Below are 132,500 nucleotides of genomic sequence, written 5' to 3'. Positions count from 1 at the left end.
AGAAAGCTTATCCCTTTCTTGAGAACTTCCCACTTTTATGAGTTTGACTTTTCCTCAATTGTTTGCTTCTCTATAATTTTCCTTAATAAACCTCAATTCTACTTGGCACACTCCCATGAGAATTCCCATTCTTAGTCATCATTGGTGTGAGACAACAAACTCAGGAGCCAGTGTCCCAGGCCCATCTCTGCTAACTCTGAGTGTCCAGCACCCTAAGCTCTTGGATCAAGCACAATTCACAACCAAGCCAAAAAGATCTTGTCCTATTCACTCAAAAACCCTGCATCAGTTGGGTGTAGTGGTGCACACATTTAACCCTAGCACACTCAGGAAACAGAGGCAGATGAATCTCTGTGAGTTGAGGCCAGCCTGGTCTACAGAGCAAATTCCAGGACAGCCAGGGCTACACAGGAAGACCCTATCTCAATAGAAACAGGGGGGAAAGCAAAATGAAAAAACAATAAAAAGATCTACACCAATTTAAAGAGCACTCCTCATGTTTCATAGTATCGAGTATTGAAGCTGGTCTGGCTATGATGGTCCTCACTTGAGAAACGAAGGAATAGAGGCAAAGACTATGCATGTTCATAAATGCAAGTATTATTTAAAGACATTTGAGCAACCTTCCACTTATCTAGAACTGCTAACTAACTGCAAGACATACTAGTTTATGTCTTTAAAAAAAAAAAAAAAAAACAGTTTCTCGGGAGGCAGAGGCAGGCGGATCTCTGTGAGTTCGAGGCCAGCCTGGTCTCCAAAGCGAGTTCCAGGAAAGGCGCAAAGCTATACAGAGAAACCCTGTCTCGGAAGAAAAAAAAAAAAAAACAGTTCAAGGCAGAGAAGACAATGAGAAATAAGGTTTCTGCTCCACACCTGACAATCTTGGAGTAGATGGATAAAGAAGAAAGTATCCTGTGCTTCAACCAAAAGACCGGCTCTATGCTAAGGTTCTTCAAGAACATGACTGCTAAAATACAGATAGAGAAGTTTTAGATAAAAGGTTTAAATATTATGCTGCTCATAATGTCATCTGTGAGGCCAAAGCCATGGTTGAAGAGGGTATTTTTTGCTGCCCATCTGTAAGATCAATCAACTTTGAAACCCCTCTCTCCTTCCTGCCTTGAATTTCCTACCTCTTCTCTCATTGGCTGAACCCAGTGGGAAACCAGAAGTCAAGTCTATGAATGCATTACACTCTAGTTGATCTGCCGGGTGGAGAGGCTATAAATACAATATTCATGTATGAAATTCTCAAAAAATAAAACAAATGTTAAAATTATATGCCAGACCAGAGACTAATAAGAAGGATGAAAAATGAGTTTGGCTGAGAGTGTTGGTGAATGCTTTTAATTCCAACACTCAGGAAGTGGAGGCAGATGGGTGTCTGTGAGTTCAAGATTAGCCTGGTCTACAGAGCAGGTTCCAGGACAACCAGGGCTCCACAGAGAAACCCTGTCTCAAAAAATAAAATAAAATAAATGGGTATGGATGACTCCTGAGAATATACTCCAAGGAATCTAAATCAGCATGCTACAGAGACACCATTCATCCTTGTTTATTGAATCACTATTCACAATAACCAAGCTATGGAATCTGCCTTTATGTCCATCAGCAAATGGATGAGAAAGAAAATGAGATCTAGGGTGCTGGAGAGATGGATCACTGGTTAAGAGCAAGTTCTGATCTTGAGATTACCAAAGTTTGGTTCCCAGTACCCACTCAGGTGGCCCACAACCACCTCTGGGGATTCAATGCCCCACTCTGGCCTCCATGGACACTTGCATTCATGTATATTGCACACACACACACACACACACACACACACACACACACAACACAATTAAAAATAAAATAATATTTTTGGTTGTGAGCCTAGCCTTTAATGGCTGAGCCATCTCTCCAGCCAGGCGGTGGTGGCACACGCCTTTAATCCCAGCACTCGGGAGGCAGAGGCAGGCAGATCTCTATGAGTTCGAGGCCAGCCTGGTCTCCAAAGTGAGTTTCAGGAAAGGTGCAAAGCTACACAAAGAAACCCTGTCTTGAAAAAATAAAATAAAATAATAAATCTTTTTGAGGGGAGAGGGTTTCAAGACAGAGTTTATTTGTGTAACAGCTCTCGCTGTCCTGATCTCACTCTGTAGACCAGGTTGGCCTCAAACTCACAGAGATCCACCTGCCACTGCCTCTCGAGGGCTGACATTAAAGGTGTGTGCCACCATTGCCCAGCTGAAATTTTTTCTTTATGAAAGGTAATAATAGGTGCCAGGTATGGTGGTGTACAGCTTTAGTCACAGCACTTAGGAGGCAGAGGTAGGAGATCTATGTGAGTTAGAGGCCAGGCTGATCTACAAATCCAGTTCCAGGTCAGCCAGGGCTACACAGCAAAACTGTCTCAAAAAAAGAAGAAAGAAGAGGAGGACGAGAGTATTTATACGTGTTTTAATATACACATAAAGTATTTCTGTTTCTAAAATATATAGACTTTTCCTCGGCTTACTTCACTCAATTACTATTATGTTCCTGGAACTCTGCTGGCATTTCAGTGTGAGCTCCTGGACCAGAACTATGCCATTAGAAAATTATCCAAATTTCACAGAACTTACTCATGGCGTGCTGAATGTTTACTTGCTGGGCCCTGGCACTGTTTTTAAACTTTCGTATATCTCTATGACATGACCTTCTTTTTCCTCAAAGCCTTCTTAGTAAAAAGCATCCAGACCAGTGGTTCTCAACCTGGAGGTCGAGATCTCCTTGGGGGTTGAACAACCCTTTCCCGGGGATCACATATCAGATATCCCATATATCAGCTATTTACATCACAATATCTGTAAATTCATAACAGTAGCAAAATTACAGTTATGAAGTAGCAGCAAAACAATTTTATGGTTGGAGGGGATCACGTCAATGTGAGGAACCGTATTAAAGGGTCACAGCATTAAGAAGGTTGAGAGCCACTGGTCTAGACCAAAATGTTTATAGCACTGCAGGTAGGGAGTCCTCTACGCAAATGGAATAATGGCACTGAAGACAAGGACCTATGAAGCAGATGATGGTTCAAGGAACGGGAAGAGATCAATTCAGTTACTGAAAGGAGCATGTACACTTTTAACAAGAACAGAGAGCAATTCAGATTTGTGAAGAGATACAACTAACTAAAACCTGAGGTGGGTAACACAAGAAGAAGGAATTTAACACAGGGCATTAATGACACAAATGATGGAAGAGATGAGAAGCAAAACGGATAACGAAGCAACACAAAGATGAGCAACACCAAGATTTCTGCCGCTGCCAAGATGGTTACCTCACAAAAAGGAATACCAAAGCACAGACACAAGATGGCCGGAAGTGAGCAAGTATGTGGTAGAGAGATGGGACAAAAAGAAAAGCCGAACTGTCTGTGGGCTGTGAAGAGAGGTGGAACTGAAGACTTGACGTGGTGAGGAACAGCCCGGTGTGAACAGCCTGCGCGGCCACCTTGATGATGCATTGCCTTGGTGATGTCCCGGGCCAGGGCCATGTCTGGGTCCGTGGTCCTACAGTAGCCGGGGTCTGTGTTGATGTCCATGGGCCGTGTTACCACCAAAGTCTGTGCGGATGCCTGTGGTCTGTACTGCAGCCTGAAGCCAAGTTGATATTCCAGGGCCAAACTGAACTGGTTAGGATCCACCCCTAAGCAGTCACTGCACAGTGGTGCCAGGGGTGCCGTGGGCACAGGAGAGCTGGCCCCGCCCCTTGCCTGAGCGGCTTGGGAGAGCTGGCACCAGCAGCTGGAGCACAGGAGAACGGGAAGGCTGACCAACTTAGCTACCACCCAGGCCCAGACCCAGGGCGTGGAGTTGGCACACCCCAACATCTTCCCCATCTGTGAGCTGCTGGGGTGTGGGAAGAAGCCAGTCCTGTGGATCCATAGCCACAGGATTTCCACAACTCAGGGCAATGGCAGACTATCTGAGAGTCTCTATGAGGGTCCAGTATTGATGGTGGAGCAGAAGCCAATGGCCTTGAACTAGACTAATGACTCATTACAACAAACATTGGTAAGTACAGCTGTTTGGGCAAAAGGGTATATTACAGGACACACTGCAACTTCTAAAGCCACTACAACGAACGAATATGTCATGGAGAAGTGGGAAAAATGCAGGAGAGAAATGGTACATCCACAGAAGGCTGTGCTTGATAGAGGACTATTTTTATTCTTTATGTTTTCTTTTCTTTTTGGGGAAGTTACAAAGGTAGAGGATGGACATGGAAGGACTGAGAAATGAATAGGATTTGAGTGCGTGATGTGAAATTCCCAAAGATTCAATAGAAAAAAAATATGTTAATTTAAAAAAAAAAAGATTACTGGGAGAAATAGAAAGAAAAAAGAATGCTGAACCAAAAGGGCAGAGGCTGGGACTTGAAAGGACGTGCTTTATAAGTTTGAAATCATGGTGTAGAGTCTACACTGTAGCCTGAGCCACTGAGGAAATCGACTGACTCATCTACCAGTTACTCCGCTGTCCATTCCTATCCAGAAAAAAAAAAAAAAAAAACAGTAGAGGATGAATCTGGAAGCAACAGGCAAATGACTGGTAGAAATCAGTTTATCCAAGATTTAGTAGGAATTGGGAGATAAGAAATTGAGGTAAGGCTGGCAAGAGAGATCAACAGGTAAGGACATTTGCCACAAAGCCTGACAGCCTGCATTTGATTCCCCTCGTCCCACACAGCGGAAGGAAAAGAATCAACTTCCGTGAATTGCCCTCCAACCCCCACCCACAAAATAAATAAATCAGTGTGAAAATCAGGGCAGAGAATGAGAAGCAACAAATATAGACCACACATTTCAGTAGCTTGAGCTGATTCAATTTCCTAGTATAAACTTGAATCATTTCTATTCTTCTGATATTCCCAAACCTTCAAAAAAACAATTCTAAAAAGTCTATTATTAAGAAGCTCCATTTCAAGTTACTCTTTCCCATATGGAATAACTTTCCTCCAGTTTTCTCTTTTTCTGGGTGAAATTTATAACCTCTTCATTAACTTACCATATCTTTTCTTCCAGAACACTAATAAAGATAGTTTAAAAAAAAATCATCTGATTCTTTTGGAAACCAACCTGAACTCAATCCCTGCATATGAAAGCTCTCCTTATAGAATTTTTAACTCTTCTCCAAACTGGAACTTGATGACAAGATTACTCTGCAGCTACAAAAACAACAAATCCATTGACTTGAGAGAGAGCCAGTCAGCATTTTAAGGTGCATCTGAGTAAAAGCTGGAGCCCCTTTCCCATTAGTTAGATATACTTTCCCATTTCAATCATATGCATTTCTTAGAACACAGATGGGCAGTCCAGTTCTCAGGTGATATGTTTCTAAATGAGGTAATCGCTAATTTTTTATTATATACCAGCAAAACTACTTCTGGTTGGCCTGAGAGAAAGAACATTACATGGAGACAGAAGATCAGGACCTGGAGGAGAAACAATGAAAATATTTACGTCTTACCCTCAGTTTATGAAACTGCTGCCCCAACTACTTTGTAGAACTTTTGAAAGAGCACTGTGGATATCGCTCTGTATAAATAAAATGCCGATTGGCCAATAGCCAGGCAGGAAGAATAGGCAGGACAAGCAGAGAAGAGAATTCTGGGAACAGGAAGGCTGAGTCAGGAGACGCTGCCAGCCACCGGCATGAGTACCAACATGTAAGATACTGGTAAGCCACAAGCCATGTGGCAAGGTATAGGTTTATAGAAATGGGTTAATTTAAGATGTAAAAACTAGATAGCTAGAAGCCTGAGCCATTAGGCCAAACAGTTTAAATAATATAAGCGTCTGTACGTTTATTTTATAAGTGGGCTGTGGCACTACCAGGGCTTGGCGGGAGCTGGAGAGAAGCTCTCCAGCTACAAAAGAGCAAATGCGATATTAGCTGAAATGCCTTATAAAATGCACTGTAAAAACACAGAAGCAGAGTCAGAATATCTAAAGTCCAAATCCAACTGAAATATTAACTGGCCGAGTGACCTCAAGTAAACTATTCAACTTCTGTGTCTTGCTTCCCTCTGTAAAATGGGAAGAATTAGGAGGCCCTCCCATGTCTTGCTCTTTTTTTTTTTTTTCAGTAGAAAAACCTGACATCATTTGCACCCACAGAGAAACCATAAGACAGGCTGAGATCACACCTCACGTCCCATTCTCTTTTTCCCCAGCATAATTTTTTTTATTGATTATTTGGGAATTGCTTACAATGCACCCCATCACTGACTTGCTTCCCATTTCTCACAGGTCCACCGTCCCATCCTCTCGACCTTTCTACTCCCCCACCTCCCCATCAAAAAAAGAAAGGAAGAAAAATACGCCAAGTCCAACTTGTGTTGCCCATATTCTCACTGGAGCATGGTCAAACTCCCAGTGACCAGCACCTTAAAGAAAACTGAGTTCTGACAGATGGCCGTGGCACACGCCTTTAATGCCAACACTCAGGAGGCAGAGGTAGGCAGATGTCTGAGAGTTCAAGGCCAACCTTGTCTACAGAGCACATTCCAAGATAACCAGGGCTACACAGAGAAACCCTGTCTCAAAAAAACAAAAAAAGAAAACTGAGTCCTTCCCCATCCACCCCTGCCAGAAGCCATCAACTGTGAAGAGCTACACTTCAGCATCTTTATCACAATTTTTAAAGACTCTCTTCAGTGTTTAGCAGTATCCTTCCTTTCCTTTATTCGGTTTTCCTAAAAGCATTATTTGAATATTCTCTGTGTCCATAGCACACAGACAGCCTCTGCTTCTAAGTCTATACTGCTTTCTCAGGTTGTTCATGATAGGGTAGGGCACAGGTAGGGCACTCAATGCCATGTCTGGCACTATGATTGCTCCACAAGTCCAAGCAGAAAGTGGGCCAGAAAGAATGGGATAAATGACCATGATGATGCTATAAAACCCCAGGCTAGTGGTTAGGCCCATAAAAGCCGCCACTGCACCCTAATAAGTAAAACACTGAACAAACTGAAAAATCAGCAGTTCCTCTCAGATCTGCCAGAGAAACAAGATCACCAAGCAAACTGCTGCCCCCAAAGTTGAGAGAAACAGACAGGCAGATGCAGAGGATCGCAGCTTCCACAACAGAGGCCTCTGCGGGAGCCAGTGCTGGGCAGGAAAACTGCTGTAGTGCTGAAGGCCCAGCATAGACAACCAGAGAGTCTAAAACTTGCAGGGAGCCAATCACAGGAGGCATCAATATTTCCTGAGTTTTACCTCTAAAAGCCCTATCAGATTCTCCCAGTAAATAGCAAAGAAAAAAAAAAACATCTTGGACCAAGCCAGAGCATTCTTCTTAACAAGGCCTGCCTGTAAGACACGCCTTTTATCCCAGCACTTGGGAGGCAGAGGCAGGCAGATCTCTGTGAGTTCGAGGCCAGCCTGGTCTACAGAGCGAGTAAGATAGCCAGTGCTACACGGAGAAACTCTGTCTCAAAAAAATCCAAAAAAGAAAAGAAAAACCACTGTAGCTGGGCATGGTGACCCGAACCTTTAATCCCAGCACTTGGGAAGCAAAAGCAAGTGATCTCTGTGAGTTCAAGGCCAGCCTTGTCTACATAGCTTTAGGACAGCCAAGGCTATGTAGTGAGATGCTGTTTCAAAAGAGGGGGGGGGTGGGCGCGGGAGAGGCCACTGCAGCCAGAGACCAGCCTACTGACCATTGTTACAGATTAACCAACCTAGGGGAAGGGAAACAGCTACTCCAGCACACCCTAGCCATCCTATCCAGGGTACAGTGACGTTCACAGCCCAGATTCAGGCTCACCAAAAGACTGAGGTCTAACTATTCTTCTCCTACACGGTATTGCCGTAATATCACTGTGAGCAAAATACTTAAAAACAACTCAAAGAAAGATTTCTTTAGGTTTCCAAGAGATTTCAGTCCTTTGTGGCACAGAAAAAAGTGGTAACAGCAGCCTCGGCCCACAGCTCTCCACAAGGCAGCACGCAGGAAACAGAGAGCTAGACAGAACGGGGGTGGGGGGAGTGGGGGGGGTGGGTTTGCTGTGCCTGTTAAAAGCCTGCCCTCATAGGGCTGGCGTTTAATCCCAGCACTTGGGAGGCAGAGGCGAGTGGATCTCTGTGAGTTTGAGGCCAGCCTGGTCTACACAGCAAATTCCAGGACAGCCAGGGTTACACAGAGAGACTCCGTCTCAAAACAAAAACAAAAGCCTGTCAACAGAGACCTACTTCTGCCCGTCAGGCTCCACCTTCTAAAGCAGTACCTTCAAGCGGAGGATCCAGCATCCAAAACACGAGCCTATGTGGGACACTTGAGAGGCAAGCCATAAAATACACCCTTGTGCCACATCATAAGGTCTATTTATTAGCATTCTTTTTACCCGTGTTAAGAGGATTTTTTTTTAAGACAGGGTCTAACTATGTAGCTCTAGCTGTCCTGGAATTCACTATGTTATAGCAGGCTGACCTCAAACTCTCAGGGATCCTCCTGCCGCTGCCTCCACCCCACGTGTTGGGATTAAAGGTATGCCTGCACTACTCTGCCCAGCTGAGGGCATTATTTTTAACTACGCTTCTGCACTAGGCCCTGATAAACCTGTCTGAAATCGAAAGTGCCGTCACTAGTGCTGATGTTCCACATCACCAAAGAGAAACTAAGTTGTTACCTAGCTTTCTTATAAATAAGGGAAGAGGGAGAACCAACCCTCCCCCCCAATGAGCCTGTTCCAGTTAGTATGATAATTAAGAACCTTATGATCCGGACCTTGAAAAAAAAATTAACCCAAAATAACCTGATGTCAACCAGTCTGTTCCCTTTCGATCCTTATTTCTCCCTGCCTCCTCCTTGAAAGGAAAGACACTTTGAAATGGCCAGTCCTCCTCTTGCTCATTCAGCCTCATTCTGCTTCCTTCAGCCCTTTTCTTCCTATAAAACCAATCTCCTCTGCTCAGCTCATTGGAACGCCTGTTTTGCTTTATGAACTGGAGTGTCGCCTGATTCTGAAATCACAAATAAAGCCAATATATCATGTCCAGCTTTCAACAACAACAACAAGGGAAAAAAAGTAATAAGTCATACCAAAAATGCAGGAATCGAGTCTGGAGGCGCAGCAAGCATTAGAATCAGTGTGGCAGAGGCGCTGGAATTACCAACCTGGGAATTTAAAACAAGTAGGTTTGGGGCTGTCTGGATAAAAGAGTCGGCACACATGAATACATGGGTGATGTAAACAGAGAAGGAAAATCCAAAGATCAGTGGGAGATTGAAACACATAATTATGAATTATGAATGCCTCTAAACGGTTTCTTTGTTGACTGGACAGGGCTAAGGAGTTTCTGAATCAACAGGAATTTGCAAAATTGAAAAAGAAAATAGGCATATGTGTGTATGCATGCTCCCTGTGTGCCTGCACACACACACACACACACACACATCAATGTTAAAGAACTGTGGAACAATTACAAGCCCCCTGGCTTTCCAAGAACCTCAGACAGATTCCTAGGGTTTTTTTTGTTTGTTTGTTTTTGTTTTTTTCGAGACAGGGTTTCTCTGTGTAGCTTTGCGCCTTTCCTGGAACTCGCTTTGGAGACCAGGCTGGCCTCAAACTCACAGAGATCCTTCTGGCTCTGCCTCCTGAGTGCTGGGATTAAAGGCGTGCACCACCACCGCCCGGCCCAGATTCCTAGGTTTTAAAATGACTTTCTGTTTTCCTGCAAACTCTGGACTCGTGACGTAAAGAAAACTCTCAGGCATTCAGACCACCCGCTGCCATTATTGGGCATTAAAGGAGAGCCGAGTCAACTTTTCTTGAGGTTGCAGACCGAAGCTCCCTGAAGAAGCCCTTCTGTGCTGAGGAGGCTGCAGAATGCTGTGTTAGCGGTCAGGCTCCGGGCAACTTGTCACACAGCAAGAGGTAGCCAATCATGTGGAAAGACAGTGAGGTCCCAGATATCAGTGGCTTGGTTCGAAACCAAGGAGGAACTATAAAGACTAGGAATGAGATGGAGGTGGACCAGGGTGGGATTACCCATTGTTGTGAAGAGCACCCGAGAAGCAAAGGGAAGAACTCAGTTTCCAGCATGCCAATATGAGGGGGGAAAAAACATTAACAATGACAAACTCAGTATTAAAACCAGATTCCTAAGGTCCCTTGGGGGCATCCAAACCAGGAGAAACTGAAATATTAGCCAGATGCACAATGTCACTCTTAAGAGGGGGACAGAAAGTCTTACTTACAGAAAAAAAAAAATATATGCTTTTTTTTTTTTTTTTAAATTGGGGATTAATCAGTCTTCTGTGACCTGAACAAGGAGTTCCAGATAATCCAAACTCTTTGAACTCACTCCGAGTTGCTTTCTCTGGTCAGCTGACTATATAAATTAATAAGGTTCTGCTGTGAGTTCAGTCCTAGCTAGAGAGATTTCAATAAACTTTCTAAAGCCATTATACATTAATAGGTTCCCTGGAAAATTTCCAAAGCAGCCCTGTGGCTTCCTTCCCAAAGTTGCAATGGCTCTGTAAGGACCCCCGAGTGTCTCCCCGGCAATGTGACGGGGCAAAGCTTCGAGGGGCTGGGACCTGGATTCTGGTGCCCGCTTTGTCTAAGCAGCTTGAGATCCGCGACCAAGACCTTCCGCTTCTGGAGCGTCCTTATTTGACAAACATGGCTGGCAATACCATCCTTCACAGCCCTGACGTCAAAGATAAACAGCAGATGGAAAAAACACTTGGCAAACTGTAAAGTGCAGTGCAAACTGAAAAGGATTCCTTTTAGCAGCCATGTTTTCAGAGAAGGCTGCCTCTCAGCCAGGACCAACCCTCCAGTCAGTTTCGATCTTTCATTATCAGGAGACGTTTCTCCCCAGCGTCTGCTCCCCTGTGGGCATGGCAGTCACCACACCCCTCTGCTTTCGCCCACACTTGTCTCCCTTCCTCTCCCGCTGTCCGCCCTTTCACTCCTGCCTTCTCCCAGACCGCTCTCTGGCTTTCTTGTCACACACATCCCATCCCCCAAACCCCCCCTACTTCCCCCCATCGCCCCCCCCCCCACCTTCCGGCTTTCCTTCACCCAGGAGACACTTCCCACTAGTAAATGCTCCAGCCCTGTCCTTGAGGAAAGCCTAGGGGACTGACTCATCCTGTTTTCGTTTGCCGGAGAAAGAGCCCCCTGCAGAGTGAGGACTCATTCTCCACAGTGCGGCAACCCTAAATGTCAGCTCTAAATTAACAGAGCTCCTGTGAGCCAGGGGCACCGAAGACCCGGAAAACTAAAATTCTAACCAACGCCTCCTTCTCCTAATGCCCCGTGTTTTCCTGTGTTCTAAATTTCGAAGGTCATGCTTGCTTCCCCGAAAGCCTACACCCGCTTCCCCCAGGGAAGTATTTGATGATTACGAACTGATTGGGTCACCATGGGCAAGTGACCTGACTCCTCTGAGCTTCAGTTTTCCCATGAGAGTGATACCACCTGCTTCTCAGTCCTACGTGTATTAGTTACTTGCCCTGCTCTGTGATCAAATACTAGACAAGAAGCAGCTTACAAGGGTGGGCGCTAGCTCATAGTCCGAGGCAATGGTCCACGATGACAGGGAGGTCGTGGCAACGGGACCTAGAGGCTGCTCATCGCTCTGCATCAGCGGTCAAGAAGCAGAGAGCCATGAATGCTGGCGCTCAGCAAGCTTCCTTCCTTCATTAAACCCAGCCCACAGAACGACGCTACCCACGCTGATGGTGGGTCTTCCACCTTCGTTTACCCGGTCTACAAACTCCCTCACAGATGTGCCCAGAGGTTTGTCTCCAACTTGATCAGAGATCCTGTCAAGGTGACAGTCAGCGTTAGCCATCATGCCAAGTAAGCACATGAAGTGCTTTTAATATGCCCCGCAGAGGAACCTGTCATTGTTAACTAGCAAACAAAGCTGCCGCACACAAGGCTTTGGTCCCTCTCTCGATCCTGCCCTCACCCTTCTGGTCCTTGGAAGGCCTTCTCTCTTCCTTCCTGCCATCCCTAATGGACCACATCAGTAAAGCCGTTCATGCGAGCTACAGCAGTCTACAAGGACATCTTCTTCACTGGGCCTCTCATAGCTTGTGTCTCCACTACTCATTCACAACTCACCCTGTACTTTCTTACACAGAAAGGCAAGGACTGTTCTGCTGCTGGTCTCTTTTAGTGAGTGTGGCTTTTATTACTGATACTGTGATTTGTTGTTAGTACCAAACAGACTTCCATGCAGGCCCACTAATGTGAATGCTGAATGTGAGATAAGGTCTCACACTTGTAGCCCAGCCTGACCTCAAACATTCCGTGGTCCACCTGCTTCAACTCCCAAGTACTAGAATTACCTGCATGAGCTACCACATCCAGCAAACACTGAGTCTCAAAATGCAAGCATATGCAGTGAATAAAAAGGAAGGGAGAAATGTTGGTTGGTGGTTGGTTGGTTGGTTTTGAGACAGGACCTCACAATGCAGCCCAGGCTGGCTTCAAATGACAGAAATTCACCTGCCTCTAGCTCCATGGTGAAATGCAACATTTTTAAGGCCAAACAACTTGAAGCTCCCTTGGTGTTTTCTAGATAGAGTTCTAACACAGCTTTGTCAGTAAACTCAAGAAAAGAAATAACGTAAGAGAGAGAAGCTTGAGAAGATAAAGCCATTAGATTTTAGGTAAGGTGACGGCAAGCGGCTGGAACCAGTAAACATGTACCCAGGAATCTTGATCTTTAAAATAGGGCAAGTGTGGGGCTGGAGAGATAGCGCAGAGGTTAAGAGCACTAGCTGCCCTTCCTGAGTTCAATTCCCAGCAACCACAGGGTGACTCACAACCATCTATAATGCGATATGGTGCCCTCTGCTGGCCTGCAGGTATACAAGCAGGCAGAACACTGTATACATAATATATGTAATAAATAAACACATTTTTTTAAAAAACACAGGGAGAGTGTGGATTAAGGTTAGTTTGAATGTTTGTCCACCCAGAACTCATGGGTGACCTCAAAGTCGTTTGTTAATAAGAGGTGGGACCATTAAGGTGTGATTATGTCATAAAGGCTAAATTAATGTGTTGTTTCTAATGATGGTCTGTGGCTGTGCAGATTCCCTATCCAAAAGACCTCCCCTACCAAATTCAGCCCTTCACCCTTCAACACTGGACTTCTCAGCTCCCAGAACTGGCAAACGCATAAACCTTCATTCCTTAAAAATGACCCAGTGTGTTATATCTCCTGTCACAGAAAACAAACCGAGTCAGTAAAGCTGAAAGAGAGGCCTGGCGATGACAGAAGGTAGGGCATTGGTGAGGAAAGCTCCGCCTTACACAGGGGTAGGGCCTCCCAGGTTCCAAGGAGGAGTTTCCAGGGCCCCTTAAACTACAGGGGCCTCTAGAAGGGAGAGACATCCCCTGCCTCTCTTTTAGACCCTATCCAAGGAGACTGTCAGGGTTAGTCTCAACAGCAAGGTCAGTATTAAAAGAAAGCCTAAAAGCTGGGCGTGGGCGTAGATGCATGCAATCCCAGCACTCAAGAAATTAAGGCAGGATAATTGAGAGTTTAAAGCTAGACTGCATAATATAGACTTGCATATATATATATATATATATATATATATATATATATATATATATGGTCTAAGACGGTTTTAAATGTCCTTACCCAAGGATGAGTTGCTGAGTCCTAAAAAGCCTTTTCTCTTGCAATTAGACACTGAAGCTTTAAGTGTGAGCGCACTTCCTATGAGTCAATCACCAAATGCAGCTAACCCATGCTAAGCCACCCTGCCTTGGTGATGTTTGACTAGGAATGAAGAAAAGAAAAAAAAAAAACAGTGGCTAGTGAGACTTGCAGAAGGGAGTCAACCAACCTTGAACTTCAAAGCTGAAAGGGACTTACGTTCCAGGACAGCTTCCTCCAGCAAAACTGATGGGCATGGAGGCAGCATCGCCAGTTTTAGGATGCCTCAATACTCCGTTCACAGTCAAAAGTCCATGTGTGGCAGGAAGCCATCTTAAAGAGCCTTCTGCAGTACTTCTCAGCCAGGATTCACGGTGGCTGTTACAGACTGAACTGTGGCCCACCACATACACCTTCTCACTACTCCCACCACATCTAAATGCCAAATCCCCAGCTGTGCCAGTATGGCTAGATTTGAAGTCAGGGCCTTTGAGGAAATAAGGAAAGTTAATATGGTCTAAAGGGTAAGTTCCCAATGCAACGGAACTGGTGTATTCTGTGGGTCAGGATTGTGTTTCACTTCTCTCCCTCCTCCTCCTCTCCCCCTCCCTCTCTTCTGTGTGTGTGTGTGTGTGTGTGTGTGTGTGTGTGTGTGTGTGTGTGTACACTCATGAAAGTGGCATGGCATTTCATGTGGAGGTCCAAAGGCAACCCATAGGAATCAATTCTTCCCATTCACTGTATGGAATCCAGGGATCAAACTTAAAAGACCAGGTCTGGTGGCAAATGTCTCCACCCACTGAGCCTTCTCATCAGACCTGTTTTTGTTGTTGTTGTTGTTTGTTTGTTTGTTTGTTTATTTTCTGAAATAGTGTCCTCCTATATAGTTCACGCTGACCTCCAATTCACAATCCTCCTGCCTCGGCCTCCCCAAAGTCCTGGGCTTACAGGTGTGTACCACCATGCCCACTAAACTGGTCTTAATAATAAAAGAAGCTGGTAATAAATGCACAGTCAGAGACAAAGGCCATGTGATGACACCAGCTAGAAGTCAGCTGTCTGAAAGCCCGGGGAGAGGCCTCACCAGAAACTAACCCTGCGGGCACATTGGTCTGCAACTTGTCACCTCCAGGAACCACGAGAAAATCAATTTCTCTCTAAGCCACTTTATCTGTGGGATTCTACTATGGCAGTTGGAACAGGCTAATGCAGGGGCCTAATTAATAACTGTGCACCATATTCACACACACACACAAAGAGGGAGACAGAGATGGGAGAGGGCAGATTGTTGAGTTTGAAGCCAGCCTGATCAACACAGAGAGACAGAGAGAGTTCCAGGACATCAGGACACTTAGGGCTACATAGAGAGATCCTGTCTCAAACACACACACACACACACACACACACACACACACACACACACACACACACACACACCTAGGCACCTGCAGTTGTCTAGCTAGCTGTCCAGAAGTTCCCAGAACCACTGTTTTAGGTTTGTAGGGGAGACTTCACAAACATAGGTGCGGTTGATTAAACACGCACCACGGGTGGACAGAGAGTCAATTCTACAGTGAAGAGTGCTCGCTGCTGCTGCCCAGGGTCCAGGTTTGGTTCCCAGCACTCATGTCCGGTGGTCACAGACACCCGTATCTCCACCTCTAGAGAATCTAACACCCTCTTGTGGATTCCACACGCACCCACACACATGTGACATACACAGGGATACACATGTAAGTCCATAGGTACCCATATACACACGTATACACGTATACACATAAAATAATAAAAATATATATTTTTTAAAATACTAGTCATTGATCATAACGGTCTTCAACACTTCTCCCCTTCTGTAGGTTGAGGGAAGAGGAGGAGGAATGATCCAAAGCTCCAAACACAGGAAACGGCCCCCTCCCCTGTCCAGGACTCCCAGTCACCACCAGCCATCTCATTAGGTTACCAAAACATCCATCACTTGAGTGATAGCAAGCTTGGGTCTTAGGAGCTATGTGCTGAGACCTGAGGGCACAAACCAAATATGCATTTCTTCATATATCACAACACCACAGCAGTCCGTTCTCACTGCAGCCCAGTATTTGTAAGCCTCATGTTTGCTAATAAAGGAAAGCACAGCTCAGAGAAAGCATGCAACAGAGCCAAGGTCACGGGACCTCAGTAGCCCGAACGCAAAGCACTGGGCAACTGTTTCGTTGCTGTGTTCACTGATGGTTTTCTCACTTTTTAATTCAATATCTTAGGTATCTTCAGATAGTTGCCTTTGTTGGCATCCTGGTAATGTAAAGGAGTTGATGTGCCCTCCACAATGCGACCCATGAGGAAAACAAAGGAATGTAATGGACAGAAATGTAAGTGCAGAAACTTCATCAGAAGGGCTTGGAAGAGACACGTCAATCATTTGAGCGGAAGCTAAGGCAGGAAGATTAAAAGTTCTAGGCCAATCTGGGCTATACTTGCCCAGAGTGACGAAACAGGCCTGCGATACCAGCACTGCTGAAGCAGGACAATGTCAGGTTTGAGGCTAGCCTATGCCACATAGCAGCACTGTCTACACAGCAAGGAAGAAAGAGAGAAAAAGGGAAAGTAAAAAGAGGCTCCCTATCCTGGCCTCTGCCAAATTCATATCTCCAATAAACTCTGTCATGGGTGGGCGGGGCAGAAATAGGGGCAAGATAAGGTTTCTCTGTGTATCCCTGACTGGAACTTTTCTATAGACTAGGTTGGCCTCGAACTGAGAGATCCGACTGCCACTGCTTTCCAAGTGTGGGATTAAAAGCATAAGCCACCACTGCCTGGCCCCGCCATTCTTTTTTTTTTTTTTTTAATACTAACAATTTATTTATTCTGATTTTATGTGCATTGGTGATTTGTTTGTAATGTACGTCTGCATGAGGGGGCCAGATCCCCTGCAACTGGAGTTACAGACAGTTGTGAGCTGCCATGTGGCTGCTGCAAATTGAACTTAGGACCTCTGGAAGAGCAACCAATGCTCTTAACCACCAAGCCATCTCTCCAGTCCTTTTTTTTTTTTTAATTAATTTTTTTACATTAGGTGCTTTATTTAACTCTTCAAGAATTTTCATGCATGAAGTTCGTTATGATTATCAAATCTGTGGTATATTTTTCTGCCCTTAACCTTTAAAAATACGTCTTTTTAACCATCAAATTAAAGCACCTTGTTTCCATCATTCATATAAGCAAGAATTCCTCTCTTTTTTATTCTAGCTTCTCTCTCCAACTGCATACAAAGCTTTTAACGTGTGATCACTCTGCCATCTAGCTTCCTAAGCCTATATAGTTTTTCCTGAGGTTCTCCTGGGCCACATTAGGACCAAGCACTACTTTGGTTTAAAGTACATCGTGTTAGAACACTTAACAAATGTTCCATCATGCTAGAGAGAAATCGCAATAACAGGAGGCGTCTGTCGTGTCTCCTCTGAAACAAGAAGCAGACCTTATTTAAAAGGTCAATCTATAGTGTTGTCAGAGACCCCAGGGCCGGTCGAGATTTCTTCTTGTTAAATAAAGGTCAATTGAAAAGCACACTTTCCCCCCAAGAATCTAGAATGCAGATTTGGGACTTAAACTTCACAGGTTAATGTGAAAGGCCACAGACCAAGCGCGCATCCACCCTTCTGCTGTTTGATGAATCCCGTACATTTGGCTGAGAAGGCCAAGTTTTCCCTGTTAGTATACATCTGACTGGCTAACTCCACTACTCTTAAGTTAGCAAGAAAAACAATTATTATAATAATTGTATTGTTTCTAGACAATGGTAACATACCCCCAAGGAAAGGAGGGGAACTCTATTTTGGCTTGAAGCTGTGTTTGAGATCACACTACAGCACTATCCTTGAGTCACCCTATTAGGAAATAAATGTCTTCCTCAGGCTTGAGGACCCTCTTGCGGGCAGAGTGAGAATAACAGAATAACAGAGTGGCAAACAGCAGTGCAGCTGTTCGAACCCCGAGAGGGAGCCAGATCTCTAGCTGTGAAACTGCTCCTTTGTTACTAAAGGATTTGTGCACGCTGGTTCTGGAGGGCTTGGTGTTCTGCCATGTTCCCCTGGAGGTCCAAAACACACACACACACACACACACACACACACACACACACACACACACACAACACACAAACACACAAATGCTATACATACAATATGTGTACAGCTCTGTCAGCAGAGGCCATCTAATTTAAAAATGTCTTCAGTTGAACATGAATAGAAAAAAGGTTACTGGGCGGCAGTGGCACACGCCTTTAATCCCAGCACTTAGGAGGCAGAGCCAGGTGGATCTCTGTGAGTTTAAGGCCAGCCTGGTCTACAGAGTGAGTTCCAGGACAGGAACCAAGACTACACAGAGAAACCTTGTCTCAAAAACAAAAAAAACAAAACAAAAAAAAAGAGAGAGAGAGAGAGAGAGAGAGAGAGAGAGAGAGAGAGAGAGAGAGAGAGAGAGAGAGGAGAGAGAGAGAGAGAGAGAGAGAGAGAGAGAGAGAGAGAGAGAGAGAGAAAGGAAGAAAGAAAAGAATAAAACTTTCAGAGACATGAGAAAAGTCAAAGAAATACAGTTCGTATGTGTGGCTAGGAAGCCTATCTTTTCCCAAAACTGATCTGTACAGTCAATGTAATTCCAAACAAAATCCTCCTAGGATTTGTCATGGAATTTTACCCGGTTGACGTGAGGGACCCATTTCTGGGCTGGTGAGATGGCTCAGCAGGTACAGTTGCTTGCTGCTGATCAAGCCTTGCCACCTGAATTCAACCTCTGGAACCCAAAGGAAGATGGAAGGCGAGAGCTGACTGGAATGTTGTCCTCTGATCCCCATCCCTGCCCTGTGGCATGCTAATCCATGCGCACACACATGTAAGATAATCAACCATTTCAAATCACAGACGGTAGGGAAGGGACCGGGAGTGGGCAATGGGGTTGTGAATGTGTATATGTTTATGTGTAGCAATTCTTTTAATGAAAATAATATATACTTGGGAGAGTCGAGCTTCTTAAGTTCTGTAGTCAGGAGGGGCAGAGTGCAAGGAAGATTTGTCCAACTAAATGTGAGCCTGTCACAAAACTATAGTAAATACAGCGCATGGTCCTGGGAGAAAGAGCAGAGACAGAGCTGGGTGTGGTGATGCACACCAGAGGTGGAGGCAAGATCAGGAGTTCAAGGCCATGCTCAGCTATACAGTAATTCCAAGGCCAGGCTAGGATACATGAGATTGTACCTCAAAACTCCAAAACAGATTGGGGGGTGGGGCTAGGGGATGAAAATAGAAATAAGCAAAAGCCTTTAATTCCAGCACTCAGGAGGCAGAGGCAGGGGATCTCTGTGAGTTTGAGGTCAGCCTGGTCTACAAAGTGAGTTCCAGGACAGCCAGAGCTGTGACACAGAGAAATCTGTCTTTAAAAAAAAAAAGAATGCCGGGCGGTGGTGGCGCACGCCTTTAATCCCAGCACTCGGGAGGCAGAGGCAGGCGGATCTCTGTGAGTTCGACGCCAGCCTGGGCTACCAAGTGAGTTCCGGGAAAGGCACAAAGCTACACAAAGAAACCCTGTCTCGAAAAACCAAAAAAAAAAAAAGAAAAAAAGAAAAAGAAAAAGAAAGAAAGAAACAAAGAAAGAAAGAAAGAACGAAAAAGAAACAGCAGATTGACTGACAGAATAGAAAAGAAAGATAAAGACTCAGCCGTGTTTGAAACCTTGATTTATGTGGGACTTTGCACATCAGATTTGTTAAAGCACAATTTTCAAAAGAATCAAATATATATACTTTGCCAGGAGGTGGTGGCAGCGCACAACTTTAATCCCAGTGCCTGGGAGACAGAGGCAGGCAGATCCTGTGAGTTCAAGGCCAACCTGGTTTGTAGAGAAAGTTCTAGGACAGCAAGGGCTACACAAAGAAACCCTGTCTTGAAAAAATATATATATAATTTCATTCAGGCTTGAAATAAACACACACCAAAGACTGACAGCCAATGTTGGTAAAATATCCTCATAGCAAAGACTTCTTAAACAAAATACAAAACTAAAAAATATCTACAAAAGAAAAGAGCTAATATATTGGACTGATACACATTTTAAAATTATCACTAATAGGGGGCTGGAGAGATGGCTCAGAGGTTAAGAGCACTGACTGTTCTTCCAGAGGTCATGAGTTCAATTCCCAGCAACCACATGGTGGCTCATAACCATCCATAATGAGACCTGGTGCCCTCTTCTGGTGTGCAGACACACATATGAACAGAACACTGTATACATAATAAATAAATCTTTTAAAAAAAAGAGTTCCTTTAAAAAATTATCACTAATAAATGTAAATAAATACTAATATTAAGGGCCAATGAGATAGCTCAGCAGGTAAAGATGCCCGATGATTCCCTGAGACTCACATGGTAGAAGGAGAAAACCAATTTCCATAAGACAAGCACACTGTGGCGCATGTGAACCCATACAGAGAGAGAGAGAGAGAGAGAGAGAGAGAGAGAGAGAGAGAGTAATGGTAATGGTAAACCACAGTCTGAGAGGAGATAGTCATATTCAAAACATGACAAAAATATACCCCTGTAGACACACAAATAAATGTAATAATATCAATAAAAATAACCTTTTTTTAAAAAAAATGTATTTTATCTAGGGGTTAGAAAGCTCAGTGGTAGTGTGCTTGTCTAGCACACATAAGGCTTCAGTGTTGATCCCAAGCACTGCAAAAAAAAAAAAAAGAAGAAAGAAGAAAAAGAAAAGAAAAACCGAGTGTTGATAGGTAGTAATACCACCCCATCCCCACATAAACTTTTCTCCCTCAGAGGAAGACCTGTGAGTACCCTGTCGTTGTCTCTGTTGTAAAAGATTCCAGATTATGCTTTGGATTACAATTAGTTTTGCTTTTAGAGAAACTAGTTGTTCCTTACTGCTCTGGGGAATCATAGCCTGTTCTGCTCAGCTGTGGCATGAACAAAATTCAGCTTGTACAGTGAGAGCAGGGCTCCCTGGCTTGGACTTCAGCAGCTTATGACTTACTAGACAATGCCCAGTATCTGCCTGGTGGCGGTGGCGGGTCAGTGACTAACCCGCATTTACAAAGCTTTAAGCCATAATCTCTCATTTGCATGCGTTTAAGTGCTTTCAATCTATGGGCGCCAACAGCTCTCCCCATAAGTAAATGTTGCCGCTACAGGTTATTGACAGCTGGCTTTGTTCACTTCTGACTTCCCTCAGTGTGCTGCCCTGAGATTTAGTCCATCAACTTCCACGTTTGGAAGCAGTCTAAGACATTCCAAGGCCCTGTGTTTACAGACCTAATACTCCTGGATCCCACACTCAAAATTGTGAAGGCTCACTAGGGCAAAGAGAACAGCACTCAAGGTAGGAGAGACGGCATGCAGAAGCAGCAGGCTGGGACTGCACCAGATACTTATTCCATCATCTGTTGAGATGGTACTCCCCGAAGCACAGGCACCTTGAAGACCCACACACCCTCAGGATTCTGAAATCATGGTGACTCCTCCACTCAGGGTGATGACTGCTTGACAAAATGGCCCAAGCCAGACTCTTGCTCCAGTATGCCTGGCCTCCCCTCAAGTGTTCAGATGCCTAGAAGCTGAGTCGTGTCCAGAGTGCCCAGACTTCAAGGCCCTGCACCATACCAAACCACCCACACTAGACTTATACTTGTTAACTCACGTGGTACTTTCAACACTTCAGAAAGTAGGCATCACTATGCCTGTTTGATAAATGAGACAGACATCTCCCAGCGTGAATCACACTCCATTGACACACATCAAACTGCGTTCATTGTACTATATCGTATGTATTTTTTTCATATGTTTTTTGTTACATAATAAAGAATTTCCCAGGCCTTTCTGGCTGGATCCATGGATGGAAATTCAAAATCACTGGAATTTTTGGGTAACATACATTCAAGAAGTCCTTGGATCACATGTGAGTTTACGCCAAGAGATGGGAGGAAAACCCAACTATGGGATTAGAGGACTGAAGTTTGGACGAACCTGACCTTAAAGGGTTGAGAAAAGGAGCCAGGTTTGGTGGTGCACACCTTTAATCCCTGCACTTGGGAATCAGAGGCAAGTGGATCTCTGTGAGTTCAAGGCCAACCTGCTCTTTATAAGGAGACCTTGTCTCAAACATAAATAATAAAATAAAAGAAGTTGAGAAAGAGGAAAGGAAGGGGAAGTCAGATCAGTTACCTGGCTAACAATTCAACCATGCCCACATAATAAAACTCCAATAACACGTCTAGATGCCGAAGCGGGTGAAGGTCCTGGAACGCTCAGTAGACAGAAGGGGTAACCTACTCTGATGCCATTGGGGAATGAGCATGGAGAATGTCTCTTGGAACCCTTCATATCCCACCTTCTGCATCCTGGTTTGCACCCTTTAGAATACAGCTGTAACTGTAGTCGGTGCTGGGACATGTGGGAAACCTCCAACTCTGTAGCTAGTTGGTCATCTGAAGCCCAGAGACTTCCAAAGTGCAGCTGACATATAAAAAATGGCGGCGGTGGCGGGCTCACAGTGGACAGTGCCCTTCAACTTGTGGGGTCTTGCAAACTCTGGAAGTTAGTGCCCAGATTGAATTACAGAGCGTATGTTGGTGTCAGAATGCTTTCCAGTTATGGCACACCACTTCTATAAGATTTTTATGCTTAACTGGTATGTTCTCCTACTTGTAAAAATTATGTATCTTTAAAAAAAATTATGTATCTTGTGGTGTGATGAAATACAAAATATTTTCTAATGAAAAAAAAATTTTTTTTTCAAGACAGGGTTTCTCTGTGTAGCTTTGGAGCCTGTCCTGGAACTCGCTCTGTAGACCAGGCTGGCCTCAGAGCATCAGAGATCCACCTGCCTCTGCCTCCCAAGTGTTGGGATTAAAGGCGTGTACCACCACTGCCTGACTAATAAAAAACTTTTTTTCACTTAACAGCTTTTATCCTAGTGGTAAGATTTTCAAGAATGAGGTAAAAAATTATTGCCGGGCTGTGATGGTGCACGCCTTTAATCCCAGCACTTGGGAGGCAGAGCCAGGTGGATCTCTGTGAGTTCCAGGCCAGCCTGGTCTACAAAGTCAGTTCCAGGAAAGGTGCAAAACTACACAGAGAAAACCTGTCTAGAAAAAAAACAAAAACAAACAAAAAAAATTATTAACAAGGAGTCCCTGCACATAGAACACCTATAACAGAAGATCCAAATGAGAAGCACATGGTGACCTCATGCTTTGCTCTCTGGGTGATAGACACGCAGCAATCTCAATTTTTCTTTCAGAATCAATTTAGAAAACTTTTCTACACAGATCTTTAATTTTTTTACTCTGTTTATGTGGTAAAAATGTCCATTCTAAGACAGTATCTTCTCTCTATAAGAATTCCTATAGAAGAATGAGTAGAAGGTAAAATAACCAGAATACAATCAAACTCTAGATCTGAGGGATACTGTAATTTCTTTTCTACCAGAGCCTCAGCTGATAGTTTTCTTGGACTATTTAAGTCCTTATCATCTCATAAGGTTTGAAATAAATTACTTAGTTTTTGAGTTGTTGATCCAATTGTGGGCCATAGCCAGTTAATATCTCCCAGCAATTTTTGAACATTGTTAAGAGTTTATAATTATCTCTCCTGATTTGTACTTTCTATGGTTGAATTTTCTGTAAATATATCTTATATCCTAAATAATTAATAGGGTCTCCTCTTTGTGTTTTTTCAGGAGCAATTTATAAACCCCAACAAGGCAAAATTCTCTTTACATTATCAAACATTCTTTCTAGAGTATCTGTGTCTGAATCAGCCAGTAAGATATCATCCTTATAATGGTTAATTCTAATGGCTGTTGTACAAAATATTTATATTATGGTGTGGCTGTTTAACATTCCTTGTGGAAGAATCTTCCAGTGGTACCTTTTAACAGGCTGGGAATTATTATGAGTAGGCACTGTAAAAGCAAAATTTTCTCTTTCCTGTTCCTGTAAAGGTATAAAAGAAAAAAAAAAGTCAGTATTCTAAATCAATCATGTTAATAGATCATCTTAGGTAATAAAGAAGGTGATGGGATTTCAGGCTGTACAGAGCCCATGGACTGAATCAGCTTATTTATGGCTCGTAAATCTGTTAACATTCTCTATTTTCCAGATTTCTTTTTAATAACAAGTATAGGAAGATTCCAAAAACTGTTTGATTCTTCAATATGTTGAGCATTTAGCTGTTCCTGTACCCACTGTTCTAGTGCCTATAATTTTCTTTATTGTCAAAGGCCATTGTTCCACTCACACAGGTTTGTCAGTTATCCATTTCAGAGGTAGGTTTTGTAAGTGGTCATGTTCACCTCAAGATGGCACTCATGGTATCCCTGGTCCTCATTTCATTTTCTGTACTGTGCAGAAATGTATTTCAATATATAATATATTTCATTATTTTACAATTTGTAGATGTATTGTCACATTTTTGGGGGGCAGTGCTATTGCATGTTTTACCCTTCCAAAAGTTATGTGTCTCTTTTGGGCTTAACAAAACATTACCTCTTTTTATGACCTGTACCTCTGAAAATTTTGTTTTATCTACTGAAGCTGTTCCAGCACCTAGAGCAGTATTGTTTTTAATAACAGGTGTCAAGTTTTTTAATTGCTCTGTGGAAGGGTTTCCCCAGTGCTGCCAGGGAAACTGGACCACATTTGACATCAGAGCCTGTGAGAGGTCCCATAAAGCATTTCCCGATGGCAAAGGGTTACCTTGCCTGGCCCTTGTTGATCTGCATTCATTAGTTCAATGTTGGCCTTTGTCACACCTTCTGCATACTCCAGAAGGCTGGGGGCCTCTGTTTGGATTATCTCTAGAAAAAAACATTGTTTCTAGGAACACCTTGCCTACAACCCCTTTTCAGATGACCTAGTTTACCACAATTAAAATATCTGACCTTTTGATTTTTCTTAAAATTTTTGGAAATCATCTCTCCTATCCAAATGTCATTATAAGTATGAAATCCAATATCAGTTATCTGATATCCACTATCGGATCCATTTGTCTATGAGTGCTGATCTTGCTTTAAAAGTCTAATCACCTTTCTGTATTCTGAACTAGCATTTTCAAAAGCCAAAGTTTCAACTAATATTTGCCTAACTTCTGGATCTGATTGATAGTATTCTATTTACAGTTGAAGTCAACTTTGTAAAAAAAAAAAAAATCAGTGAAGGCCTTCACTGGGCCTTGTATAATTTTAGTAAATGACTCAGTCCTCTTTCCTGACTTTTCAACCCTGTCCCAAGCATTCAAAGCTCATATATGGCATAGAATCAAGGCATTATCATCAAATAGAGACTGTCTTTGCAAATTAGCATATTGGTCCTCATAAGAAGCTAGTCTGGGAAATCTCATTACCTCTAGCCCTACCTCATTGTTCTATGACCCTAGTTTCCTCTCTCTATCATGTTCTCCATTGTAACTGAGGACCAACTTCCAATACTGCTGCAACAATCTTTCCAGTCTTATGGAATAATTCTCTCCCTAGATGCCCATGAATTTAGCATCTGTTTCTCAAAGGGTAAATGCATACCATATGAAACAACTGCTTCCTTAAATGTCTTTAAGTCTAACATTTCTTCAGGACTCCAATTAACTTCTGCATAGCCTTGAGGGTGCTTACCATCTGGTCATCATTCTTTTTTTTTTTTTTTTTTTTTTTTTTTTTTTTTTTTTTTTTAAAAAAAAGATTTATTTATTATGTATACAGCATGTATGACTGCAGGCACCAGAAGAGGGCACCAGATCTCATTATAGATGGTTGTGAGCCACCATGTGGTTGCTGGGAATTGAACTCAGGACCTCTGGAAGAGCAGTCAGTGCTCTTAACCTCTGAGCCATCTCTCCAGCCCCATGAGCCATCTCTCCAGCCCCCATCATTCTTATATGGTAACTGGATAAATTAAGGTTGGTGTTCTAATAACCTTAGGCCAGTTCTTCTCAGTTCTATCATGCTATGGGGCAGTAGGTCCTGATCTAAATTCCTGTCTGCATCTGAGCATTTTTCTTATTTTATTAGTGGTCTTTATTCATTATTAGTAGGTCTTTCTAAAGCTTGTATCTTATCAATAAGAGTAATTCCTTCTAAGACTTGTATATTTTTTTAAAAGATTTATTTATTTATTATGCATACCATGTTCTGCCTGCATGTGTCCCTGCAGGCCAGAAGAGGGCACCAGATCTCATTACAGATGGTTGTGAGCCACCATGTGGTTGCTGGGAATTGAACTCAGGACCTCTGGAAGAACAGTCAGTGCTCTTAACATCTGAGCCATCTCTCCAGCCCTAAGACTTGTATCTTATCAGACAAATTTTTCTTGTTTTCATTAGTAAGTCTTTCTAAAGCCTATATCTTAGCAATCAAGTTATATTTTGCACAGTTATCAAACCACTTCTTTTTTTTTTTTTTTTTTTTTTTTTTTTTTTGGTTTTTCGAGACAGGGTTTCTCTGTGTAGCTTTGCGCCTTTCCTGGAGCTCACTTGGTAGCCCAGGCTGGCCTCGAACTCACAGAGATCCGCCTGGCTCTGCCTCCCGAGTGCTGGGATTAAAGGCGTGCGCCACCACCGCCCGGCTTTCAAACCACTTCTTAAGGAGAAAATATTAATTACCAAACTGATAGTAATTGCAATCGACATTATGTCAATCCCAGCTAAGCCATTTATTCCCTCATTTAAATTTTCCATTTCAAATCATCCATAGTAGCACTATTCAGGATCCTAGTATCCTGCTTTGTGATGTTCCCTGTTCTTAACAAAGGAAAGATTTTCTTTTGAATATTATTTAACTCTCCCTAAAGGACTTCCCAGATATCTCACCTAATCTGCTGACTTCTCAGCAGTGGTGAGGAACTCAAGCCCCTCCCACAATATCCAAGTGCAAGCCTGCTTGCCTGCTTGCCTGCTTGCCTGAATCCTGGCAAGCAGCAGCCACCTGCTGTGAGTTCTTGCATGAAAAGACCCAAGGCAACTGCAGCAGAGCTGGCTGGTGTGGCTTCTCTGTCCTTGTGGTCATGGCAGGTTTGGAGCGCCAAATGATTTAACTTCAGCAGTGGCTGCACCTTAATTACTGCTATTTCAGCCAGCGACTGCAACTCTGCAGTTACCATTCTGCTTCTTTAGCAGCAACCTGGCCACTCAGGCCAAAGTCTGCCCTATGGTTGTGGCTAAAGGAAGCTTTAACTAATCCCTATTGTTCTACTTATAAATAAAACTTGAAATTCAAAGGCTGAGGTGAAAACCTGTAGGCTCAAAGAAGCTGAGTAGTAAAAAGCTAACCTTCTCTCCTTGCTGGTGTCTCTGAAAGACCCATTTTTCCATTCTACCAAACCAAAAACTTTTGCCACTCCAAATCTATCCTCACTACTTCCTGTGTCTCTCTATGTCTCCCTGATGCCCTCTGATGCTCTCTGATTACTTTCTATCAACTAATGGCTAACTCAGCCTCCTCACCCGAGGTTAATTTTATTTAATCAAAAGCAAACTCAGGGTTCACAGTGTGACTGAATATCTCCCAGCATTGGTACAGTTAGAGACTTTCCCAGAACTATGGACTTGGATGGGTTAAGTCTTTGTTTGCATTTTGGCTGGTGGTGCTGTCTACAAGCTAAATTTTACAACCTGCATGGCACTTCCATCATGGAGTCAGTTGTGCTAAGGTCTGGGGCCCTGTTACACTTGCTGTGAGGGAGCAGTAGATCATATGAGTGAAGATACCCAGGAGTCCTGATTATCCTTTGAAGTTCTTTTTTATGGTGTTCAAGAGAAGGAGCTTAGTTACTAGAAGTATAGTGAGGTTGGTTCTTTGTTTTGGTTGACGATTAAATCACGTAGTCATTTAGCGGGGCGGTGGTGGCACATGCCTTTAATCCCAGCACTCAGGAGGCAGAGGCAGGCGGATCTTTGTGAGTTCAAGGCCAGCCTGGTCTACAGAGCGAGATCCAGGAAAGGTGCAAAGCTACACAAAGAAACCCTGTCTTGAAAAACCAAAAAAGAAAAAAAAAAATCACATAGTCATTTATTTGTGTTGCACATGTTCCTTTCTATAATGGGACATTATAATTAAATCTATAATCTGATTTTAGTAATATGCATTGTCAATTATGCATAGGCCTAAGATGATAAGTAGAGGACTCTCCCTAAAAGTTCACTTGAAGACACACATTTTGCCTTACTGCACATGTAATGCAAAACCAGTTGAGGCCAAATCACCCCATCTTGTATGGTGCCCAGATATAACTAGGAGTATGACTGAATAGAAACTGTCATGGTCAATAGGAAGGGAAAAACTTATTCCATTTTTTGAATATGCAGCTCAAAGCAGGTGGGGGTCCTAGATTGCTAACAGGTTATTAGGAACTTTGTTTAAGTGGGGTGTAAGGGTGTCAGGGTGCCAAGTATGTTGTTGAGGGGGGGCTGTGTATAACCCAAATCAAGTGAAGTTCCAGGTTATTAAACTATTCTCTATGCTTGCTTGCCTTAAAAGAGGAGAATATATATGTATGTATGTATGTATGTATATATACACACATATATGCATACATACATACATATGTATGTATGTGTATATATCCCAATCCAGGCATGCTTGCAAATACATGTAATCCTAGCTCTTGGGAGATAGTGATTGGAGGCTCAGGAGTTTAGGACTGACCATACTAACCTCCACCACACAGCAAGTTCAAGGCCAGTCTAGGCTTCATGAGAAGCCTGTATCAGAAAAGAAAAAAAAAGAGCCAGGCAGTGGTGGTACGTAACTTTAGTCCCAGCACTTGGGAGGCAGAGGCAGGTAGATTTCTGAGTCTGAGACCAGCCTGGTCTACAGAGTGAGTTCCAGGACAGACAGGACTACACAGAGAAACCCTGTCTAAAAAAAAAAAAAAAAAAAGGAAGAGGAGGAAAGGAAGGAAGGAAGGAAGGAAGGAAGGGAGGGAGGGAGGGAGGGAGGGAGGGAGGGAGGGAGGGAGGGAGGGAGGGAGAGAAGGAGGGAGGGAAGGAGGGAGGGACAAAAGGAGGAAGGAGAGAAAGAGAGAAAGAGAGAAAATGAACAGGCTGGGGCTGCGGAGACGGCCCAATGGGCAGAACATTTGTCACACAAACAGATCTTTAGGATCCACACAAACGCTGGGTAGGCGTGCCAGCCTACCGGTCATCCCAGCCCCTGAGAGGTAGAGACTGGGGATCCTCAGAGCAAACCGGCAAGCTACACTAGCCAAATTGGCCATCTCTAGGCTCCAATGAGAGGCCCAGCCTCAATATACAAGGTAGAGTGCAATCAGAGATCCCTGACACCCACCTCTGTCCTCCACACGCCCTTTTACACACACCAAACACACACGTGCGTACATACAAATGCTGCACAGACATGCCCAAAAACAGAAAGGAAAACCCTACACACACACACACCAAAAAAAATAAAGTATCACTATCAATAACACCCATAATGCAGAAAACCCTGGCCTTCAAGCCAGTTGATCAAATTATAGCTGCCCAGCTTATTAACTGTACATCTTCAAGTCATTTAATCCCTACCAGTCTCCGTTTTATGGTCTATAAAACACACATAACAGCCTTTATCTGCTTGTCTGAAGATCGACGGAGACAACGCATGAGAAACTGCTCTACAACACTAAATATATATATGAGATCTTGCTGTTACAAAAATCTCATGTCGGAAGGAAGATACCGTTCAAAAACAGTTTCCCAAAGAACACGCAGACGTAACAGTTGTGGTTTTTTTTTTGTTTGTTTTGTTTTGTTTTTTGTTTTTTGTTTTTCAAGACAGGGTTTCTCTGTGTAGCTTTGGAGCCTTTCCTGGATCTCCCTCTGTAGACCAGGCTGGCCTGGAACTCACAGAGATCCGCCTGCCTCTGCCTCCCGAGTGCTGGGATTAAAGGTGTGCACCACCACCGCCTGGCCACTTGTGTTTTATTGGATTTTGTTTTTGTTTTTGTTGTTTGTTGTTTTTGAGACAGAGTCTCACTGTGTAGCCCTGGTTGGCCTAGAACTTGCTATGTAGACCAGCCTGGCCTCGAACTCAGAGAGCCTCCTGCCTGCCTCTGGCCTCTGAAGTGCTGGGATTAAAGACATTTGCCATCATGCCTTGCTAAACAGTAGTGTTGTCATCGTCGTCGTCCCCCCCCCCCCCACTGTGAAATGCCCTCCAACCTAACAGCAGGTTAAGATGGGAAGATAAAGGAATGAGTGCTGAAAAGCAGAATCCTGGAGCAGGAGGATGGCCGAATAAAACACACTCTCCCCATGAGTCCTGGCTGGCCACCAACAACTAAAGGACCCTGGGCGAAAGGTAGTTTCAAACTTCAGAAGTCTAAATATCTGACAGAGCCTGCCTCAACTCACGCCAGTAATCCCAGCAATTTGGAAGCTGAGGCAGGAATTTTGCTTTGGGTTCAAAGCCAGCCTGGGCTACATGGTGAATTCTAGGCTGGCCTGGGTTACAGAGCAATATCTTGTCTCAAAAAAAAAAAATGAAATATAATAACAGTAACAATATAACAAGCTAAATCCTGCAATGGTGAAGTTTGGATCCTCCACCGCTTACCTACCCCCTGCCTGGATTTCTCCAGGGTGGCATGAGCCATCTCTGCCTTGTACAGTGGTTCTCAAACCGGTGGGTTGCAACCCCTTTGGGGTTGCATGTCAGGTATTTACATTGTGATTCATAACAGTAGCAAAATTAAAAATTACAAAGTAGCAATGAAATAATTTTATGGTGGGGGGGGTCACCACACCATGGGAAACTGTATTAGAGGGTCGCAGCATTAGGAAGGCTGAGAAGCATTGGTCTTGCGGCTGCAGTTCCAATTCTGTGTTGGTTTCCACAAGCCTTCTCCTTTTGCAGTTGACCGGGTGTATCATCTGTGCTGAATGTCCACACTCAATCTTCATGAGTGTTAATAGGAGTTAATTACCGCCAAGGGAAGAACAGATGCCCAAGTGCCCTGGTGAAGTGGGATTTGCGGGCAGGCGAAATGAGAACCCGGGTGAGCAGGACTCAGCCTAGGACAGTCAATGAACACACTGCCGCCGAGAAACGGGTTCCATTTCTTTTTATCTTATTCTCTTATTGATTTGTCTGTGCTGCCATGAATGTTCATCACTCTGTCAACCAGTCCTTTAATTTGCAATCTTGTTATTATTTAGGAAATAAAATGCAAACCTCCTTTGGCATTAATATAATGAGACATTACACTTTATGGGCAATTGTTAGGGGTTTTAGTAACCCATATATCTTTGGTTCCTGGGGAAAAGACTTATTGATTTTTCTGGCAGTTGCTGTTAAGGCTTGATACTCAGCAGTGGCGTCTCAGCGTGTCTACACAGGGGAGCTGTTTACACAATCAGTATAATTACTATCAGGTTGCACTTGTACATCACGCTACTGGTACTTACACTCTTACAGCGTTATTAAACTAAGCCATTTTTTTTTCTCTTGCTGCTTCAACACTTGAAATCTTAAACATACCTACAGCGCTCACGTCTGAATTTAGATGATACACAGTAGGAACTTACAAAGTTATCTCCTGAATATCCAAATACATCTTCAGATTGATCAGTACAAGCCTATATCCCCAGGGACAGACAGAACCATTATACTGTGCAAGACAAAAAAGGGCTTTTTTTTTTTCATCTGTAAAAGAGGTCCTCGCTCATTTCTCCAGATATTTTTTGACCTCTTCTCCCTTTCTTCAAGACCTCAGCAACTAGCCACAGTCTTACAACGGACATGTACTCCTTCGATATTTGTTCAGGATGTTTGTGTGAATGTTATAAGATTATCTGAATTGTCTTGTAACAGGGGTGCTGGTAGTCATTTAGAGCAGTGGTTCTCATCCTTCCCAATACTTCAACCCTTTAATAGGTTCTTCGTGTTGTGGTGACTCTCAATCATAAAGCTATTTTTTTTCTACTTCTTAACTGTAATCTTGCTACTGTTATGAATCGTAATATAATCCTGTTTTCTGATGGTCTTAGGTGACCGCTGTGAAAGGGTCATTTGACCCCAAAGATGTCATGACCCATAGGTTGAGAACCACTGATCTAGGGGATCTCTGAACTTCCCTAACACAAAGAACTGAATATCAGTGAAACACAGAGGACAGGCCGCAAAGAACAGAAAAGTACCAGCTTTATCCCTTCGTGATGGGCGGAGCCCTAAGGCTGGGAATCCCATAGCCAGAAGCCGGCTTGGGTGTTTACAGCACCCCTGGGTCCTCCCCTTCCCTTTATTGGTCCTATTTAGAAACCCACACCCTGCCTAGCGGTGGTGGCACACACCTTTAATCCCAGCACTTGGGAGGCAGAGGCAGGTGGATCTATGAGTTCAAGGCTAGTCTGGACTACAGAGCAAGTTCCAGGACAGCCAGGACTACACAGAGAAACCCTGTCTCAGAAAAAAAGAGGGTTTGCAGATTTAGCTCAGTGGTAGAGCGCTTCCCTAGCAAGTGCAAGGCCCGGGGTTCAGTCCTCAGCTGGTGGGGGGAGGGGGAAAGAGAGAGAAGGCTACCTCTGTGCTTCCTACATTTTCACTTCTCAGAGTCGGTGGGGAAAAAGGGCATTATCTCGGTGAGACCGCACTTGCTATTCTTGTCTACCTATGTCCCCCTAACTCTCCTTCAGTTTTACAGTCAGCTTCTAGTGGCTGCAGCCTTGATCTCATGAATTGACCAGGGTTATTAAAAGCAAGTTCAGCCACACAGAAGTGGGAAAGTCTGAGGAAAGAAGAGGAATCCGGGAACAGAATGACTGGATGGTATGGGGAAATACAGAAAGACAAGGATAATGGAAAGGACCTGGGGTAGATGTAGGGTGAGGGTGGGGATGTAGCTCCGTTGGCAGAAGCCCTAGCTTTGGTCCTCAGCTCTTCCGAAGCTGGGTGGTAGAGGCAAGAGGATCAAGGTGGTCAAGGCTATCCTTGACCACATACTGAGTTTGAGGCCAGCCTGGGCTAAAGATCTCATCTCAAGGAAAAGGCAATTGAGGTGAGGGAACAGAAAAGGGGGGAAGAGTCCAGTTGAATCTCCTCAGCTGAGACCCAAAAAGTCCAGCAAAATTAACACTCTCTGTGAAAGCTCTAGAGATATGTTAATAAAATAGCGGTGATTGGTGAGCCGGGCGGTGGTGGCGCACGCCTTTAATCCCAGCACTCGGGAGGCAGAGCCAGGCGGATCTCTGTGAGTTCGAGGCCAGCCTGGGCTACCAAGTGAGCTCCAGGAAAGGCGCAAAGCTACGCAGAGAAACCCTGTCTCGAAAAACCAAAAAAAAAAAAAAAAAAAAAAAAAATAGCGGTGAATTACCACACTTACTAAATCAGCATAATCCCTAACTACAATCTAATTATTTATCCTTAAACCCACAAATAATTGTATGTCTTAGGGTTCTATTGCTGTGAAGAGACACCATGACCACAGCAACTCTTTTTTTTTAAATGCTGAATGTCGTTTATTGAAGGAGGAGGAGGAGGTCTTAAATACAGGCTTACAGCACAATGGGAGAATCCCAGAGGGCAGAAGTTCACTACCAATATTTTACAATCTTGCATCTAAGCTGTTAATGTCCATTATGCAGGATACACAAACAAGGAATTTCCCTTAAGCATTCAGGAGGGTGGAACCCGGCAGGGAATTAGCATAGGGAGGATTTCAAGGTCAAGGTCAGCAAGTAAGGCAACAGTTACCCAAAATGGGGGCCAGAGCCCTACAGGTTCCCCTTTTACTAGAAAATGAGCTTCTGACTTAGGTTGTGTGGGACGTCAGCAGGTCACCTTACCCATCATGGAGACGCCTGCCCAGGCAACACAAGGTGCTCTGTCTTAGGTTGGTGAGCGCCCCCCGCCCCAGGCATTACCCATCTCTGAATACTCATTATCATACAGGCTCAATCGTGTGTAAGCTACAGAATTAACTGCTGCCGAAGATCTCAAAGTGGCTCTGTATGGTGGTATTTTATTTATACTGAAATGTGATTTTAATTGTATGTTAATAAATAAAGTTGCCCTGGGGTCAGAGCTATTAGAGCCATAACAAGAGCGTGGTGGTTAGAAGAGCTAGGTAGATTTCTGTGTGTTCAGGGATACAGCCAGTATTGGAGACATACGCCTTTAAGACATGGAGGGCGGTACTTACAGGCAGTGACGAGGCAGTCATGTGTTTGGGTTTACAACCAATGAGAAGGCAGAACAGAAAGACTATTTAAAGACAGACACACAGGAAGTAGCTCTCTTTCGGGGAAGCTAGGAGCACTACAGGAGGTAAGGTTTTAGCTCTGAGCTCTGATCTCTCGGCTTTCTCTTTTACATTGGTTCTGTGTTTCTTATTTTAATAAGACGGGTGGTTACATCTACAGCTCTGGGCTTGCAGTCTGTGTGTTCGACACAGAAAAGACCAACAGAAGTCCTAATCCACTCATAGCCAGTAGGCTAAAGGCAACTGAGCCATTCCCTTTCTTAACGAGCCTTACTGCAAATTGGAGTCCTTGTAAGATGGTATCCCAAAAGCAAATGGAACTTGAGTTTATAAATTTATAATTTTCAAAGCCAATTGAATGTATATAACTATTGAATTAAATTTATCATGCCCAATAGAATGAAAGATTAACTAACTGTGGTAGCTACTTTTGCTGCTAGGGTCTCCACTGTGCTAGCTGTAGTAAGCAATTATGAAATGGTAATCCCAGAAATAGTAGCAGCGGCGGCCACCACTGCTATAACAGCAACAACGGCAGCAGCAATGTCAAATTCTCTTCGGGAGTGTGTGGGCATCCACTGGCATGGATACAGCTCCAGGAACACGAACCGCCAAGGCCCATTTTTCTTGATCCCAGCACAACTTAAGTTTGCAATTTTTTTTCCCTTCCAGATAGGGTTTCTCTCTGTAGCTTTGCTCCCTTCCTGAATCTCACTCTGTAGACCAGGCTGGTCTCTGAACACACAGAGATCCGCCTGCCTCTGCCTCCCAAGTGCTGGGATTAAAGGTGTGCGCCACCACCGCAACTCTTATAAAGGAAAACATTTCACTGGGGCTGGCTTACAGTTCAGAGGTTTAGTCCATTATCGTCATTTTGGGAAGCATGGCAGCATACAGGCAGACATGGTGTGGAGAGGTAGCTGAGAGTTCCACATTTGGATCCACAGGCAGCAGGAAGTGACAGTGACCCGCTGGCCAAGCTTGAGCCTCTGAGGCCGATCCACTAGTGACACACTTCCTCCAATGAAGCCACACCCACTTCAACAAGGCCACACCCCCTAACAGTGCCACTCCCTATGGGCCTATGGGGACCATTTTTATGCAAACCACCACAGCGTAGTTTCTGCCCTAATCAAGGAAATGTCTCTTTGCAACAGAGAGCATTACAGAAAACCACAAGTGCTCAGAATTCAGAGTTGTGGAGTGTAGTCCCAACTGACACCTCTATAACACAGTTCCTGCACCTAAGGCTTAGAAATCATTGCAGAAGAGGGAGCAGAAAGATTGTAAGAGCCGGAGGAACAAAAAGTCTATCAGGAGATTGTGACTCCTAGAAATGTCAGAAGCTACACCCGTGAAGTCTTAGCAACACGGCTACCTAAACATGACCCGAACAAGGACAACACCAATAAACATACAGATGTGGAGGAGAAAGCTCACCAGACCTCAGCCCTAGACAAAGAACTAGAGGCAACTAAGGAATAATGAGAGTGGGAGACAGTCTTCTTCAGGAAAGAGCACACCATTTGGTTATCCAGTCCCAAATGGTCCCTGAAAATGTATGGACCAGTAACACTAGGTAGAGTGAGCAGGTTGGTTTTTTTTTTTTTAATCTATTTAGGCATACACACACACAAAAAAAAAAAAAAAAAAAAAAAAAAAAGAAGAAGAAGAAGAAGAAGAAGAGGACATGAATTTGAATTTGAAGAATAGCAAGAGTACATGGGAATGTTTGAAGAGAGGAAAGGGAAGGAGAAATTATGTCGTTATATTAGAATCTCAAAATTAATATATATATTTAATATATATGTGTGTGTGCGTGCGTGCGTGCGTGTGCGTGTGTGTGTGTGTGTGTGTGTGTGTGTGTGTGTTAAAAAAATCAATGAATCATGCTTCTTCCCTAAGCCTATATGACCTCCAAATATGGTCTGTTTTCTCAGATACTCTGGGAATCTCACAAATAGGACTAAACATTTGTTTATGGTAAAAGAAACAGTACTTGAAGCCAGGTGGTAGCAGCACACACCTTTAATCCCAGCATTTGGGAGGCAGAGGCAGGCAGACCTCTGTGAAGAATTCCTAGGGCTTGTTGATGGCAGGTCTCTGCCCCCAAATTATTGACAGTCTGTATCCAAAGGTGAAAGAAATGTTGGTCATTTTGGCCAAGAACACAGCTTACTGAAATGTGTTTGTGGTGGTTTGAATAGGAACGGCCCCCATAGACTCATGTGTTTGAATTTCTAGCCCAGAGGGAGTGGTACTATTAGGAGGTATGGCTTTGTTGGAAGAAGTGTGTCACTGTAGGGGCGGGCTTTGAGGTTTCATATGCTCAAACTATGCTCAATGTGGCTCTCAGTCTTCTGCTGTCTGCAAATCAAGATGTAGAACTCTCAGCTCCTTCTCCAGCACCATGTCTGCCTGCATGCCACCATGTTTCCTGCCATGATGATAATGGACTAAACCTCTGAACTATAAGCCAGTCACAATTAAATGTTTTCCTCTATATGGGTTACCGCCAGGCGGTGGTGGTACACGCCTTTAATTCCAGCACTCGGGAGGCAGAGGTAGGCGGATCTTTGTGAGTTGGAGGCCAGCTTGGTCTACAGAGTGAGATTCTGGAAAGGCACAAAGCTACACAGAGAAACCCTGTCTCGAAGAAAAAAAAAAAAAGTTACAGTGGACATGGTGTCTCTTCACAGCAATAGAAACCCTAACTAAGACAGTGATCTTTGTTGTCTTGGACTAGGGTTCATTTGTGGTCCAGAATTGTCACTTTCAGAGGCATTTTTAGTCATTTCCTCAAGATCAGTAGTTCTCAAACTATATAGGCATGCAGGGGTGTCCGTATAAAAGTAGGAAACAAATGGAGTGAGTGAATGGTGGAGAAATAAGGTATGTGATATATATCTCATTATGTCTCAACTGTCTATATCAGATGTAGAACCACCTGGGAGATGAGCCTCTGGGCAAGCCTTAGGGAGGGGGTGTTGTCTTGATTAGGTTAAGTGGGTGGCACCACTTACTGTGGATGGCATTGTTCCTGTAACTAGAGTTTTTCTCTCCAGGTTCTGCCAAGTCCCAGCAGTCCCGTAGCCCACTTATAAAATAAACATACAGACGCTTACACTATTTAAACTGCTCGGCCATTAGCTCAGGCCTACCATTGTCTAGCTCTTACTCTTATACTCAGCCCATTTTTGTTAATCTATATGTCACCACGTGTTCTGTGGCTTTATCTGCTGTCTTTACATGATGCACCCTGGACGGCAGACTGGCGTCTTCTCCTCTCCCCTTCCTGTTCTCTCAATTCTCCTCTCTGCTAGTCCCACCTATACTTCCTGCCTGGCTACTGGCCAGTCAGTGTTTTATTTATCAATCATCCACAGCACTTGGATGGAATCCTGGACTGTATGAAAAGGGAGCTGAGCTTCTTAACTTCAGGTGTAATGTGTCAGTTGCTTCAAGTTCCTATTGCCTTGACTTTCCCACCATGGTGGACTGCACTCTCAGTCTGAAATAAGCAAGTCCTTCCCCCCTAAAGATGCCTCTATAGGGGTGTTTTCTTATATTAACAGGAAAGTAACTAAGACATAGAGCTACAGGCCTTCAAAACATCTGCCAGGGAGTCCAGCGGTGGTTTACCACAGTCAGAAGGGAGCCCACAATCACTGACATAGAGAACAGACAGGGTGAATTAACAGAAGGATTCTCAATAAACAAAGAAAACAGGTCCTAGCTTTTAAAGACTGTTTTTCCTAGAAGTTCTCACACTCTTTAGCCCATGCTGTCTTAGAACTCACTATGTAGACAAAGCTTTGGACCTTTATGATCTCCCACCTCCCCTTCCTGAGTGCTAGAATCACAGGTGTGAGCCACCACACCCAGCCTACGAAACTTTCTAATTAAACAAATTGTCAGGAACCCCCACCTCCAGTCCCCAACCCTGCAAGCCTCCCGGGGGCGAGAGATTAGTGTAAAAGGTCTGAGTTCATTTCCAGGTTTAAAAACCTTCCAAAACCCACCAGTCCCTGGACTTGTCTTGAAATCCCACCAATCCCCACCCAGGAAAACTCTGCTTCCCCCGCCAAAAGAAACCATATACAAAGCCTGCCTCTTGCTCAGTTCTTGGCTGTTTCTTGCATGAGCAGAAACAGTCACTGTCTTGGGTGGGTCTCTACCAATAAACGGCTTGTGTGAGGTTTGTTGTGTGGTGTGACTTTGTGGTATTCCTTGGCTCCAACTGCCAGGACACCTTTCCCTTCAGAGGTAACACTTGCATTGGGGAAACTTTCCCCCCTTAGAGCTTAACACTTCCATGAGGGAAGCTTTCCTCTCTGAGCTGTAACACTTTTCACTGGGGAAGCCTTTCCCCTCAGAGCTCTAACACTTACCGGGAGGGATCCATGAGAAACGAAGAATGAAACAGTACCATTTTTGCTGACACTGGGCCATGCCTTCCAGAGACTGACCTTGCGGTTTACTTTTCTTACACATTTAAACATAGAAGAGCGTGTGACCTGTGACCTCTACAATAAGAATGAATTCTATTGGCTGGTAGACAGAGCTAGGGCCCGGAGGAAAGATCTGTGATAAGCACAAAGATAGATTCTGTTGGTGGAGGATGCAAAGTCCATGGGGCCTCTGTCATAGGGATGTGTTATATTCACTGCAGGCCTAGGGCCTAAGCAATGCTCAGGATATTGGGGGGATTCAGGTGGAGGTTGGCTCCTAATAGAATAGCAAAGGATGACCAAATTGTCTGACCACGTCACTCCAGCATTCCAAGTGATGAGGCCTCATTCATTTCCTTCTGTTGAAGAAAATCGGCCCACATAATTGACAGTCCTGGTTTCTCCAACGTTAATTTATTCTGAACTGTGTTTCCACAACAAATCAAGATACATAATACTTAACCCACCCAGATTAATCTTGTACTTCCTAGAGTTTTAAAAACTCCAGACAGAGGACATCTGCAACCACTACAAATAACTTTAAAAGATTTATTTGTATTGTTATTTATGTGTCGCTGTATGTGTCTTGTGAGTGTCCTGCACTTTTGTACTTGTTCCTGCAGAGGCCAGAAAAGGGTGACAGATCCCCTAAAGATGGATGTGGGTGCTGGCAAAAACAACCTGCATTCTGAAAAATCAGCACATACTTTAAGGTCTGAGCTATCTCTACAGCCCTACAAATAACTTTTTAAAGAAGATTTCATTAGCCCGGCATGGTGGCACACACCTTTAATCCCAGCCCTGAGGCAGAGGCAGGAGGATCTCAGTGAGTGTGAGGTCAGCTTGGTCTATGTAGGGAATTCCAGGACAGCCAGAGCTATATGGTGAGACCCTGTCTGTCTCCAGGAAAAAATAAAATAAAACTTTTCAATATGTATTTGTCAGGTATTATTATTAGGCTCTAAATGAAGCAGAAATAAGATCCCTGCAAACCACGCTGAAAGGACAGTTGAAACACCAGCAGCTGGGGCTGGAGGGATGCTTCGGCAATTAAGAGCACCAATGGCTCTCTCAGAGAACTAGAGTTTTGTTCCTAGCACCCACATGAGGCTTACAAGTGACTGTGACCCAGTTTTGGAGAATCCTATGCACTCTTCCAGCCTCTGTGGGCACCTGAACTCATAAGCTCATAACCCACCCACCCCCAACACACACACACACACACACACAGTGTGTGTGTTGCTGGAGAGATGGCTCAGTGGTTAAGAGCTCTTATCCTTCTTGCAAAAGACCTGAGTTCAGTTCCCTACACCCACATTGGGCAGCTCACAAACAGCTGCCTCTAACTCCAGTTGTAGCAAGGTCTGTCGCCTCTGGCCTCCATGGGCACCTGCACACCACAATAACCTCACACAAATACACACACACACACACACACACACACACACACACACACAAATAATGAAAAATAATTTTTTAAATTAAGTAATTTTTCAAAACAAATACCAGTCATAGTTATCCTGGTGAGAAAATTCTAGAGCCCTTGAGCTTAAGTTTGTGACCCTTTGACGATTTGTCTTGCAGAGGTTAGATTGTTTTGTACAGGATCACATGGAATTTGGATGGCCAATGAAATTAGCCAGGGAAATGCAGACTGAAACAGTGAGCACAGGTCCTACATGGGCCTACACCAGGTCCTCTGCGTATATATTATAGCTGTTAGCTTAGTACTTCTATGGGATGCCTGACTCCTGTGCCTGTTCTAGGACTCTCTTTCTCCTGCTGGGTTGCATTGTCCAACTTCAATATAAGTTTTTGCTTCATCTATTATATTTTTGCCATGTTTAGTTGTTATCTCTTAGAAGCCTGTTCTTTTCTAATGAGGGACAGAACAAGTGAACCTGGAGGGGAGGGAAGGAGAGGAGGAACTTATAGGAGTGGAGGGAGGGTAAAGCATAATCAGGATGTACTGTATGAGAAAATAATCTATTTTCAATAATAATCATAATCATAATAATGAGCTGGCTTAAGGAGAAAACGCCTAACAATACTGATATCAAGGATATTATACAGAGCAGTCACTGGATACCCCAGACCTACTGGTGTCCGAATCTGACGCTGCACCTACATTTGTCACACCAAGACATGCGCTGCTAACCTACTGGGATGTTGGTTTTCCTGTGCTTTTCTGTAACAATGAAATCATATCACATACACAATTTCCTTTTTACTGAAAATTATTTCTGTTAGACTACAAATATTTACTAAAGCTCTCTCTCGCTGACAGGCATTCAGAGTTCAGTGGCAAGAGGGCTTTTCAAACTACTGCCTGGTTTGAACCTTACTGGCTATACAATCTCCCTGCCAACTACATTTGTAAAATGGGGATCAGTCCTCACAGCTGTAGAAAAGTCACCCCATAACTCGTGTTGAAACCCTAGTCCCCAAGGTGATAACTCTAGGTAAGGCCTTTGGGAGATGAATAAATCATGAAGGTTCCATCCCAGTATCTACTAAAAATCGACCCAAGGACACTCACTTGCCCCACCCACAGGTGAGGACATTAAGAAGGCTCTATCTGTGGCTCAGAACATATCCTTCGCTAGTTAGTGCCTTGATCTTAACTTCTCAGCCTCTAGGATGTTGAGAAATAAGTAGTTTAAGCCTCTCAGCATTCTGTTTCAAAAGCCAAAACACTCGAAAAGCAGGACCCTAACCTAAAAGCATATTCTGTGTGCTCCAGTGGCCATCTAGCTAGGTTATTTTGCCACCAAAGTTTATTTGGGGGGCCCCTCTCTTCATATGCAAGGTATCTTGCTTGTGCTGCTGTAAATATACAAGGACATGTAACAAATGACAGCTGACCCAAGTTCTAGTTCAGTTTTGTCTCTTTGGGGAAGATTACCTTAGGGAAATTACCCCATGACTTATCTCTCGGGGTAATGACCCCATGTCTAAGCATTAGCCTCCTCAGCTAAACCCTGAAAAGGAAACGTCTGTAAAGGCCTTCACATGTGGTTTAATACAGAACAAATTTTAAACAATCTCTATTGAGAGTCTTACTCAACCCTGGTTGAGTAGACAGGCCACCTTTCCACAGGCTCCCCTCCAGTACCACATACAAGGGTTGTGACTGGCTAGTGTTTCCCTCCTGTGTTCCCTAAGGCACTGCAAATGTATTACAGAATTTACTAGAACAGACCTCAGCCCATCCAAGAGACTCATGATCACGTCAGATTCTTCTCACACTAAAACATGAAATCTGTTAAGCTTCTGTCATCTTCAGCTCCCAGATTTTCTGTGTACTTGATCAACTGACAACTCTCGTCCATCTTCAGTCTGCAACATGAAACTTACCCCATTGCCAAAAACCACCCTATACCCTGACTGAAATATAGCTTTCCTAGACAGTTCCCGACAGCAACTGAGGCATGGCTTTGATTTCGTGCAGATGAGACTGGCCCAGACTCACTCCTTCCCCTAGGCTGTCCTTAAACGCTTGATCCTCCTGCCTCCATCTACCAAACAATGAGTTTATAGGCATGTGCCACCGCTGGGATCACAACTGCGACATCTATCTCTACAGGCCAGGACGCATTACCATGAAGCTTGTAAACTTTGGACTTCAGGATCCTTGATCCTGTGAGCTCCTAAGTCCTTAGGGAGGCTCACCAGCAACGTTCACCTGTTCATTAAAAATAATAGATAGGCCGGGCGGTGGTGGCGCACGTCTTTAATCCCAGCACTCGGGAGGCAGAGCCAGGCGGATCTCTGTGAGTTCGAGGCCAGCCTGGGCTACCAAGTGAGTTCCAGGAAAGGCGCAAAGCTACACAGAGAAACCCTGTCTCGAAAAACCAAAAAAAAAAAAAAAAAAAAAAAAAAAAAATCGATAATTTAACTGCAGTTAAAATTAAAATCCAATCAGCTTTTTCCACAGCAACTTCACTTCGGTCACTTTTCCTGTCATGTTAAATAGTAGAGACCATCAATTCTGCTTTTTGTCAGATGGACTCATTACAGCTTACTCCACACACTTGGCCCATGTGGCCCAGGCAGGCCTGAACTTCTGAAGGCAAAAATCTTTAATTCCTGATCCTCCTGCCTCCACCCTGAATGCTAGGATTACTGGTACACACCACACCCTGCTTAGACATCCACTTTTAGCCCGATTTGCTAAACCCTAAACCCCAAAGAACCCAAGAATCCTTTCACGCATATTCACTCAGATGAGACCTGAAAATACAAGCCTTCATACTCTATAAAGAACAGTGAAAATTCTATTTCCAGTTCTCTTTACTGTGTACTCCACAATCTAAACAAGCCTTTCCTAGAAAGCTGCACTGGATGTCTAATAGGCATTGAAAACAGTATGCCAATACTTTTTCCCCAAACCTGTCCTCAGTCCTGCCAACAGCAATTCTTCCAGTTGCTCTGGTCACAGCCCTTGGAATCCTTCACTCCCACCTCCCACACACAGAACCTTGTCATCTTCAGAAGTCAGTGACTATCTAAACCACTCCAACCTGTGCCAGCCCAAGGTAATTGCCTAGATTGTGCTTGCCTGGCTTCCATTTCCTCTTGCCTCAAACTCATTTTTGCCTCAGCTTGAGTGATGAATTAGAGTGCAATAAACACAGCTCCCACTGATTTTAACACAGGTGTAGAGTAAGGCCTCCTTCTGACTGCAACCACCACCACTTTGCTTCCTTTTTCTTCAAACACCCGTCAAGCATTGCGGATCCACCACTTATCAATTCAGCACAGCATTTGAATTTGGTACAGCATCCCCAAAACCTAATAGGTTCTCAAACCTGGAGTCACCTCCAGGATCCATCTTTTATTTTGTTATTTATATACATGGGGGAGAACACATGTATGCCATGGTACAATTTGCAAGGATCTCCTGTCATGTGGGTTCCACAGATTTCAGGCTTGGTGGCAAACACCTTAATCCACTCAGCCATCCCTCTGCCCTTTAAACTTTTGAGACAGTCTCACTATATAGACCTGGAACTATGTAAACCAGCCTGGCCCCAAACTCCAGAGGTATAATTTAAGACCACTGCAAACTAACTGTAGCTGTATACACTTTTAATTCAAGCACCAGAGGTTGAAGCCACCAACAGCCCTAAGTTCAACTCAAATCTCAACTACACAGTGGAACCCTACCAACCAAAAAAAAGTAAAGAACACTACCTTGCTTTTCCAAAGACGGGGTTTCTCCCTGTAGCCCTGGCTGGCCTAGAAATAGGCCTAGCCTCTGCCTCCCAAGTGTTGAGATCAAAAGGTATATACCACCACTGAGCTAAGAACACTATTATCTAATAGATTCCCAGACACATGGCAAGTCCAAAGACCATAAGCTTTAGTAAGATCAACTTTCTTCTGGTCTCTTACCTGGTCAAGTTAAAAGCCATACAATGTCTTTTACGGAGCAAGTCCTCATTGATCAGCTTTCTAGATTACAAGCTATCAGCAAACATTTGCCTGTAAACCCATGTGTGCCCACTGCCCAAAAGGGATTCCCTGGAACTCAGATGGCTGTTTAACTATGGTGCTGGGAATCAAACCCAGGTCCACTTAAGAGCCCTCTCTCCAGCCCTAAGGTGTTTCTAAAAGGCAATTTTGAGATTATCTCTATAACAAATTTTTCTAGCCACATTAAGACACCACCTGTCAGTTAGTAAAGTGCTTGCCTAACATGCAGAAGCCTTGGGTTAGATCCCCAACACCTCAATGGAGCATGCCTGTCCGGTCCTGTCCCGGGCCGGGCCCCTTCCCCCCCCTTTCCCCCCCCTCAACAGAAATTCAAAAATTGTGGATCCCAGCACTAGGAGGCAGAGCAGGTGGATGGATGGATCTGAGTTTGAGGCCAGCTTGGTTACAAAGAAACCCTGTGTCAAAAACAGAAACACACACAAACTGAAGGTCTCCATTTTTATTCTTTATGTACAAAGACTAGCATGATCTGTTTCATTGTGGAGAGTCTTGAACAATCCATTCAAGGTCGCTTAGTCCAACTGCAAAGAAAAAGCACATAAGACAATTTAGTACTTTAGAATGTGATTCTGGCATTTTCACTGGTCCCCTCTAAGAATTAGTTCCCAATACAATACTACACAAAACGACTGTAACCAAATGTTCTGGAGAACTAAACAGCCAGTTACTACAGTTCACCTTAGCCTCAAGAAACTAGGCCCATCTCGAAGGGAGCCATTCTCTAATTATGATACTCTCACACTGAGCCATTCAAATCTCTACCATGTATCACTAGGCTTACAGTAATTATTTGGTCAATATTGGAATCCTGAGCTTAAAACAACCGTCCCAGCTGCACCGGAGACCTCACAAAAAACGACACAGGCCCATTAAACAAAAGCCTTTTTAAAACTGGTCCCGAATCCGGGCGTGGCGGCGGCTCACGCCTTTAATCCCAGCAGAGGTTCAATTACCAGCGTGGTCTAGAGGTCATGAGTTCCAGGACTACAGAAAAACCCTGACCTGAAGAAACCAAACTGGTCCAATTAAACAAAAAGCTGGTGATTTTAAACCGAAGAGCAAACAGATTTGTCTTTTGACCAAAAAACAAAGTGGCTTTTTTGGCGAATCAACAAAGTTCCGTGTAGCATTAACGTGGATCACGACCTTAGAACCGATAAAAGACCAAAACCTTGGCTAAACAAATCCACCGGGCCCGAGATCTAAGGCTCTTCCCAGTCTATCATCAAACATTCCGGGCCAGAAATTAAAGACCACGGTGGTGGGTCTGAAAATACTGAGTTACTACGTAGAAATCGGTAGGATCTCCTACCAAGTTAAGACACTCTGCTCAACCTGACCCCTCACCGTGGTGGCCAGGCACATCAAGGGCCACCCAGATCTCGAGAGCTCTGACCGCTGCTCAAACCCTCAGCTGTGCGGGTCCCGGTCCGAAGCTGCCGCCCGCAGTACCACGGGCGGCGGCGTCGCCCGGCGCGCGCACCTTAATGAAGCCGATGTCCTTCGCGTACTGGCGGAAACACTGGCGGCACATGTTCAGGCCGTATTTCCGGATCAGACCGTGGCGGTTAGAGCAGACGCGGCTGGACGGGGAGAAAGGAAAAGAGTTGGCGTTCGTGCCGGCCACAGAGGACACGCCAACCCTCACCCGAAGATCACCACCCGTGCCCGGGCCCGCCCGACCCAGCACAAGCCCGTAATGATGGCGGCGGCGGCGGCGGTGGGGGCTCCGATCGCCGGGCCCTGCGCGCCGCCTCGAAACCCCAGCCCCGCCACCGAGAGCGGCCCTCCCCGCTCGCCGCGATCCCCAGCCACTGCTTCTCACCACGAGCGAGACCCCTGGCCGAACTTGCGCGGGTGACTCCAGTAGAGCTGCTGGTGACCCATCTTGCCTGCGGACGGCCGGCGAGGAGAAAGGAGCGAGCCCGCGCGCGCGTGCGCACTTCAAGCCTCCCGGAGCCACACGCTACCCAGAATGCCACGCTGAGGCCGGGCGCGTGCGCAGCGCGACCGCGTTGCTCGGGTGGGGCGGGGTGGCTTTTGAGTGACAGTCCCAAAGCCGGCCGGCTGGCTGGCTGGGTGGGCGGGCCCAGGGGCTGACGTCACGCCAGCCCGAAGCTCTAGTATCTCCGCGGCCGCGTTCCCGACCGCCGGGCGCGGTGGCGCACGCCTGTAGTCCCAGCTACTCGGGAGGCTGAGACAGGAGGATCGCTTGAGTCCAGGAGTTCTGGGCTGTAGTGCGCTATGCCGATCGGGTGTCCGCACTAAGTTCGGCATCAATATGGTGACCTCCCGGGAGCGGGGGACCACCAGGTTGCCTAAGGAGGGGTGAACCGGCCCAGGTCGGAAACGGAGCAGGTCAAAACTCCCGTGCTGATCAGTAGTGGGATCGCGCCTGTGAATAGCCACTGCACTCCAGCCTGGGCAACATAGCGAGACCCCGTCTCTTTTGACTGAGTTTTTGAACGTTGTCTTTTGCATTGTTTTAAAAATCTTGCCTCTTTTTAAAATTCTTACATATTCTACGTCCCGACCGCAACATTTTACGATTTTTTTTTTTTTTTAAACTCAAACGTTCCACTTAGGAAAAGGAGTTTAGCCTTCACTCAACACTGACACCTACTGGCGTGAATTTGTAAAACAACTTAAATCAACGGCAATGAACAGGCGTCAACGATAGGGGTTCCTTTCCCTCTTACTGAACAACGGATTTTTAATTCTTTGACCTGATACACTCCTCCAAGAGATACATCTACATCATCCCAGGGGATAGCGAATAATGTTAAGGTCTTGATACCCAAATGTATTTTTTATTTGTTTTTGTTGTTGGTTGTTTTTATAACAGTCTCCCCGTGTAGCCTAGGCGGGCCTGGAACTTGGTATTTGCCCATAGTAGATTTACACTTGCTATTATTCTAGGACGTCAGTCCCAAGTACTGGGCTTGTACCACCAAGAGCAGTTTAGGTGGCTGAATGTGAAGAAAGAAGTGATGTGAAATAAAGGATGATTTGATCAGGTAATCTGATAACAAATTTCAGAATGCAAGTAAATTTCTGACCAACAAAAAAATCTAATGCCATATTTCCACAGAAACCTAAAATTATACATAGCCCTGAAATAAAAGCCCCGCTAGATCTACAGGGTGTAGCACAGTGTGCAACAATAAGGGGGAGAAAGGCCCTTTGAACGAGAGCTCTTATGAGAACTTAAAAAGTTCTTTAACGTGCGCTACTTTGGGATTTTGGTAGACAATCCTTACACGATTATTTCATAATGAAAGAAAGAGCCACAGACTCAAAGACCAGATGTAACAATTTCTGTCGTCAGACTCCTCAAATCTATCATTAAACACACACTCGGGATTCTCTCAACCCTTCCAATCCCAATTCTATTTTCTTTCTTCGCTTTGATGACAAGTAGTACAACTAAGCAAGCATATGGGACACTCACAGGCCTGGCTGGAATCGTACCCATGCTAGACGAAGAAAGAACGGTGCAAAAGCGCACTGGCTCACTGGCACCTGATTTTTGTTTCATTTATGCAGCACCGGTTGTTGTTGGTGGGATCACTGGCTTTGCAAAAGCAGGCAGCATGCCCCTCCTGGCTAGTCGGCCCTTCTCGGAGAGTTTGGCAGGTCTGTTCATCAGCTCTCTTGGGATCCAAAGAGCGTTTGTGTTTGTTTGCCCAGCTACCTCTGAGAGATTGGCCAGCATTGTGGTAATAAGTTTCTGCCAATCTGGAAAATGTATGCGTGCAGGTTTGAGTGTACACACCTGCCAATTCGCTGATAGTTGCCAAACTTTGAATTATTATATTGGACAGACTTCATCATTCTGGGGCTGGAGAGATGGCCCGGTGATTAAGAACATTGGCTGCTCTTCCAGAGGATCCTGGTTCAATTCCTAGCCACCACATGGCAGTTTCGCAGCTGTCTGTAACTCCAGCTCCAGGGGATCTGACACCCCCACATCGGCATACATGCAGGCAAAACACCACTGCACATAAAATAAAAATAAATATATATCATTAAAAAAGGAGTTATGGTCCCAAATATTTTTTGGAGGGGGTGGGGATTGCTAATGATTGAGTCTAGGGTCTTATATTTGCTAGCCAAGCACTGTCACTGGATTCAAACTTTTACTACTGTCAGTGACAATCAGTGTTCTCTGTGCTCCTAGACAGCATAGCAGTTCAGGTCAAATCAGACAGAAAACCAATTCCAGCTGGGCGTGGAACTAATCCCAGCCCTTGAGAGGCAGAACCTGGCAGATCTCCGAGCTGGAGACCAGCCTGATCTGCATAGCAACTCCCAGGCCAGTCAATGACACTCTGGAACTCACTCTATAGACCAGGCTGGCCTCTAACTCATAGAGATCCACCTATCTCTGCCTCCCAAGTACTGGGATTAAAGGTGTGGGCCACCACTGTCCAACAATATTCCTTAATCCAATCCACTGACATCGAAAATTACCCATCTCATATTTCTCATGAAAAAATTTTTGAAGAATTTCATTTAGTTATAGTGAGGAATCATGTGCATGCTAATGTATAGCTTCGATTTTCAAATTAAATTTATTTATTTCATATATATATATATATATATATATATATATATATATATGCTGTATTTACATCATTTCTCCTTCCTCTCTCCTCCCCCAAACCTCTCTCATGCCTCCCTTCTTCCCAGATTCATGGACCATTTTCTTTAATTATTACTGTCACGTCTATATGTAAATGAATATACAAATGCAACTGCTGAATTCATGTAGTGTTGTCTACATGTGTGTGTTTTCAAGGCAGGCCACTTGGGACTGGATGACCATTTAGAGGACTCCTGCCCAGGGAAGACTGCTTCTCCCTCTCTCAACAGTCTCAATTACCTCTTAGCTCTTCATCTAAGGATTCCTTGTGAGGTTTCCTCCATTCACAGTGGCATGTCAACTGCTGTGCTCATTGTTTAGGGCTTGTTAAGGCAGCTACATTGTTTCCATTTCATGAGTGTAGTTTTCCTGTCATATTTAGAAGACACACTCTGGAAGCAGACATGCGTGCTTGTCCTCTGGCTCTTACAATCTTTCTACCTCCCTCTTCTGTGGTGTTCCCTGAGCCTTGTGGGTAATGGTTGTGTTGTAGATGTATGGGGGCGGGGCTGGGCATCCATCCCATATTCGGTTGTTAATGCAGGAAATCCATGGATTACTGAGAAAGGGACTATTTATTAATGGATTATATGGAGGGACAACTCACTGATACAAGATAAGGCAAATTCAGTCTCAGAGTTCCTGGAAAGTTGAGAACCTGTCCCACGCTGCTTCATGCCACCTGACTCAGTCTTCACTATCCAAGAGCGTGAGAGAGAAGGGGCCCCAAATATGTGCTCCCCAGATTTTAAGATAGCCAAAGGCCACACCCTAGGGGCTGGTATCCCAAGGCCATAGGTGGAACAAATACCCACTACATTTCCCCTTTTTGTCTAAATAAGAAAGTTCTAAACCTAAAACTATATGCAATAAGAATGGGTAATACATAAGCAAAAATGAACTACAACCAACAAGAACAACATCAAACAAGAGACAAGCTAAATGTCCAGACAAGGATCCCATCTTCCTTCTGGATACTTCAGAGATCACTATTGGGAAGATTTATTTTTTTGCTGTGGAAAACTTGAATTTTAAGATGGCATGATATGAAAAGAAAGATTCTAAGGAATCAAGAATAAGTGAGGAGAAAAATAGAATCTTGACAACAGTAGTCCCTATATTATTGGCTTTCTTCTGTCTTCTAATATGAAACAGAATCGCTTCATTATTTTTTCTTTTAACAACATGCTTGGGTTTAGAGAAGGGGAGAGCCACATTCCAACTCCAAAGCCAGCTTGATTTATAGCTGAGTCGGGACCACAACTTTTCTCAGAAGTAAAGAGCTATGGATGTTAGGTGATATAAAATATAGTGATATTTTACCCTGTAGAGTTTACATCCACTACAAGTTGTTCTCTTCATTTTGTCCAGCAGTGGCTTGCTGCAAAGGTCTCCATCTGCTGCAAAGAGGAGCATCTTTGATGAAGGGTAGGGGTTATGCTTGTCTTGGGTATACAGACAAGCATTTGGAATGAAGCTAGGAACTATACTGCTTTGGGGAGTTGGCAGTAGCAGGTTCTCCTCTAAGATACATGACCCCACTGGCCATGGGTAGTTGACTAAGTTTATAGTACCAGGCAAGATCTCCCTCCAGATGAATGGGCCTCATGTCCAATTAGACAGCTGTTGGTTATCCCCAAGATATAAGTGCCACTGTGGCACCTTTAGGGATATCTTGCTAGACATGGGGAAAAATAAGTTTATGTGCTTTTACATTTTTTCTATTTCCTAAATTACTATTTTTAGGTTTTATTTTAAAATTCTTGTGCATCTCTCTCTCTCTCTCTCTCTCTCTCTCTCTCTCTCTGTGTGTGTGTGTGTGTGTGTGTGTGTGTGTGAGAGAGAGAGAGAGAGAGAGAGAGAGAGAGAGAGAGAGAGAGAGAGAGAGAGATCACTAGTGATGTGGCTTTAATGGTAGAATACTCGTCTAGCTGCCCTGAAAACCTGGGTTCAATTCCTTTCAGTTTTTCGTTTTGTTGGTGGTTGTCATTATTTAAAATAAAGTATTTCCCTGTGATACTTTTATCTTTTCACATTACACTTAAAACTTGAATCCAAGCCGGGCGGTGGTGGCGCACGCCTTAATCCCAGCACTCGGGAGGCAGAGGCAGGCGGATCTCTGTGAGTTTGAGGCCAGCCTGGGCTACCAAGTGAGTTCCAGGACAGCCTGGTCTCCAAATCGAGTTTCAGGAAAGGAGCAAAGATACACAGAGAAAACTTGTCTCAAAAAAAAAAAAAAAAAAAAAAAACCTTGAATCCAGGGGTTGGGGATTTAGCTCAGTAGCAGAGTGCTAGGGTTCGGTCCTCAGCTTTGAAAAGAAAAAATTGAATTCATTTAATGTTTATTTTTCTGCCCCACCTCCAAGTTAGAGGGAGACTAAAGGGCTATCTACTTTTACAAGGAATGTGAATTTAAAATGAGCCTGCTTAAAAAAAAAAAAATGGGCCTGCTCTGTTTGATAAACAAATAGCACATACTTCTATACTTTAAGTAGCAGATCTACATGTACTATTGATTTCTCCTTTCTGCAAATATGCTTAAAGTGCCTACTCTGTATGAACACTAGCTGAGTCTTGTAGATAACATTGATGACTCAGAACCCAGGAAGCTTGTCATCTAGAGGTTAAGACATGCATAAATAACCATAGCAGGGTATATTAGGATTCGAGGAGTGCATATTCCAAGACAAAGGACTGCCCCGATGATACACATGGTTAAAAGTAAAAATAAACACAATGTACTGAGAAAGAGAAAGCACACCCCTGAGAATGGGAGTGGACCAGGGAGCTGAGGAAAAAGCATTAGCTGTCACGGGACTTTTACACAGCAGATACCTCTCCGACATTTGTACCACAGGGGCTTTTTATTGCTCTTGTTCTGTCAGGTCCATGAAGCCCAGGAGAGGAAGGCTTTCCAGGCTTTCTTGGCAAACTGGCCTGTTGTAGGAATTTAGCAGAGTCACTGTATAGGGTAGATATTAGAATTGAACAGCTGTTTTTAGAAATACTTTAACCTTGAAGAATCTTTGTGGATAACAGTGATTGTTTTGCTGAAGGGGCTTTGCAGCCATCCCATGACTTTGGTCACAAGACTCTCTCTCAAGCATACCTGAGGCTCTTGTGTTATTTTGTATTGCACACAATACATAATAAAGGACTAGTGTTGGAGGCATGTGATGCCCTCCTTCAGTAAGACATGTAAATTAAGATTAGGGACCTTGGGCTGGAGAGACAGCTCAGTGGCTAAGAGAACTGGTTGTTCTCCTAGAGGACCCTAGTTCAGTTCCCAGCACCTACATGGCAGCTCACAACTGTCTGTAACTCCAAGATCTGACACCTTCACACAGACATACATGCAGGCAAAACGCCAATGCATATAAAAATAAATTATTAAAAAAATAATCTAAAAAATGGCCAAACACCCTAATAGTCGTGCTAGAAACCCCATCCAAGGACTGAGGAATCTGGATGCAGAGATCCACGGCTAGGCCCCAGGTGGAGCTCCTGTAGTCTAATTAGCGAGAAAGAAGAGGGTTTATATGAGTGAGAATTGTTGAAACCAAGGTTGGATAAAGCATAGGGACAAATAGCCAAACGAATGAAAACACATGAACTATAAACCAAAGGCTGAGGGTCCCACAACTGGATCAGGCCCTCTAAATGGGTGAGACAGTTGATTGGCTTAATCTGTTTGGGAGGCATCTAGGCAGTGGTACCGGGTCCTGTGCTCATTGCATGAGTTGGCTGTTTGAAACCTGGGGCTTATGCAGGGACGCTTGGCTCAGTCTGGGAGGAGGAGACTGGACCTGCCTGGACTGAGTCTACCAGGTTGATCTCAGTCCTCAGGGGAGGCTTTGCCCTGGAGGAGGTGGGAATGGGGAGTGGGCTGGGGGAAAGGGGAGGGGGGCAGGAGGGGGAGAACAAGGGAATCCGTGGCTGATATGTAGAACTGAATGGTATTGTAAAATAAAATAAGAGGGAAAAAAATAATCTAAGAAAAGATTAGGGACCTTAGTATGAGAAAATACTTTGTGTAACTTTCAATAAATATGGCTGTTTGAGATTCAGTCCATCAGAAGAAGCTGGACCTTCCTGATGATGCTACATAGGCCTTAAGAATTCTTCTTGGAGCCGGGCGGCGGCGGCGCACGCCTTTAATCCCAGCACTCGGGAGGCAGAGCCAGGCGGATCTCTGTGAGTTCGAGGCCAGCCTGGGCTACCAAGTAAGTTCCAGGAAAAGGCGCAAAGCTACACAGAGAAACCCTGTCTCGAAAAAAAAAAAAAAAAAAATTCACCTTGGGAGTGCCTTCTTTCAACCGACCGGGGCTACACGGTGCACCCCGACACTGACACTGGCCATGCTCCATTTGCTGTATGAAGCTCAAGTAGGCAAGGGCTGCCAGTCTTGTCAACTTTGTCAGTCAGTCTCCAGTCCCTACTATCTTGACACAATCTAAGCTACACACCACAGTGAATAATGTTGATTATGGGCACAGGTGAGGAGAACAGAGAAATTCAGCCCATTATCAACTGAATGCCTAATATATACCAGAAACTCAGGAAAACAAATAAAAGAAGGTTTTCGGTGTAACTGGGAGTTTTCAAGAAGGAAAACCAGTGCCGGGCATGATGGCGACAACCCTGGGTGGAAAAGTGTTAATTATGCCAGCAAAAATATGAACGTATGAGAGAACACTAAAAGGGGGTGTGGTGGGGTGACAATTTATTATCTTTGCCTATCTCCTGAATGTGTGGTTTTTCAGGATGCGAAATCGACGCCCACAAAACTCAACACTCTACGAGAACAAGCAGGGGTGCTCACTGAAGACTTAACCGTATTTCATTAACTTGCCGCGGTCAAATTGGACATTGGTGTTTCTGAACGCCGCTTCACAATTACAAGACCGTAACTTAGATAAAATAAAATGTTAGCTACGATTCCACACCTAAGGTACGGCAAGAGGGGGAGCAAGGGCCTCCCTAGCCCGGGCTGAGTAAATTAAAAAAAGGAACAAGGAGTGAAGGCGGGTCTCTGCCGTCTTTGCAAGCCTCAGCAGCAAAGTGATCAGGGAACTGCCATGGGCGCTGAAACTGCGGGACCTGCGGCACCACCTGCCAAGGAAGGACGTGGTGCCCTCGGCGGCCGCCTGTCCGGAGGCCGAGGGGAGGCCCTCCGGTGCGCACGAGCACGCAGGGATTCAGTCAGGAAACATTAAATAAGCCTAAAAACGGGCATCCCACCCGCCCCACGGGGAATCTGGAGTGGATCTCTGCGAAGACACCACGCCGGGTGACGCAGGCGGGCCACGGGCAGCCCTGGCGTGAGGACCATCCCCCGGAGGCCCCGCCCTTCGGGTGGCGCCAAGTTTCAAAGCCTGGCGGCCCGGACGCCAGCCCAGCTTGCAGCAAGATGAGGCTGCAATGTGAGGTGGAGGTGCTTAGCCGGCACCTGCCGGTCCTGGGGCTCAAGAGCCGAGGCAAGGGCGTGCGAGCGGTGGTGAGCCTGTGCCAGCCGCCGCGCAGGAGTGAGTTGCAGCCCGGGGCGGGGGCCGAGCCCGGCAGCCGCGCCTGCCTGCTGGTCTCCACCAGGAAGGACAAGCAGGGGACCCGCTATGAGGTAGGCGGCCCGGGGGCGCCGTGAGCATCCACCCCCGCCGGACTTTCGCTGCGGGCTCCTGGGGGTGTCACTTGGTAGATAGAGACACCCCCCGTCTACAAGCTTCCGACACTGCAGCGAAGCCGCAGATTGGAGGGGACCATAAAGGAACCGCGCGTCATCAGTCAAACATGCTTCCCCGGTATTTTTCAGAGCTTTTGACTCCCCCCCCCCCCCTTTTAACAATAGAGGTCTTTAAGAGATGATGGAAAGGGGCTGGGTCGGTAGCTCAGTCATGGAGAGCTTGCCAATGAATAACGAGGTTCTGGGTTCAGCCCGCCGCACCCACGGCGAGAATGAGTGTTAACAATGAATGCGATCCAAACTGGAGTTTGGGTTAAGTCTGACTTTTTGTTTTTGTTGTTGTTGCTGATAAAGTTGTTTGCCGCAAGCTTTATTTATTTCGTAATTGCTCGTAAATGCTTGACCCAAGGTCCAGAGATTCTTTGTGCCTGTAGAGTGGCAAACTCTATATAGAGTCTGTCCGTAACCGGACCGGACGATTGACACAAGGTTTATAAAATCCGTTTTCCTCCATTCCCAGACACTGCTATCTGGTGAAAACAAGATGACTTTGTGTCTGCTATGTAGATGAGGGAACGATTCATCACCCAGCCTTGAATCTGAATTTTTTAGTGGATTCTATGCGTTTTCGAGGATTCTTTCCCTCATATAGTGTAGTTCACAGCAAATACTTAGTTGAGGGAAGAGAGCATTATCTTATCCAAGCAATTTGTTTTTACTCACTCACTCACTCACTCACTTTTGGAGTGCCGGAGATTGAACCTAGAATCTTGTGCATACTAGGCTAGCTGTACCACTATGTAGCTAAGGATGGCCTTGACTTCCTGATACCCCTGCCTCTTTCTCTCAAGCTCTGGGGTTACAGGCAAGTACCGTTCGTTATGCCTGGTTTGTGCTGCTATGTTGAGGATAGAACCCCAGGTTCATGGTAGGCATTCTACCATCTGAACTACATTTCCTTCCATCCCAGCTAGATCGGCCGGCTTCCGGCCGGCTTCGACTGTTGCCCCTCTTCATCCTGTCCTTCTTTCCTTCAGCTGAGACTTTACACTGCAGTTCTAGGAGAAGTTTTTAAACATATTTATTTATTTTGGGCTTTTTGAGACCAGGTCTTCCTATGTAGCTGTGGCAGGCCTGGAACTCATTGTAGACCTGGCTGCCTTCAAACCCACAGAGAGCTCACCTGCATCTGTCCCAAGTGCTGGGATTAAAGGCATGTGCCTGCCTCCAGGGGAAGAAAAAAAAATTGTTTTTCCTTTTTTTTTTTTTTTTTAATTTTGGTTTTGTTATATTTTGAGAGAGGGTTTCAGGATGTAGCTCAGCTGTCTTGGAACTCACTCTGTAGACCAGGCTAGCCTGGAACTCACAGAGATCCACCTGCCTTTATCTTCTGAGTGCTGGGATTACACCTGGCTTTCTAGGAGAAACTTTAATGCAGAACTAATTATGTTTCTTAACTTAAATCCTTATTGAATTTCATGGTTCTTGAATCTTTCACTCTTCGAGGTCTGTTTTCTTTCCATACATATTTGCTATCCCACCACCACCTCCTGGCCATGCTAAACTCCTGAGTTATTAGCTTCTCACAGTTACCAAGCTCTCTCTTCCTGGCTTTGCATATGTCCCCTCCACCTGGAATGCTATTTCCTTCTATCCCCCTGACCACTTACCCAACATGTTCCTTATGGTGATATTTTATTTGTGCTGAAATGTGATTTTATTTGTATGTTTATAAAGTTGCCTGGGGATCAGAGCTAAGGTAGTAGACATAAAGCAGAAGTCTGGTAGTGGTAGCACATGCCCTTAATCCGATCACAGGCAGGCAGAATCTCTGTGTGTTCAAGGACACAGCCAGCATGGTGACAGACGCCTTTAATCGCAGTACCAACCATAAAGACCTGGAGGTCTTTATAGACAGGCAGTGACAAAGAGGTCATGAGGTTGGGTTTAGAACCAATGAGAAGGCAGAACAGAAAGTCAATAAAAAGACAGACATACAGGAAGTAGGTCTCTTTCTCAGGGGAAGGACAGCAGCGGCAGCCAGTGGTTAGAAGGTGGTCTTAGGGCTGGAGAGATGGCTCAGAGGTTAAGAGCACTGACTGCTCTCCCAGAGGTCCTGAGTTCAATTCCCAGCAACCATGGTGGCTCACAGCCATCTGTAATGAGATCTGGTGCCCTCTTCTGGCTTGCAGTCATACATGCTGTATAAATAAATAAATTAAAAAAAAAAAAAGGTGGTCTTAGCTACTTACTGCTCTCAATCTCTGGGCTTTTACCTCTGCATTTATTTCTTTCTTTTTTTTTTTTTTTAAGATTTACTTATTATGTATACAGTATTCTGCCTACATGTGTCCCTGCAGGCCAGAAGAGGGCACCAGATCTCATTACAGGTGGTTGTAGCTGGAAATTGAACTCAGGACCTCTGGAAGAGCAGTCAGTGCTCTTAACCGCCGAGCCATCTCTCCAGCCCCTCTGTGTTCTTATTTAAGAAGACTGTTCAGAATCGCATCTACAGTTCCTAGTTCTTTAATTCTTCACCTTTAAAATTACATTTCTACTCCTAAACTGAGTAAGGTTTCCCTGCCTAGGTTATAGTAACCCCTACTTACCTTTTTGTTGTGTTTTCTAATAACCATCTCAGGCTGTCCATACTTTTTGTTTTTCAAGACAATTTCTCTGTCAGATAGCCCTGGCTATCCTGGAACTTGTGCTGTAGACTCTGCTGGCCTTGAACCCACAGAGATCCGCCTGCCTCTGCTAGGATGAAAGGCCTTCGCCACCATCCCCTGTCTACCCATTCTGATTCAACACTACTCCACGTTATCATAGTGCCTGGTACACGGTGGCCTCTCAGTGAAGTTATTGAAGTCTAAAGCAAAAACACCAGTTATGAAAAGTTTTGAGTACCACTTACATCAAGTCACTGGTCCAGCTCAGGGGTTTCCATAGCAACAAGGCAAGCTTTCTGCCGTCGCGGAGTTTTCATATAATGTAGCTGAAGGCATGTTCACCCGGAATAAGGAACTGGGGCTGTGAAGGTGGAGAACTGCTGCTGGCTGGCACTTCTTGCTAGAGCCATGTAAGTGGGTTGGAAGAAAGGGAGCCTTCTCTTTAAATGAAGGAAAGACACGAACAGATACAGCAGTAATACCCAGTGTCAGCTGGCTAGAAGCTATAACTACTCATCTACTTTAAAAAAAAAAAAAAAAAGCCAACCAAAGAAAAACTCCATAAAACACTTAGATTAAAGGCTAAACTAAAACCTGGAAGAAGACTGGCACACTCTAGTTGCAGTGAGTGTTGTTGAATAGTAATGACTAGTTCTGACCTCTCCCCACCCTCCCCCCTTTGATTTTAACTAGCTAAAAGAGAACGTTGAGCAGCTCTTCATGAAATTTGTGGATGAGGGGAAAGCCACTATCCGGTTAAAGGAGCCTCCTGTGGACATCTGTCTGAGTAAGGTAGGGTATTGAAAACAGTAACAGAAAATACACAAGCTAGGTGCAGCATCGAATGCTTGCAATCCCAGCACTCAGAAGCGAAGGCAGGAGGATTTCTGTAAGCCCAAGTCTAGTGTGATCTACATGTCAAGTTCTTGGCCATCCTAAAGTACACAGGGAGACGATATACAAAAACAAAAACTAAAAAGAAAGATCGCTTGGCTCTTAAAGCATCGTGATGGCCCACATAGCAGTTAGAGACAGATTCTTGCAGGTGTGTGTGTGTGTGTGTGTGTGTGTGTGTGTGTGTGTGTGCGTGCGTGTTTGAGATAGGGTCTTAGGTAGCCAAAGCTGACCTAAAACTGAGAGCAGTCCTGCCTCAACTTCCCCAGTGCTGGGATTACAGGCCTGAGCCACCACATAGAGCTTTCCAGTATCTGTCATTATTGCTTCTGTTAATACGTTTTACATTTCTTTTTATGTGTGTCTTAGTCACCGTTGGATTGCTGTGAAGAGACCATGACCATGGCAACACTTATGAAAGGAAGCATTTTGTTTGGGGCTTGTTTACAGTCTCAGAGGCTTAGTCCATCACCGAGGCAGAGAGCATGGCGGCATGCAGATAGTGCTGCCGCAGGGTCTGGGGCCCTTTCATCCTCATCTCTGATCTGTGGGCAGAGAGAAAGAGAGTCCCAGACTGAGACCATTGTGAGCTGCCTAACATGGGTGCAGGGAACTGAACCCGGGTCCTCAGCAAGAGCAGCAAGTGCTCTTAACTGCTGAGCCACCTCACCGGCCCCACACTTACATATCTGTACATGGGTGAGGTCTAAGGACAGCCTTCAACAGTAGGTTCTCTCCTACTGTGTGGGTTTCAAGGATTGAACTCGGGAGGTCATGCTTAACAGTAAGCACCTTTACCTACTGACCCTCTCACTGCCCCCTAAAACTTCGAAAGTTAAAATTTAGACCAAGTACTAAAGGATTTTTTACAAAAGACGATTACATAGCCTGTGTATGCAAGTGTGGGATTTTTTTAAGGAAAGAACTAACAAGCATGAAGTATCTAAAATGGGATTAATAATTGCATAACTTATTTTTATTTATTCAGGCTAATTCTGGCAGTTTAAAGAGTTTTCTTTCGGCTTTGAGACTGGCTCATAGAGGCTGTGATGTCAGCATACCACTTTCAACACCCACACCAGTGAAGACTTCAGAATTTGAAAAATTTAAAACCAAAATGGTTATCACATCCAAAAAGGACTATCCTCTGAGCACGAACTTTCCATATTCTCTGGAACATCTTCAGGCTTCTCACTGTAGACTTGCCCGACTTGATATGCGCATACTCTGCTTAAAAAACCTGAGGAAGTTAGACCTGAGTCACAATTGCATAAAAAAGCTTCCAGCTACAGTTGGAGACCTCACCCACCTTCGAGAGCTGAGCCTCAGTGACAATCTCTTGGAGTCATTTCCCGTGTCCTTGTGTCAGTCCACACTCCAGAAGTCACTTCAGAGTTTGGATCTCAGCAAGAACAAACTCAAGGCACTCCCTGTGCAGTTCTGCCAACTTCGGGAACTTACACATTTAAACCTTAATGATAATGAGTTGATTCAGTTTCCTTTCAAGATAGGACAGCTAACAAACCTTCGTTTTCTGGCAGCAGCTCGAAATAAACTTACAATTCTACCTTGTAGTTTTAAAACGCTATCCTTAGAGTACTTGGATCTTTTCAGAAATACTTTTGAAAAGCCAGGAGTCCTTCCAATTATAAAGCTTCAAGTACCATTAACTTTACTGGAGTCTTCTGCACGAGCAGTACTATCCAATAGGTAAGCCTTTCAGCCATAAAATACGGTGCTCTGGTAGCATCCCAATATTCTGATGACACTCAGAGAAATAGTCTTATTGGGTTTCTTAACTTTTAGGGTTTTGGTGGAGCCAGGGAATAGTGGGGGCATGCATGATGCCACAGCATTTGGAGGTCAGGACAACTTGTGGGAGTGGGTTCTCGCCTTCCACCGTGTTGGTTCCGGGGATTGAACTCAGGTCATCAGCCTTGGCAGCAAGCACCTTCCCCCACTGAGCCATCTCACCGGCCCCGGCAGTCAAGTCTTAGTGACTCCTAATATTAAATAAGCCCAGCATAGTGGCCCGCACCTTTACTCGCAGCCCTCAGGAGGCAGAAGCGCGGTCTACAGATTGAGTGCCAGGACGACCAGGGATGTTACACTGAGAAACCCTGTCTTGGAAAATTAAAACAAAACAACAGCAACCCTTCTAATGTCGTGCACAGCCTGACCCCTTGCTCCAGTGGCCTTCATGTTCTTTACCCGCTTGGAATCTCAGCTCACTCCCTTCCTTGGTTCTCTACCCTCATGTCTTTGCAGAAAATCTCACCTGCCCACCCTATTGTGAGTTTTAGTCTCTATGTTATATGGCTTACTTTGCTGTTATGGTACTTTTTACTTGCCATTTTATGTTTCTTTAACATTTATTCGCTATCAGTTTTTCTCACAAGAATTGAAGATTCGTTAGCTGAGTGGTGGTGATGGTGCACGTCTTTAATCCCAGCACTCACTATTTCTTACTTGTATATTAAATGCTTTATCTTTGGGCTGGAGAGATGACTCTGGTCAGAGAGCTCTGACTGCTTTTTCAGAGGACCCAGGTTCAGTTCCCAGCACCCACATAGGGAAGCTCACAATCACCTATAACTAGTTCCAGAGGATCTGGTCCACTCTATGCACACTCACAGGCACACATACATTGCACATTCATATAATCAGGCCAAACATTCATGCACATAAAATAAAAATAAATCTTATTTTAAATATGCTGTCATGTGTTCCTGGCTTATAGACATGGTTGGATGACTATATAGCATCATTTCTCAAAATATAGTGCCCTGAGCAGATGAAACAGCATCAAGCAGATCAGGTAGGAACTTGGTAAGAGTTCCTTAACAAGTTTATATATTCCCAAAACCTACAGAATCAGGAATTTTCAGAATGGGGACTAGTTCTGTTTTAATAAGATCTCCAGGTGATTCTAATGCACCCAGAAGTTTGAGGATTCCATCCAATCTGGCACAATAGTGAAGTGTGGTTTATTCAGCCAGACTTGAGTTGGACTGCTGGCTTCACCCATTTGGATGACTTTAGCGTATTAGTTAACTTTTTAATCTCATCTGAAATTGGAATAATAATATCCACTTTACAGAATTTTGAGACTAAATGAGCTAATGTTACACCAAAACAGTTTGTACCGGAAGGACTCAGTAACTGATGGTTCTCTTCCTGTAAACACTAAACTGCAGTTGGTTTCAGGAAATGAACTCCATTGACTGGGTTTTTGTTTTCTTTGGTTGTCCATGTTTCTGTCATACAGATGTGGAAGCTTAGGAAGTGAACTAGCCTAGTTAGTGTCAACTGTCAACTTGACACAGTCTAGAATCACCTGAAAAGAAGGGTCAGTTGAGTAATTAATTTTCCCTACCAGGTTAGTTTGTGACCATGTCTGTGAAGGATTGTCTTGATTAGTAGTTGATACTGTGGAGCCCAGCCCAGGGTGGGTAGCCCTGTCTCTGGGCAGGTGGTCCAAGGCTGAATATGGAAGCTGGCTGAACATTAGCCAGAGCTAGCCAGTGAGTCAGCTGATGAGCAGTGTTCCTCCGTGGTTTCTGCTTCAAGCTCCTGCTCATTGATTTGACTGTGACCTAGAAGTATAACATGAAATAAGCCTTTTCCTTCCCTGAATTGCCTTTTGATAGGGTGTCTGACACAGCAATAAGATGTAATTAGTAATTGAGTGCCTACAAAATAGTAGAAAGATGATATTAAAAAAAAAACAAAAAAAAACTTGAGTGTGTGTATGTATTTATGCTCACATGAGTACACCTTAAATGTCAGGCTCAAGCATCATTCCTTAGTGGCCATCCATCTTACTTCTTTACAGATGGTCTTACTTTATCCAGAACTTACCAAGGAGACTAGGCTGGCTGACCAGGGAACCCAGGAATCTGCCTATTCTCCCCACCCTGCCTCCCAAGCCTTGAGATTACAAGTGTCCACTGCACCCAGATTTTGTCTGTGGGTTCTGTGGATCAAAATCAGGTCCTCATGCTTATTCCACAAGGACTTTATCTGCTGAGCTCTCCCTACCTCTCCCCCGAAAAGATTAACTTGGTGGTTTTAAAAGATGTTTTACTGTGTAGGTCAGGTTGGCCTCAAATTTGCAGTCCTCCTGCCTTAAGTGCTGGGATTCATCTGCACATCACCACACCTGGCTGCCGCTGCTGCTGCTTTGTTTTTCTTTGAGACAGGGTTTCTCTGTGCAGCCCTGGTTGTGCTGGAACTCTGTAGACCAGGCTGGCCTGGAACTCAGAGATCCACCTGCCTCTGCCTCCAGAGTGTTCTTTCTTAACTAGAGATTGAACTTTTGGGTGCAAGTACCCTTCCAGTGAGTTATTCCCTCTGCCCAGTCAGGCCTTGAGTTTAGGATCTGTCTCCTCCAGCCTCCAGAGAAGGTGAGATTACAGCTGTCAACCAAGCCTTTTTTTTTTTTTTTTTTTTTTTTTTTTTTGGTTTTTCGAGACCGGGTTTCTCTGTGTAGTTTTGGTGCCTGTTCTGGATCTAGCTCTGTAGTCCAGGCTGGCCTCGAACTCACAGAGATCCACCCCACCCCCACCACCACCCACCCCCACCCCCCACCCCCCGCCCCAGTGCTGTGGATATTGCTCTATATAAATAAAACACTGATGGCCAGTGACCAGGCAGGAAGTAGGTGGGACAAGGAGAGAGGAGAATTCTGGGAAGCGGAAGGCCGAGGGGAGAGACACTGCAGCCACTGCCAGGACAAGCAGCTTGTAAAGACTCTGGTAAGCCACCAGCCACGTGGCAAGGTATAGATTTATAAAAATGGGTTAATTTAAGATAAAAGAACAGTTAGCAAGAAGCCTGCCACGACCATACAGTTTATAAGTGATATAAGTGTCTGAGTGATTATTTTATATGTGGATTGTGGGACTGCGGGGCTTGGTGGATCCTGGAGAAAAGCTCTCCAGCAACACCCCAGTGCTTTTTAAGACAGGGTCTCCAGGTGGTGGTGGCACATGCCTTTAATCCCAGCACTCAGGAGACAGAGGCAGGCGGATCTCTGTGAGTTCCAAGCCAGCCTGGTCTGTAAAGTGAGTTCCAGGAAAGGCGCAAAACTACACAGAGAAACCCTGTCTCAAAAAACAAAAACAAAAAACAAAATAAAAAAGGCAGGGTCTCATGCATCCAGGTTGACCTCAGCATGTTTTGTTTGAGATGTCTCCCTGTGTGGGCCTGTCTGGCCTGGCTCCATCTGCCTGAGCCTTCAGGGTTATACCTAGGCTGGGGACATTCTGTTGTTGTTTTACTGTCTCTTTGCCCTGTTCTTAGCAGTTGGGAAAGTAAAGTAAACCGGTTATACTGAGTCCTGTCATTGTTTTTATTTCATTATAATTCAGTGTTCTAATTCTTGTCTAAACACATGCAATTCTGAATATAGTAACATTGTATATGTTTTTCCCCATTAGGGTTCCATATGGCCCTCATATCATTCCTTTCCATCTTTGCGGAGATTTGGATACTGCCAAAACCTGTGTTTGTGGAAGATTTTGTCTAGAGTCTTTCATTCAAGGAACTACTACAATTAATCTACACTCTGTTGCCCACACCGTGGTCTTAGTAGATAATATGGATAGAATGGAAGCTCCTATTATCGCTTACTTTTGTTCTCTAACTTGTTATGTAAATTTCTCTGATATGTTAAAATAATTAGTGGCATAATAGAAACTTCTTTAGATGTACATGGTTGAGTATTTATGATTTAACAGTAACAAATTGGAGAAAGGAGAACTTTTTGTATATTTGCACAGTGAGAAAAATGTATATTAGCATTTTAACTTATTAAATTCTGGAATTTTAATTAAAGCTGAACTTTGTAAACACAGGCTTTTTTCTGTCCTGCCCCATCCTACAGCAGCTTCCAAATAATCACCCAGAGGCTTATGCTTGTATTTATTACAAATGCTTGGCCAACGGCTCAGGCTTATTACTGACTAGCTCTTACATTTAAATTAACCCATTTCTTTTTTTTTCTTTTTTCCTTTTATTTTATTTTACAATACCATTCATTTCTACATATCAGCCACGAATTCCCTTGTTCTCCCCCCTCCTGCCCCTCTCCCCTTCCCCCCAGCCCACCCTAAATTAACCCATTTCTATTAATCTCTGCATCGCCACATGGCCTGTGGCTTACTGGTCCTTTGGCATCTTGCTTCTCAGGTGGCTGGGTTGCATCTGCCCCAACTCCACCCTTCCTCCTCTCCTTAGTTTGGTTTTTCCACCTAACCTTATCCTGCCTTGCCATAGGCCAAAACAGCTTTATTATCAACCAATGAGAGCAACACTTATTCACAGCATACAGAAGGGCCATTCCACAGCAGAACTTAATTTTAGGGAGTGCATTGATATTCAGCAGTTAAGAGTACATACCCTTTTGCAGAGGACTAGGGTTCTGTTCCCAGCATCCACATTATGGCTGACAACTATGTACTCCAGTTCCAGGGAATCCAGTGCCCACTTCTGACCTCCAGGGACACCAGGCATGGATGTGGTGCTCATACATGTGTGCAGGCAAAATACTAAATAAACCTTTAATCTTACTATGAAGTTTACATTTATGATTGCAGTGTTAGTTTCTGCCTCAAGTATCAGAATTTGCTGTAGTTGATATCACGCCCCTCCCTCCTGCCCCCCATTTAGTGCTAGGGATCAAAGCTAGGGCTCTGCATGAGCTGCAGCCGGTTTTGGTTTTTGTTTGTTTTAGCAAATCTTTTCTTTTTAATTTATCTTTATTTTATGTGCATTAGTACTTTGCTATGGTAGTTGGGTCCCCTGGAACTGAAGTTACAGTTGTTAGCTGCTGTGTGGGTGCCGGGAATTGAACCCCGGTCCCCTGGAAGAGCAATCAGAGTCACCTTTCCAACCTACCTCATCTCTTTTTTTTTCCTATTTTTTGGAGGGGGGAAGGTTTTTCAAGACAGAGTTTCTCTGTGTAGTTTTTGTGCCTGTCCTGGGTCTTGCTCTGTAGACCAGGTTGGCCTCGAACTCACAGAGATCCACCTGGCACTGCCTCCCGAGTGAGTGCTGGGATTAAAGACGTGCGCCACCGCCACTGGGCTCACAGCTCATTTTATTCAACAAAGTTAAACAGATACTTATCCCAATCACACAGATCATAAGAATGTTCTTGGGCTCTCAGCAGGTAAAGGTGCTTGTTGCAAAGCATGACATCTAAGTTTGAGCCTTGGCACCCACGTGGTAGGAAAGAGCAGATTTCTGCAAGTTGCACACATGCATACAAAATAACTTTTAAAAAATGTAAGAGACAACTGCAGTTAAGAGTGCTGGTGGTTCTTCCAGAAGACCACCAATCCCCAGCACCCACGTGGTGGCTCACAACTGTCTATAACTCCAGTCCCAGGGAATCTGAGACCCTCTTCTGATGTCCTCAGGCATAGCACAAACATGGTGCACAGATACACATCCAGATAAACACCCATACTCATAAAATAAATGTTTAAAATTTTAATAAGGGGTGGAAAGAGCTCAGTAGTTAGGAGGAGCTGATGCTACTCTTCCAGAGGACCTGAATTCAGATTACAGCACCCATCTTGGGCAGCTTGAAATTCATGAACTCCAGCTCTAAGATGTAACACCCTCTTCTGGTCTCCATTCAAAATTTCTGAAATCTTATTTGTTTTTCGAGACAAGGTTTCTCTGTGTAGCTTTGGAGTCTTTCTTGGAACTCACTCTGTAGCCCAGGCTGGCCTCAAACTCGCAGAGATCCGACTGCCTCTGCCTCCCGAGTGCTGGGATTAAAGGCATGTACCACCACCACCTGGCTGAAATCTTTTTTAAAAATCTAAAACACTTCCCATCCCAAGCATTCCAAGTTAGGGATGCACAGTCAGTGCGTATTATGACAAGTACCATGTTTTTTCAGAAATACTATTCTATATGTTCACCAAACACTAAGGCAGATTGATTAGCATAAAGTATGAATCTCATAAATTAGCATAAATCTCAGAATGTCCTTCACAGTCTTGTGATTTTTTTCCCTTTTTTCTTTTTTCTTTTTTTAATAAGTTATGTTCTCTTTGTCCCCGATTTATTTATTATGTATACAGTGTTCTGTCTGCATGTCTGCAGAAGGGGCACCAGATCTCATTATTGATGGTTGTGAGCCACCATATGGTTGCTCAGAATTGAACTCAGGACCTCTGGAAGAGCAGCCAGTGCCCTTAACCACAGAGCCATCTCTCCAGCCCTTTTCCCACTTTTGAAGATAAAGTGGAAACATCTTGTTTTTTGTTGGATAGGGTTTCTCTGTGTAGCCTTGGCTGTCCTGGAAGTAGCTCTGTAGACCTGGCTGGCCTTGAACTCACTGAGATCACCTGCCTTTGCCTCCTGAGTGCTGGGATTAAAGGTGAGCGCCACCACCGCCTGGGTGGAAACTTAATTTTTTTTTTTTATTATTCACTTTACATACCAATCACAGGTCCCCTTCTCCCTCCCCCAACCACTGTCGGAGCCTGCTGACAGTCAGCTGGGTAGAGGCGTTCGGATTGAAGAGATAATGAAGACAGAAGAATCGGTCAACGCTGGACAGCCCCGGGTTTATTTCACAGCCAGCTTATATACAGTTTTTGAAGGACAGGGGTAGAACAATGCACAGCACAGGCATTCAACCACTATCTATCCTGCCTTGTGTCAAGGAGCAGGCAGTTTCATTTTCTATCTCAATGTACCTCCAGCTGGCATCAGCAGCCTGCATCTAGCTAGTGTGTTCCTTCCTGTGGGCTAATCAGGACTTTCTCACAGCCCTGGAGCAAGCAAGCCTGAACTCTATTGACTCAGAATAGACTTCAGATTCAAACTGAGAAACTGAGTCTGTTGTGGGCTCCCACAAACCACTCCCCATTCCCTCCTCCAACAAGGTATGACCTCCCATGGAATCAGCAGAGCCTGGTACATTCAGTAGAGGCAGGTCCAAGCTCCTCCCCCTGCATGAAGGCTGTGCAAGGTGTCCCACCATAGGTAGTGGGCTCCAAAAAGCCAGCTCATGAAGCAGGAATGGATCCTGATCCTACTGCCAGGGGCCCCCTTAAGCAGATCAAGCAACACAACTGTTTTGCTTATACAGAGAGCCTCGTCCACTTCCATGGAGGCTCCATAGCTGTTGGTCTAAAGTTCATGAGTTCCCACTATTTTGGTTTGGTTGTCTCTGTAGGTTTCCTGGGTGGAAACTTATTTTTACTGACTTCATTACTTGAGGATCTGGGGGAGCCTATCTTGGAACTCACTCTGTAGCCCAGGCTAGCCTCAAACTCACAGATACCTGCCTGCCTCTGCCTCCCGAGTGCTGGGATTAAAGGCGTGCGTCACCACCGCTGGGATGTGGCTCAATTGGTAGAGTTCTTGCCTAGCATGCTTAAATTCCCTGAGTTCCAGCCCCACAAACTATAAATTAGATATGGTGATACACATTTAATTCTGGCCCTTGGGAGGCAGAGACAGGCAGATCTCTGAGTTGGAGGCTAGTCTGGTCTACATGATGAGTTCCAGGCAAGCCAGAGCTAATTGGTTTGGAGGAAGGCAGGCTACAGGAAACAACCCTGCAGAGTATAAGCCTGTTGCTGTTATGGCTTGGGAAGAATTAGATCAGTGGTTCTCAACATGTGGGTTGTAACCTACATATCAGATATTTACATTATGATTCACAATACTAAAATTACAGTTAAGTAGCAACAAAATAATTTTATGGTTGAGGATCAAAACGGGAGGAATTTTATTAAAGGGTCAAAGCATTAGGAAGATTGAGCACTGCCACTACTCTAGATTATTTCCACATCACCTTCCTAAAATTTTCTCACCTGAAGCTGTTTTTTCCCTTTTCTAGATTCAAGCATTTGTATTATATTAAGCATTAGAACACTTTTTTAAAAAAAAGGTTTATTATGTATACAGTGTTCTGCCTATATGTATGTCTGCAGGCCACCATATCTCATTATAGATGGTTGCTGGGAATTGAAGTTAGGACTTCTAGAAGAACAGCCAGTGCTCTTAACCTCTGAGCCATCTCTCCAGTCCGCATTAGAACACTTTTATTAGAACTTTATTCAAGGAGGATATAGGGGCCAGGCATGGTGACACACACCTTAAGAGTTTGAGGCCAGCCGGGTCTATGTATTTCCAGTCCAGCCAGAACTACAGACCGTCTCACGAGGGTACAGGTTGAAGTCTGGCACTTGCCTAGTACATACAAGGCCTTAGGTTTGACTCCTGGCACCACCAGCTGAAAAGCTTGAAGTTTCTACTCAAAAGTTGATTCAAGGTAAGACATTGAGCCAGAGTAACTATTTTATTCAAATGGGTATCTTGCCTGCACGTGTCTGTGCACCACGCGCATGTCTGGTGTCAGCAGAGGGTATTGGATCCCCTGTAACTGCAGATACAATTGTGAGCTACCATATGAATTCAAGGACTCCAACTGTCTTATGAAAGAGCAGCCAGCTCTGAGCCAGGTACTGATCCATCTCTCGTGCCCTAATTGTATCCTGCCCCGGGAGTAATTCTTTGGTTGAGTTCAAATTTTTATTCTTAGTTATTAACTTAACATTAAGAAAATGTTTTGAGGAGCTGGAGAGATAGCTCTGGGGTTACAAAGTACTGGCTGCTCTTCCAGAGGTCCTCCCGGCAACCACATGGTGGCTTACAACCATCTATGAGATCTGGTACCCTCTTCTGGCAGGCAGCGATACATGCAGACAGAACACCATATACATAACAAATCTTAAAAAAAAAAAAAAACAAAACAAAAACACCATGTTTTTTTTTTTTTAGTTTTCCCAATGAGTTACCCAACACCTACATCCCTGTTCATGGTCAGTTAACCAAGGTCAACAAGTGTGAAAATATTTAATGAGCAATTATTAGTCTACAAGCCATTCTGGGCAGAGTGATGAAATCTTTACCACAGGTTCTGGGAAATGAATTACATATCCACAACATATATGGTTTGTGCCCATTATTCAGCAGTCATTGGATTATCCCTGCATAACTTCTTGTGGGGCAGCTGGTAGAGTGCACGCTTAACCTAGCACGCAAGAAACTATGGGCTCAATCCAATGGAGCCCCACAAAAAATAGGGCATGGTGCAACTCTGTAATCCTAACATCCAGGAGGCAGAGACCCTGAATGCACCACACCTGAAAACAAAGAAAAGCAAAAAACCCTAAATATGCAATTTACTTAGAGTCAAAACAGCACAAGGTATCAGTAACAATAACTTTATTTTCTAACAGGCAATTTGCCTACTGCTTCAGTATTTTCCTCTCAGAAAACACAAGTTTTAGAACTGGATCACTTGGCCCTTTCTCTTCTTGTCTCCTCCCAGTTCAAAATGCTTGCACCTCTTAATGGCCAGCATCCTCTTGGATCTGCAGTTGGGCTCGACACACTCAAGCCTGAGCACAATCTTCTTTGTGGTTTTGGCCTTCTTTCGGAAAATTGGCTTTGTCTGCCCACCGTAACCACTCTGCTTCCGATCGTAGCGCCGCTTTCCTTGGGCGTACAGGGAATCCTTGCCCTTCTTATACTGGGTCACTTTGTGAGGCTGATGCTTGCCACATTTCTTACAGAAAGTCCTCCGGGTTTTAGGCACGTTGACCATCTTTGCAGTAGAGGTGTCTATGCGATGAAAACTGCAATAAAATAACGTTTCAGACATTGGTTTTGAAATGTTCAAGTTTTAAAGATATATTTTGTACGAATATGTAAAAAAGTCATCAAAAATATGTAAACCTGCCAGGCAGTGGGGATACACGCCTTTAATCCCAGCACAGACAGGCAGATGTCTGAGTTCGAGGCCAGCCTGGTCTACTGAGTGAGATGCAGGTCAGGCTCCAAAGCTACATCAAAACACTGTCTCGAAAAACCAGAAAAAAAAAAAACAAAACAACCGAAGGAAAAAAAAAAGTGTAAACCCACTAACTACTCATTTCCCACATGAAGTCATGCGTGTGTACAGCAGTTTGAGCGCCTCATGTACTAGGCTGGGTAGGCGGCTCAGTGGTTGAGCACTTGCTTATTAATGTGCTTAAACATCCTAGGTTCAGTCCCCACCACGGCAAGCCTAAAGAAAAGCACGAAGTTACAAACACAGATCTGATGGAAGATGTTCCGGGAGGCTGAGGCAGGAGATTGCTAGTTCGCCGTCAGCCTAAGCTCCATAAAGAAAGCCTGTCTTCGGAGAAAAAAAAAAAAAAAGGCCAATATAGTTCTGTGTCCAAGACAGACATCGTTAGCGCTCCATGTACTACCGCCCGGTGCAAGAATGCCGCGGCGTCCGGGTAGAAGCCAGGGCTTCTCTTCGGACTACCCCGCACCCACTCCATGTTCCAGCTCACGGCTATCTGGTGACCCGCGCAGGGTGGGACGCAGTCGTTCCTGCAACGACCCGCCTCGTTCTCCCTCCCGAACCACGTCGGACTGGTTTGCCTTTCCCACCCGCCAGCGGACCCGAAGGCTGACGTGTCGTTAGCAGCCCGCGTGCCTCGCGGCCCAGCTAGACGCCATGCTGGAGCGCCTCTGCCGATCCGGGCCGCCGGCTGCTGACCTCAGCCGTGCCGGGCAGCACCTGCCCCCTTCCCCGCTCCCCCAAAAGATCCCGGCCGGCCCCGGCCTCCAGGCGGCGGCGATCGCCGAGGAACCAGGACCGCTGCGCCCCCAAGACTTACCGAGAGACCCGGCGTCCGCGATCGCCACTGCCACCGCACGAGCCGAACGGGAAAGGGCCGAGCCGGGCGGAAATCGGAACTGAACCTGAGCGACGCGACTACGAGCCAATAGGCAGCGGCCTCCTCGGGAGCGCCGCCCCCGGACGCTTCTGGGAAAGGCCAATCAGCGGCCGGCGGGGCGGGGCGGAGGGTGTGGGCCGGAGGGCCCGGGCGCTCGCAGGCCAGTCGCGGCTTGTCAGAACGGTCGCCGCCGGAGCGGGGCGAGGCTGCGGCGCCCGGTGGCTGCGTTCGGCGGCGCGAGCGAGGATGAGCGCGCAGAGGACGCAGGGCCACGGGCAGCGCAGGTAACGGAGCCGGGGTTGCGGCGGCCGCGGCTGGGTTTCTTCCGGGACCCCGGGGGAGGGGGTGTTGCTGAATGGAGAGGACCGAGGCGACGCTGAGCCCCGGCTCGTAACGGCGGGGCCGGCTGCTTGAGCTGCAACTGCCGGAGAAGGATGTGCCGAGCCCGGGCGGCGCGAGGCGGCTGAGCCTTGGGGCCCCCAGGACGCCGGGGCCGGGGATGAGTTAGCGAGGGCCGCCGCCGGGGCCAGTTCCGAGGGCTACAGGCCAAGGCGACGGCGCCGCCCGCCCGCCCCTTCCGTGCAGAGGCCGCCGCCAGCTCCTTTCCGCGCCCGCGCTCCCGGCCCTGGAGACCATGAGGTTCCGCATCTACAAACGGAAGGTGCTGATCCTGACGCTCGTGGTGGCCGCCTGCGGCTTCGTCCTCTGGAGCAGCAATGGGCGACAAAGGAAGAGCGACGCCCTCGCCCCGCCGCTGCTGGACGCGGAGCCCCCGCGGGGTGCGGGCCACCTCGCCGCCGCCGTGTCCGTAGGCATCCGCAGGGTCTCCAACGAGTCGGCGGCTCCCCTGGTCCCCGCCGCCCCGTGGCCGGAGGTGGACAACCTGACGCTGCGGTACCGGTCCCTGGTGTACCAGCTGAACTTTGATCAGATGCTGAGGAATGTCGATAATGACGGCACCTGGAGCCCCGGGGAGCTGGTGCTGGTTGTCCAGGTGCACAACCGGCCCGAATACCTCAGGCTACTGCTAGACTCGCTCCGAAAAGCCCAGGGCATTAATGAAGTCCTAGTCATCTTTAGCCACGACTTCTGGTCGGCAGAGATCAACCAGATGATAGCTAAGGTGGATTTCTGCCCGGTTCTGCAAGTGTTCTTTCCATTCAGCATTCAGCTGTACCCGAGTGAGTTTCCGGGGACTGACCCCAGAGATTGCCCCCGAGACCTGAAGAAGAATACAGCTCTGAAGTTGGGGTGCATCAATGCCGAGTACCCCGACTCCTTCGGCCACTACAGAGAGGCCAAATTCTCGCAAACCAAACATCATTGGTGGTGGAAGCTGCATTTTGTGTGGGAGAGAGTCAAAGTTCTTCAGGATTACACTGGCCTTATACTTTTCCTGGAAGAGGACCATTACTTAGCCCCAGACTTTTACCATGTCTACAAAAAGATGTGGAAGTTGAAGCAGCAGGAGTGTCCTGGGTGTGATGTCCTCTCCCTAGGGACCTACACGGCCAGACGGAGTTTCTATGGTATTGCTGACAAGGTGGATGTGAAAACTTGGAAATCCACAGAGCACAATATGGGGTTAGCCTTGACCCGAGATGCATATCAGAAGCTGATCGAATGCACAGACACTTTCTGTACTTACGATGATTACAACTGGGACTGGACTCTTCAGTACTTGACTGTATCTTGTCTTCCTAAATTCTGGAAAGTCTTAGTTCCTCAAGCTCCTAGGATTTTTCATGCTGGAGACTGTGGTATGCATCACAAGAAAACGTGTAGGCCGTCCACCCAGAGTGCCCAGCTTGAGTCGTTGTTAAATAATAACAAACAGTACATGTTTCCAGAAACTCTAGTTATCAGTGACAAGTTTTCTATGGCAGCCATTTCCCCACCTAGGAAAAACGGAGGATGGGGAGATATTAGGGACCACGAACTCTGTAAAAGTTACAGAAGACTGCAGTGAGAAACTCATCACAACTGCAGAAGTGGCAGTCTTCTGTTTTTATATTTCTCTCAATGGAATATACAGTTGACTAAAGGGTATAGGAACTGGTTTTTGCTTTAATACATAAACAGATTTCTTGTAAAAGGTGTCCAAATATATAGTAATCCTTTTCAGTTATGTCTGATTAAAATTTCAAACTGAAATTTTCATTTTGGAACTTGGGTTTTAAAATTCAGTCTGTATCTGCTTAGTAACAATTCGATTATTATTGATTAAAAAAAAATTTATTTAAATCGCATCTGTTAACCTTTTTATCTAAAACTTTGTATACTTTTTCCACTTTCCAAACTTATTTTAAGTACAGCAAGATTTATTCAAGATGTCACAGCAGTAAAAAGTATTACAATGAAACTACTAGAGTATTACTGGAACAAACCCAGTTTTACTGTTGACAGTTATTAGGAAGGAATTGTCTGACTGTTAATAACTCAGAAGTTCGTCTGTTAAACAACCCGTCCGAAGAGTCATTTCAGTATTCCTGATTCCTGTGCTGTTGTGTTAAGATTTGCCTGTGCTTTCAGCCTTCATATTACATGATTTCTGTTGGAATGTATTCGGTTAATAAGAAAGTTTAAGCACTGTTTTCACCTCAATGTAGAAATACAGTGTTTTTTTTTTTTCTTTTTAGTGCTGCCAAAATAAAATACTCATTTTTTGCATAAAAAGTTCCCTAATCATTTTGCAGAATGTTCTATTTGTACCAGTAAAGGCACTCTAGAAGTTTTGAGCATGAGCAGTATACCTTAATATTTGCTAGCTATACATTGTGTGAGTTTAAAATGAAGCCGGCTCATGACGCTGCATTCTCTGAGGAAGAAATTGTTCAGCTTTCAGATTAGCCAGGCATAGATAATGAACACTAAGCAAAGCTGCCACATAAGGGAAATACTGCCTGAATTGTTCTGGAGGGCCAGAAATGATACAAAGTTCAGTCTTGCCAAGGTGCAGCAGGTCTGGTGCCAGCTGTGACCGAGATGCTTTTAAAAGAACAGACACAGTAGTAGGAAGCAAGCTTTAGTTACTCCATAGTTTTTATTACTTTTCCATGCTATTAGTGTGTTCAGCCAGAAATCTCAGAGGACTCATTTCTGTGTAAAGATGACCGCTGGTCATTTGAACCACAGTCTCAAAAATGATTGTTTTCATCAGTGTCGTACTGGAAATGCATGTGCTCTTTAGAGGGGCAGCACAGTTGTCTGGTTTGATGTTACCCTCACATCTCAATCTGTCACTGCCTTGGCTTTTTACATGTTTTACCACGTTTGTTTCCTGGGTGCTCATGTATGGGTGTACACGTGTGTGTATCCACGGTGCGTGCTGAAGGTCAAAGGGTGTTGGTTCTCTTCCCCGAGTCCCAGGGTCAGAACTCCAGGCACTTGGCGGGTGCCTTTGCCCACTGAGCTGTCTCACTCTTTCTGTTGTTGTGTGTTTAAAGATTGGTTTGTGTGCACAGCTCTGGCTGGCCTTGGATTTGTAACCCTCCCGGTTCTGCCTTTAACTGGGATTACAGAGCCCCATGCATGCAAGGCAGGGGCTGTCCCTCAAGGTGTAACCTCAGTACCCAGCACATAGTGCTGCTGTCGTATAGGGAGAGATGTAACTCAGAATCTCCTGACCTGCCATCACCTGTTCAAAGGACTAACAGAAGTAGCTGGTTTCAGGAGTGTTGGAAGGCTAGTCATAATTAGTAGCCTTGTCTGAAACAAATACTTAAGCTCATGGCCTTGGGACTAGGGATGACATCAACAGAGATTTTCTTTTCTACATTTTCATTCATGCTGTTCTAAAAGATTTTGTGTGTGGTGGTGGGGAAACTGTGAGGGTCTCTCTCTTTTTTTTTTTTTTTTGGTTTTTCGAGACAGGGTTTCTCTGTGTAGCTTTGCGCCTTTCCTGGAACTCACTTGGTAGCCCAGGCCGGCCTCAAACTCACAAAGATCCGCCTGCCTCTGCCTCCCGAGTGCTGGGATTAAAGGTGTGCACCACCACCGCCCGGCTGTGAGGGTCTCTTTTTACCACATTTGAAGAGTTATAAATTGATTCCAAAATAATGGTTTTTCTTGGAAAAGACAATTTTCCTGCCAGAATAAATGGCCAGATTTTTTTTTTATTTCTGTTCTAAGGATTTTTTGTTTGTTTGTTTGTTGTTGTTTTGTTTGTTTTTCAAGACAAGGTTTCTCTGTGTAGTTTTGGTGCCTGTCCTGGAGCTCACTCTGTAGACCAGGCTGGCCTCGAACTCACAGAGATCCACTTGGCTCTGCCTCCCGAGTGCTGGGATTAAAGGTGTATGCCATCACTGCCTGGCCTGTTCTAAGGATTTTAAAATCATTTTTATGTGTATGGGTATTTTGTCTGCATGTATATCTGTGCACCACCTGTGGAGACCAGAGGGAGGGCATTGGATCCTCTGGGACTAGAGTTCCAGATGGCTGTGTGCTGCCATGTGGATACTGGAAATTGAACCAAGGTCCTCTGGAAGAGCAGCCCAGCAGCCAGTGCTCTTAACCACTGAGCCATCTCTCCAGCCTCTCTTAAAAACCTTAAATGTATTCTTTAAAACCAAAAGATGGTTTTAATATTTTAACTTTCAAGAGATTAAAGTTAATTTTGAAAATGATTGTTTAAAAATTTCTTAAGTTTATCTGTGTGTATTGATGTTTTGCCTGCAAGTTTATATACTCACCACGTGCCCATGTAGGTAGAATGGGGCATCTAATCCTCTAAACCTGGAGTTAGGATGGTTGTGAGCTATAATATGGGTTCTGTGCTCCAAACTGCTCAGCCATCTCTCCAGCCTCCAAAGGACTTTTTTCTTTCTTTCTTTCTTTCTCTCTCTCTCTCTTTTTCTTTCTTTCTTTCTTTTTCTTTCTTTCTTTCTTTCTTTCTTTCTTTCTTTCTTTCTTTCTTTCTTTCTTTCTTTCTTTCTTTCTTTCTTTCTTTTCTTTCTTTCTTTCTTTTTCTTTTTCTTTCTTCTTTCTTTCTTTCTTTCTTTCTTTCTTTCTCTCTCTCTCTCTCTCTCTCTCTCTTTCTTTCTTTCTTTCTTTTTAAATTATTTTGTTTTGAGGCAGATTCTCTCTGTAGCTCTAGGTGTCCTGGAACTCACTTGTAGACCTGGCCTTGAACTCCCCGACCTGAAGCTGGAGAGTATTAGGATTAAAGGCATGCACCACCACACTTGGCTTTAAGATATATATATTTTTTTATTTTATTTTGTGTGCGTTGGTGTTTTGCCTGCATGTATGTCTATGTGAGGGTGTCAGATCCTCTGGACTGGAGTTAAAGTTGTGAGATGCCATGTGGGTGTTAGAAATTGAACCTGGGTCCTCTGGAAGAGCAGTCAGTGCTCTTAACCACACTGAGCCATCTCTCCAGCCCCCAAGATATATTTTTAATTATATTTTTATCTGTATATATATGTTTTGTGTGTGCACAAGTTTGTGTACCACAGTAGGTGTGGAGGTCAGAGGGAAACTTGCAGAATTAGGTTCTCTCTTTCCATCATGCAAGTACCAGGGATTGAACTCAGGTTGTCAGGCGTGTCAGTAGGTACCTCTATCTAAGCCATCCAGCCATCCCCCAGATTAACTTAATATATGTGACAGACTTCTATTATTATGAAAATACATAACTGGTACAAAAAAAGTAATATAACAAAACCAAGATTGAACACAAAAGCACGTATGTACTTGTAATACAACTATGTAATTTTGTTTTGCTTTTTGAGTCAGGGTTTCTCTGAGTAGCCCTGGCTGTCCTGGAACTCTCTCTGTAGACCAGGCTGGCCTCGAACTAAGAGATCTGCCTGGCACAACTATATAATTTAAAGGTTTGGTGTGCTGGTGCATGCCTACAATCCCAGCACTCAGAAACTGAGGCACAATGGCCACAGGTCTGGGGTAGCCCAGACTATAGGGGTACAAACAACTGTGTCTCACAAACTAAGGGTCCAGAGAGATGGCTCAGTGGGTAAAGACCCTTCCCACCAAGACTGATGACCTGGGTTTAACCCAAGAGACACCTTATCCTCTCACCTCCATATTCATGCTGTGGCTTGTGTCCACCCCTGCCCCCAAATAAATAAATGAGGCTTTTTGTTGTTTGTTTGTTTTTTTTTTTGCTTTTGTTATTTATTATGTATATGGTGCAGGCCAAAAGAGGGCACCAGATCTCATTGCAGATGGTTATAAACCACTTTGTGGTTGCTAGGAATTGAACTCAGGACCTCTGGAAGAGCAGCCAATGTTCTTAATCTCTAAGCCATCTCTCCATCCTGCTTTTTGTTTTTTAAACTATTTTATTCTCCTTGAGAAAAATATTTCTATTAGAAAAATCACAAATCTTCTCTCTATAATTAAGGTAACTTTTTAAAAAGTATCTCCAGGTTTTTTTTGTCATTGTTTTGTTTTTTCAAGACAGTGTTTCTCTGTATAACAGTAGTCTTTATATTCTGGAACTCACTTGGTAGAACAGCCTGACCTCAAACAATTTACAGATTGCTTCTGCCTCCTGAGTGCTGGGATTAAAGGCGTGCACCACCACTGCCTGGCAGTTTCTGTTTTGAAGACAGGCTGGCCTCTAATTCATTATGTAGCTGAACCTGACCTGAACTGAGCATGATGTTTCCAGGGCTAGGAGTTGGGATTATAGGTACCTGCCTACCTGGCTGCTGGCTTCCCCACCAGAATCAGCTGTAAATGTTTATACATTTCTCTCTCTCTCTCTCTCTCTCTCTCTCTCTCTCTCTCTAAGTAGCTATTTTTTGTTTTGTTTTGAGACAGCGTTTCACTGTGTAGCCATGGCTGTCCTGGAACTCACTCTGTAGACCACGTTGGCATTGAACTAACAGAGATATACCTGCCTCTGCCTGTTTTATAGTTAAAAACACAAAGAAGCTATTTTAGGTCCCAAATTTTTTTATTCAGCATTTAAATTGCAAAATTATATAAAATTAATCCAAATCATATAGCAAAGAGTTCTGAAAACTGAATTCGCAGTGAGTCGTGTGGTCCTTGATGATCTGCACAGTACCATCCTGCATATTGGTTTCTTCTATGCTGTCAAAATCAAGTATGTTTTGAACTCCAGTTTTGTTCAGTGATGGAGACAGGTGATCTCCATCTAATTCTTTTTTCTTAGTTACGACTGGCTCTTTTTTATTTTCTTTTTCCTCGGCTGAGTAGGTAGCACTGTTTTCTTTTATAAACTCAGGATCCATTTTTGCCTCCGGCTGCTGAGCTTCTCCAGACAGCATGTGAGGAACATCAGGACAGATGTGTTGAAGGCCCACAGCTGCGCCACAAGTCTTTGTTTTTAATGTTTCAGCTGCTACAGATGAATCAGAATCCGTCGTAGAGGTGGGAAAATGCTCTGTGTTTCCTTTCTCACTTGGAGGGCATCCTTCACTGACTCCTTTTTCCCTCCCTTGAAGCCCATCAGGATCACTACATTCTTGCAACTGTATCAAGAGAAAGAATAAATCAGAAATTCTTTGAAGTAACAGAAATTGAATCATAATACTCTGAAAATATTTTTAAAAAAAATTTGTGTATGTATGTGTGTTCATGCATGATACAGCACATACAGACAGGTCAGAGAGCAGCGTGTAAAAACTGGTTCTCACCTTCTATGATGTAGGTCCTGGGATCAAACTCATCAGGCTTGGCAGTGAGTGCCTTTACACTGTGTGTGTGTGTGTGTGTGTGTGTGTGTGTGTGTGTGTGTGTGTGTTTGTGTGTTTGTAGCAGGGAGGGTGTACGATGGAGGTGCTCAGAGGTGAAGGACAATTTTCTGGAGGTAGTTTTCCCCTTTCACCTACAGGGTTTCAAGTTCAGTTCACCAGGTTTATACAGAAAGCACCCGCACCTAATGAGCCACCGTAAGTACCAACTAGCTTCAATTTTCCTTTTCTATTCATTTTTTTAGACGGTCTAGCCTGGAACTCAAGATCTGTGCCTGCTTCTGCCTCCCGAGTGCTGGGATTAAGCCACAAAGACTGGTGGCTTTAATTTTCTGATTAAATCTTTCAATTGTGGCTGGGGGGATGGCTCAGCAGTTAGGAGCTCCTGCTGGGAAGACCAGGTTCAGTCCCCAAGCATTCCTATGGCAGATAGGGTGCCCGCCTCTGGCCTTGGCAGGTACCACACACAGCAAGATACAAGCAGACAAAACACTCATGCATACACGTAAAATCTTTACACTCAGGTTTCCTTTTCTTTTTTTTTTATTGAGACAAGGTTTCTCTACACATCCCTGGCTGTCCTGGAACTCACTGAGTAGATAGGCCTCTGCCTCCTGAGTGCTGGGATTAAAGGCCTGTGCCACCAGTGCTGCTGGCTAAATTTCAGGCCTTTAATCCCAGCACTTGTTAGGCAGAGGCAGGCAGATCTCTGAGTTTGAGGCCAGCTGGTCTACAAGGTTCCAGGACAGTCAGTGCTACACAGAAATTTTTTTTGCCTTGGGGCGGGGGAGGTTTTCTTAAAAAATTCTTCCCATTTTTCTTCATCTTCTTCACAATAAAAGGATTAACCTTTTATAAATGGCCTCAAATGTCTTTAAGTCATTACTACAAGAGCACTGTTGACTTTCTTGACTTTTCTTAGTCAGGAATGCTATTCCTAAGTTGCTTTTGTCCAATGTTGAAGACCATAAACATAACCAAACTTAAGGTTCAGCTCAAAACAACAATGAGTAAGTTCTACAATGTAATTTTTATGATTTGAGAATCAAAAGATACTTGCTTATTCTGCAAAAATCTCAAACTTCCTAAATATGTATGTATAATTGGAGGAATATTATGGAATTAAAAAACATTGTCCTTCTAAGAAATCAGATGTTAAAATGTTTTATTTAGGGGATGGAGAGCAGGCACAGTGGCTGCTTTTCTGGAGGACATGAGTTCGATTCCTAGCACCCACGTGGCGGTTCATGACTGTCTGTAATTCTACTTCCAAGGGATCTGATGTTGTCTTCTGACCTCCATGGCCACCAGGCACAAATGTAGCACACAGACACACATGTGGCAAAACACTCATACACATAAGATAAAAATTTTTACTGTTTGTATGCCCTCGTGTATGATAGTGCATCTACAGAAGTTGCTCCCATATAAATATTTCACTTGGATTAGCTAACAAACTAACAAGCTAAATTGTTACAATAAATTCTTTGGTGTATTTTTAGCAGTGAGGCCATGATGAGTGTCTCTTTGAGATGTGTGAGCCTTAAAATGCGTTGACGTGGTGCTTCTATAAATATTATCCAGAATAAAAGATTCTGTGGGGCTGGAGAGTAGGTGGGTGGTTAAGAGCACTGGCTGCTCTTCTAGAGGACCAGGGTTCAATTCCCAGCACCCTCATAGAGACACATGCAAGCAAAACAGCAATTCATATAAAATAAAAATAAATAAATCTTTAAAAAGAAAAGATTTTGGATTTCAAATAACGGCAAGACAAATTGCTAAATTTGTTTAAACGTAAAATTCTGAATCCAAGGTTCCCTTGCAAGCTCAAATACTATTTAGTAGAACACTAAATTTATCTGATTTTTATCCCTTGAGAGTTAATTATAGTAAAATGATTTTTTTAAAAATAAAATGAAATAAAATAAAATAAAATAAAGAGTGGCGTTTTAAATCACACAGTAAAGAAGCAGACAAAAGTTTTACTATCAGCTGGGCATGGTGGCACACACCTTTAATCTCAGCACTCAGGAGGCAGAGGCAGGTGGATCTCTGGGAGTTCAAGGCCAGCCTGGTCCACAAAGCAAGATCTAGGACAGCCAGGGCTGTTACACAGAGAAAGCCTGCCTTTAAAAAAAAAAAAAAAAAAAAAAAAAAAAAAAAAATTCAAGACTTGAAGTCATTCGGGCAATGGTCACTTCACGTAAGTCGTTAGTCACTCTCCTTTAAACCCCACCGAAATATTACCTTTGCATGAATCTGAATCTTCTCATCAGTAACCCGAACAACTTCAATCAACGGTGGGGCTAAGGACCTCGCCTTAGTCAGTGGGGAGTGCAGGACCTCTTCAAGAAACTCATTAACATTTTCCTCATCAAGAAACAATCTTTCCTACAGTAGAAAGAGAAAAAAATATCCTTAGAGGTCACCGTAAAGGTCTTACATAGTTCAATGTTAAGTTTTTAAAATGTTTATCTCACCAACAGTGAGTGCTATCTTAAAAAGAGGCACTCTAGTGTGGTCCAGAATATAATTAATATAAAAACATCTATTCATGAGGTCCACCTAAAAAGAGAAGGATAAAAGGAAGTCTTGATGCTTTTCTAAGTTTACTAAAGTGTGCTTTCCCTACAGGATGATCTTACTTATGAACAGTATCTCTTTTATTTTTCTCAAATTATATAGTGTCTGCGGTAGCCCAGGCTGTCCTCTGTGTACCTGCAGGTGACCTTGAACTTCTGATCCTCCTGTCTCTACCTCCTAAGTGCTAGGATTATGCACATTATCACCATACCTGGTGCCCTGGTATTTCTTAGGAATATTCACTTCAAGGCTATAAATGCAATCCTAGCTATTATAGTTCCGTCTTCTGATAATTCCTAATGAACCAGCTCAGAAATACACAGAATATGTCTTTTAAATTCTTAACTATGGAAACTGGATGTAGTGGCACAAAACTGTCTTTCCAGCACTTGGGAAGTAGAGGCTGGAAGATCACAAGCTCAGGGTCACCCTCAGCTACACAGGAGTTCAAGGCTACTTTAGGCCACCTCAGACCCCAAGTCTCAGACAAAATACAGAAAAATTTGTTGGCCACTTAGGAGCCAATTACAATATTTTATTTAAAAGAAGTACATTTTTTAATTTGTTGAAGCAATGTCAGGATTTAACGAAGATATTTTAATACTGACTTTAAGAGCAAGGATTATGAAAAACTAAGAAGCCCAGTGCTGGGCTTTACTCCTAGTGATTAGTAGCAGAAGCAAGTGGATCTCTGTGAATTCCAGGACAGCCAAGGCTACAGAGAGAGTAAGAAAGGACAGACACACTTGAAAACATGGGTGCAGGCTTTTCATATTTAAAATTATTTAATTCATAAGATCAGTTTACTGCTACCTCAAATAAGATTATCCTCTTCAGTGCTTATATATAAGTAAATATTGTAATTACAAAGTAAAGATTATTAGGTGGTCCAAAGAGGGGGACAAAATCTGAGATAAGTTTCAAATTCTCTTTGATTATATTACAAACAGTATTTGAATTTGCAAGTGAACCAATGAATTAGAAGAATTTTACAGTTAGAACAATTTGCCTTTCTATTACTTGAAGATCCAGAATCTTACAATCTGTATATTATTATTGAAGCACCCCACTAAAAGCCAGGTGGTGGTGCACGCCTTTAATCCTAGTGCTCTTTAGGCAGAGGCAGGTGTGTTTCTGAGTTTGAGGCCAGTATGATCTACAGAGCGAGTTCCAGGACAACCAGAGCTACACAAAGAAACCCTGTCTCAAAACAAAACAAAAACAAAAACACAAAAGGAAAGAAAATAAGAAAAGCAACTGTAGCTGGGCATGGTGACGCAGGCCTTTATTTTATTTATTTATTCATTCATTCATCCATCCATCCATTTATTGTTTTTTGTTTTTTTCAAGACAGGGTTTCTCTGTGTAGTTTTGGTGCCTGTCCTGGAACTCGATCTGTAGACCAGGCTGGCCTCAAACTCACAGAGATCCACCTGGCTCTGCCTCCCAAGTGCTGGGATTAAAGGCGTGCGACACCACCGCCCGGCGACACAGACCTTTAATCCCAGCATTTTGGAGGCAAAAGCAAGTCGATCTGTGTGTTCAAGGCCAGCCTGGTCTACATAGTTGCAAGACAGCAAGGGCTATGTACTGAGACGCACACTTTATCAAACGGTCCTAAGGACAACTAAAACAAACGGAGAGACATTTTCTGTGTAATTTACAACACCCACCAGAGGGCAACCTCGCTGAAATTAAACAGCTTCATAGGGCCAAATGGGATGTAGGGAAGGAGACTAAGACCTTGGAGTAGGATAGGCGAGTGCTCTACCACTGAGTTTAATCTCCAACCCCAGCATAGGACGTAAATTATTTCCTTCCCGGAAGTATTTTATCATTACCTGCACAGATTCCTAGAATCGGAAGAAAGTGATTTCCCAAGTTAAAATATGACCACTTTAGAGTGCTTTTTTGACATAAATACTTTTGAGAACGGCGAGTTATAACCCTTTTCAGGAAAGACAGAACCCTCAATTTTTTGCATGCAATACAGGAAATCATTAAAATCCAGTCTCTTCAAGTCAGTCGGTGGACCCAAGAAAACGGCTGCATTACGGACAACCCTGAAGACATGAAGCGCATCCTTCGGATAAGTACAAACTTCGCCTTGAGAACGCACTTACCACGCACTTTCACAATATGAACATAGAAAACATTTGGTTAGGTGCCTGTAACAAAACATTTTTAAAGTAAGATGGAGTATTTCAAATAGTGAAAACGGTTACCTCCAAAGACTCACTGTCCAAGCCACAATACCATTCTCGCCAATGTCCGCGGCTCTCTGGAGATTTGGCCAGTACTATCACTGCATTGTTTAAAGAAATGCTAATCTCGGGTTCTTTGGTACTCAACTTATTCTCCGGAGCAAACTGCAACGTGAAGGAGTAAGCTGAGTCTTGTGCGGAGAAGCACAATTTGTAGCGGAGGGGGCTCAGGTCCCCGTGAAGGCTTTGCGGCTGAATCCGAGGCACCTGAACGAGCAAAGTCAAGGAGTCTTGGTCCTGATGACACCGCAAAGGAGGGCACACAGGTTCGATGCTCTCGGTCCCGGGGCCACCCATGGCTGAGCCCGAGGCGTCGTGGCGGGTCCCCTCCTGCTCCTCACACGTCTGGGCACTGAGGTCTCCGCACAGTGCCGGTCTTGCCGCGGGGGACTCGGTGTCGCAGCCCGGGAACGCAGTGCAAGGGAGGCTTCGGTCCCCGGGAGGAGGCTCTTCCCCGAGGCCTAGGGACGCCACCGAGTCCCCACCGAAGTCTCGCTCCGGCTCGGGAACGAGCTCCCCTTCAGCGTCCGCAGCCCCGAAGCCCGGGGCTCCCGCTCCGGTCCGGTCCCCGAGGTCAGCTCGGGTCGCCTCCGCCGTCCCTTCCCGCGCCGCAGCCAGCTCGCCCTCGGAAGCGCGGGGTGAGCCGTCAGTTCCGGTCCCGGCCGCGGACTCTTCCGGCGTCGCGGCGAGGTCCCGGCGCGCGATCGACAGCGCCACCGGCAGCGTGACGACCAGCTGCCGCCGCGCCTTGTTGAACTGCGCCTTGCCGCGGCCGTCGTCCACCGGGTAGGGCAGCGAGAGCCGCAGCCGGTAGTCGGGGCTCCTGGAGTCCAGGCACAGCAGCTTCCCCTTCACCTCCAGTTCCGCCCTCTCGGCCGAGCGCAGCAGCGGCAGCTCGATGGTGACCACCAGCTCGTGCGGCAGGGGGCTCGGGGCGGCGTCGCGCGAGCAGCGGTAATCCTGGAGGTCCACGTGGTGGCGCTGCACCACGGTGCAGCGGGGCTCGGTGGGCTCGGGGGGCTCCGGCCGCTGCTCGGCCTGGGGATCCCGGGGCGCCGGCGTGCGAGCCGTGCTCTCCGCCGCCGCCGGGTAGGGGTACGGGTACGGCAGGTCCGGGAAGAGCCCGGGCGGCTCCTCCTCGGGCCGGGCAGGGACGCCCCCGGGAAGGGGAGTGCGCAGCACCGCGGCCTCAGGCACCCCCTTGTACTTGATCTTGAGGATCTTGGCATTCCTGCGGTCCAGCCTGACGCCGAACTGCTGCTCCACCGCCTCCAGGGCCGTGGCGTCCAGCATTTCGCGGAATCGCTCGTGGCTCCGGGCCAGCGCTAGCGCGTCCGGGTGGAAGACCACGTCGTAGACGGTGTAGCGGGAGCCGCCGCGCCCCACATACTTGCGGCCGGGCGCCAGGCTGTAGGGCAGGGACCAGTGGCTGCCAGCCGCCGCGCCGCCGCCGCGCCCCGCGCTCGGCCGGCTGCTGGGCGAGCCGACCAGCGGGTTGCTGCACACGTTCACGAAGCAGCGGTGCTCCCCGTCCAGGCTGGTACGCAGCACGTGGCCCGGCTCCGGGTGCACGAACCGCACCTCCACCCCGCGCTCCCGCTCCAGCGCTGTGATCTCCTCCTCGTAGCGCCTCCGGTTCTCAGGGTCCGTGATCTCCGAGGCATACTCGGAGAACATTCGGCGGAACTCTGGGTCCTGAAAGGCGGAGGTGAGCCGCTGCACCTCCTCTCCGCTCAGATCCAAGTCCTCCAGCGCTGAGGAGGCCGCCGCCTTGGCCATGGTGCCCCACTCCGCCCCTCACCAGAGCCCCGTGAAGGATCAGCCCGAACCTAGGATGCGCTTTGGGAACTAGCAGAAGTGATCAGCCTAGGAAGGTAACCGTTGGCTAGCTGGGCAGCGCGTGCTTTGTTGCCATAGTAACACCTTGGAGGCGGGGCAGTGATCTCGTGGAAATGCTAGAACTTGGCTGTTGGTTCAAATCAAGCAGCCACTCTACCTGCTACAGGCTTGAGACTTCTGTTCCAGGATACACGTACTTTGCAGTCCTCATTTTCAGCACTTTATCGTATTAACTGTTCACTTTCACAGACAAATGAGAAGTTTCCTAGCCAAGGCTACAATTCACACAAACCTAACTTTTATCTGGCCCTTTTCACTTTGTGAAACGGACATTTAAGCCCTAATTTTTGTTCTGTTTTCAGGTATCCTACCTTATAATTGTTCCGTAAAAACTCTTGGGGGCAAAAGATGGACTCGAAAATCCCAAAGCCCAGTAGACAAGGGAAAGTTATTCACTTTTCATAATGTAAAAGTAAGGTCCCATAAATCACTTAGCAAAATCACGGGCTTTGTCCTGATCGGTTTCCTTGGGTTGAGAATAGAATTAAAACTGCACGTCTTTTGAAAACCACATATCCTTACACTGACTCAGTAGTTCCTAACTGTGATTCTAAAAGAAAGACTATAAGCTCCACAAGGAATTAATGCAGCAGGTATGGTAGTAATACAACGGAATTTTATGCCGTCAGACTTTATGGAAATTGTTTTGTTATGGCGCCAGGGGCGGGACCCAGGACCTCACTTGTAGCATGAGCTCTACCACTGAGCCACACACCCCCAGGTCCAGCGCGAGGTTATGAATTGATGGCTGGCTAGTCCTGAATCAGTTGTATGTGCGCAGCGTTTAGCACAGTTTACATTGGCATTACTGCAATCATAAGACCTTTCCCAGGTTTTTCTCTTAACTCATCCTTTTTTGTGTGGGGAGGAAGAGCATCCCAGGACCAAACCCAGGGCCCGGCACCTACAAGACAAGCACTCTTCCACCGAGCTGCATTCCGAGCCTTCCATCTGTTCTCTGGGTCGCTTTTGCACACACCTTCCTCTGTTACATTTTAAGTAGACTGTCCCAAGACTGGGATAGCACCTCGTCTCCATTACGTCATCTCTTTCACAAATATATAAATATCGTCCGTACTCAGCTGGGCGTGATGGCGCACACCTTTAATGCCAGCACTTGGGAGGCAGAGGCACGCGGATCTCTGAGTTCAAGGCCAGCCTGGTCTTATAGATGGAGTTCTAGGACAGTGCAGCCAGGACGACACAGAGAAACCCTGTCTCAAAAAAACCAAAATAGATAAATAAACTCACAAATAACCAACTCCTGTTTCAAGTTCTAAACTCCAGACTCATCCAGCTGTCCATTTGATGTCTCCATTTGAGGCTTGGAATGGCTGATAATGGATCTCTGGACTACTACTGTTCTTTCCCTCACCTGTCCCTTGATCTCCCAGCAGCTGTAAGCCTGGCTTGGAATGCATTTTCCTCTTGACTTCGGCACTCAAAGGTCTGTTCTTTCCTCCTTTTCTTGCCTCTCACCTGCCAGCTTCCCTATACACCCAGGCCCATAGCTTGAAATGGCATCTGTCATCGGATCAGTCCTGATTAGATATTATTGCTTACTCTACCTACTATGTAGGCGAGTTAATGCTCTTTTTGAAATTTGTTCTATTGTTGTCTATGTGCATGCATTTGGTGCACACGTGTGTAGGTCAGAAGACAACTTTTGGGAGTTTGTCTCTTCTTCCACTGTGGGTACCGGGGAGCCAACTCAGGTGGTCAGGCTTGCACACAGCAAATGCTTCTACTCACTGAGCCATCTTGACAGGCTGATAAGTTAATGTTAAATCACTAGGGAAAAAAAAAATCATTGTGTTCTAACAGCAAAACCACTGGCACTCTCTTATGTTGAGAAAATGTTGGAACAATCACTTGGGGAAACTACTACTGAACATAATACATATGATGAAAAAATTTGAAAAAATTCTATTTTGAGGTATACATCCAACAGAAACATCACCACGACATATGTACTAGATGTGTTTGTACACACACACACACACACACACACATTTTAAAGATTTATTTTTAATCAGGTGTGTATGTGCACGGGAGTACAGGTGCCCACCAAGGCTAGATGAGTCAGGTTATGTCCCCTGGTCCTGTATTGTAGTGATTGTAAGCCACCCACTGTGGGTGCTGGGAACCGAACTTGGGTCCTCTAAAAGAGCAAAATGGAATCTTCTCTACTGAGCCCCTTGGAGTGTGTGTGTGTGTGTGTGTGTGTGTGTGTGTGTGTGTACACACACATTTTTTTTTTAAGATTTATTATGTATACAGTGTTTGCTTGCATGTATCCCTGCACACCAGAAGAGGGCACCAGATCTCATTACATATGGCTGTGAGCCACCATGTGGTTGCTAGGAATTGAACTCAGGACCTCTGGGTTCAGAGCAGCCAGTGCCCTTAACCGCTGAGCCATCTCTCCAGCCCTTAAGTGTATATATTTTTTAACAGCACTATTTGTTAGTAATCCTCATACTAGAAAATAACTTAATTATCACTCATAGTCAAATGGATAATTAACAGCATATATCCACCATACATCAGCTATATAGCAACACTACGAGTGAATACTAATGAATACCCCTGATGTGATGTTATATAGATGAAGCTAGACGCAAAATACATATGGATCGGAATCCATTGCATAACCAATAAAGACTTGGCTAAGTAAATCTTACTGGTAGAAAGTGGTCTATACAACTACATCAATAAGCCGAGCAGTGGTGGTACACACCTTTAAATTGAGGCCAGCCTGGTCTAGAGTGAGTTCCAGGACAGCCAAGACTACACAGAGAAACCCTGTCTAGAAAAATTTTAAAAAACCAACCAAACAAAAACAACTCTGTGAATAAAAGAGAAAATACTGAACTAGTGGTTGTTCTCCAGGGGAGAGAGGAGTGTTGTGCCTGGAAAGAACAAGAACAATCTTCCAGGGCAGGCTCCTTTCTTGATTCTAGTACAGTTATATTGGCTGTGGGGATATTTGATCACACTGTGAACCCCGAGATTGCATTATTTAAATCAAATCAACCACAGGTTAAGAGATGGAGCAAGCAGCCAGTTGACTGCAAGTAACCATAGAGAGTGCGGGGAGGCCAGAGAAAGGCACAGGAAGTAGAGGGGAGGGACATCTGGGTGGAGGAGGAGTTTTTGTTTCAAACGGGGCTGGGAGAAAGCTCTCTTTCTGAGATGACAGAGGAGGAAGCAGGTTCTTTCTCTGCCTCTCTGAGCTAGCAGGTTTTTAATCCAGCATCTGGTTCCTGAGTCTTTATTGGTAAAAAATAAAAAGATAGAGACTTGGTAAACAACATTTGCCTCCCTACGTGGAGGAAGCTAAGTCCTCGGTAGGTTCAGGCGTGGCCACTGTGCTCAGATAAAACAACAGTTACAGCTTGCAAAGATTCATTGAGGTCTATACACTGATAATGAGGGGCTTTAGATCTTGTATTTTGAAAGCTTCAAGTTTTGTTTAAAAAGAAGACTTTGAGCCAGGTGTGGTGTTTAACATCTATAATCCAGCACATAGGAGCAAAGGACAGGAAACTCATGAGTTCAAAACCAAACTTCTTTAAAAAAGAAGCCTTCATAGATCTTTAGGGTGAAACCACTGACTACAAAGTTAGACCTTCATGCCTACCTGACCACTGAGCCCTTGGAGACCCACATTAGATTTCTCCACCTGAACGTTTGATAGACATCCGAAAACATGTTCAGAACAGAAACCCTGACGACGCTCTCTCAAACCTGAAGTCTCAGTAAATACCACCACCTACCCCCTGCCCCCCCTCCCCAGCTTTTAGGCCTAAAACCTAAATATAATCCTTGATTCCTCTTTACCTTCCTCACTGCCATTCAGCTACCAAGTCCTACCTTGTCCTGCTGTAGGCTCAAAATCGGCTTCTGGCCATGTCTGGCCTGCCACATGTCCATCGCAGGCGTCTGCAATAAATTGCTTCCCATCTGGTCTCGGGCCGTTTTCTTACAGTTTATTTTGACATGGTTGCCTTGGTATCTCTTTCAAGTTATTACTGAATTTAGTTTCTCCTTCTGCAATGGATGATCCCCAGTAGGGGATCAAGCTCAGGGGATGTCAGGCTCAGCAGCAAGGGCTTAAGCCCCCAAACCATCTGACTGGCCCTTTCCGTGTATCTTTAAGCCCGGGACCATTTCTTTCCTTCCTTCCTTCCTTCCTTGCTTCCTTCCTCCCTCCCTCCCTCCCTCCCTTCTCCTTCCTTTTCCTTCCTTCGTTCTTCCTTCCTTCCTTTTCCTTCCCCTTCCTTCCTTCCTTCCTTCCTTCCTTCCTTCCTTCCTTCCTTCCTTCCTTCCTTCCTTCCTTCCTTCCTTCCTTCCTTCCTTCCTTCCTTCCTTCCTTCCTAAGATCTATTTATTTGGGCTGGAGAGATGGCTCAGAGGTTAAGAGCACTGACTGCTCTTCCAGAGGTCCTGAGTTCAATTCCCAGCACCCATATGGTGGCTCACAACCATCTGTAATGAGATCTGGTATCCTCTTCTGTATACATAATAAATAATTTAAAAAAAAAATCTATTTATTTATTATGTCTACAGTGTTCTGCCTGAATGTATCTCTGAAGGCCAGAAGAGGGCATCAGATCTCATTACAGATGGTTGTGAGCCACTAGGTAGATGCTAGGAATTGAACTCAGGACCTCTGGAAGAACAGCCAGTGCTCTTAACCTCTCAGCCATCTCTCCAGCCCCCGAGCCCATTTCTATCACTACTGTGGCTCTGGTGGCTTACCACTCAAAACCTACTGTAGTCACCATCTGTCTCCCCCTGGTCTATCCTGATGGCAGAAAACCCTTGATACCCAGTCCCTCAACTCCTGAGAATGTAAATGTCAGCTTAACTCCCACGGACATGCTTCTCCCACCTCCAAACAGCCCATCAAAAGTTATCCTCTTTACGATATTTTCACTGTAGGTCCTATTTGGTACTGTTTGTTAGAGTGTGGCTTCCCCCATTTGAAGGTAAGCTTCATGAAACCTAGAACTCTGCTTTTCTGTGAGGAGCTGGAGTCCCTGGTATCTAGGATGTGTTGGCTATGCATGTAATGAATGGACATACCGAGGGGGAAGACAGCAAGTTCAGCATGGAAAGGCTGATCCCAAAGCACTTCTGTAGGATAAAACGGACACAGAGAAGAAACTGGGGTGTGCACCCAAATACTAAAACTATTTCTTTTTTAAAAAGATTTTCCTGCCTTTGATCTCAACACTCCAGAGGCAAAGGCAGGCAGATCTCTGAATCTAAGGCTAGCCTGGTCTACAGAGCAAGTTCCAGAACAGCCAGGACTACACACAGAAACCCTGTTTCAAAAAATAAAATAAATAAATAAAAATAAAGATTTATTTTCTTTTTCATTTATGGATGTGTGTGTAAGCCCACTAGAGTGGCCAGGCCCCTCCCCAGAGGACCCCCAACTGCCAGGTTCCACCCACAGAACACTCTAACTGCCCTAAATACTGGACCCTGCAGAGCAAAAAGCCCAATCTCTGGACATGAAATCCCACCAATCTCCACCCTGGAGCGCTCCACTCTCTTCCCTGGATTCTGATCCCCTTGCAAGAGCAGCAAGTGCTCTTAACCACTAAGCCCTCTCCCCAGCCTCTAAAGATTATTTCTGATGATAAAAATATAGTTTATAAAAAACTGCAGGTTATGAAACATTTTTAAATTTATGCTTATTTGAGTTTTCTAATTTTGCTAGGAATTTGGAAGTTTTTTTGGGTTTTGTTTTGGGACAGGGTATCACTGTAACTCTAGCTGGCCTGGAACTTACTACATAGTTCATCTGGCTTCAAAGACACTGAGAGCTGAGGTTAAAGGTGTGTGCCTCCACACCCAGCAGTTTTTAAATACCTTCTCATTTAAGTTTTAAAGCTGAGGCAGTCAGGGGAGTCCTGGGAGGTCCTGAACTCATGTGAGAGTCAGTAAACATCCTCAAGAACTGATGACCCTTGTAACTGAAGTCACCCTTGTGACTTCAAATCTCACCCTGTCCTTGGACTTGCCTCTCCCAAACCCGGTTAGTTTTTGTTCATTGTAAGTGAATCTGTCTTTGGTATTGTTACATCAGCACAGAGAAGTGAAACCCATGATTCAAAGTAAACTATGCGGCTCCAGTGTAGCTCAGTGGCAGAATGTTGCCTAGCAGCCTATGATCATGGTCCTGGGTTCGATCTTCAGTGTAGCCAAAACAAAACTTACATGAAAACCTTATGTTTTGTAAGTATAAAAACTATGGGAATGATAGTCAAAAATTTCCACTGCCAAAAGATAATTATGTAGTAAATATACAATACCCCAAAGCAGATTTTTCTCAACTTTGTAAGATGGAATTTTGTGAGTAAACAATTAAAAAACCTGTTAATATATTATTAGAGTTATTATGCTGTCAATAGCCCATGTTAGATTAAAAAGATTCACAAAATTTTTTAAAATTTATTTAACTTATTTATTTTATGTGAATTGGTGTGAAGGTGTCAGATTTCCTGGAACTGGAGTTACAGACAGTTATGAGCCACCATGTGGGTGCTGGGAATTGAACTTGGGTCCTCTGGACGAGCAGCCAGTGTCTTAACCACTGAGCCATCTTCTCTCCAGCCCGAGTCACAATACTTACTTTTAAAATGGACTGCACTGTGACTAGCATGGAAATAATGAAACACGAGCAAATACGTCATTGCACCACATTTTAAACATACCTGCAGGCTTTTGAGACTGCAGAGGAAACATTTTTCTATAAAATTTTCTGAAGTGTAACATGACATCAAATTTCCATAAAATACAATTTGTGCAGAACATTCTAAGGTTTACCATAAGTTTATTACAATTTAATGTACAAATTACACAAGATAAAAATAAGAAAATTCATTTCATTTATTCTCACGACTCTCAAAAGCCCTGAAGTTTGCTGAAATAGAAAAAATAAAATAAAATTAAGCATTATCACTCATTTCTTAATACTTAGTTGTAGTTATGTTTAAAGACACATCCAAACACATGCACATTCATAATTCAAGAGGAAACACTAAAAACATATCTCACATCCAACTTATTCTCCTAAAAGGATACATCTTTATAAAGGGAGTTAATTAAAAAAATAAAAATTAGAAAAAAAAATAAAAAAACTGGGCTACACAGTTCTAAGCCAGCTAAGAATGGCTCACACAAAAACACGTACAAGAAATGAAAGCTGAGTATGATGTGATACACTGGTAACTCCAACACTGCAGAGGCTGAGGTCGGACAGCAAATCCAGGCCAGCCTGAGCTACCCTCAAAAAGACAAGCTGACTGGTAAATGCTGGCCTCATATGTCCAGGACCCTGAGTTCTGTCTGGGGAAGCGGGGATGCTTTAAAAAAAATGTACTCAAAAAACTGGGTATGGTGGAACATGCCTCTAATCCAAGCTACATAGTGAGACCCTGTCTCAAAAAGGAAAAAGAAAAAAGAAAAAAAGTGGCTTGGGAGTTGGAGAAATGGCTTAAAACACTCGATGCTCTTGCAGAGGACCCGAGTTCAGTTCCCAGCACCCACATCAGGCAACTCACAACTGCGTGTAACTCCAGATCCGGGAGATCTGATGCCCTCTTCTGGTACCAGGCTCACCAAGTGGTCAGTTGTACTTTCCGAAGACCTTTGAACCCCATCACCACACATCTAGGGTCTCTCTACTTTGCTGCCAGTCTGTTCGGCCTATGCTTCGAGAAACAGCCATATGGGAGGAATAGGAAGCATCCTCAGGTGTCAACCTACGTGGGAACTAGCCCACCTCCAAAGCCAGCCTGAGAAGCCACCGAAAAAGTTCTTATCAACAGAAACCAACTGTTCAGTCTAAAGCATTCCCAGGAGGTCACTGCAGACATACAAGGAAAATCTAAGCATACCTATCAAGTGTGACTTTCAGAACAGAAAAGCAAGAGAAGGCCATGCTCACCTGTCTTCCACTGTCTTACTGGAAGGGTAAAAAACTTTGAATGCAAATCCACTTCTTGGAAAAGAGCCCTTTAGAGACAAAAATGTCTGTAAGTGACTATTGGACTTGTAAAAAAAAATAATCCCTATTTTTAGAATCACATTTCTTAGTCAGGATTTAAAATTACAAGATGTGACTAAAACTGTTAGCAGTTTTTTTTTTTAAAGAGGTTATTATAAAATGTCACAGTCTAGTAATCTTCTAAGTTGACCAGTTTTATTCCAACAAATGTCATTGGAAATGCTTTGGCATGGCTCCACTCATAGAAACAAGTAGTACTGTAAAATATTAAACATGCGTAGAAGACAGACATTGTGTTCAAGGAGTCTTCCCTGCCTTCCCCCTCAATGCCAGGTTGACAGGATCCCAGTGTGCCCCCAGCACCACTGAGCAGGAATTACAAGCGACTGTCTATGATGAAGACCTAATGTTACCTCGGAGACTAGAGCTTTTCAGTCTGTCTGAAGCCCTGAATCAATGCTTGTCCTACAGCAAGCACTCAGTACTGTAAGTACCAAAAAGAGATAGAAGAAAAAATGGGGCTGGAAAGATGGCCCAGCAGTTAAACACATATACTGCTCTTTGAGATGATCCAAGTTCAGTTCCCAGTACCCACTTCAGGGGGCTCAACATCACTCCAGCTTCAGAAGCATCCGACACCCCTGGTCTCTGGGCACCTGCATGCATATGGGCATAGCCACACAGAGACATATACATATAACTTAAAAAATAATAAGATCATCTTTTTTAAGAAAGAAAAAAGTAATGAAGCATTATCAAAATATCAAGTTTTGAACCTGACCAAAATGTATAAGGTTAAAAAAAAGAGAGAGAGAATGTGTCAACTAAGAAAATGTCTGACAATATAGCAAATATCTAAAGAGGATATCCAATGAGGAAATAGTCTCACTGCGATATCTGAATGTAATGAAGACTGAGGGGCTGGAGAGATGGCCCAGCTGTTAAGAGCACTGGCTGCTCTTGCAGAGGAACCAGGTTCAATTCCCAGCAACCACATGGCAGCTCACAATCATCCATAACTCCAGTTCTAGAGAATCCAATGCCGTGTTTTGACATCCTTAGTCACCAGTCACACACATGGTGCATTTTTTTAGGTTTAAAATAAACCTTAAAAAAAAAAAAAAAAAAAAAAAAAAAAAAAAAAAGACTGTGAAAACCAGACCACAAATTTTATGCACCGAAGCCAAGTATGCTGATCCTTGGAGAATGATTCTCAACCAGGGATTCTTGTCCCTTAAGAGACATTCAGAAACATCTAGGGATACTTATGATTGTCACGAGTGAAAGATGTAACTGACATCCAGTGAGGATCAAGGATGCTGCCAAGCTTCCTACAGAGCATGAAAGCCCCTACAATCAAGAATTAATTACTTGGTCCAAGATGCAAATGTACCAAGGTTGATGATGAGCCCTGTGTAGATAGATAAAGCCACACAAATGTACACTTGACAAAAGCAACCAGATGAAACAAAAAGGTATTAAGATTTAAAATTCAGAAGAATCAGCATGCAGACTAAAAATCACAAGATGGCCCAGTGTAGAGGAGCACACCTTTAATCCCAGCACTCAGTAAGCATAGGCAGCTAGGTCTCAGGGTTTAAGGACAGCCTTGTCCATACAGAGTTCCAGGGCTACACAATGACACCCTCCCTCAAATCAAAACAAAGCAAACACACAACCAGCAAAGACAATGTTCTGTTTGATATAAACGATGGTTATGTGATTATTTGTGGTATGTATTTTCCAGGTCCTAAAGTCAATCATATCTTCAGATACTGAAGCAGCTTGAACATTCCAGAGTCATTTCAAAGTGCTGTAGAAAAATTAAATAATCAAGTGCACTGTAATGAAATTTCATTCATCGGGCTTGGACTCTGGACATTTGGGCAGTTTCTACAAACCACAATTCTCAAAGGAAAAGCATCAAGAAGGTAAAGAAATGGCTCCAGGATCTGAAAGCAATTCCCAAAGAGGAACTGCACAGTGTGTGACTTTGCTACATTGAAAGGAAAAATACTCATTTGATTGTATATTTTGGTCTGCTTATTATTTAAAAAATCTAGCCAGGTGATGGAGGCACACGGCTTTAGTCCCAGCACTTGGGAGGTAGAGGCAGGTGGATCTCTTAGTTCGAGGCCAGTCTGATCTACAGAATGAGTTCTAGGACATCCAGGGATACACAGAGAAACCTCTTGAAATGTCTTGGGGGGGGGAGCGGGGACGGACGGACAAAAAACTACAATACATTATAGTTATATCACAAACCAAGAGTTTAGGAATCTTCTATGTATACCAAATTATATCAGTGCTTAACTATGTATTTAATCACAGTGATGATTTTATTCTCTCATAAAGTCATAGAGATGTGCTATAGGGTGCAAAGTGGCTGAACAGGTAAGGTACTTGCTGCTGAGCCCGACAGCCTTGGTTCCATCTTTGGGACCCACATGGTGAAGGAGAGAACTGACTCTCACCATGGTATACACGCTACCACACACACACAAACGACACACAAGGTAATTTGCAAAATTAGAGAAGAGAAAGAAAAATGTGCTATACTCTTGCCCATCCATGGCATCCTTACAGGGTTTATGCAGAGGCACTCAGTGTTGGTCACGGTGAAGGGATCATACTTGTCTGCAATGACCAGCAGATCAGGCACAGGGTACACTCTCAGAGTATAATCATATGCCCAGTGGACGGGGCAGACATAAAGAGGCAGAGGAGTCAGATGTCCCTGAGATAAGACAGTCTTTACAAACTACAACAGAACACAAAACAAAACAAAACAGCTCATCAGTGAAAGCAAAAACCATGAAACAAGTAGTTTTAAATTAAGTATTGATTTCCATGAAGACCTGGAATATCTACAAAAAAAAAAAAAAAAGCCTTGAGTCACAGAACATGAAGAAACATTGCTCTTAGAATGAAATTATCACATATTCTAGGGAAAAACAATCTAAGTTTTCATTTAATATCATTTATCATAACACTGACCCTCTCTAGTCATTCTGAATCAACCGTAGATATAATAAAGTCATTTACTACTTCAACTCATTAAAAAAAAAGGGGGTGTGTGGTAATCTGTACTCCCACCAATTAGAAGGCTGTGTATTGCTATGAATTTGAGGCCAGCCTAGGCTACAGAGAGAGACCTTGTCTCCAAAAAAAAAAAAAAAAAAAAAAGAAATCTAAAATAATAATAATAATATTTGATACTGCTGGACATGATAGTACATGCCTGTTGTCCCAGCTACAGAGACGGCTAAGAGGATTATTGGAGCCTATGAGTTTAGGCCAGCCTGACTAACTCAGTAAGACCCATCTCTTAAAAAACAAACAAACAAACAAAAAAAAAAAAACAATTATAACAATTTCACAGGGCTGGTAGGATTGCTCAGTGGGTACAGCGCTTGCCACCCACAATGCAAGCCTGGTGACTTGAGGTGGGTCCACTCCCCATGGAAAGGCGGAAAGAGAACGGACTTCACAAGCTGCTGCTCTCTGGCTTCCATACGTGTGCCACCCACACTATATACACACAAGAGGAAAAGTAAAAATTACAGCTTCATAGTGTAAGTCAGGGGTCAGTAGCCAGTCAACCCAGCTACGCAGTAAGACTATCTTTAAAAAGAAAAAGAAATTTGTAACAAAACATAAAAGTGATTTACTTCATACCTCTCAATGACAACTGTGTGTTTGAGAACTTTGAACTTACAAGATAAACACTGCATGTGCTGATGTGGACACACCATAGGAAATACATAGGCAGATCTCTGTGAGTTCAAGGCCAGCCTGGGCTACCAAGTGAGTTCCAGGAAAGGCGCAAAGCTACACAGAGAAACCCTGTCTCGAAAAAAAAAAAGAAATATGTAATAAACCTGAGAAATATGAGCATCTTTAAAAATAACACACATATTATGAAGTAAATCTAGGAGGTCTCAGGGAAACCGAGAAGCTTCAAACGAAGCCCCTGCTTGCTCTGGCCTTCCATCTGTCTCTAGGTTCTTCAGCAGAAAGCCACAACCCCGACATAAGAACAGAACTCCACTGCCATGGTACACCACAAGGAACAGCAAAACACAAGCGCACAGGGCTTAACTAAGTTCACAAAGCACAGCATTTAAAGGAGTTCAATCAAAGCCGGGCGGTGATGGCGTACGCCTTTAATCCAGCACTCAGGAGGCAGAGGCAGGCGGATCTCTGAGTCAAGGCCAGCCTGGTCTACAGAGCGAGTTCCAGGACAGCCAAAAGAGGAACTGTCTTGAAAAACAAACAAACAAAGAAAAACAAACAAAATAGTTTAATAAAACAGAAAAGCCCACAAGAGCTGAAGAGATGGCTCAGTGGTTAAGCAGTCATGAGGACCCGAGTTCAGATCCCAGCACCCATGTCAGACTGCTTGCCAACACCTGTAACTCAGCTCCAAGGGACCCAATGCCCTCTTCTGGCTTCCATACATGTGCACATACATGTGCATACTATGCTCACAGAGATACACACACAGAAATGACAAAACTAAAAAATAAATCTTTTAAAACAAAACCAAGGACTGGAGTACTGACTCAGTGGTTAAGAGCACTGTGGCTCTTGCTCAGGACCAGGGTTCGATTCCCAGCACCCACATGGGGGCTCACAACCCTCTCTAACTCCAGTCCCAAGGAATCCAATGCCGCCTCCATAGGCATCAGGCACAGCCATGGCACACGTACATACATGCAGGTAAAACATCCATATACACAATTTAATAAATAAATACAAAACAAAAGGTAGTTTACTGAAGAAGACTACTTACATGAGTAGGAATATCCAAACTGCTACTAGGAAAACGGACACAGTTTCGACACATTTTATTCACTAAGTCTTCACGAAAGACAATAATTTCTTGTGTACAATACTGAATTCTGAAATAAAGCAGTAGTTGAATATTTGACTTCCTCAGAGAAAAAAATGATTTTGAAAGTCTTTTAATATCAATATCACCCATTGCACTTCTCAATGGTCAACCAGTCTATCTCATCTGTTCTCCAATGCAATTATTTAAAGCTCTATCTATCTATCTGTCTATCTATCTATCTATCTATCTATCTATCTATCTATCTGTCTGTCTGTCTGTCTGTGTGTGTGTGTGTCTGTGTCGCACACATGCAGAGTGCTAGGGTTTGAACTAAGCCCTTTACATTTTCCATGAAAGCACTCTACCACTGAGATGTGCTCCCAGCCCTTTACTAAGTTCTAAATAAGTGCCCAACACTATGCAAAGATTAGTGAACAGAACAGAAGAAAAAGATACGAGTCTTACACACTTGACATTCTCATGCTGGAAGAGGGCAGAGAAATTAAAGACATGATAATGATGTCTGTTGGAAAAGAGAGACAGGTGAAGAGGGATCACACTCTGGGAGGAGAGGGTTTAGAAGGCTGGAGGATTAAGACAGGATTAGAGCCAGTGCTGTGGGATGTTCTGTATGGCAAATGTGTTGCTCTGATTAGTTAGTAAATAAAACACTGATTGGCCAGTAATCAGGCAGGAGGAAGTATAGGCGGGACAAGAAGGAAAAGAATTCTGGGATGTAGAAGGCTGAGTCAGAGACACTGCCAGCTGCCACCATGACAAGCCGCACGTGAAGATGCCGGTAAGCCATGAGGCAAGGTATAGATTTATGGAAATGGATTAATTTAAGCTATAAGAACAGTTAGTAAGAAGCCTGCCATACAGTTTGTAAGCAATATAAGTCTCTGTGTTTACTTGGTTGGGTCTGAGTGGCCGTGGGACTGGCGGGTGAGAGAGATTTGTCCTGACTGTGGGCCAGGCAGGAAAACTCTAGCTACAAGCCAGGAAGGCTCATCAGACACAGTGACCTAAGACATCTGGAAGCGGGCACTGCAGGCGGGGGAAGAGGCAAAACACAGGACCCAAGGCTGGAGTGTGCCTTGCATGCTTGGGACGCAGACACGGACGTGAGGAAGTAACCGGGAGAGGAAATTAAAGCGGAAACAGCGCATCACGCAGGGTGGCCATGACTACCTCTGCAAGGATGAGAGACCCCATCTTTCAAGACAGGAGGGCAACAGGACATGGTCTCTACAGGAAGGAGTGGAAGCCAGAGGCCACTTTAGAGGTTAATGATCCAGATTAGCAGGACCGGCGGGTCATAAATGTGAGAGGTGGCCTTTGAAGTTGATTGGGATACCTCAAAAACTGTGTGTAAGGGAAACCTCCATGGTTATGGCCTGAGCAATTGGAAAATCAAAGGTACCACAAAATGAGATGGGGAAGGCCCCAGAACAGGTGAGAGATGGTAGCTAGGGGAGGATCAGAGCTGTCATTTATCTACCAGACATCCAGGAAAAGATGACAGTGGACACCTGGACCCGAGAGTATGGGATTCAGGAGAAAGCTGGAAACACTGTTGCCAACACAGACGATAAATTCACTATTAGTTAGGTATTTGCATATAGTTAAAATATTCTTCAAACCTTGAGGAATCCAAAATCAAATTTTCTTTTTAGATTTACTCAAATTTCAGAAATAAATTTTTTAAATTAAACAAAAGAAGTTAAACACAAAATGCTGTTATTTACCTGCAAGGATTAGTAGTGAAAACTGAGAAAGGTACCCTTTGTCTGAATTCCTTCGTGATGCTTTCAGCAAGTGGCGGCCTATAAAAACAATGTGATACAGGATGTGTTTACAGATTTTACACCATTCTCCTGACTGCCAAAAAACAGAAAACAAATGTGAGCAAAGATTACCTTGGTAAGATGGAACCAAACCCAGGGTCCTCCGGACCAGGCACAAACACAAAACGGCTACTGTGGGAAAACCCAACACCACCATTAGAAATAACAAACAAAGTGTGACACCCCCGGGGGCAGAAATTAACTCACTGCCTTCCACTTCTTTTGTTTTTTTGAGTAGACGTCTTGCTATGTAGCCTGGAATCTGCAATCCTCTTGCCTCAATCTCCCCGGTACTCGGGTGCCATTATGCCTACCTACAATTTTTTTTTATTTTATGCATTTTAATAAACTGCTAAAAGTCTCCAATCTAAAACTATGCATTGGCAGCATGGTGACCAGTGCATCTGCACGGTCCAGTCACTGAGGATGCTTTAACTGTGGCTAGTGTGGCCGACGGACTGAATCTTAAGTAATTTTACATGTGTGTGTATGCTTGCACACACGTGCACATATATGTATGTTCAAGCCTGTGTCTGCTATGGCACACATGTGGAATTCAGAGGACATCTTGTAGGAGTTGGTTTTCTCCTTTATGGGTCTCAGGAATCGAACTCAGTTACCAGGCTTGGCAAGCACCTCTTCCCACCCAGCCACCTTGCTGGTCCAGATTGATTTGTCTTTACAGAGGTTCATGAGGACCGTGATGATCATGCGGAAGGTCCATCTCCAAACTAGTGTCACCAAAAACTACAGATCAGCTTGCCAGTCTGCCTTCTAAGTTTGGTTTCACTATAAATCCAGAGAGCAGGCTAACACACATGAGGATGTGAGAATTTTACCCTGGGATCTTTTAACACTCTCAACTTTTTCTACAGGCAATTTCTTTATAATCATTGATATAAATAAACTTCATGATTCATTAAAAAAAAAACTATTTTGGATTAAAAACAAAAAAAGGTAGATCGTTACCTTTGGTGGATACTTGGGTATTCACATATTATGTCTGCCAAAGACTTTAGGGAGTCTAAAAAATTTCAAAGATATTTAATTTAATTTGTATAAATCCATAAAGTTACAGTTGATTAAGTACAACCCTATAGCTCTTTAATAAAATTAAAGTATTATACATAATTTATCAATATAATTTATATAAACATAGAAACACTCTTAATGATTTGTTTGTTTTTCAAGACAAGTTTCTCTGTGCAGCCCTGGCTGTCCTGGAACTCGCTCTGTAGACCAGGCTGGCCTTGAACTCACAGAGATTCACCTGCCTCTGCATCTTGAGTGCTGGTATTAAAGGGGTGCAGTACCACTCAGCTTAGAAACACTTTTATAAACAAGATCTTCAATACCTTTCAAAGTCTGAACTTGATTTTTTCCATATGGTGCAGATGAGAAATTACCACAGAGAATGAAGCAGGTTGGAGGAGCCGGGGAATAACCTAGAGAACAAAAGAACACAGCTTTTCAAGGAGAAAATTTTGTTTTATTTATTTAATTATTTTTGAGACAGGATCTCACTATACAGCCCTAGCTAGCCTGGAATCCAGTGATCCACCTGCCTCTGTTTTCCAAGTGATAGGATTAAAGGCGTACATCATCACGCTTCGCTAGCTTTAACTGTGAAAGCTTTGGTTTTGTTTTTTTGTTTGTTTGTTTTTGTTGTTGTTGTTTTTTCCGGAGCTAAGGACTGAACCCAGGGCCTTGCGCTTGCTAGGCAAGCACTCTACCACTGAGCTAAATCCCCAACCCCTGTTTTGTTTTGTTTTTAAAACAGATTGCCTATGTTGCCCAGACTGGTCTCTAATCATGGCTCCATCCCCCACCTCAGGCTCCCATGTACCAGGGCCCACAGATGCGCTCTACCACAATAGCATGGCAGACATTTACTTTTAGGACACAACCCCTCAGAGCAGTTCAAGAAAGAGTACAAAAATACTATGTACCGGAAAACATTATGTGAAGCTTCTCCAACACTTGCACTTGGTCCAACCAAACATCAGACACAAACACAAACATGGCGTCCTTGTTCTCATCTTCCAGCTGTCTCAGTTTCGCAGAAGTCTTCACTGATGCATTAGAAGGCCCTCCAAAAAAATTAATATTTCCATAGTACGCCCTATATAATTACAACACGGTTATCTCCTATACCATGTCTAGTCACCAAGAAAGTAAAAATGTGCCAGATACAACAATCATGCAACACAGTATTCTAGACATGAAGTATGCTATCTGCAAATTAATTAAATAATACAGTATTCCAGACATGAAGTATGTTGCCTGCACATCATTTAAAAACATACGCGCGCACGCACACATGCACACACGCACGCACGCATGCACGCACGCGCGCACACACACACACACACACACACACACAGAACAGGCTATAAAGGGATACCCAGTATGCATGCTTCAAAAGCTGTACTCAGATCAGCTGTGATTACCCGCAAGACTGTCCAGAGCCCCCCAGCAAGGTCGGGCCTACTGGCAGTCTTCACAGGAGGGGATGGGGCAGTAAATAGAACCTCAGTGGAGAGTCCAGACACTGCACATGGCTGTATGTAATCCTGGCCCAGTTACAGTCTTGGGAGGTGTAAGGTGAACTGAGGAGAATGGACTCCATCTATGCACAATCATCGTCCATGCTGGGGCGAGACTTTTCAATAGGTCCCCCATGATGCTGTAAGCTCACTAAAGCCACCGTTTCACCAGGCAGATGTGAGTACAGCTGGTCCTCAGGTCTGCCACTGATGCCCTAGCAAGTCTCCTCAGGACAGGTTACAGGAACAGCACACTTTAGTGCCACAGGAGCAAGTCAAGTCCCCTCAGCGGCTCCCCTGGCTGGAGCTTCTCGTCCAACCCCTTCTGTATGAAGCAAGAGGGCAGTGCTCCCCTCTACCTCGGCGTCACAGGTGCCTGGCAACTCATTTTGTTCCACTGTTCGTGCACCACGGAGCCACACACTGCACACTGACAGGGATTTGGACTAGACTCCATAAATAATGAGAATTATCTATACAGGTAATTCATATAGATACATAAATCGTAACAAAGTATACGCTCATTAAATTCATTTTTCTTTTGATGCCTTTATAGTCTATTTTTTTTTAATTTTCACTTTAAAATTTTTGAGTATTTGTGTGTGTGTGTATGTGTGTGTGTGTGTGTGTGTGTGTGTGAGAGAGAGAGAGAGAGAGAGAGAGAGAGAGAGAGAGAGAATGTATGTCACACAATTGTACCTGTGGTGGTGGGGGGGGGGAGGAAGAATGCATGTCATGTGAGCGTGTACCTGTGGAGACCAAAAGCGGGCATCAGATCTAGAGCCAAGACACGTGAGTTTCCATTGCTTTTTCCATTTCAACACAAAGTGTAGACACCGGGTAGTGACTGAGATAATGTAGTGACATTACATTCGCTAATGCCAGTATACAAATTCCTGTGGCACAGAACTCAAGCGCTTTAATACCTTGTTGTACTAGCGGGCTCAGTGGGTGGGAATCCAAAGGCATTGACATGAAACACTTGATCTTCAAACCAACCTAAAAAAATACAAAACAAATGGGTAACAAATCACTTTTATCTGTTCATTTTTGAAAAGGCAAATCCACGTCACATAAAGCAATGAATTCAACTACAGAAGTCACCAATCTTACTGAGCTATCCAACTCCAGAGCCACGGACCGTCCCCATTTTATAAGGAAAACTACCTTAAACAAGCACACCCCAGCCCAACAGACTCATAATTTAGGGTGGGGTGAAAGGGGATTCATGGCACACGTCAGAGGAAAGAGAGAGCAGCCACATCGATGAGAAGTCATTGAGTGTGTGACCCCTTTTAAAGTCCAAAGGAGACTTTCAGTCTTACAAGCTGCGACTCACTGCACAGCGTGCACATGGGTGGTTTTCAGTACACACGGGCTGTGCCGCTTTCTCCAATGTCTAATCTCAAGACGTTTTCCTCAGCCCTGAAACCTTTCCAACAGCACGCTTCTCAAGAGTCCCCTGCTCATTGTGCCAAGGTCACATGCTTGTCGTGAATGTCCTCTGGAATGACATCCTAAGGTGTCTTCCCCAAGTAGGAACAGTTTGACTATCCAGCAAGGACAGGAAAAGGGCACATCGCTTACCTTCAGCCAGGACAAAGCATGCCTCGGTGTACAGGCCACTGTGGAACTGGTACAGAGCAGCTGAGGAAGAGTTCGATGCCAGCATACTGCCTGAGCAACAGGGCACTTCTAGCTTTGGGGTGTTGTTCTAGATTTCTCTTAGGGGCTTGTACTGCTCTTAGAAGGGAGGTCTTGTTTGTTTGTGGTTGGGGGAAGGTTGAGACATGTAGCCCAGACTGGCCTCAGAACTCCTAAAACTCAGTGCTGGGATTAAAGGTGTGCACCACCACTGCCCGGTCTGAAAAGAGTTTTAAACGATAAACCGCAGGAGGGCAAGATGGCTCAGTAGGTAAAGACACTCACTGGCAAGACTGAGTTCAACACTCAGCACCCACATGGTAGGAGAAACCAAACCCCTGCGAGTTGTCCTGTGACGTCCACATACACACCAATGGATATACATCACACACACAGACACAGACAGACACAGACACACACACACACACACACAAATTATAATTTTTAAATTAAAACATTATAATAAACTGAAAACTTCACAATGATGTATATGTCAGTCGTGGCATGTTATAAGTTTCTCCAGGGATTTCTCCAGATTCCCCAATAAGAAAGACTTTAGTCTCTAAAAGTGTGTCTGTATTCCAATGTTACCACCACATACAAGTTATACTGGAAATCCAAAGAGACACGTTTAAGAATGACATAAAAGCAATTTCCTCTCTTGTGGAATATTTGATCACACCCCGTAAAGATGTGTCTCTGTCCTTCTTTGCTTGCTTAAGGCACCTTCTGACTGGGTTAATATAGAACTGAATGGTCAATAGCTAGGCAGGAGAGGGAGAGAGAGGAACTTAGAGGAAGAATCTGAGAGGCGAGAGATTCACTAGCGAGGCACAGAGGAGGTCAGATGTATGGATGGTATTGAGGAGCGCTAACGACTCACATGACAGAATGTAGATTAATATAAATGGGTTAATTTCAGTTTTAAGAGCTAGTTGGGAACAAGCTTAAGCTAAGACCAAGGTTTCATATTTAATAAAATGTCTATGTGTCATAAAAAAAAGCAATTTCCCAGTTCCTTTAACTTAATCATTTTATTTACTTATGTATTTATTATGTTTGTAGTGCTTTGTAGGTGCTCTCCAAAGAAGCTAAACTCCCAGCCTGAAAACAGAGTTCTCGTTTTAAATTTTCAAAAGTTTATTAGTTTGTTCTGTTTTACATGTATGGGTGTTTTGCCTACATGCATGTCTGTAGCCTGAGGAGACCAGAAGAGGGCATCAGACCCCCTGGAACTGGAGTTATAGATGGTTGTACGTGGCCTTGTGGGTGCTGGGAATTGAACCCGGATACTATAGCAGCAGCTGCCCTTATCTGTTGAGCTATCTCTTCAGCCCCTAGTTTTTTGGTTTTTTTTTTTTGGAAACAGGGTCTCACTATGTAGCCCTGGCTGGCCTGGAGCTCACTATGTAGACAAGGCTGACCTTAAACTCAGAGACTGGCCTGCCTCTGTCTCTGGAGAGCTGGGATTCAAGGCGTGTGCCACCACACCTGACTCAGAATTTCTTTTTTTGGTTTTCAAGACAGGGTTTTGCTGTGCAACAGACCTGGCTGTCCTGGAACTCACTCCGTAGCCCAGGCTGGCCTCAAACTCACAGAGATCCACCTGCCTCTGCCTTCCTAGTGCTGGAATTAAAGGTGTTCGCCATCAAATCCAGTCAGATTTTTTTTTTCTTTAAGGATATAGCTTTACTAAGATCCAGCTGTACTGTTCCGGTGGGATCTTCCAGGAAAAACTTCCCCTAAAACAGAATTAAATGAAACAGACTCACGTTTGTGTAAAAATGAATCCTATTACAGATAATTAAAGGACCACCAAGTGTGACAACAGGACGCAACAGAGAGGCATGGATCTGGAGGTGTAATACCCAGTCCACATTTTTGCGCTTATTTCTTGGCAGCCTCAGACTAACCACTTCCCCGAGACTCCCAGTCACTGAGGAACAGGTGCTGCAGACCACGGGGTGACAGGGAAGGCCCCGGCTGCTCGCCACTCGGCCTCACCAGATGCTTTACTAAGAGAATGACCAGGACCTCCAGGTCACCAGGATGTGGTCAGCAGCTCGCTCATTCCGAAACCCAGAGTCAGTTCAAGCAGGGGTCACTCCGGGGCTACCCGGAGGCTATGCAAATTGAACACCTGGTCAGTCTTTCCCTCCAAGGACAGAAAACTGGACACAGGTGAAGAGGGTAGCTACTGGGCTTTCTGTGAAGAATGTGTTCCTGTGGTTTTTATGAAAATGCATTGCCATAGCAGCAATGCATCGCCAAATGCAAGTCCAAAAAGATAAAAAGTAAGCCTGGCAGCCTCCACATACCTCTTTCAACTGGGTTATCATTCCAAGGACAATCACGTCGCCAACTTTGCTTGTACTACCCAGTAAAGTTTCTATTGTTTTAAGCTAAAATAAAACAGAATAAATCCTTAACGATTAAAAGCATATTCTAATTTCCTTACAGATAAGTAAATGCCAAGTACAAGTTTGCTACATATAGCTGCTTTACAGTAAGAAGATTAATCTGCAAGTTTAGTTTCCTCCTACAAAAAGCTAAATGTCAAATGTATAATGAACAAAAATGTAACCAAAGAAATCAAATACAGGGATTCATGCCTAAGGACAGAGGAATGCTGTGTCTGAGGCCAGCCTGGACCTCAGTGAGTTCGAGCACAGCCCAGGCTATAAACACACAATCTTAAAACAGAACAAAACACACACACACACACACACACACACACACACACACACACACACACACACAGGAGAAGAAATGTATGGTTACCAATGACTAATGCATCACAATGCATTCCTCATGGACAGTAAATATTTATTGTTTTTGTTTTATTGTGTTTTGTTGTTGTTTGGTTTGGTTTGGTTTTTCAAGACAAGGTTTCTCTGTGTAGTCCTGGCTGTCCTGGAACTCACTCTGGAGACCAGGCTGGCCTCGAACTGAACTCAGAGATCGGCCTGTCTCGGCCTTCTGAGCACTAGGATTAAAGGCGTGTGTCACCACTGCCTGGCTTGTTTGGTTGTTATACAGCCCTAGCTGGCCTGATACTCCTTGTATAGTACGGGCTGGTCTTGAACTGGCAAGTGCTGGACTCACAAGCATATACCATATAATTTTCATACTGGGGCAAGGGGCATGCATCCATATTGAGTATTGAGGGAGTCCATTCCCTCCTTCACCATAAGGCGTCTAGTCCAGGTCATGAGGCTTGGCAGCAGGGACCTCACCTGCTGAGCCACCTTGACAGCCTTATTTATTATTTTTTCAATTATTTTTTCACGGTTATATACGTTTGTGTACTCAAGCAAGAGTGTGTCATGGTGTAGCTGCGGAAGTCAGAGGACACTTTGAGGGAGTTTCTCCTTCCACCATGTAGGTCCTATGGAGCAAACTCTGCTGGGCAAGGTGGTGACAAACACCTTTCCCCCCTGGGCCATCTCGCCGGCCCTGTTTTTACTTTTCAAGACAGTCGGCCACGTTGCCAGGGTAGGCTAAAACTCTCAACTCTTCTGCTTTTGCTTTTTCAGTGGCAGAATGGTAGGTGTCATCATGATTTATTTGGTGAGTACTACTTAAAACTTAATGAGTCTGGGGAGCTAGAAAGCTAGCTCAGCAATTAGGAATATTTACTGATCTTGCAGAAGACCTGGCTTTGGTTCACAACACCCATATGTGGCAGTTCATAACTGCCTGTGACTGCCAGGGGATCTGCTGCCCTCTTCTGGTCTCTGTGGGCATTGCACTCACATGGTACACATAGACAAGCAGGCATAAAAATCTTAAAATTAAGAAAGTTAAAGTGTTGTTCAAAAAAATTAATGTTTTTTTCAAAATTTATACCCTAATTATATTTAGTATTCCTTAAAGTTGTTATTTATATTCTCAGCCTGATAATTATACTTTATATCAGAAAGTCAAAGCTAGGTATGGTAGTACACACCTTGAACACCAGCACTCTGGAGGCAGAGACTGGTAGATCTCTGTGAGTTTGAGGCCAGCCTGGTCCACATAGCAATGTCTGAGCTACATAGATAGATTTTGTCTCAAAATGAAAAGGAGGAGGAGGAGGAGGAGGAGGAAGAAGGAGAAGAAGGAGAAGAAGAAGAAGAAGAAGGAGGAGGAGGAGGAGGAGGAGGAGGAGGAGGAGGAGAAAGGAAGTAACAATTAGGTTACCATTTTTTTGTGGTGATGTAGCCTTGGCTGGCCTCAAACTCACTGTGTTGACCAGGCTAGCCTTAGACTCATAAAGATTCCCAGTGCTGGGATGAAAGACATGAACGAAAGAATATATACTCAGCCTTCTGTATCTATGGATTCTATCCCTGTGGTTTCAACTAATTTGGGCTCAAAAATATTTGAAAAAAAAGTTCTGTCTGTATTGAGCATATACAGATTTTTTTCTTTTCTTTTTTTTAACGATTTATTTATTTATTGTGTATACAGCATGTATGACCAAAAGAGGGCACCAGACCTTATTACAGATGGTTGTGAGCCACCATGTGGTTGCTGGGAATTGAACTCAGGACCTCTGGAAGAGCAGTCAGTGCTCTTAACCTCTAAGCCATCTCTCTAGCCCAAGATTTTTTTTCTTTTCTTAAACCACTATCAGAGATCTAACCTAGGACCTCATGCAGGCTGGTCAAGGGTTCTACCACTGGGTTACATCCCACAACTACATAAGCTTGTTATTCTTTTTTTTTTTTTTTTGGTTTTTCGAGACAGGGTTTCTCTGTGTAGTTTTGCGCCTTTCCTGGAGCTCACTTGGTAGCCCAGGCTGGCCTCGAACTCACAGCGATTCGCCTGGCTCTGCCTCCCGAGTGCTGGGATTAAAGGCGTGCGCCACCACCGCCCGGCCAAGCTTGTTATTCTTATCTTCTAAGCAATAACTTCCATTGTATTACAAATTATAAGTTATCTAGGAATGATTAAATATATAGGAGGATGCATAAGCTATATATAACTAATATGCCATGTGATTGGAGGACTGGAGTTACATTTAAAAAACATCAACGTGAAGCAACATAGTACAAAGACATAACAAAATACTGTTGTTTTTAGAATCAAACCCAGGGCTTAGATATGCTAGGCAAGTGTTCTATCACTCAGCTCCGCCCCCAGCCCTCCAAATACGTATGAAACACACTATTTTTGTAGTTTATAAAAGGAAATTTCCGCTCAGATTCTATAGATAGTCTATTTGGGTTTCCGCTTGCTCTTAAGTGTTGCTTAAATAGGAAACAAACCATCACAGACACAGAACTGAACAGAGCTACACATTATTTAGCCATGTAAGTCTCAAAAGTATTTTGACAAAGAGAAGAGAAAGCATTGCTTCTGGGCCGTGGACATGCACGCTGACATCAGAAACCTAACACACGCGACACAGACAGACTCTGGTAGGGAGATGTGAGTCATGGCCATTTCCAAGAAGACATAAATTATACTGTAATAGAGTCAAGTGCAGAAACTGTCGAATACTACCAGTGTTTTCTCTTTGTGTGCCACCACTGAACATTAATTTTTGTTTTTTAAAACAGAGCCTCATGCAGCCCACGTCGGCCTCAAACTGACGACAGAGCTGAGGATGAGCTTGGATTCCTCGCTCCCCTGCCTCCACCCAGGTGCGAGGATCACAGGTCCGCACCACCACACTCTCAAACGTTAGTTTAACCTCATCCAGTACTACTGTTCCAGTCTCCAACAGAGCCCTCAGCACCATGAATTCTGATCCACCAAGGCAGAGAACCTAATGAACACCCAAGAGGTTTCCTCAAAATCCACCAAGACCCTCAGGAAACTGGCAAGGCCCAGACAGAAGAAGCAAGGACTGTCCCTGAGCAGGGTTCTGAGCACTGGCGAGGAGAGAGCTACAGACAGACAGACTGACAGTGGCCAGGCCAGGCCTACGGCGGAACCAAAAATGACAGAGATGTTTGGGAATCACCTTCCAAACTCTGAAAGCAGAAGGTGCACACAGTCCAGCTCTCCCTCATTCAAGTTACAACTGCAGGGCGGGCCCCTCTGTGTTCTCACACTCACTCCTCCCTGTCTCTTCTGTACGCCAGGGGTGGGGGTCCTGAAACCAATGTTCCTCTGATACCTCACGTTTTCCTTACAGTGGATATGGCACATTTTAGTCTAACAAGTCTGGTGATCAACAGAGGATGGGCAACGATCAGTGCTGTGAGTGAGGGCACAAAGGGTAATGAAAAGCTGATCAGAAAGCCGGCCCAGGGCTTAGGAGGACTAGTGTTGGAGGCCAGAGACTATGTGGATGCTTCCCTGGTACCAGGCCTGCTCCAAAGATGAATTAACCTCTACTGAAGGGCTACAGAACCCACAGCATTCGGCACGGTCCTTACCAGCAACTGTCAGGCAGCCAGGCCTACAAGCCAGTGTAACAGGTACACGAGTTTATTTTCATTTAAAATTCAATGAACTAAGCCGGGCGGTGGTGGCGCACGCCTTTAATCCCAGCACTCGGGAGGCAGAGCCAGGCGGATCTCTGTGAGTTCGAGGCCAGCCTGGGCTACCAAGTGAGTCCCAGGAAAGGCGCAAAGCTACACAGAGAAACCCTGTCTCGAAAAACCAAAAAAAAAAAAAAAAAAAAAAAAATTCAATGAACTAGCCAGGCATGGGAGGCAGAGGTATGTGTGTCTGGGGCCAGCTCTCTACACAGTGAGTTTCAGGCCAGCCAGGGTATATAGTAAGATCTTATCTCAAGCAAAAAAAATTAAAAAAAAAAAAATCAATGAATTAAAAGTAGCTAGCCAGGCAGGATGGTTCACTGGTGAAAAATTCTTGCCACCAAGTCTAATGTCCTAAGTTCAATGCCCAGGTTACACATGGTGGAAGAAAGAACCAGCTCCTGCAAGTTGTCCTCTGACTTCCACATGGGCCACAGCACACATAAAAATAAGTGCACAAAAAAGTAGCAATAAACATTACACTTGTATCACTATAATACAGCTCCCAAATAATTAAGACAATGCTCAAACCTGGAATTTGCTCCCGCTTTCCTCAGGGTGTGAGCCTATCACCGGAGGGGTAAATAATTCGTGTCTGTGTGTCCTCTGTAAAAAAGAGAGAGTCTTATGAATCACTGAACTAGACATTAAAAAAGATGAGTCATTAAAACACCAAAGACAAAACACTGTCCCTAAGCTGTTACTGTTGCTTCTTCTCATCACATGTGAAAACCTGTATTAGTTTAACAGCAGGCAAACACCTAGCAATTCCCCCTCTGCAAACCCAGGGCCCTGCACCAGCGAGGCAACTCTATCACAGAGCTAAATCCCCAACCCCTACAGCAACTCCTAAAACAAAAAGTATTTAAAAGCCCGAGCTTGGAAGCTAGCAAGAGAGAGAGAGAGAGAGAGAGAGACAGAGACAGAGAGAGACAGAGAGAGAAGCTACTGTGGTAGTTTGAAAGACCCCCAAAAGGAGTGGCACTATTAGAAAGTGTAGGTTTTTTGGAGTAGGTATGACCTTGTTGGAGAAAGTGTGTCTCATATATGCTCAAGCCATGCCCAGTGTCTCAGACCACTTCCTGTTGCCTGTGGGTCAAGATGTAAGAGCTCTCGACTACCTCTCTAGCACCACATCTGCCTGCATGCTGCCTTGCTTCCCACCATGATAATAATGAATTAACCTCTGAAACTAGCCAGGCGGTGGTGGCGCACGCCTTTGATCCCAGCACTCAGGAGGCAGAGCCAGGCGGATCTCTGTGAGTTCAAGGCCAACCTGGTCTACAGAGCGAGATCCAGGACACCAGAACTACACAGAGAAACCCTGTCTCGAAAAACAAAACAAAACAAAAGACAAAAAAACAAAACCTCTGAAACTGTAAATGAGCCACCTCAATTAAACGTTTCCTTTGTAAGAGTTGCTGTGGTCATGGTGTCTCTTCACAGCAATAGAAACCCTAAGACACCACCATACAACACAGTACTGTAAGGACTGGCTGTACACCAGGCCAAAGAGATCATTTAACAAGACCCAAATGAGGGGATACGGAAGGAAGAAAAAGAGGGTGATAACAAGAAACTTCAGGGGCAGTGGTGGCGCACGCCTTTAATCCCAGCACTCGGGAGGCAGAGGCAGGCGGATCTCTGTGAGTTCGAGGCCAGCCTGGGCTACCAAGTGAGTCCCAGGAAAGGCGCAAAGCTACACAGAGAAACCCTGTCTCAAAAAAAAAAACAAAAAACAAAACAACAACAACAAAAAAACTTTGATTTGCCGGGCGGTGGTGGCGCACGCCTTTAATCCCAGCACTCGGGAGGCAGAGGCAGGCGGATCGCTGTGAGTTCGAGGCCAGCCTGGGCTACCAAGTGAGCTCCAGGAAAGGCGCAAAACTACGCAGAGAAACCCTGTCTCGAAAAAACCAAAAAAAAAAAAAAAAAAAAAAAAAAAAAAAAAAAAAAAAAAAAAAAACAAGAAACTTCAGGCTGAGAAATTGGGATATCCAAAGGAAGAAGGCTGTGGGAAGCTCTGCATTAGTTAATCCTCTCATCCACTGCCGCAACCCAATGTCTGACAAAAAGAAGCTTAAGAGAGGAAGGGCTTTCTTTACTCGGCTCACGGTTGAGAACCACGGGTGAGAACCACGGTTGAGAACCACGGGTGAGAACCTCGGTTGAGAACCACGGGTGAGAACCTCAGTTGAGAACCACGGGTGAGAACCACGGGTGAGAGCCACGGGTGAGAACCTCGGTTGAGAACCTCGGTTGAGAACCACGGGTGAGAACCTCGGTTGAGAACCTCAGTTGAGAACCACGGGTGAGAACCTCAGTTGAGAACCTCGGTTGAGAACCTCAGTTGAGAACCACGGGTGAGAACCTCGGTTGAGAACCACGGTTGAGAGCCACGGTTGAGAACCTCGGTTGAGAACCACGGTTGAGAACCTCGGTTGAGAACCACGGTTGAGAACCACGGGTGAGAACCTCGGTTGAGAACCACGGTTGAGAACCACGGTTGAGAACCTCGGTTGAGAACCACGGGTGAGAACCACGGGTGAGAACCTCGGTTGAGAACCACGGGTGAGAACCACGGGTGAGAACCATGGTTGAGAACCACGGTTGAGAACCATGGTTGAGAACCACGGGTGAGAACCTCGATGAGAACCGCGGTCCATACTGACCATGAAGAGGTGAGGGGAAGTACCAGGCTCCGCTGCTCAGCCTGTATTTAGTCCAGTGGGTGGTGCTGCCCACACTGGAGTAGAGGATAAATCCCTTACCCCATCCCACCCTCAACTGCCCTCACAAACACACCCGATGGCATTCGTAAGCATTTCTTGATCCAGTCAGGCTTACACTCAAAATTCACCACCAGTCTACAGTCAAGTCACCAGGAAAGGACCCAGTCTTGTCAGAACTAACTACCACCCGATACAGAGCTCAGTGTGAGTGTGCACAAGGTGGACTGTGAGATGAGGAACAGCAATTACTTAGGGAACTGCCTCTCTGCTCCCATCAGTTCATGCACTTTGGGCAGGCTGCTGCCCCTTTCCCCTTCTGAAGACAGACAGCCCAGGCCTAAAAGATGAAAGCTGAGACGTGGACCGAAGAAAGGATGAGCAAGTGTATTAAGCTGGGCCGATAAGAGACACAGTGAAGACTTCTGCAGGACTACAGGAAAGGAGGGCTCTTTCTGACAGTTGCTATGGCCACTGGTGGCCATTTTTGTTATTCCATAAGGAGAATTTATTTGAAAGAATAATCTTTTCTTTTTTTTTTTTCCCAAAAAGGATGTACTAGGACCTAAACCTGGCCAACACATCAGGGCCAAGATGGCACCCATCTTTTGTCCCCAGCACAGGTGGTGGCAGGGTCTAATAAAAGGATAATTTTAAAAAAGAAAAGAAAAGAAAAAGCTGAGATACAAAAAAGACAGGTGCCTCGTGATGGTGGATGAGCACCTGGATCCAGCCAGGCTTGAAACCACAGACCTCTAGCCTTCCTGGTCATATAGGCCACACTAACACAGCCGTTCTTTGGTTTTAGTCACCATGAGTTTCTCACAATCTTTAGACAGCTTACGGAAGAGTTGAGGATGTGGTACAGTGCTTGCTTAGCACCCACACAGCTCTGGGTTCCTTCCCCGGCACCACAGAGAAGTTGGCCCCAGTGGGACATGCCTGGATCTCTTGAGGCAGAAGCAGGAGGCTCAAAAGTTCAAGGTCACCCTACAGAGTGAGTTTGGGGCTAGCCTGAGACCCTCTCTGGAAAATATCCCGAAGCAGAAAAATGACAAAATCAAACGTATTTCCAGGAAAGTAAACACAATGAAAATGTGAATGGACTCCATTCACCTCCTCTGTCTCACAATCGAGGCATGTGAATGGCAGGGCCAAGTGACAGTGCTGCAGACTGAGACAGACGAGGAGGGTCTGGGGATGGTTGTACATGCCTCTGATATCAACACCCAGGACACCGAGGCAGGAAGGTCCGGAGTTAGTGTGAGGTGAGCGAACCTCAGGCCAACCTTCCTTACACCACAAAAGCGTATCTCAGACATACAAACGAGAGAGAGAGAGAGAGAGAGAGAGAGAGAGAGAGAGAGAGAGAGAGAGAAAGGTGACAGTTGTTAATATATTAGTAAAAAGCACTATGACAAATGTCGCAGCGTTAAGAGAAAACAAAAAACAAGGCACCTGTGGTATGGAAAGAGGGTGGGGCAGGATGAACGCAAGGCAAGGCCCACGGAGTAAGTTACACAGAAGACACACAGCTCAACGGGCTTGAATAAGGAACAAACCACATCCAACCGGAGATCGAGAAAGGCTGCAAATGGCAAGACGTTTCATGTTCATGCACCGGCAGAATTAGTATTGTGAAAATGGCTATGTTACCAAAAACAACCTATAGATTCAATATAATCCCCATCAAAATTCCAATAGCATTCTGCACAGAAACAGAAAAAAAAAATAAATAAAACCTATGAGTGTTACAAAAGCACAAAAACTCTGGATAGCAAAAGCAATCCTGAGCAAGAACAACAACGAGGATGTCACAGCAACCGGGTTCAAGCTGTGCCTCAGAGCTATAGCAACAAAGCCTGCATGGCACTGGGTCAAAAACAGACATGCCAATCAATGCAACAGAACCACCAAATTTCCAAAAGGTGCCAGAAATAGACCTTGGAGAAACAAAGCCTCTCTGACAAATGGTGCTGGAAAACCGGGTATCCACACAGAGGATGAAACCGACTCATCTCTCTCATCCCGTACAGAAGTCAGTTCACAGTGGACCAAAGACTTTGATTTAAGAACCAAGCCTTTGAAATTACTACGGGGAAACAGAAAAAAACACTTCTAGACATAGACAGAGGCAACAACTTTCTGAATAGGACACTAATAGCTCAGGTTACAATAACCAGATATAAGAAATGGGACTGCATCAAAATAAAAGGCTTTGGCAGGGCCTTGGGAGATGGCCCAATGAGCACGCAGCTGCAGAAGCAAGGGGACCCGAGTTCAGATCCCCAGCGCCCACCTGAAAAGCTCGGTGTGGCTGTGCACACCTCGAACCCCAACGCTGGGGAAGTGAGGAGAATGGAGTCAGGGAGACCACTGCGACATGCTGGCCACCCCAGCTGATAAGCAGCAAGCTCCAGGTTCAGTGAGAGACACTGGACAGAGAATAAGACAGAGTGACAGAGGAGGACACTGAGTGTTCCCACTGGGTTCTGTACTTAAGTGCATGGGTACACACCCTACACATGTCCACACATGTATACAACACACACACACACACATACACACACACACAGCTTTGAGACAGCAAAGGAAATAATTACCAAAATGAAGAGACAGTCTACAGAACAGGAGAAAATATTTGCCATCTATTTATTTGACAAGGGATTGATAACAGAATACAGAAGGAGCTCAAAAAGAACAAATAAGTCAGTCAATAAATGGACAAATGAATTGAACAAATACTTTTGAAAAGAAGAGACACAAATGACCAGTACGGCTCATGCCTGCCTGTCATCTCAGCACTTGGCAAGCTGAAGCAGGAGGATGCAAAGTGTGAGGAAGTCTGAGCATACAGTGAGTTCCAGGTCAGCCTGAGCTGTGGAGGGGGAATTGGCTTGATGCATCCACAGGGGCTGTGGAGGTGGCTCAGTCATGGAGGCGACTGCAGGGGCAATCCCGAGGACCTGAGTGTACATCCTCAGCATTCACTTAAAAAGTGGGTGTGACAGTGTACGTCTGTAACCCCAGAGCTGAGTGGGGGACATAGGGGGGTCCCCGGACAGCCAGTCTAGTCAGTTCATGAGTGTTGGGTTCAGTGAGTCACTGTCTAAAAAAAAGTCAGGTGGAGAACAATAGATAAGGCTATCTGATCTCTGGTCTCCACACATGCACACACACACACTACACACACACATACACATGCAGAGAGAGAGAGAGAGAGAGAGAGAGAGAGAGAGAGAGAGAGAGAGAGAGAGAGAAACATACAAACAAAAAATACATTTTGAGTTCAAAACCTTGCTCATCTTTTTTTTGGGGGGGGCGAGGAGGAATATATATATGAAAACCAACATTCTAAACTATACAAGTGATGCAAGTCAAGAGCTGGCAAGATGGCTAGGTGGGCAGAGGCACCTTCAGCTCGAGCCTGACAGCCTGAGTTCAATCCCCAGAACCCATGGAAAGGTGGGAGGGAGAAGCCACTCCAAAGAGTTGTCTATGGCTGCCACAAAAGGGCCATGACACATGTGCTCCCCCAAACGTCATATACACACATATAGCAAGAAATAAAATTTCCAAAGAAGAAATGTAAATAAAAACTATACTGAGGTTGTATCTCACCCCAGACGGACTGGCTGTCAAGAAAACAACAGGGGGGAGAGATGACCTCACGGTTCAGAGTGCTTCCTGCTCTTCCAGAGGACCTGAGTTCGGGTCCCAGCACTCACACAGGTGGCTCACAACTTCCTCTAACACCTGCTCCAGGGGATCCAATCCTGGCCTCTGAGAGTACGTGCATACATGTGGCAGACACCCACAGAGACACACACACACACATAAAAATCTTTTAAAGAAGAAAACAACCAATTTTAGTGATAATGCCAGATGGGAGGAGGGGATGCGTGGACACAACCCTCATTCATCGAGGGCGGGAGTGTCAATCAACCCAGCAACGGTGGAAACCAGTGTGGAAGCTTGATGAAAATAAACCAGCACAGGCTGGGGCTGGGGCTCAGTGTGAAAGCAGGCTGCGCTTGGTGCATGCTGGGTTTGCCACACACACACACAGACACACACACACTCACACACACATACACACACATACACACACACACACACACACATACACACACACTCACACATTCACACATACATACACACACACATACATACACACACACTCACACACTCACACACACATACATACATACTCACACATACTCACACACACATACATACACACACACTCACACATACACTCTCACACACACACTCAGATGATCATGCCGCGTGACTCCCGGCATACACTGGAAGGAAGCCACGTCAGCATATACACACACAATGGAATATTATTCAGCTACAAAGAAGAAATTCATTTTCAGGAGAGTGGACAGAGCTGGAGACCATCCTATGCAAAAGAAGCCAGATCAAACAGGCCGAGTAAACAACAGTGTTTACTCACATGCAGAATCTAGACCAGAAAAAAGACATGAAAGTCGACAAGGGACCATGAAGGGGAGGACAAGAGAGACGGATGGGGACAAATATGATCGAAGCACATGTCACATGAAACCCAGTATTTCATAAAATAATTAAGAAAGAAGAGCCGCTTCAGCATGGCGGGATCTGAGAGGGCCCTTCCAAAACTGGGAAATTCACAGCGGGTTTCAGAAGCGGGAAGCACAGCCCAGCTTAGGCAAAGTGGCGGAAATGAAAGCCAACAGCTTGGGACGGATGATCTCAGCCCTCAGGAGCGGCAGCAGCTGTTCTCAAGAGACTTCCACGCAAAGCCATGACGGGGTCAGAGCTGCAGCTCAGGGTGAGGAGCGTGAGGGAAGCCACTGAGGACAGGTATCCTCAGACCTCACCTCTTCCACCCCATTCTAACACCTGCTATGTCTGCCACAGCTCCACCCCCAACCCTGTGCTCTAGCCACCCGGGACCATCCCAGCCCGCCCCGACCCTGACCTCCGGTCTTTCTTCTTCAGCCCTCCTTTCTCTCAGGCCTTCTCCTCACACCCCAGGGCTTCACTCACTGCAGATGCCTCCTAAGTCCTTCTCAGCAACCCAGCCCTTGCCCCGCGTACCTCATCTGCATTTATGTATCTCCTCCTCCTGACAACCCTAACTCCGATGCTTGAAACAGAATCTGACATAAGCCCCACAATAAACCTTCCTTGTGTTAACGGATTAGCAGTGTCCCGTTGCACTCTGAGGTTCAAAACCCTGCTCATCTTTTTCGTGGTACTGGGCATTGATCCTAGGGTCTCATACACACGAGGCAAGCCCTGCACCACTGAGCTGTATCCACAGGCTTTCTTGCTTTGTCTTTTGACACAGGGGCTGTTAAGTTGCCCAGGCTACTGCTGAACTCACTCTGTAGTTTACGTAGACTTTGAACTTGTAATCCTCCTGCTTCAGCCTCCCATGTAGCTGGGATTGCAGGCAACTCACTTCCACATTACCCCCCCCCCCCTTGCTCACCATTTCCTGTACAAAGTCCATTTTCCCTTGCTCGGTCCTTGCTCAGTGTTACCATGCGTGTCCACAGGGACCATGTGGAACGCCAGTGTCCCTGAAGCCCTCCTTGGTTCTACTGAAGACACTATGCATCTTTTATAGCACATAATAAAGTTCTACTTTCCTTGAAGGGAATAGAGCAGGCTTTGGACAAATTAGACAGGCTAGGTCTGAATCCTACCCCAACTCTCTACACGTGACCTTTGGCAAAGTTATGAAACCTCTCCAGCCTTCAGCTTCCTCATCTGTAAAACAGGAATGATGCCAGCATTCATGAATCTACTCCTGTTAGTGGACCGAATGAGGTAAATAATGCATGCAAAGTACTACACAATACTTGAGATCTCAGTATCAGGTATTAAGTGCTGGCCACTCTCTTTAATATCATTATTAAAGGGAAATGTACTTCATATCTCTGTGTTCTCAATAGGGTATCAATCAGAGAGCCCATCCACAGTCTACAGAATGACCTTTTTTTTTTTTTTGGGACAAGGTCCTATTATAAAGCCCCAGTGGTCTGGAAATCACTGTTTACACCAGGCTGGCCTCAAACTTGCAGTAATCCTCCTGCCTCTGCAATCTCAAGTACTGGAATTATGAACATAAGCCACCAAACCCAGCCTTGAATAACCAACTTTAATCTACAAAACTGAATCCTTTAAGTATCCCTGAGATTTCCCCAAGCTCTTTTTTCTCCCCACTTTATTGGTGTTCTCCCACTCCCAACTTACCTGGTGTAAAATAGTATATCGTTCACGATACAGCTCGGCTTTATCTCTTGCTGTTCCAAATAAGGTTGGTGCAGCATGATTAGTCATTGATAGACTAGAAAAAAAAGGGATGTCATTGAAAATACATACATATATGTTTACATATACAACACACACACACACACACACACACACACACACACACACACACACACACACTATTAACACAAAGGTCGACGACCAAAAGTCAAACATAAAACTATATACTTTGTGGAAAAAATATACAACTGAAATTAATCAATAAACAGAAAGATGGCCCAGTGGATAAGAGCACTTGTTGCTCTTGAGGTCCTAAGTTCAATTCCCAGTACCCACATGGGAGCTAAAAACTGCCTGTAGCTCCAGCTTCAGAAGTTCCAGCACCCTCTTCTGAACTCCACAGATACCAGGCACACATATGGTACACACTCATACATTCAGGCAAAACACTCATACATGTAAAATAAATAAATCTTTAAAAAATTTAAATCAATAAATGATACATGGTATACTTACGGAAGAAATTTTTTTCTTTCCGAATTGTACAAAAAATGTGGAATATCAAAAGCGCCAATGATATTGAAAATATGCTCTCTGAAAAACAACCCATAAAACACAGATCCAACTTACTAAAATGCAAGTATTATAGATCAACACTAATAATTCACATTATAATCTTTTGCATATAACCTTTTGCACATTTTCTTCAAGCCATGTACCAATTTTTTTTATAGTGTTACAAATAAGAGGATAAAGTTTTTAGCTTGTACATTCTACTTTCAAGAGATACGAAGGTCACAGGTGTGATAGTGCCCCCCCCATAACCCCTGCACTAGGAAGGTAGAACCTAGGCTATATAGTGAGACCTGTCTTAAACAAACCACCAAACAGTAAATTACACTTTTTGATGTTCAATTTAATTCATTCACAGCACACAGACTATTAAATAGACTGGGAACACACCAAGTCAGTAATAAACAAATACTATACTCTCACTAGGAAAAAATAGTAAAGACAAATTATTTAGTAATAAAATTTATAATGTAGGCCATCATTTCAGATGAAACAAATAAGGGCCGCTTCTACTGTAGAGCTATTGACCACTAATTATTTTCCCATGAAAAGAAGCACTGAGTAACCGTCCCACAGGAAAATGTAGTTTTACCCACATACATGGTCTCATCCACCGACTGGCTGCACTCCTGGACCGCTGTTTCCACTACGGATCGTTCAATCATGTTTGATGACACTGAGAAAGGAAGTTCAAAGTCCAAATTTCAAACAGGGATGGAGACTCAGGGAAGGCAGCACCCACCTAGAAGCCTAGCACTTGGGAATCGGAAGCAAGAAGAGCAGGAGTTCAAGGCTATTCTGGGCCACATAGGGAATCAGAGACCCTGGCTATAGTAGCACACAGCAGTAATCAGAGCTCACACACACACACACACACACACACACACACACACACACACACACACACCAACCCTCAATATACCCATTTCTTATTGATGGTAGAGCAACTTTGAATATCAGCCCAAGAACATAGCTAAACCAGTTTAGAAAGCAACACAAACTTAGGCCTGATCAGAAAGTGAGTATCCTTGATCACTCTGTTTTCAGGCAAAATACCATATGCCATTAGATATTAATATATGATTAGGAGGTGTGGCTTTGTTGGAGTGGGTACAGCCTTGTTGGAGGAAGTATGTCACCGTGGGGGCAGGCTTTGAGGTTTCCTATGCTCAGGATACCACCCAGTGAGTCAGTTGACTTCCTGTTGCCTGAAAGATGTAGGACTCTCAGCTATTCCTCCAGCACCACATCTGCCTGCATGCTGCCATTCTCCCCACCATGATGACAATGGACTGAACCTCTGAAACTGTAAGAAAGCCCCCTCAATTAAATGTTTTCCTCATAAGAGTTGCTGTGGACATGGTGTCTCTTCACAGCAACAGAAACCTTAACTAAGACATAGAGTGTGTTTAAAATCCTGCCTTTAGAGGCGAAGAGAGAACAAATTCTCTCCTGTATTAAGTAGAAAGAGATAAGAGGGGGAAAATTCCTAACCTGTGGGCAGTGGAAACCTTGGAGCATCTCTCCTTTTTCGGCTGGTGTCTCTGGTAGCCATTGAAGTATTTAACCCAACAGACCAGGAAAGTTAGGCCTTCTCACTTTTCTCTTTTTCCCCCCAAACATTTAGGAGTATCTAACTTAATAAGACACAGTCACAGGTGTGCTGAGAGAAATAAGTGACCATTAAGGATCAGATCAGTGACGTGATTCAGTAGATAAAGACACTTGCCACAGAACTCTGATGACATGAGATCCACATGGTAGGACAGAACCCACTCCAAAGTTGCCCTCCGACCTCCACATACGTACTGTGGCATAGGTGCCCATGCACACATGCAAAGTAATAATAATAATAATGATGTAATTCTTTAAAGGACAAGATCAAATTCTTATTTTGTTAAACACAAAAAAGAGGCTATGGTAATTCCACCTCCCCAAGGGGATTAGAAACTACAAAAGGGCCCTTAAGGAATAGAATATCCTCAGGTCACAACTGAACTAACCCTTTGGGAAAAGATACTATGATGTGTATACCTCAGAACTCTGGAATATCTTAGTGAATGGAGCCTCACTTTCCATTTTAATTGAAATCTGAGGACACAAAGCTATAGCAATCTAGAAATCATCAGCAAATGTTACTTACAGGGCTGCTTTTCAACTGCATCGATGATCTTTTCTAGGGTCTCTTCAAGCTCTAATTCAGTGACAGACTGAAGAGCTTCAGTGAGAAACTTGGTGGCTTCACTAGTGAGAGAAAGAAGAGGCCAAGAATTCCCCAACGTTCAGAAACTGCCTGTTCATTCCTCCCTTTTAGGGGTTCTCATTTTGTCTATAGTTTCTGAACAAAACCATCCTTCTACCCTGGCTAAAAAACTGGTTTTGTTGTTTTGTTTTTTGGTTTTGTTTTGTTTCTTTGTGTAGCCTTGGCTGTTCTGGAAATCACTCTGTAGACCAGGCTGGTCTTGAACTCACAGAGGTCTACCTACCTCTGACTCCCAAGTGCTGGGATTATAGGCATGCACCACCACTGCCTAATAACACTGTTTTATTTAGTGGGAGTGGTCTTAACAAACTGTTATTTAAACCTTATAAAACTCAAGCTTTATAAAAAGCCAACGTAACTAAAACCTCAGCTCTCCCTCTAAAGCCTGAAGGATCAAGGCTTGAAACAGCTAATTCAAAAATAAGCAAACAATTAAAATAACAACGAATCCCTGCAGATTTAGCAGATCATGCTAAAATACCTTTTAAAAAAAAAATCTAAATGAATTGGATAGCCTGGACATCTGAGATGAACCCATGTTGACCAGAATGTATGAGACCCAAAGTGGAAACCGGAACTCTAGTCTCATCTGGATTCCTGGCCCACAGAAAATGTAGGCTAAAACGTGAGTGCAGTTTTAGTCTCTAAACCATAAGGTAATCTGTTACACGGCAATAGATAACTAACACACTATCGTCCCACAGTAGCTCCATGGTGGTTAATTCTATTCACGGTGTTTGAAACTAAAGCATTTGAATGTATGTCTCACTGAATCGTTCAATGAGCTTCCAACAGCTTAATAATAGTTCATTTTCGGTGAAAGGAAAGAAGAGTTAATTGATCAATTACTCCTCTTTTCAAATGTAAGAACTAAATCCATCACTTTCTCCCAGGTTGACCCTTGGACACTACTATGCAAAACGTAAAGTTAAAAGTTCCATTAAAGCTCACGGTTATAAAAACAAAAAAATTGCATGACTCAAAAACGTATAGCTAGTGTTGGCATTCTGGCCCGGCCCCTTGGGGACCCGATACACAAGCTCAGCAGGTACTTAAAACGTGTATTATAAAATGTAAAGATAACGTAATTACTCGAGCTTTTGGAGATGCTCATTCTACAGGACTAAAAATGGCACACTATAGCCAGGAAAGCTGACTTTTGGGCAAATTGTAAACTGGGAAATCTACCCCCCCAAAAAAAAACCCAAAACCAAAAAACACGTTTAAAATCTATCCGGTTTTTAATTCTCCAGGCAATAATGAGAATCCAAAACGGAGACGGGTGGGCGGGAGGCTCACAGTCTGCAACATAAATCGCCACCAGACACGCAGACGGATTTCCCCAGGTCTCTCTCTTTTGACGTGTCTCTCTGTAACTTCCCGAAGTAACACTGTAACGATTTGCATCCCGCAGGGGCGGGGGCCTCCGGGGATCTGAGGACCTCAAACCTGGCATCTTCCCGGGCTCAGTGGGGCCCCGGCGGCGCAGCTCCACCCAGCCTGGAAGTAACATTTGCACCCGGCGCGAGTGTCGCGGAAACCCGGGGAGGCTCCGCAGCCTCCCATGCGCCAGGCCGACCTCTCCTCTTACAAGGGAATAGTCTAAGGGTCTCTGCACGCCCGGGGCACTGCGGCGGGACAGACTGCCTCGCGACTCACCCTCTGAGCAGCAAGCCGCGAAGCTTGAAAGCTGAGACAGCGCGGCTCCGCAGCCGCTCCGGCGCCATGTTCGCGATTTGGCGCCACCGCCGGGACCCCGCCCCTCCTGGACTAGACACGCCCTTTGTCCCGCCCCCGTCGGCGCGCCCCGCCCCCAGATTCTTAGACTAGTGATTTGGGTTTTTGTCTCTCTACACACTGCAAGGTCCCTGGGAATCTCAAGTCCTAATCCTGAAGCAGGAAGCCATCGGCGCGCCCGCCATGCCTGGGGAGTGAAGCAAGAGTGATCTAAATGGGAACAAGCTTCCTTTATCCCAAGTCCATTTTTGTACACTCAGCTTTGTCACATTCAGCTACCCTCTCTACCTTCCACCTTCTCTGACTCTCCAAGCTTCCTGCACCCAGGATCTTCCCTGCCAAGGCTGTGAGAGGTGAAGGGCAGTCCTGTTTACAGGTTCTGCACAAGCCCTGGGAAATAGTGTGTCTTCACTGTTTCCCCCAGCAGGTACTCGCTCCACCACCCCATCCAACCAGCATTTTAGTTGAGGGCCTCTGGACAACGCGCTGTCATTAGCAATTCAAATGTATTAATGGATGTGTTTCACACGTTAATTAGCAGTGTCCCACTTTTTCCACGACAGACTTTTTTTTTTAACAGATGGATAAACAAACCAAAGATTATAAATGGCTGGCTTGAGGTGAACTATCCAACAAGTAGACTCAATAGGCCATATTTTAAAATGGTTGTTCTTGCTGAGTGTGGTGGCACATGCCTTTATCCCAGGACTCAGATGGCAGAGGCAGGCAAATTTCTGTGGGTTCTGGGGCAACTTGTTCTGTCTACATAGTGAGTTCCAGGCCAGTCAATGATACACATTGAGACCTTATGTAAAAATAAATAAATAAATAAATAAATAAATAAATAAATAATAAAACGCTTGCCCCGGCGAAATGAATAAACCATGGAGTGCATGCAACTTTATGGGACACAAGAACGTGCTGGGCATGATGTCACAGGTCAGTAATTCTAGCACTAAGAAGGAGATGTAAGGATCAGGAGTCAATGGCCAGCTTCGATGTCATAGCAAGTTCAAAGCAAGCCTAGGATACACGAGACTTAGTGCGAAGACAGAGGCAAATAAGCAAAAACATGAAAATGATTTCTAAGGAGGTGTATGCATACAATTATCTCCTGGGCATTTAGTTAAGATCTTTTTTTAAGGGGGCTGGAGAGATTGCTCAGCAGTTAAGAGCACTGGCTGTTCTTCCAGAGGTCCTGAGTTCAATTCCCAGCAACCACATGGTGACTCACAACCATCTGGTGTCCTTCTGGTGTGCAGGCATACATGCAGACAGAGCGCTGTATACATAATAAATAAATAAATAAACCTTTTTTTAAAAATCTTTTTTAAAAGCAAAACAGTAAAAAGCATATGTATATTTGCTTGATTTTTACATTTTAAAACTTATAGCCAGGCGGTGGTGGCGCACGCCTTTAATCCCAGCACTCAGGAGGTAGAGCCAGGTAGATCTCTGTGAGTTCAAGGCCAGCCTGGGCTACAGAGCCAAGGCTACACAGATTAAGCTTGCCCTGTTAACAGCCAGAGGGAGGCTGTGAACCGGCAAGACTGGAACGGCTCCTGGAGAGTGAGTGTGGCTTACAGGGAGATGGATGCGGCAGTGGCCATTGTGCCCCACGTCACTCTTTGACAGAGCGGTTCATATAAGTGATGGGATCTCTCCATATCATACTTGACCTTGCTAAATGCCTTTTCAGGGGTCCTTTAGCATGTGGATGCCAAGACCAACTCACACTCACTGTTAGGAAGGACGTTACACCTTCAGAGACCTCCACCAAGCTTCTACCCAGGAACAGTAACGACAGGTCACCAAAGTACAGAGATATGGGATGGTGACCCAGGACCTTGCTTTGTTGTTTGGCCTATTTTTACTAAAAGGGGTTCAATATGTAGATGAAGTGCTGCAAAACTGAGTATTTTTCAGATTTAGAAAAGTATCTGAGGGCTGGGGAGATGACTCAGTTGATAAAGTGCCCGCCCCATGAATATGAGGACTTGAGTTCAGATCTCTAGCACTCACATAAGACTTGGACATGGGGTCAGGCAGTGGTGGCACACGCCTTTAATCCCAGTACTGGAGAGGCAGAGGCAGGTGGATCTCTGAGTTCGAGGCGAGCCTAGTTCCAGAGGGAGATCCAGGACAGCCAGGACTACACAGAGAAATCCTGTCTTGGGTTTTAAAAAAAAAAAAAAAAGAAAAAGAAAAAGGTAGGCATGGAGGCCTGTCTGTAGGTTTTTTTATTTGTTTGTTTGTTTTGATTTGTTTTTCCAGACAGGGTTTCTCTGTGTAGCTTTGTGCCTTTCCTGGATCTCGCTCTGTAGACCAGGCTGGCCTCAAACTCACAAAGATCGGCCTGCCTCTGCCTCCCAAGTGCTGGGATTAAAGGCGTGGGACACCACCACCCAGCACCTGCCTGTAATTTTAACACTGGGACGGGGGGAAGAGACAGATGGATTCCCAGAACTTACTGGCCACCCAGTCTAGCCAATTGGTGAGCTCTGGGTTCAGTGAAACGCTGTGTCTCAAAAAATAGGGGGCAGGGCAGTAAAGGAAGACTCAACATCAACCTACACATACACACAGACACACTCATGTATGCACGCACACATATTTGCCCATACACTCTATATACATACAAAGTTTTAAAAAGTAATACAACGAAAGGCATCTGAAAGACCAGGTGTACCTAAAGAATGAGGATGAGGGTTGGCGGCGCACGCCTTTAATTCCAGCACTTGAAAGGCAGAGGCAGGTGCAACTCTATGAGTTTGAAGCCAGCCTAGTCTACATTCCAGGTTTCAGGACAGCTAGAGCTACGTAACAGAGAGACCCTGTTTAAAAAACCAATAATAATAATAATAAAAAAAAGAGGACAGGATCCACATTAGATGCACTGGGCAACTACAGTTATAAATTCTTTGGGAGTATTATGGCCTGGTAAGAAACATATGACCACAGACAAAGTTATTAAGAAAATCATAAATAGTCAGAACTTGTGAATATAAAACAGGTGCAGGTATTTGCAGAGCTCCTAGGCCACTGATATATATATATACATATATATATTTTTCTTTTTTGTTATTCAAGACAGGGTCTCTCTGTGTAGCCCTGGCTGTCCTGGAACTCGCTCTATAGACCAGGCTGGCCTCAAACTCAGAGATCTACTGGACTCTGCCTCCCTAGTGCTGGGATTAAAGGCGTGCGCCACCACTGCCCAGTCCATTGATTTATTTTCATACCCCACTTCACTCAAGTTACTCATCCTTTTAACAACATGATAAAAAGGGGGAGGGGTGCCCCGTGGGATCAAGAAAGGCTCAAGAAGCTTTGATTGCGCTAAGATCCTTGTAAAACAAGCTAAATAGGCATGTGTCCCATTACATCAGTTTCCCTTCATGTTAGAAGTTGTCAGGAGCTCTGAGGGTGACAGCTGGAAGTTACAGCAAAACCAGCCTGATTAGCAAGCAAACAGTTTCAATGGGATTTTGGTTCTGATCATGGGAAGAGGAAAAAGCTGGAATATATTCCCTAGGATAGAATTGGGAGTTGTTTTTAAAAGCATTGCAACAGGACAACTCCATCACAGGTACCTCAGTAATACTAAGGACAGATTGCCAAAGCTCAGGTTGGATTGAAGGCCTTCGAGGGCTCTTTCTGGGGTGGTGCAGAATCATACTTTCGAAAGCGGCATGCTCAGTCACAACAATGAGATGTGGTGTCTGCCGGCCCCGCCATGAGTGCCACGAGGCTATGCTGGGGCCAGTGTCCTTTCAAGCCAGTGCACCTCCACCAGTAACTGGACCAACAGCCAAGCCAGGAAGGGACCCTCCTTATCCCTGTTAATGCCTGGCATATGAACGACATGGCCAGGGCACCAGACAAGCAGGGGTGGCTGCAGCAATACCAATAACGACGGCTATCATACGTGTGGAGAGCAGAGAAGGAAGGAGTAGCCAGTGACTGAGTTGTATTGTGTCTTTGTTACTGTTCTGTTGCTGTGAAGAGACACCATGACCAAGGCAACTCTTAAAAAGGGAAGCATTTAATTGGGGGCTCGCTTACAGTTTTAGAGAGTTAGTCCATGCTCATCGTGGCAGGAAACGGACAGGCATGGCGCTGGGGAAGTAGCGGAGAGCTTTACTTCCTGATCTGCAGGCAGCAGGCAGAGAGACAGAGACACTGGTGTGGGCTTTTGAAGCCTCAAAGCCAAATTTCCAGGGACACACCTCCAACAAGGCCATGCCTCCTGATCCTTTCCAAACAGTTCAACTGGGGACTAGGAATTCAACTATATGAGCCTATGGGGGCCATTATCTTTCAAACCAACACATGTGGACATATAATAGCTCATGAAACTTAGCCTTAGATAATCTATACTGGCATATTCAGAGATATATTCAGATGGAAAAGAGAAAGTTGCCAAGTTCTAGGTTGACTACCTTGGGGGACAATAGATATAGGAGAAAATATATCACAGATATATCCTGGCAGCTTTCTGTTTAGTAGCCCATAGTTCATTGAGCCTTCCCAGAAATCAAAAAGCATATGCCCTTAGTAGAATATGGATCATCTGATTTCAAGTGTCCTTTGGAGCCTGCCTGTTGTAGAATATTATTTTAAGGTGTATTGCTTTTGTTTATGTTGCATTTGTTTAACTCTGTGAAGCTGTGTTACTTTGCCTGTCTAGAACACCTGATTGGTCTAATAAAGAACTGAACAGTTAATAGCAAGGCAGGAGAAAGGATAGGCAGGGCTGGCAGGCAGAGAGAATATATAGAAGGAGAAATCTGGGAGGAAGAAGGAGTAGCCAGAGAAGGAGGAGGACTCCAGGAGCCAGTCACCCAGCTACACAGCCAGACACGGAATAAGAAGGAAAGAAAGGCTATACAGGAATAGAGAAAGATAAAAGCCCAGAGGCAAAAGGTAGATGGGATCATTTAAGTTAAGGAAAGCTGGCCAGAAACAAGCCAAGCCAAAGGCCAGGCATTTATAATTAAGAATAAGCCTCCATGTGAGATTTATTTGGGAGCTGGGTGGCAGGCCCCCCAAAAGAACAAAAACAAACAATACCTGCCCACTAGGTTCCTATAAAGTCTGACCACAGAGAAACCAACATAGGGTAGGAGATAGCTCAGGCCAAGGCATTCCCATGGAATGTTCCAGTATGCTGCAAAGTGTCCAGACATGTGAGGCCTATTCTCAATTATGTTCATGGCATATGAATGTTATGGTGAGGCAAATACACAAATCTACCCATCCTGTGTGGGGTTGGTAAGTAAACCACGTAGGACTTATGCCTGTCAGGGATGTGCTAATATGCCCTTACCTGTGTGGACGGCCACAGACCTCTTGCAAGTGCTTCCATGCAAATAAGCATAAGACAAGGCTATCGTTAAGGGCCTCATCCAGCTCAACATTGTGTATAGGCACTCCAGAGAATTGACGGTGGCGGGGGCACTCCTTTCTCAAATACTGGTGTGCAGAACTGGACTGGAGACAACCAGCTCCAGTGGTACTTCCACCTACCTTACAACCCTACAGGGGCTGGGTTACTAAAACAGCAGTTGCAGAAGTTTGAATGGAGATACCCTGCAAGTGTAGGGCACTCCCACAAGCCATGGGATATTAAATAAGCAAACCAAAATACCAGAGACCGAAATATAAGGCAGGTGGGGCCCATTTAGTCTGAGGATTTGTAGAGACAGGATGTCCTATTCAGTCTGAGATTTTGTAGAGCTAAGAAGTCTCTAGTGGCTGGCTGCTCTGCTTCTCTGATCTATCAGCTTTCACCCTAATATCTGACTCTGGGTTTTTATTGTTAAGACTAATTAGATTCTCGCATCGAAAGGTGACTTCAGCTGAGGAGGAGTTCAATGATGGATGGCCCATTCTGTAGACAGTATCTTTCCCCAGTAATTGCTGTCATTGCCCATTGGGCCCATGAACAAAGGGGCCATGGTGGCAGAGATAAGGTTATGCATGGGCTCAACAACATGGACTGCCACTCGTGGCTACAGCTACTGCTGGTTGCCAGATCTGCCAACAGCAGAGACCAACACTGAGCCTTAGATATGGCACCATTCCTCAGGGAGACCAGTCAACAACCTGGTGGCAGGTTGACTACATTGGACCACTTTCCCCATGGAAAGGACCAACCCTTTGTCCTTCCTGGAGGAGATACTTATTCTGGTTGTGGATTTGACTTTCCTGTACAGAATGCTTCTGCCAAAACCACCACCCACAGACTTACAGAATGCCTGATCCACCAACATGGTATTCCACACGTTATTGCTTCTAACCAAGGGACTCACTTCACAGCCATAGACGTGCAACACTGGGCCCACAATCATGGGATCCCATGGTCTTACCATGTTCCTCACCATCCTGGAGCAGCTGGCCTGATAGAAAGACGGAATAGTCTTTTGAAGACACAGTTACAGAACCAATTACATGGCAGCAGCATGGAGGGCTGGGGCAGGGTTCTCCAGAAGGCAGTATGTGCTTTGAATCAGTGGTCAATATATGGTACAGTTTCTCCATAGCCAGGATCCACGGATGCAGGAATCAGGGGGTGGAAAGCGGAACAGTTCCACTCACTGTCACTCCTACTGACCCACTAGGAAAGTTTTTGCTTCCTGTTCCCGCTACCTTAGGTTCTGCTGGCCTGAAAGTTTTGGTTCCAGAGGAGAGAGCACTCCTGCCAGGAGCCGTAACAAATATTCCATTGAACTGGAAGCTCAGATTTTCCCTTGGTCACTTTGGACTTCTGATGCCCTTAAACCAACAAGCTAGGAAAAGAATAACAGTGTTAGGAGGAGTGATTGATCCAGAGTACCATGGGGAAATTGGATTGCATCTCCAGAATGGAGGTAAGAAAGATTATGTATGGAGTGCAGGAGATCCTTTAGGGTGTCTCTTGTTGCTACGGTGCCCTTGATTAAAGTTAATGGAAAACTACCACAGCCTAATCCAGGCAGTATGACAAAGGGCACAGACCTGTCAGGAGTGAAGGTATGGGTCACTCCTCCAGGAAAAGAGCCAAGGCCTGCTGAGGTGCTTGCCAAGAGTGGAGGAAATACAGAATAGGTAGTAGAGGAAGATAGTTATAAATACCAGCTAAGGCTGTGACCTGTTACAGAAACAAAGATTATACTTAACATGAATGTTTCTGTAGTTTTTTGGTAACAATGCATTTGCACAGATATTTGTGTTTTCTTTCTTCAATTTCCTTATCATGTGATGTAACATCAATTAAGAGAGTATCAATGGTTATGGTATTTAAGTCTGAGATACTAAAAGAATGTCTCTCAAGGGACATTGCCACCTATTCAAAATTTATAATGCATTTTCGGTTGTCTAAGGGATAGCTATATATGTTAGGTATAATTATGACCTGGTTAAATACACAATGTGTTTATGATTGTATATGGGATAGTTATTTTAGGCATTATGACCTGGTTATTGTTTTCACTATTAATTGGAAATTAATCATGACATAAGGAAATATGATTGTGTATCAGGTTGGCAAGGGGTGGATTGTGATGACTATTCTTGGTTGTCTACTGGACTATATCTGTAATTAACTAAAATCCAAAAATAGAGGGCATATCTGTGAGGGATTTTTGCTTAATTTGAACTTGGTAGATCCACTTTTTTTTTTTTTTTTTTCCAATACAAGGTTTCTCTGTGTAGCCCTGGCTGTCCTAGAACTCACTCTGTAGACCAGACTGGCCTTGTACTCTGATCTGCCTGCCTCTGCCTCCAGAGTGCTGGGATTAAAGGCCTTCACCACCACTGCCCGGCTTGGTAGATCCACTTCTAATATGGATTTTGAGTCAGGAAGACATTCATCTTTAATCTGGATCTTGAGGTGAGAAGTCACACCTTCAATCTGGGCTGCCTGCCACCTTCTGCTGGAGCCCATGGAGTCCTGCTAGAAGGACATGCAAGCAGGAAGCTTTTGCTTTCTGCCGGCTTGCCCTTTCTTTGCTAGCAAATCCACTTCTTTACTGGCATTAGAGCCTACTTCCTCAGAATTCCAGCATATAATAAAGACCAGCTGAAACACCCAGCCTTGTGGACTGAGTACCTAGTGGCTTCTTGGACTTTGAGTTCACAGCCAGCCATTGTTGGATTAGCCGGTCTACAACCCCAAGTCATTTTAATAAATCCCCTTTCTACATAGAGATTCATTCTATAATTTCTGTTACTCTAGAGAGCCCGAATACAGATGGCAATTCTCTACTGCCAAAGGTACCACATACCACATGCCTTGGTGGAAGGACATGGAGAAATCAATATGGCGTTGAACTGGCCCCTCCTCCTCCTGGCTGGCTTTCATAGTTCTGGCAGGCACTATGCAAGCGGCTTAGGGGAAATTGTGACCAATGGTCCCACTTGGCTGGGGATCCTGAAGGTTGCAGTATCAACATGTCAAGCCTGATGTGCCCACTGATGAAACTATTACAGGTACAACCAGCGTAAAAGTACAATTATTTTCTGATTGGAGTCGTGGGCCATTCCACAGGAGGGAATTGGTGCCTGGTTCTGTAAGCCTGAACAAAAGCCCATGGCTGAGGAGACATTAGACTTGATGAAAAGC

At 44.7% G+C, this 132,500-nt stretch overlaps 6 protein-coding genes across 7 annotated transcripts; 2 read left to right on the top strand and 4 right to left on the bottom strand.

Moving 5' to 3' along the window:
* Window positions 1–44,282: 44,282 nt before the first annotated feature.
* On the bottom strand, window positions 44,283–45,845 carry Rps29 (ribosomal protein S29). The gene is made up of 3 exons (XM_006985423.2): window positions 45,684–45,845; window positions 45,342–45,441; window positions 44,283–44,379 (listed from the first exon to the last, which is right to left on the bottom strand). The coding sequence occupies exons 1-3, from the start codon at window positions 45,743–45,745 to the stop codon at window positions 44,371–44,373; spliced, it is 171 nt and encodes a 56-aa protein (XP_006985485.1). The 5' UTR covers window positions 45,746–45,845; the 3' UTR covers window positions 44,283–44,370.
* Window positions 45,846–53,747: 7,902 nt separating this feature from the next.
* Lrr1 (leucine rich repeat protein 1) lies at window positions 53,748–63,599 on the top strand. Its single transcript, XM_006985424.4, has 4 exons — window positions 53,748–54,120; window positions 57,546–57,644; window positions 58,735–59,456; window positions 63,188–63,599. The coding sequence occupies exons 1-4, from the start codon at window positions 53,914–53,916 to the stop codon at window positions 63,426–63,428; spliced, it is 1,269 nt and encodes a 422-aa protein (XP_006985486.1). The 5' UTR covers window positions 53,748–53,913; the 3' UTR covers window positions 63,429–63,599.
* Window positions 63,600–68,991: 5,392 nt separating this feature from the next.
* Window positions 68,992–70,593, bottom strand: LOC102928338 (large ribosomal subunit protein eL42). The gene is made up of 2 exons (XM_006985425.4): window positions 70,457–70,593; window positions 68,992–69,421 (listed from the first exon to the last, which is right to left on the bottom strand). Exon 2 carries the CDS (start codon window positions 69,388–69,390, stop codon window positions 69,070–69,072), a length of 321 nt encoding a protein of 106 aa, XP_006985487.1. The 5' UTR covers window positions 69,391–69,421; window positions 70,457–70,593; the 3' UTR covers window positions 68,992–69,069.
* Window positions 70,594–70,637: 44 nt separating this feature from the next.
* On the top strand, window positions 70,638–73,192 carry Mgat2 (alpha-1,6-mannosyl-glycoprotein 2-beta-N-acetylglucosaminyltransferase). The gene has a single exon (XM_006985426.4). The coding sequence runs from the start codon at window positions 71,151–71,153 to the stop codon at window positions 72,483–72,485; it is 1,335 nt and encodes a 444-aa protein (XP_006985488.1). The 5' UTR covers window positions 70,638–71,150; the 3' UTR covers window positions 72,486–73,192.
* A 4,227-nt stretch (window positions 73,193–77,419) lies between these two features.
* Dnaaf2 (dynein axonemal assembly factor 2) lies at window positions 77,420–84,934 on the bottom strand. Its single transcript, XM_006985427.4, has 3 exons — window positions 83,010–84,934; window positions 80,449–80,592; window positions 77,420–77,979 (listed from the first exon to the last, which is right to left on the bottom strand). The coding sequence occupies exons 1-3, from the start codon at window positions 84,825–84,827 to the stop codon at window positions 77,473–77,475; spliced, it is 2,469 nt and encodes an 822-aa protein (XP_006985489.1). The 5' UTR covers window positions 84,828–84,934; the 3' UTR covers window positions 77,420–77,472.
* A 6,487-nt stretch (window positions 84,935–91,421) lies between these two features.
* Window positions 91,422–123,915, bottom strand: Pole2 (DNA polymerase epsilon 2, accessory subunit). Of its 2 annotated transcripts, none has more exons than XM_006985429.4 (19): window positions 123,818–123,915; window positions 122,039–122,139; window positions 120,496–120,571; window positions 119,839–119,916; window positions 119,305–119,398; window positions 110,855–110,929; window positions 106,166–106,249; window positions 105,533–105,589; window positions 103,791–103,839; window positions 103,130–103,202; window positions 101,607–101,779; window positions 101,013–101,102; window positions 100,627–100,681; window positions 99,730–99,789; window positions 99,559–99,636; window positions 97,769–97,877; window positions 95,558–95,734; window positions 92,914–92,981; window positions 91,422–91,887 (listed from the first exon to the last, which is right to left on the bottom strand). In XM_006985429.4, the coding sequence occupies exons 1-19, from the start codon at window positions 123,883–123,885 to the stop codon at window positions 91,869–91,871; spliced, it is 1,584 nt and encodes a 527-aa protein (XP_006985491.1). In that variant the 5' UTR covers window positions 123,886–123,915; the 3' UTR covers window positions 91,422–91,868. The 2 variants fall into 2 exon arrangements, with proteins under 2 accessions (XP_006985491.1, XP_042116463.1); XM_042260529.2 differs by having other exon boundaries at window positions 91,725–91,887; window positions 99,730–99,786.
* Between the last annotated feature and the right edge of the window lie 8,585 nt (window positions 123,916–132,500).

The sequence above is a fragment of the Peromyscus maniculatus genome, chromosome 14 (assembly GCF_049852395.1).
Source record: "Peromyscus maniculatus bairdii isolate BWxNUB_F1_BW_parent chromosome 14, HU_Pman_BW_mat_3.1, whole genome shotgun sequence".
In the NCBI taxonomy this organism is placed as follows: Eukaryota; Metazoa; Chordata; class Mammalia; order Rodentia; family Cricetidae; genus Peromyscus; species Peromyscus maniculatus.
This window is presented reverse-complemented; position numbering and strand designations above follow the sequence as displayed.

Coding starts and splice junctions, on each gene's coding strand:
- Rps29 (XM_006985423.2), bottom strand. CDS start 45,745: ATGGGTCACCAGCAGCTCTACTGGAGTCACCCGCGCAAGTTCGGCCAG. Junction 45,442..45,683: donor GGCCAGGGGTCTCGCTCGTG/GTGAGAAGCAGT, acceptor CTCCCCGTCCAG/CCGCGTCTGCTCTAACCGCC.
- Lrr1 (XM_006985424.4), top strand. CDS start 53,914: ATGAGGCTGCAATGTGAGGTGGAGGTGCTTAGCCGGCACCTGCCGGTC. Junction 57,645..58,734: donor TGGACATCTGTCTGAGTAAG/GTAGGGTATTGA, acceptor TTATTTATTCAG/GCTAATTCTGGCAGTTTAAA. Junction 59,457..63,187: donor CGAGCAGTACTATCCAATAG/GTAAGCCTTTCA, acceptor TTTCCCCATTAG/GGTTCCATATGGCCCTCATA.
- LOC102928338 (XM_006985425.4), bottom strand. CDS start 69,390: ATGGTCAACGTGCCTAAAACCCGGAGGACTTTCTGTAAGAAATGTGGC.
- Mgat2 (XM_006985426.4), top strand. CDS start 71,151: ATGAGGTTCCGCATCTACAAACGGAAGGTGCTGATCCTGACGCTCGTG.
- Dnaaf2 (XM_006985427.4), bottom strand. CDS start 84,827: ATGGCCAAGGCGGCGGCCTCCTCAGCGCTGGAGGACTTGGATCTGAGC. Junction 80,593..83,009: donor TGGACAGTGAGTCTTTGGAG/GTAACCGTTTTC, acceptor TTTCTACTGTAG/GAAAGATTGTTTCTTGATGA. Junction 77,980..80,448: donor AGATTCAGATTCATGCAAAG/GTAATATTTCGG, acceptor CTCTTGATACAG/TTGCAAGAATGTAGTGATCC.
- Pole2 (XM_006985429.4), bottom strand. CDS start 123,885: ATGGCGCCGGAGCGGCTGCGGAGCCGCGCTGTCTCAGCTTTCAAGCTT. Junction 119,399..119,838: donor GAAAGAAAAAAATTTCTTCC/GTAAGTATACCA, acceptor TTTTTTTTCTAG/TCTATCAATGACTAATCATG. Junction 103,840..105,532: donor AGCTGGATCTTAGTAAAGCT/ATATCCTTAAAG, acceptor GCTGCTCTGTAC/CAGTTCCACAGTGGCCTGTA.